Below are 144,179 nucleotides of genomic sequence, written 5' to 3' on the forward strand. Positions count from 1 at the left end.
AAATGCCCATTGTGGAGTTTATTGCATTATGTATAACTGATAGAAGGACCCCTGGTAGTGCAATAGTTAAGACACTCGGCTGCTAACCAAAAGGTCGGCAATTGGAACCCACCAGCGGCTCCTGAGGAGAAAAGACCTGGTGATTCCCTCCCATAAAGATTACAGCCTAGGGAACCCTGTGGGGCAGTTCTATTCTGTCTTACAGGGTCCTTCTGAGTCAGAATCGACTGGAGCACACACAACAACAGAACAACATAACTGATATTCTAAATCACTTGAGCAGAGATTCCTCTAGTCGGATGGTTCCATGTGGAAACTTCAGGACTTCCAGAATAGGGCCACCTGAGTGAGCACAGTTACACAAGAAGAGCCGCCCCGAGAAACCACTGGCCAGAGCTGAGACATCTCCTCTGTAGGAACCACAATCTAGAAAATATGAAAAGTACAAAGAAACCTAAAGAAGAAGAAGAATCCCCTTTCACTTCACCACTTGCAGCATTTTGATCAGAATGTATTTTTTTCAGTGCAATGGCTGCTTGCACGTTTTAAGAAAACATCTTGATTCCAAATTGAACACCAAGATAATTTTTGAGGACTTGTGCCATGTTGCAGATGGATTTTATAAAGCCAAGCCAGAAGGAGAAAAAAACAAAAAACAAAACCCCAAAATAAAAAAAAGCACCAGCTTCTATATATAACAAACTTCCCAAAAAAGGCAATCTCAAACCCAGCTGAAGACATGCTATTTTTGAAAGTGGAAATCCCCTTCTTCACCACACACTCCAGTGGTCGAGCCGTCTAAGAATTCAACTTCTGTGCCAGCGATAGGACAAAACTCGTCCTTCGATGACAGCCATGGTCACTCCTCTTCCTTCCTGCCACCCACAGGGTCAGCAACCAGGGCTATCATTTCAATGCGGCACCTGGACCCGTCTTCCCTGTGCCTCTGGGCAGGGGCTGAATCCATGTGCTGGGGTGGCTCCCACTTAATGTTTGTTTTCTTTCAAGCATTTCTTTTCAACCTCCCCCTTCAGTTCTGTCCTGGTTTCTGGAACTTTGCCAACATTTCTCCATGAAACAGTTTGTATTTGCTTTAAATTTAAAAAAAAAAGAAGCAGCTTATATTTCCGAAAATATATTTCATACATGTCTGTAACCTATAACATGGCCTGAAGGAGAAAAGTAGCAGTTTCCTTTTGTAAATTTTAAATATTTAAAAGGTAACAGTCACTTTATAAAGAAAGCCAAACAGCTTTGCCCTTACGCTTTCGCTTAAAGTGCGTTTAGATGTTCAATTTGAGTTAGGCTGCCTGGGACCCTTCTGCATTCTTGACAATCTCTGTGACATCACTGCAGAAACTGGTTTCAGGACAGGCCCCTGCCACCCACAGCAAGGCTCCTCGTACCTTCCTTTCCTTTATATCATCTGAGTGACAGTAGCTCAGCTCAGAGTCCCCATCAAAGCAGACTGTGTCTGTGGCCTTCTTCCAGGCATCTTTTCTTCAATGATTTCCTCTGCTAAGCCCTGTGGTTCAGAGGTAGAATTCTCAAATTCCATGTGGAAGACTTGAGTTTGATTCCCGGCCAACGTAACTCAAGAGCATCCACGACCAGTGTGTCAGCGGGGGCTTGTGTGTTGCCATGATGCTGAACAGGTTTCAGCAGAGCTTCCGACTAAGACTAGGATCTGGCGATCTACTTCTGACAATTAGCCAGTGAACACCCTAAGGATCCCAATGGTCAAATCAGCAACCAATCATGGAGATGGGGCAGGACGGGTAGAGTTTTGTTCCACTGTGCATGGGGTAGCCATGAGTTGGGGCCTGGACCCAATAATATCTTGAAAGCCCATAAGTGTTAAAAGAATAATATCACATTTTTCAAAACTGGAGTTAGAGGCCTCTCGCAGTTCGTCGTTATCATTCCTGACTTTGTTGTACACTGTACTTCTGTTGTTGTAGTCAGATTGAGTTTGTGGTTTATTCAGAAGAGGATGCAGAAACACAGTGAAAGTGAGGTGGTCACACAGCAGAGCACATGCACCTCTCAGCCCACAGACCATGCTGTGCACCGTTGAAGATCAACCTTTTTTCCTGATGATGTAGGTAATTCGTGTCAACTTTGTAGGTAATTCGTGTTGACTTTGTATGTTTTGGAAAACACTGAAGAACATCAAATGGGAAGTAAAATTACCAGTATTGATCATCGCTCTAAACATTTTAAGAAATAGTCTTCTGGAATTTTTTTTTATACCTATAAGCACACATTCTCACCTCCAATCCCCTAGGTGAAGCTAGACATGCTGTTCAATGACAGGATTTTTTTCCACTTACTATATTATAATAATTTTCCTATCGTTAATTTTGTTCATTCATTGTTTTATTTGTCATTATTTAAAAAAAAAAAAAGAAAAAACAGAGAAATAGCCAGGGCAGATGTTATTAGCGCCATTGTACAGATTAGGAAAATGAGTGACAGGAGCAACAACACTGACGTCATGGAACAGCTCAGCTTCAGGCTCTCACTTGCTGTTACAGTGCTCCTCTCCCAGAACAAATTTAAAAAGGCAGAAAAGCATGAAACTAGTGTTGTCGTATTCCTTTGCAAGGATTAAAGACATTCATGGTAAGCCACTGTGATAGCAAATTGTCACAGAAGAAAAAGCTAGAATCGATAGTTCACTATTACAGTAAAACCTCTGAGAGCCAGATCTTGATGGGGCTGCCTTGTTCTTCCAGGTCTCGTGAGTTTTCTGCCTTTGACAGGTTGCAGTCTTAGTACTTTTCTGTAGTTCTCTATTAGTAGAAAATGTTTGCATTTTCCTTATACAGGTTCCAGCTTTTGCAAATTTGACCATATAACAATAACGAAACAGGTAATGCATAATTGAAAGGAAAATATGATGTTTTCAGGAGCTTAAAAAATATTTGGGAAATGTTAAGATGTAAATGTGGAGTTCTCATCTATTGCTAGTGTGAGTATAAATTGGTACAAGCAGTTTAGAAAACTGGCAAAAAACATATTTAACAAAAAACTACCTTACCACCCAGTATTTCCAGTCCTAGGTATGTACTTAAGAGCATGCATGGTTCATCAAACTATGGCCTGAGAGTCAAATCCTGCCTTTAAAAATGAAGTTTTATTGAAACACAGCCACTCCACTTGTTTACATATCATCTAGGGCTATTTTCACATTACAACGGCATAATTGAGTAATTATGACAGCATATGACCAGCAAATTCTAAAGTATTTTACTCTCTGACTCAGTAGAGAAAAAGTTTCACCCCATTTGCCTAAGAAAATAAGTACATATAATTAAAAAACAACATGTACAAGAATGTTTATGGCAGTTTTATACACAATTGGCAAAAACTGGAGTGCACCCAAATGTCTACCCGCAGTAGAATGAATAAATGGCAGTACATTTATGCAGGTGGACTATTACACAGAAAAGAAAAAGAATGAACTATTGCTACTGCAACAATATGAATGTATCTCACAAACATAATATCAAGTGAAAGAAGCCAGACACAAGGGAGTACCTATAAATAATTCCATTTATATAAAGTTGAAGAACAGGTAAAAATCAATCCATGCTGCTAGTGGCCATCTTGGAGGTGGAAGGAGATTTAAGAGTGTGCTGGAAATGTTCTGTATTTCAATCAGGGTGGTGTTTAAATGGGTGCATCCATATTTAAAAATTCATCAAAGTCTACACTGAAGAGTATGTTAAACCTCTAAAAAAATTAAATGAAAACTTCTGATGTATGAGAAATTGTCAGAATAGTTGGTAAAAGGAGCACAGAAAAAATCCATAGTAATGTTGCCAGTCGTAGGTGTAACGGTTACCGCTATATTAGTGTAAAAAAAGTCTTTGGTTAAACATAATAAAGGACAGGGTCTTTGTTAGAAAGTTAATGCAACAATATTAATGGAATGAAAGGCCTCATCAGCAAGAGCTTAGTCGGTTGGTCTTATAGATGTTCTTCGTTCATAAAGAATCTAAACCCTCCTCCAGGCTGTTGTTGTTGTTGTTAGGTGCCACTGAGGCATAGTCATCATATATATAATAGAACGAAACATTGCCTGGTCTTTCACCATCCTCACAATCATTGCTATGTTTGAGCCCATTCCTGAGCCACTGTGTCAACACATCTCATTGAGGGTCTCCCCATTTTTCACCGACTCTGTATCAGGCATGGTGTATTTCTCTTGGGATTCGTCCCTCTTGATGATATGCACAAAGTAGTCAAGAGGAAGTCTCCATTCTCCCTTTTAAGGAGAATTCTGGCTATACTTTTTCCAAGACAGATTTTTTCATTCTTCTAACAGTCCATGGTATATTCAAAATTCTTCAACAACACAATTTGAACACATAAGTACTTTGGTCTCCCTGTTTTCATTGTCCAGCTTTCGCATGCATATGAGGTGGCTGAAAATACCATGGCTTGGATCAAGGAGCACCTTAGTCCTCAAGTGACATCTTTGCTTTTTAACACTTTAAAGATGTCTTTTGCCACAGATTTGTCCAATGCAATACATCATTTGATTTCTTGACTGCTGTTTTCATGGGCATTGATTGCTGATCCAAGAAGAATGAAACTCTTGACAACTTCAATTTCTTTGACAAAAAACCTCAGGGCTCTGAGGCTGCCTACAGAAGATTCTGAGAATTGGCAGAGGAATAGGAAGAAACACCAAAGAGCCCAGGGAGGGAGACCCAAGATCGTGATTCAGTGATGCCATTTAAGGTCCTCTCATTCCAGGTGGACCCTGTATAGACTGATGGGTGATTTTATGGGAAAAATAAGGAAATAATTTGCTAAAATTTCTAGACTCTGTGAGCATGCATGATGACCAACAGTAAGACTGTCTCTCTGATGACTGACCGTTCAACCTGCCCTCCAGATGTTAGGGATACAGGTCCCATTAATTGAATAAAGGAACGAAGAAAATAAGCAGAAAGGAAGCAATAAACTTTGGAAAAGAATAGAGTGATCTCCAACCACATCTTTTTTTCATTCTTTGTATTTATAGTGAAGGAGCCCTGACGGCACAATGGTTAAGTGCTCACCTGTTAACCAAAAGGTTAGTGGTTCAAGCCCACTAGTGATTCAATGGGAGAAAAGACCTGGTGATCTTCTCCTGTAAAGATTATAGCCTAGGAAACCCTATGGAGCAGTTCTACTCTGTCCTACAGAGTCACTCGGAATCAGCATTGACTCGATGACGCACAACAAATATTTATAGTCAATCATTTCTTTATTTTAATTAATTTCCATGTACAGTCGATCGGTTCTCATTATTCATGGTAGTTACGGTCAATAAAATCACAGCAAACATTGAATTAGTAAACACATAAAACCCTGTACTTCCCCTCAGAGCTATGGTTCAGTGGAAAGCTTGGTGGAGTAGTGGTTAAGAGCTATGGCTGCTAACAAAAGGTCGGCAGTTTGAATCCACCAGGCACTCCTTGGAAAACACATGGGGGCAGTTCTACCCTGTCCTATAGCGTCACTATGAGTCGGAATCAACTCGACACAACGGATTTGGTTTTTGTGTGTGTGTGTGTGTGTGTGCGCCTCTGGTCACAATATTTTTGCCGACTGGTCGATACATAACCTTGGTTTATGTGTGTTTCTTTTTAAAGACACCTTATTTGATACACATTTTGATTCATTAACATTGAACTCATGGCCAACAGCACTGTAACTCATGCCTGAATGACATTTATCTAACATATATGTTTTCTCTGTAAGGCACATCACAGTCTTTTTGCACTCAGGAATGCTACACAGCATTTTGCACTACGTTTGGGGACCATTTTAAACAGCAAAATCACCAAGAAAAAGCACAAAAATGTGAAACAAGAAGGCAGAAAGTCTCCTCATTTGGAACGTGCCAGTTGGTAGACTCAAATTTTTTGCCGTTCTGTGCATGCCTGCAAGCGCCACAATGATTGATTTGTGGATTACAAACAAATTATAGCAATTGGTGTATTGGCAAACACAGAATTTGCAAATAGTGAGGATCAACTGTGTTTATGTTTATAGTGACTGTTTCCTCTGCCTGGAGCTTTCTTCCCTTGTGCATCCATATAGTCACTCTCTCATTTCCTTCAAGTTTATGCTCTAATTTCATTTTCTCATTCCAGGCCTGCACTGATTCCACTGTTTAAAACCTCAGCCCACATTTCCACCTCAGCATTCTAGCTTTTCTTACTCTGCTGTATTTTTTTACATGGAATTTATCGCTTCCTCATACATTATGCAATTAACTTATTTATTATACCCAATGTCTGTCTCTCCCCAGTAAAGTGAATTCCACAGGAGCAGAGACTGATTTCTATTTTGTTCATGGCTACGTTGCCTGCACACAGTAGGCATACAATAAATGAGTGAGTGAAGATGGGCAGTCAACCATTCTTCCTAGCTTAGTATTTGAAGCTATAGGTGGTGCCCAGGTTACAAACAAGATCCATTCCTAAGTTTGTCTTTAAGTCAAATTTGTAGGTAAGTCAAAACAGGTACATTTGGTTCTTATTTAGCATCAGTTAGTCAAATATTTGTCACATATCATATATTATGTACTTATATTTTTACATTTCTAAGCATATAAAATACTTAAGAAATACTTCCAAATACACTAAAACATCTTAAACATAATAATACAGTAACTACATGTTAATAATAATAATGTAGTAATAATAAAAACAAATCTGCCTTGGAAGAAATACAGCCAGAATGCTCCTTAGAGGGAAGGATGGTGAGACTTCATCTCACATACTTTGAGCATGTTGTCAGGAGGGACCAGTCCCTGGAGAAGACATCATGCTTGGTAAAGAGTTAGTGAAAAAGAGGAAGACCCTCAAAGAGATGGATAGACAGTGACAGCAACAATGGGCTCAAGCATAACAATGATTGTGAGGATGGCCCAGGACCGGGCCTATGAATTGGAACCAACTTGATGGCACCTAACAACAGCAGTGAGAAAAGTATCCACATTCAGTACTATATTGAAGAGAGAGAGAGTCTGTGTGTGTTATGTGTGTAGGTATACAGTACTGTAAATAAACTTAAAACAATTTAGATAGAAAAAAACAGAAGAGGTCACGATTAAAGGTTAACACTGCATTTTCACAAACAGTGCACCCACGTAGATAATGCACCCACTTGTATAATGCACGTAGTGCACCTAGGAAAATAATGTATGAGGGGCTTGGTCGGTTGGCAAAAAACTTACAAGAGACGAGTTATTTGCATAAAACTATGGTACTCTTATTCCACTGATAGCTTGCATACTGGAAGGTGCATTCATGAGGTAATATTATGATAACATTAATAATCGGGTGATGCAGGAGAAGATGGAGAAATGGCTACTGTTGAAGATAATGGGCCTGGTGTTGGAGAGGATGGACCTGGTGCTGGAGAATCAGGGTTTGATTCTGCTGCTGGAGAGGGGGATTTACTACTGTAGTCAACTTCTTGAAATAGGCATCAAGGGATGTTTGTACAGAGTTTTGCTTCTTCTCATTGTAAATGGCCCTGTAGCAGCCGAGGCCCTCAGTGACCGTACGGTAAACCTTGGCTAACGTCTCTTTGTTAGGATCTTGCTCTCTAATTCTCTAAGTTCTTCACTGGTTAGTTCTTCGGCATGGAAATTGAGTAACTCTACATCATTTTCACTGATGTCTAACTGCAGATGATTACCAATATCAAACAGTTTGCCTGAGTTTGGTGATGTCATCAGCTGTAAGCTCCTGAAAAGCACGTGTGAATTAGGGGTGCAATATGTTCCACACACCTTTCATATTTTACTGCTTCACTTCATCCCAAGAATCAGCAATATTTTTTTTAATAATTTTTATTGTGCTTTAAGTGAAAGTTTACAAATCAAGTCAGTCTCTCACATATAAAGTTATATACACCTTACTACATATTCCCATTTACTCTCCCCCTAATGAGCCAGCCCGTTCCCTACTTCCCGTCTCTCCTTTCATGACCATTTTGCCAGTTTCTAACCCCTTCTACCCTCCCATCTCCCCTCCAGACAGGAGATGCCAACATAGTCTCAAGTGGCCACATGGTGCAAGTAGCTCACTCCTCATCAGCATCTCTCTCCAACCCATTGTCCAGCCCCTTCCATGTCTGAAGAGTTGGCTTCAGGAATGGTTCCTATCCTGGGCCAACAGAAGGTTTGGGGACCCTGACCGCTGGGGTCCTTCTAGTCTCAGTCAGACCATTAAGACTGGGAGAATTTGGGGTCTGCATCCCACTGTTCTCCTGCTCCCCAAGGAGTTCTCTGTTATGTTCCCTGTCAGGGAAGTCATCGGTTGTGGCCGGGCGCCATCTAGTTCTTCTGGTCTCAGGATGATGTAGTGTCTAGTTCATGTAGCCCTTTCTGTCTCTTGGGCTCATAATTACCTTGTGAGCTTGGTGTTCTTCATTCTCCTTTGATCCAGGTGGGTTGAGACCAATTGATGCATCTTAGATGGTTGCTCGCTAACGTGTAAGACCCCAGACGCCACACTTCAAAGTGGGATGCAGAATGTTTTCTTAATAGATTTTATTCTGCCAGTTGACTTAGATGTCCCCTGAAGCCATGAGCCCCAACCCCCTGCCCCTGCTTTGCTGACCTTCGAAGCATTCAGTTTATTCTGGAAACGTCTTTGCTTTTGGTTTAGTCCAGTTGTGTTGACCTCCCCTGTACTGAGTGTTGTCCTTTCCTTCACCTAAAGTAGGTCTTACCTACTATCTAATCAGTGAATAACCCTCTCCCACCCTCCCTCCCCCCTCTCCTAACCACAAAAGAATGTGTTCTTCTCAATTTAAACTATTTCTCAAGATCTTATAATAGTGGTCTTATACAATATTTGTCCTTTTGCAACTGACTAATTTCATCAGCATAATGCCTTCCAGGTTCCTCCATGTTATGAAATGTTTCACAGATTCATCACTGTTCTTTATGGATGGTAGTATTCCATTGTGTGAATATACCATAATTTACTTATCCATTCATCCGTTGATAGGCACCTTGGTTGCTTCCATCTTTTTGTTATTGTAAACAGTGCTGCAATAAACATGGGTGTGCATATATCTGTTTGTGTAAAGGCTCTTATTTCTCTAGGATATATTCCAAGGAGTGGGATTGCTGGGTTGTATGGTAGTTCTATTTCTAGCTTTTTAAGGAAACGCCAAATCGATTTCCAAAGTGGTTGTACCATTTTACATTCCCACCGGCAGTGTATAAGTGTTCCAATCTCTCCACATCCTCTCCAACATTTACTGTTTTGTGCTTTTTGGATTAATGTCAGCCTCGTTGGAGTGAGATAGAATCTCATTGTAGTTTTAATTTGCATTTATCTAACGGCTAATGATCGAGAGCATTTCCTCATGTATCTGTTAACCACCTGAATGTCTTTAGTGAAGTGCCTGTTCATATCCTTTGCCCAATTTTTAATTGGGTTGTTTGTGTTTTCGTGGTTTAGTTTTAGCAGAATCATGTAGATTTTAGAGATCAGGCGCTGGTCGGAGATGTCATAGCTGAAAAATTTTTCCCGGTCCGTAGGTGGTCTTTTTACTCTTTTGGCGAAGTCTTTAGATGAGCATAGGTGTTTGATTTTTAGGAGCTCTCAGTTATCTGGTTTCTCTTCGTCATTTTTAGTAATGTTTTGTATTCTGTTTATGCCTTGTATAGCACTCCTAACATTGTCTCTATTTTTTCTTACATGATCTTTATCACTTTAGGCTTTATGTTCAGATCTTTGATCCATTTGGAGTTAGTTTTTGTGCATGGTGTGAGGTATGGTCCTGTTTCATTTTTTTGCAGATGGATATCTAGTTATGCCAGCACGATTTGTTTAAAAGACTATCTTTTCCCCAATTAACTGACACTGGGCCTTTGTCAAATATCAGCTGCTCATATGTGGATGGATTTATATGTGAGTTCTCAGTTCTGTTCCATTGGTCTTTATGTCTGTTGTTGTACCAGTACCAGGCTGTTTTGACTATAGGAAACCCTGGTGGTATAGTGGTTAAGTGCTACGGTTGCTAACCAAAGGGTTGGCAGTTTGAATCCGCCAGGCACTCTGTGGAAACTCTATGGAGCGGTTCTACTCAGTCCTATAGGGTCGCTATGAGTCAGAATCGACGGCACTGGGTTTTTTTGGTGGCTGTATAATATGTTCTAAAATCAGATAGAGCGAGGCCTCCCACTTTGTTCTTTTTCAGTAATGCTTTACTTATCTGGGGCTTCTTTCCCTTCCATATGAAGTTGGTGATTTGTTTCTCCATCTCATTAAAAAATGTAGTTGGAATTTGGATTGAAGTGCATTGTATATATAGATGGCTTTTGGTAGAATAGACATTTTTATAATTTTTAGTCTTCCTATCCATGAGCAAGATATGTTTTTCCACTTACGTAGGTCCCTTTTAGTTTCTTGCAGTAATACCTTGTAGTTTTCTTTGTATAAGTCTTTTACATCTTTGGTAAGATTTATTCCTAAGTATTTTATCTTCTTGGGGGCTACTGTGAATGGTATTGATTTAGTGATTTCCTCTTCAATGTTCTTTTTGTTGATGTAGAGGAATCCAACTGATTTTTGTATGTTTATCTTGTAACCTGACACTCTGCTGAACTCTTCTATTAGTCTCAGTAGTTTTCTTGAGGATTCCTTAGGGTTTTCCGTGTATAAGATCATGTCGCCTGCAAATAGAGATCATTTTACTTCTTCCTTGCCCATCCTGATGCCCTTTATTTTTTTGTCTAGCCTAATTGCTCTGGCTAGGACTTCCAGCACAATGTTGAGTAAGATCGGTGATAAAGGGCATCCTTGTCTGGTTCCCGTTCTCAAGGGAAATACTTTCAGGCTCTCTCCATTTAGGATGATGCTGGCTTTTGGCTTTGTGTAGATGTCTTTTATTATGTTGAGGAATTTTCCTTCTATTCCTATTTTGCTGAGAGTTTTTATCATGAATGTGTATTGGGCTTTGTCAAATGCCTTTTTTGCATCAATTGATAAGATCATGTGGTTTTTGTCTTTTGTTTTATTTATATGGTGGATTACATTAATTGTTTTTCTAATATTGAACCAACCTTGCATAAAAAAAATTTTTTTTTTTTTTAACCTGGTATAAATCCCATTTGATCATGGTGGATTATTTTTTTGATATGTTGTTGAATTCTATTGGCTAGAATTTTGTTGAGGATTTTTGCATCTATGTTCATGAGGGATATAGGTCTGTAATTTTCTTTTTTTGTAATGTCTTTGCCTGGTTTTGGTATCAGGGAGATGGTGGCTTCATAGAATGAGTTAGGTAGTATTCCATTATTTTCTATGCTCTGAAATACCTTTAGTAGTAGTGGTGTTAACTCTTCTCTGAGTTTGGTAGAACTCTGCAGTGAAGACATCCGGGCCAGGGCTTTTTTCTTGTTGGGAGTTTTTTGATTACCTTTTCAATCTGTTTTTTTTGTTATGGGTCTATTTAGTTGTTGTACTTCTGATTGTGTTAGTTTAGCTAGGTTGTGTGTTTCTAGGAATCCACCCATTTCTTCAAATTTGTTAGAGTATAATTTTTTAGTAATCCGATATGATTCTTTTAATTTCAGTTGGGTCTGTTGTGATATGGCCAATCTGATTTCTTATTCGGGTTATTTGTTTCCTTTCCTGTATTTCTTTAGTCAGTCTGGCCAATGGTTTATCAATTTTCTTAATTTTTTCAAAGAACCAGCTTTTGGCTTTGTTAAATCTTTCAATTGTTTTTCTGTTCTCTAATTCATTTAATTCTGCTCTAATTTTTATTATTTCTTTTCTTCTGGTGCCTGATGGATTGTTTTGTTGCTCGCTTTCTATTTGTTCAAGTTGTAGGGACAGTTCTCTGATTTTGACTCTTCCTTCTTTATGTATGTGTGCATTTACTGATATAAATTGACCTCTGAGCACTGCTTTCGCTGTGTCCCAGAGGTTTTGATAGTAAGCATTTTCAGTCTCGGTGCATTCTATGAATTTCTTTATTCTCTCCTTTATGTCTTCTATAACCCAGTCTTTTTTGAGCAGGATATTGTTCCGTTTCCAAGTATTTGATTTCTTTTGCCTGATTTTTCTGTTATTGATGTCCACTTTTATGGCCTTATGGTCTGAGAAGATGCTTTGTAATATTTCGATGTTTTGGATTCTGCAAAGGTTTGCTTTATGACCTAATATGGGATCTATTCTAGAGAATGTTCCATGTGCACTAGAAAAAAAAGTATATCTTGCAGCTGTTGGGTGGAGTGTTCTGTATAAGTCTATGAGGTCAAGTTGGTTGATTGTAGCAGTTAGATCTTTCATGTCTCTATTGAGCTTCTTACTGGAAGTCCTATCCTTCACCGAAAGTGGTGTGTTGAAGTCTCCTACTATATTGTGGAGGCGTCTATCTCACTTTTCAATTCTGTTAAAGCTTGTTTTATGTATCTCACAGCCCTGTCACTGGGTGCATAAATATTTAATATGGTTATATCTTCCTGGTCAATTGTCCCTTTAATCATTATGTAGTGTCCTTCTTTATCCTTTGTTGTGGATTTAACTTTAAAGTCTATTTTGTCGAAATTAATATTGCCACTCCAGCTGTTTTGTAATTGTTGTTTGCTTGATATATTTTTTCCATCCTTTGAGTTTTAGTTTGTTTGTGTCTCTAAGTCTAAGGTGTGTCTCTTGTAGGCAGCATATAGATGGATCGTGTTTTTTTATCCAGTCTTAGACTCTCTGTCTCTTTACTGGTGCATTTAGTCCATTTACCTTCAGTATAATTATAAATAAGTATGAATTTAGTGCTATCATTTTGATGTATTTTTTTGTGTGCTGTTGACAATTTCATTTTTCCACTTACTTTTTTGTGCTGAGACGTTTTTCTTTGTAAATTGTGTGTTCCTCATCTTCATAGTAGTTGAATTTATTTTTGCTAAGTCGTTACGTTTGTCTTGGTTTTTATTTTGAAGTATGCAATTGTTAGACCTCCTTGTGGTTACCTTAATATTTACCCCTATTTTTCTAAGTAAAATCCTAACTTGTATCATCCTATATCACCTTGTTGTCCTCTCCATGTGGAAGATCTATGCCTCCTGTATTTAGTCCCTCTTTTTTGATTGTTGTAATCTTTTACATAATGACTTTGGTGATTCCCTGTTTTAAGCATTTTTTTCTTTTTTAAATTAATCTTATTTTGTTTTTATGATTTCCCTGTTTGAGTTGATATCAGGATGTTCTGTTCTGTGACCTCGTGTTGTGTTGGTATCTGATATTATTGATTTTCTGACCAAAGAATTTCCTTTAGTAATTCTTGTAGCTTTGGTTTGGTTTTTGCAAACTCTCTAAGCTTTTGTTTATCTGTAAATGTCTTAATCTCACCTTCATATTTGAGAGAGATCTTTGATGGATATATGATTCTTGGCTGGCAGTTTTTCTACTTCAGTGCTCTATATATGTCATCCCATTGCCTTCTTGCCTGCGTGGTTTCTGCCGAGTAGTCCAAACTTATTGATTCTCCTTTGTAGGTGATTTTTCATTTAACCCTGGTTGCTTTTAAAATTTTCTCTTTATCTTTGGTTTTGGCAAGTTTGATTATAATATGCCTTGATGATTTTCTTTTGGAATCTATCTTGTATGGTGTTCGATGAGCATCTTGTATAGATATCCTTTCATCTTTCATGATGCCAGGAAAGTTTTCTGCCAACAGAGCTTCAACTATTCTCTCTGTATTTTCTGTTATCCCTCCCTGTTCTGGAACTCCAATCACACACAAGTTATTTTTCTTGATAGAGTCCCACATGATTCTTAGGGCTTCTTCATTGTTTTTAATTCTTTTATCTGATTTTTCTTCAACTATATTGGTGTCTATTGCCTTGTCCTCTAACTCCCCCACTCTGCATTCCAATTCCTTGATTCTGCTCCTCTGACTTCCTATCGAGTTGTCTAATTCTGTAATTTTATTGTTAATCTTTTGGATTTCTGAATGCTGTCTCTCTATGGATTCTTGCAGCTTATTAATTTTTTTTCACTATGTTCTTGAATAATCTTTTTGATTTCTTAAACTGCTTTATCAGTGTTTTCCTTGGCTTTTTCTGTAGATTGCCTTATTTCATTTCTGAGGTCATCCCTGATGTCTTGAAGCATTCTGTATATTAGTTTTTTTATATTCTACATCTGGCAATTCCAGGATTGTATTTTCATTTGAGAAAGATTTTGGTTCTTTAATTTGGGGATTTGTAGAAGCAATCATGGTCTGCTTCTTTATGTGATTTGATATCGACTGCTGTCACCAAGCCATCTATAAGATATTGTAATGATTTATTTCATATTTGCTCACTGAGTCTTATCTTCTTGTTTTGTTTTGTGTCAGTATACCTAGACGGGCTACTAGATTGCATTATCTTGATTGTTGTAGACTTTGAATCATTTATGTCCTATTACCAGCTGGTTTGAGCTGTTACCAGGTATTTGAGCCTTTGAGTCCATTCACTATTCTTGAATAGAATCAGCTTAGGTGTGCTGATTGTGGTTCACCTAGAGTGTGGGGTAGGCTGTCACCTATTAACTTAGAGAAGTAGTGATGACGGTTGTATGCACCAGATTCTAGTAGCAGCAGGGGTCACACTCCAAGGGGTGCAGGATGCTGACACCTTTCCCCCACATGCCAGTGAGGTAGAAGTGTCTCTATTCTCAGAGCACTTTGGTGGGTGGGCTCTTATGCTGTACCTTAGGCACCCAATGCTTGTACCTCTAAAGATTGGTAGGCATCGCTATCCTCAGACCCCTTTAGCAGGTGGCTAGGTGGTGTGGGTGGAGCTTTAGCCCTGAGTTCCCTGCTGTGGATCAGTGAGGGCTCTGTTCAATAGGTAAAGAGGTATCAGACCTCCAAAACTTGCCTTCCCACTGCTTTGCTAAAAGAATTACAGTCAGATCTCTATCAGAATTGCCTTTGCATTATAGTAGCCACCTGGTTCCCTGTAGGGATGAAAGCCAGAGACCATGGATCTCTTTTGCATGGCTACAGCTGGTTCTGAATTATTATTCTAATTTAGGGAAGTCAGGGAAGGATTTTTCTCTCCTGGATTGTAAACTGCTGCTTCCCTCAGGCCAGGAGAATGGGTTAGAAAAAAAACCCTGCAGAGCACTTCACTCCCTGGCCCAGGAAATTCCAATGTTAATGAAGCCTTCTGGGGCAGAGAGGGGAGGGATCAGATAGATAGATGTACAAAGTTACTTATGTTGTTTGGTGAAGACTGTTTTATCTGAGATTCCAGAGGGGCATGTAGCCTGTGCGCGCTGGCTGGGCCGAGATTGCCCCTGAGGGTCAGGCCTGCATCCCATGCTTGTGCTGTCTCAGGAAGCCATGATCAGCTCCTCCGCTCCTAGTCCAAAGCCCAGTGCCAAGGTTTTCTGGCTGAGATGCTGTGCTCCAGGCTCCAAAACCAGTCGCTACTTCCCCGTGGGTTCTCATTCTCCTGTCAGCCATGTCAGTGTTCAGCCTGCTTGTGCTGGCTAAGTCTCTGCCAAGGTTACTCCAGGGGGTTAGGGGTTAGGGCTACATCCCATGCTTTCCCCTTCCCAGTAAGCTGTGATCAGCCCTACCACTCTGTCACCAGGGAACCTCGAGGGCTCAAGGCTGTGGCAGGGAATGCTGGTTCCAGAAGCAGTTGCTGCTTGAGGGTGTGGCTTTTCGCTCCCCTGTCACTCAGGTCAACTCCTTAGTTCTGTGTTTGATGGCCAGGGTTCATAGATTGTCATGTATGTGATCGGTTCACTTTTTTTTCCGAGTCTTTGTTGCAAGAGGGATCTGCAGTAGCTTCTACCTAGTCAGCCATCTTGGCCCCCAGAATCAGCAATATTTTTGATGGCATCATTAAAAAAAAAAAAAATTGCTGTCGAGTTGAATCTGACTCATAGCAACTCTATAGGACAGAATAGAAATGGCCCATAGGGTTTCCAAGGAGCAGTTGGTAGACCCAAGCTGCCAACCTTTTGGTCAGCAGCCAAACTCTTAACAACTGCACCACCAAGAAGCCAATGACATCATAGATGTTATAATTCCTACAGAACGCTCTTAAGGTCATCACATCATCTTGGGTAGCCCTGACTCTTTGTGAGAAGGCCCACTATAAACAATAGGCCTTAAAGGAGGCTATGATGCTCCCTGATTGATTGGCTGAAGTAGTGATGTGGTGTTAGGAGGTAAAATATGACCTTTACATTGGGGTGAAAGTCATCTAAAGTGCTTGGATGTCCCGGTGTCTTGTCAAGCATGAGGAAAACCTTGAAAGGAATTTTCTTGGCCAAGGAACAATGCTCAATGTCAGGGACAAAATGTTTCAAGAAATAATCTCCAAAGATGGCAGTTGTAACCCAAGCCTTTGCATTTGCCTTCCAAATGAGGAGAAGAGATGCCTTAATGATATGGCAAAGTGCCCTAGATTTAGGGAGTGATACACAAGCAAGCAAAGGCCTGAGCTTGCAATCCCCAGATATATTACCCCAAACAATAACGTTAGCCTGTCCTTTGATGCCTTTAGCCCTGATGCATTTTTTCCTCTTTAGAAATGTAGGCCCTTTCAGGCATTTTTTTCCAAAATAAGCCAGTCACATCTACATTAAATATTTGGTCTGGAAAATAACCTCCCTCCTCAATAATTTTTTCAACATTTCAAGAAAATCATTCTCCGCCCTTACATCAGCAGTCACTGCTTCATCTCGCACTTTAGTATGATGTCAACGTGCCCTTACTTTGAAACCCCTATTCAAAACAAATTCTTCATCACAATCACTTTCACTTGCTTCACGCGCAGCTTTCAAATCACTGAAAAGGCTTAGAGCCTTTTCTTGCACTAAAGTAAGGCTAATAGGCATATTACACTGATTTTGATCATCTAACCAAATTATCAATAGCTTTTCCATTTCAGTAATTAAATCATTGCCCGTTGCTTAGTAATAATTGTAGCTTTCATCAGGGCAGAGCTATTCACATGCTCCTTTATTCTCACTTTATCCTTTACAATTGTTCCAGTTGTTGACCTAAGGCTTCTGGTCTTTGAGCCTAACCTTCTCCAGTGACTGAGGGTGTTTCACCTCTTTCCAATGGTTTTATTATTTCCACTTCATTTTCAATCCTGATCACTTTCCTTCTCTTTGATGCATCACCAGCATTTGCATCAGATTTGCACTTTGGAGGCATGGTTACAAGGGTAAAGAAGAGGAAAATTTAAGCCAAATACAAAGTTACGCACTCAACACAGTGTCAATGGCAACATGATTTGACTTAAAAAGTTGCAGCAATTTTGCTCCCAACTAGACATGGTATGTTTATGTTCCCGTATTTTTACAAGCATTGAATGCCATCAGTCTTTTTAATTACGGACTATTTGTTGGATGAAAATATATCTTGTGGATTTTTTTAATTTCATATGTTGATTGTTGTTGTTGTTATTGGATGCCATGGAGTTGATTCCAAATCATAGTGACTCCATGTGACAGGGCAGAATTGCCTCATAGAGTTTTCTTGGTTGTAATCTTTATGGAGGTAGATCACCAGGTTTTTCTCCCAAAGAACCACTGGGTGAGTTCAAATTGCCAACCTTTGAGTTAGCAGCCAAGTGCTTAACTGTTGTACCACCAGGACTCCTTATATGTTGACTAGTTATTTGCATTTCCGCTTTTAGGAATTGCCTGTTTATGTCATTTACCCACTTTTATTTTGGGTTGTATTTTTTTCCTCTCAGCTTGTGGGGCTCTTTTATAGACATTATCTATTAGATATAGTCTAAATAGTTTATCCTATTCCATCTGTTGTCATTTGAACATTTGCCTTGAAATATTTGGATACTTTCCTCTTCAGAGGAATGTGAGAATATAAATATTCCTTTTGTTATCTAGGTGAAGCAAAAGTTGTTTATTTTATCCAAACTTTATGGTGGCTTTTTGCAGTGAAGGATGTGTTCCAAGGATCAAGGCTTTTAGTCAAATTGCAATTGTAGTTGGTAGCCAAGACAGGAAACTGTCAGCAGATGATTGTGCGCACTAAGTCTTGCCTTTCAGGAAGAAGAAAACAAGATAATTGTTAGGCTCATTTAAATAATTTGACCTGTAGCAGAACTCTTGATAAGTCAGTGAGGAGAGACAAAGTTTTTCTTTTCCTTTGTTTTTTTAGCAAAACAGAAAACCGAACTGGCTCCAGTATAGCCAAGCCATGATTCCATGAGCAGAGAATCACAATTTCCTAAAATAATACATTCCATTTGTATAATGATTTACAGTTTTCCAAGTACTTTGATAGAAATTATTGGATTTGATCTTCAAAAACAATAATAGTAGTAAACATTTTACAGAAATTCACAAAAGCTAACTCCGGCGACCAGGATCACATGTGGACTTTGTGACACAGCCAGGCCCCAAGGTTCCTAGAGAGGATATCCCGCTTGACTGAATTAGTTAGGTTTTTTAATAAACAATAATGTCAATGCAAGCAAATATTAGAATCCTAAATTGAACAAGTGGGGCCTAAGAATAGATTATTTTTCTTTTTTACCCTAATAAAAATTTTAAGTTCTTGTGTATTTCCTCCTGTCTCATAAAAAGCACTGACATCTGACTGGTGCCCATTATTGGCCAAGGTCAGAATTGAGAGTTCACGGACCACAAGTCAACAGGGTCAAAAGGAAAAGGCCTTTAGCAAATCTTACTCTATTATTTTATAATCTCTAAAATTTTTATGAGTTTCTCCCTTTATAATGCATTCTTGGGTTGGTAGGTTGAAGGGATTTTTTAAAAGATAAAAGTTAATATCAATAACTTTTTAGATGGCAATCAATACATTTTTATTTTAAAAGTATATGGGATTACAAAGTGAAGCCTATAAATATATTTGAAAACTTTTGAATCATATTCAAATATACAGTAAAACCTGTGAAAATTGGAACCTGTGTAAGGTGGAAACCTGTCAGAGAAAGAAAATGCAAATATTTTCCACTAAAACTATAGAAAAGTGGTATGACTGCACCCTGTCAAAGGTGGAAAACTTATAAGACCCGGAAAAAGAAGGCAGTCCCATGGAGTTCCGGCTTTCACAGGTTTCAGTGTATACAGCAATCCTGTTTATACATCCCTATTTTCTTTTTTCGAAGTCGTAGTAAAGCCTATCATGAAGGTAAGTTTAGGGGAATACTCCATTGTATTTACCTTTACAGACATTCCTGGTGAGGTGTTAATACTCACTAAGATTTGCGGGTAGGCTACAATACACATTTCTAAAGTAAGAATTGTTCATATGCTCTGAAACACTTTTGGTTCCCTTAGCTTTTTAAACTAAGCTTAATTCCAGATCTACCCACATGTCCTTCCCTCAACTGGCCCCTGCCATTCTTAATTAATCCCATATGCGCTGAATATTTTTAATCTTTTATGCCATCTGTTTCCAAATGCTCTTTTCATCACAGCCCTGCTGGGTTATACATCATTCAGTCCTTCTCGTGTTTGCTTCTCAATTTTTGATGGCTGTGTTTTAGTTCGGTATTATTACCTTAAGTCATAAACTCAGCAAAGGCACCAACTTTCCCCTCATTTCAAATAATTCTGGCCTGGAGCATTTCCTTCTTCTATAAGAGAAGGCCTTGGTTTGCCAAATAAAAGAGTTGGCCAGCAAGGCTAAGTATCCACCTCAGTGTGGGGACCAACTCCTATCAGCATTGCCTCTGGACAATAAACAAGGGACTCCAGGGAGTCTCAGGGAAAAGTTTGGAGAATTATGGTGTTTTTCTTGTACCATATGTGAAGACAGGGCTTTTGGCCTAAAACCACATGTGGGATTTGCTCATACAGATTTGTTTCCAAATATCAGTTTTCCACTAGTAATGCCCTGCCAACAATAAAAATATACAGAGATTTTCTTAGGATGCCTACAGTCACTTTCTATCAAAACAAGCCTTCTTATTGCATAACTTGTTTTCCTTGCAGAGAAAATTATTTGCTTCGTATATTTCTGGACTCTAGCTTAGCTAAATACAACTCCAGGGCAGCAGAAATTTCTTTGGGGTGACAGCATAGCAAAGATGTTTGAAAATAAGATTGGTAGTCTAAACATCAACTTTATAGTTGACAGCTTTGTAGCTTTCCTTAGTCTAGGTCCTGGTTACCTATATTGTCGAGGGCAAGGACTGTATCTGTTTATTTTCTGCACCTAACATCTGCCCCATAACTTAAACCAAAAACCAAACTCAGTGCCATCAAGTCAATTGTGACTCACAGAGCCCCATAACTGACACACAACATAGATATTATTTAATGGTGTTATTCGAATATTCAGTCATGGGACCTTGATGAACAGACTTCTTGTATTAAGTGAAAAGAGTAATGAAATTTATGCTTCTTTCTCTCCTTACAATATCATTCCCTTGCAATGTCCTTTATTGACTTTTTTTAATCAATGAGCTCCATGATTTTTCCTCCTTCTTCTCACTTTCCTTTCTATCTTCGAGCATTACAAAAAACCATAACTCTCATAGTTCTATTTCCAGGGAAATTTTACCAATGATCAGGCCTACTTTTTGGCACTACTTAATATGCCTCAGTGGTCTCCCCTCCACTCACATCCCACCCGCTGTAACTGCAGCATCCGTTATGCCAGGCTCACCCCTTGTGTTCTGCTATGGCAGATAAAAAGGGAAATGAAAACAAAAAAATTCAAGAAGATTAAGTGCAATTCCTGATTCTACCTGAAACTCACTCTGCTTTCAGTGAGTGTGTGTGTGTGTGTGTGTGTGTGTGTGTGTGTGTGCACAGCTGGTAGATTCGAAGTGCTGACCTTTTGGTTAGCAGGCAAGCTCTTAACCACTGCGCTACCAGGGCTCCATATATATCTATGTGGAAACCCTGGTAACCTAGTGGTTAGGAGCTACAGCTGCTAACCAAAAGGTCAGCAGTTCAAACCCACCAGGCAAACCTTGGAAATCCTATGGGGCAGTTCTATTCTGTTCTGTAGGGTCACTATGAGTCGGAATCAACTTGACGGCAATGGGAGATATATATATATATATGAAACCCTGGTGGTGTAGTGGTTAAGTGCTATGGCTGTTAACCAAGAGGTTGGCAGTTCAAATCCGCCAGGCACTCCTTGGAAACTCTGTGCAGCAGTTCTACTCTGTCCTATAGAGTTGCTATGTGTAGGAAATCAACTCGACAGCAGTGGGTTTTAGTTATATATATATATATGCTGATGAAAATCAAAGACTACAATCTTTAGTATGGATTACACCTCAACATAAAGAAAACAAAAATCCTCACAACTGGGCCAATGAGCAATATCATGATAAATGGAGAAAAGACTGAAGTTGTCAAGGATTTCATTTTACTTGGATCCACAATCTACACCCATGGAAGCAGCAGTTAAGAAATCAAATGCCGCATTGCATTGGGCAAATCTGCTGCAAAAGATCTCTTTAAAGTGTTAAAAAACAAAGATGTCACTTTAAGGACTAAGATACGCCAAACCCAAGCCATTGTGTTTTCAGTTGCCTCATAAGCCTGTGAAAGCTGGATAATGAATAAGGAAAACCAAAGAAAAATTGATGTCTTTGAATTACGGTGTTGGTGAAGAATGCTGAATATACCGTGGACTGCCAGAAGAACAAGCAAATCTGTCTTGGAAGAAGCACAGCCAGAATGCTCCTTAGAGGCAAGGATGATGAGACTTTGTCTCACATACTTTGGACAAGTTATTAGAAGGGACCAGTCCCTGGAGAAGAACATCCTGCTTGGCATAGCAGAGGGTCAGCGAAAAAGAGGAAGACCCTCAACGAGATGGATTGACACAGTGGCTGCAACAATGGGCTCAATCATAACAATGATTGTAAGGATGGAGCAGGACTGGGCAGTGTTTCGTACTGTTGTGCACAGGGTCACTATGTCAGAACCAGCTCGATGGCACTTGGCAACTGTCTATATACATACAGCACGGAACAACAACGTATATACACGTCCAGTTGCGTATACATCCACTGTCAACAAGTGTCTTTGTAAAAACAGATCACCAGGACTTTCTTCTGCAGCACAACTACATGGGTTCAAATCACCAACCTGTTGGTTAGTAGTCAAGCACAAACCATTTTTGCCATCCAGGGAGCTGTGTGTGTGTATATACATGTGTACATATACACACACACTAGTATGTATGAGTGTATGTATATATATATATGTGTGCATATATATATATACACATAATACATGTATGTACGTGTGTGTGTGTGCGTTTCGTAAATGCCCTTTCACTTTTCTTCTCTTCACTGAAATGGATTATAAAACTCGAAGGTGTCGACCCAATGTGCTCATCAATAAGTCATCAGTTTTACAACTGAGACTTCTTAGTGGTTTGGGGACTCCTCCCACATCTTCTCTAAACCCTATTTTAGAAAAGGGGACTACAGGGGAATTCTGGTTATAACTCCCCCTCACCTCTTCCGGAAGCTGCCAATGTACTATCTCTAGAAACCTCAGACTAGTCTGAGAAACTCCTGATCCAACACCCTGCTCAGGTTTCAAAGGGCTCTTGTAGGTCAGATTATGGCAGAAATTTCCAGTCACCTTTTGGACTATTTGGGCTTAAACAAATACCAGATCATCCTCATGGTGTCTTCACTTTTCCAATTTCTCCCTGTAAAGAAATGAACCAGTATTTTTAGACCTAGTTCAGGTAATCCTAAGAGAATGTGAAAAGCCAGAATCCCTTGGTAAACTTTTTATTTGAAGAGAGTGTAGGAACCAAGGAAATAAGTTCCCTAATATTTAACGATCTCTAGTTGTTGGTGGAAACCCTGGTGGCATAGTGGTTAAGTGCTACAGCTGCTAACCAAAAGGTTGGCCCTTCAAATCCACCAGGCACTCCTTGGAAGCTCTATGGGGCAGTTCTACTCTGTCCTATAAGGTCGCTATGAGTTGGAATCGACTTGACAGCAATGGGTTTGTATTTTTTTTTCAGTTGTTAATAGTTGGAATCAACTCAATAGCACCATTATGTTTTCTTTTTAGTTGTTAGTGAACGAGCCCTGGTGGTTCAGTAATTAAAGAGCTGGGTTGCTAACTGAAATGTCAGCAGTTCAAACCACCTGCCTCCGTGGGAGAAAGATGCAGCAGCCTGCTTTTGTAAAGATTAAAAAGATTACAGCCTTGGAAATCCTATGGGGCACTTGTACTCTGTCCCATAGGGCTGCTATAAGTCAGAATCTACAACAACTGGTTTTTGGTTTTAGTTGTTAGTGAGAGGGGTGGTGATAGTTCTGTGGCAGAATTCTTGCCTTCTTGCTGGAGACCAGGGTTCGATTCCTGGCCAATACACTTCAACACAGCCACCATTCATCTGTCAGTGGAGGCTTGCATGTTGCTATGATGCTGAACAGGTTTCAGTAGAGTTTCCAGACTACGATGTACTAGGAAGAAAGGCCTGGAGATCTACTCCAAAGGAGAGGCCAATGAAAGCCCTATGGATCACAACAGTTCAATCCCATTGTCATGGGGTTGCCATGAGTTAGGAGCCAACTTCATGGCAGCTAGCAACAACTACAACAGTTGTTGGTAGTAACTGGGCTATAAAATAAGTACTGAAATAAGGTGGGCAATTCTACATGTAGAATTTTGGTATAAATTCATAGTTACAGGATTTGGGGGAATGAAGTACTCTGACTGATTAAATTATTAGTTAGAACATAGCTTATTAGTTAGAATACAGGTTTGGCTGCAGCAACAATGAGACACATTAGCAGTAGCACAGAAAACAGAATTTATTTTTCTCCAATATAAAAGTGTAGACTGATAATCCAAGCTGGTAAGGTGGTCCCACAATCTTCAAACTCTTCTTTTTGTAGCTCTCTCATCCTCCACAACTGGTTTCCATCTCAAGGTCCACAACGGCTGATTCAGCTCCCAGCAACACACTGCTTTCCAGGCAAAGAAAGGAATATAGGGGCAGGGAGGGCACTTCCCTTCCCTTGGAGAGCACAGCCAACAATGGCACGCAGCACCTCCTCTCGCTGTCCACCACCCAGAACCAGGGCTACACCCACCTGCAGGGAAGGCTGCAACATACAATTCTTAGCTGAATAGCCATGTGTCTTTGTAAGAAGGAAAGAGTGGATATTGGAGGTGAATTGCCAATTTCTACTACAGTCTGCTTTTCAAGGATTGAAGTATAATACATAAAATACAATATCTATGATTTATATGTTGTGTGGTTTTTAGGTTAACTTCCAGGAACTGGTTAAGTTCACTAAGGAACTGTGAAACAATAGTCTGGGTTTCCTCTACTTTCCTTATTATGGTTTTTCTAATCCTCTTCTGCGGCCCACGTGTTTTTATATGTCACATGGGGTTATCGAGATATAGACATTCCTTTGCATATTTGTATACTAAATACAGGTACTTAGAAGTTTCTCTGCCTAAAATTTCTAAGTGTTCAAATCTAAGTTAAGACTCTTCATCAACTACATTTCCATAGTTACTACTGATGACCCTAATTTATATTTAAGAGAACCAAAAAATGTATAAGCTTTAAGGAGGCAATTTGGAGGAGTGGAAATAATGTAATGTGTAAAGTCAGATTTTTCCATATCAAATCTTGGCTGGCTTTTTACTTATCACCAGCTCTTACACAAGTTACTTTACTTTTCTGTTGTTGTTACTTGCCATCGAGTCAGCTCCAACTGGTGGTGATGCCGCGTGTAAGAGATAAAACGTTGCCGTGTCCTTCATCATCTTCATGATCGTTGGTGTCTTTGAGTCTGTTGTGGCTACTGTGTCAGTCCATCTCCTTTAGGGTTTCCCTCATTTTCGCTGAACTACTTTACCAAATATAACGTCCTTTTCTAGAGACTGATCTTTCCTGATGACGTGTCCAAAGTAAGTAAGATAAAGTATTGCTATCTCCACTTCTAAGGAAGATTCTGGCTGTATTTCTTTGAGACTGTCTTGTTTGTTCTTCTGGCAGCCTACGGTATAGTCAATATTCTTTGCCAACATCACAGTTCAAATAAGAAAACCTTACTTTTCTAAGCTACTTATTTTTCAGTTTTAAGTGGGGGTCTGGAAATATCTCTTCCCAAGGTGATTTAAGGATTAGAAGGTATGTGGCGTGGCAAGTGTCTAGTCAGTGCTTGCTACAACATAGCAGATGCTCATTGTTGTGTGCTGTCAAGTGGGTTCTGACATATAGTGAGCCCACGTGACAGAGCAGAACTACCCCATAGTGTTTCCTAGGCTGTAATCTTCATGGGAGCAAATCACCAGGTCTTTTCTCTCTCAGAGCTGCTGTGGGGTTTGAACTATCAACATTTTGGTTAGCAACCAAGTGCTTAACCATTGCACCACCAGGGCTCTTTAGCAGATGTTCAATAAACGGTAATTCTTTTTGCTTGGTCTTTTTACACTTTCCATAAAATTCCAGTCACAGCCCTTCATCTAGAAATGGTCTCTCTCTGTCTGCTCTTTGGCATGAGGAGTTGAAGACAGTCCTAACATTTTGGAGGCTCAAGCGTCACCTTAATGTGGCATACTGTCCCAAGAGTTCTTTCCCAGAGTGCCGCAATCATTTGCTCTATGAAACTGAACCTTACCATCCCTCACAGCTCCTCTCCCTTCAATTACAGTAGAAGTGGATTTTGGTTTGTTTCATGCCAACCATGTATGAGTTAAATGTACTTCACACAAGATCATCTATACTTACTAGTTTATATATCATTTACAGAATTTAAGGCAGTGGATAGAAATATACATTCCATATGCTCTGATAAAACATTAGAAAACAAAATTAGAGAAATGGGACAAGTAGAAAACAAAAACCAAGGCACAAATGAAGCCAGGAGTGAAATGTGTGCCCAGATGCATACACCAGAAGGCATAGACACCTCCCTCTGCCATTGGCTAGACGTTTCTTCCAATGGAGCAAACTCAAGAGCTAGTTGTTCTTATTTTGTATTTTATGAATTGTGAAATTTTTAGAATCTTGTTTCAGGAGTTGACAGGATTGTAGGATGACCATTTAAACATTCATTACTGCATAAAGGACTAGAGAGAGTCCCCAATCATGTGGGCTTTGGGATCACCAGGATTCTGCTAAGAGGTGACTTGTTTCCCCTCAACTAATAAGCTCTGAGAGCCTCCAGTGGTGAAGGCTTTTTGTAGAGCTCCTTATCTCGCTTCTCCTCTATACCTAACATAAATACGGTCGACTCGGCATGGGGATGGGGGTGGGATTGGTTCCAGAACCCTCCCTCCCCCAACGGCGAATACTAAAATCCCTGGAGGCTCAAGAGTCCCTCATATAACAAGGCGTTGTTGTGCGCCATCTGGTCCGTTTGGACTCATAGTGGCTTTACAGGACAGAATAGAAGTGCCCCATAGGGTTTCCAAGGAGCGTCTGGTGGATTCAAAGGGCCAACCTTTTGACTAGCAGCTGTAGCTCTTAACCACTTCACCACCAATATGGCCTAGTATTTATTTTTTTACATAGCACAGGAAAGCACAGTGTTTTGCTTTGGCTCATGCTTGGGGCACTGGATCAAAGCAGGCACTTTTAAGGACAGCTGTATCTGGGCCCTACAGCCGCTGGCTGCCGTTCGAGCAAGAGGTCCTTCAGGTAGGAGGTCCTGGGTTACTTCCGCAGTTTCATGTACACAGTGCAGAGTGCTAGGTCCTGGGCTTGCCAACTTTGTTTTCTCCCTCTGGGGCAAGACCTCTGCCGCAAACATGCTCTGCCAGATCCTCCCTCAGGCCAAGAAGCACTTTAGCTTAAATTCACGACCCCAGACCACATTCCTAGTGGCCTTTCTAGTCCAGATTGTGTCAGGGAGCAGCTGCCTCAATCCCTCTGGAAGCTTCTTCCTCAGAGCCACGTTAGCCGAACCCTGTTTTGCCTTGTGCTACCCTCCACTTTGCCCCCAGGACCTTGGGCTTTCTTTCCTTTGAATATTTTCGAGGCGTGGTTGGTTGAATCCCCGGACATGGAACCCGCGGATACCGATGGCTCGGTGCAATACTTTCTTCTACATTTTACATAGCACACTGTGGAGTTTATGACTGCTTCTGTGTTCTGATAGCTTCCTGGTCGTTTTGCTAAGTGCAGCCACCTGTTAAAATATCTATAGAATTTGGGTAAATGCCCTTCTACACCACTGAGAGAAATGTCAGTCAAGAATTTGTCTGGGAAACAGAAGACAGAGAAAGATTTTTTGTCTTTTAAAATTGTCTTATTGACAATAATAAGACACCACAATCTAATTTTTGTGACAGCAATGTCTCAGCATTTCTTGGCAGAGCAAGAAGGTGTGAAAATCAAAATTTCAGAGCTAGAAGGCCTTAAGTGTCATCTACACCATTTCTAGGGGAGAAACTCAAGACCCAGAAAAAAGAAGGGGCACAGAAGTCATCGAAACCCAAGTCTCCCAGCTCACAATTCAATATTCATACTGTTAGGCTTATCACCGTCAAACCAGACGATAACTGCTTCAAACACCACCTACAGACCAGACATGAGAACACAGTACAGGTGCCTCCTATCTGCAACCCTTGAGGTCATGTGTGTCCCTGAATTGAAAAACTTTTGGATTTTAGAAAGGCAGTTTGGTGCACATACCGTATCTCTCGTAACATCCCCAGAAGTCAGAGATAGTCCAGACACACTACTATTTCTGCATAGAAGTATGTCAATGTCCACATTGTGTCAGATAGATAAAGATTATACATAGCTTCACATCACTTTATGGATCAGATTTTGCTTCCAAATTGAGTTATGAAAAACGTCCAGTTTTCAGTACTCTATGGATCTTAGAATTGGAAGTCACAGGTTTTGAGTTCGCTTTCCTCTACAAGAGGAGTTCTCAGCTTTGTTGTGCAGAGAACCACCTGGGGTGGCCCAGCCCAGACTCACTGAATCAAATTTCTTGGTCTGTGGCCTGGGAATTAGAATTTTTGTCAAACAGCCCAAATGATTCTGATGCAGATGGTGAGGAAACACTTGAAGAAACACCGCCTAAATCACAGTGTTAGAGGAATGGAAACAGGTGGGAACCTCAGCTGGACTATTTTTATCACATGTCTTGCCCAGTATCTTCCTTTGATACCAGTTTGACCCTGCAGTCAAGTTTCACGGAGTTTTTCCATGACATTTTCATGGGGCAGCTACGAAAGATTGTCCAAAGGACATGAATATGCAGATAAAGGGACAAAACGGAGAAACAAAGCAGAATGAGGAAGAGAAAATTGCTCTTCTAAGCTGAAGCTATGTTTTGGTCAGCACCAGTCACATGTATTCATTATTTATTGAGTTCATACTATGGGGTCAAAAGTCAAACCCTGGTGTGCACTTATTCACCACAGAATAGCTCTATACCAAGTAAATTTTTTTGGTAATTCTCCGTCTTTCTCCCTTTAGCTCTTCTTGTTACTGATTGGCGGTGGGAGCATCAGCCCTTGAAGCATATTGAGCCCCTCCAGCCTGTAGCTCCATCTGCTGGAATATAAGGAAATAAACCGGTGGCCCAGTGTTTCTTACTATGGGTGATCCTTTCTGTATTATATCGTAATTCACTGTAATGTTTTCCATTTAGAAGTCCTGGGTGATACAAACAGTTAAGCACCCCACTACTAATCAAAAGTTGGTGGTTCGAACCCATTCAGAGGTGCCTTGGAAGAAAGGACAGGGGATTTGCTTTGAAAAGATGACAGACTTGAAACCCTATGGAGCACATATCTACTCTGCACACATGGAGTTGCCATGAGTCGAAATCAACTCAATAGCAACTGGTGTTTTGGTTTAGTTTTCTATTTGACCGTGTCAGTTGTGCTAATGAAAGTTATTAGTTAGCTGTAGGTGAACGTGTGAGAGAATTATTTAACCCCGACGAAGAGCATTAAACTAATCTACATGGTTGAGAAGGCTTTAGTGTTAAGTAGGTTAACACCCAGTGAAATTTTCCTAATATAGACTGCACTTGCTAGAGAAGAAAAATTGACCTTCCTTGCAAGAGCTTTCCTCGGAGCCCAGGCTCCTGAAAAAAGCCTTGAATGTGGCTGTTCCTGCCTCCTGGTCTTGGCAGCGGGTAACAAGCTGGACAGGGGAATTCGTGTCCAAAAAAAGCTCTTTAGTGTGCCTTTTGTGTTTAGTGTTCCATCAAGGTGCCCTGAAGTTATTTTGCCAAACATTTATATACCCTGTCATCCATCTCCTCTCTCACTGTGTGGCACCCGTTTTCTCCCTAAATTCACTCTTCCGTTTTACTCACCAAAGCTCATGTTCTCACCCCTCCTCTCCTGATTGTCTGCCTCTCCAGTTTTCCTTCTTTGTGTCAGGTTGCATATGGAAAACTGCATATCTCTGCAGAGGTTTCTATGTTTATGTCTTTGTTTAGAGTCAGATCGCTCTGTCGGCAGGCGTGTATCTCTGTGGAAGGGAGCAAAGGTAAGAAGGTGATGTTTATGTTTAGATATATCAGAGCTCACATGTGGGAACATAGCAGATACTATTTTTAGACTGGCTGGCTTCTATGGGAAGGAAAAATTTGAATATGAGGAGGGGAGAAGGGAGGATGAGGTAGACAGAGTGAACATTTGTGGAAATGGGGATGAATACAACACATGGGAAGGCCAGTGAAAAAAGTGGAACGGAAAGACCCCTGCTTCCCAATGTCAGCTCCAAAAGGATAGGACTTTTGTTCTTGGAATCTTCTCAGAAGCTAGAACAGGGCCTGACTCACAGCAAGAACTCAATATTTGTTGAATGAATGAATGTTATTGTTGTGGTTACTATTACTTAAAAGAGTCTCTTACAAGCATCTAAGATTTTCTGAGTTATAGAGATTTTCTTCATTGAGTCAACAACTATTCGGGAACACCAGAGTTTCATGAGGTAAGTTGGAAACAGAGGGAGGAGTCAGTTAAAGTTGGCCTTGAATGTCTGGCTCAAGAGTTTTAGGTTGAAGAGACTATTGTAGTAATTTGTGGAGGAAGCCGGGGGTAGAGTGGGGCAGGGGGTCCTCCTTGTGCCAGACTCTTTGCCAGGCTCTTCACATATGTTGCACCGGTAACCTCAGCTCAGCCTCTACTAACTGGGTGACCCGGGGCATGTTTCTTCAATGCTGGCCTCTCAGCCTCTTCTTGTATCTCTGGATTGTCCTCCTCTGCCTGGCCTACAAATGTTAGGGTTCCTCAGGTCTCAGATCTGAGGTGCCTTCCCTTCTCTATGTACATGTTTTTCTTCGGTCCAGTGGCTCTAAACGTTGTGTCCATACAGATAATCCCACGTATGCATCTCTAGCCAGACTCCTCATTCAGGCTTATGTGTCCCACTGCCTAACTGACTTCTTTTGGATGCCTGCTCTTCTTTTATTCACGTGGCTAAAATGTACCTCTTGATTTCCTGTTGCATTTCTCTTCCTCGAATCCTCAGATCAAATGTTTCTATTCTAGTCCTCCCAACTCAGTAATTGGGACTGCCATTCAGCCAGTGACTTAAGCTAGAAACCCCTTTTTGGCTCCTCCCTTTTCCTTGGCTCCTCTGTTTTCCTCACCTCTGTTCACATTCATCAGCAAGTCACAAAGGCTCTATTTCAAAAATAGATCTCTAATCTATTGTCTCATATCCATCTCCACTTACTCCTTTAGTCCAAACCCCACACTCTTCTGCCTCCACTGTTGCAGTAGCTGGCCATCTGGTCTCCGAAGTTTCATCCTTACACCCTTCTAAGCCTTTCACCACACTAAAGCCAGAGTGATATTTTAAATTTTAACTTAGATCAGCTACTTTACTTCTCTTCTTTAACTGTTTTGTGGCTTCCCGTTAAAGTAGAATAAGCTCTAACCTTGTTGCCACGGCCTTCTGAACTTGCTTTTCTCGGGCTCTCTCACTTCTCCAACATCATCTCTCCCTATTCGCACCACCCCCCTTTGCTCCAGCCCCACCCATCTTCCTTAAGTTTCTCAAACATGGCAGCTTCTTCCTCATTTGAGGCTTTTGCAGTCTCTCCTCTGTCATTTTCATGATTGAATCCTTTCTCATCTCTCACGTCTCAGCTTAAGAGATGCCTTCTTTAATTATTCTATCTAAAAAAGGCCAACCCACCTATTACTCTTTCTCAAAAGGCTCTGTTGTTTACTTCACAGGACTCTTCACAGTCTGTAATTATTTCATTTGTTGACATGTTTATCCCCCGGTTGCTGAGTGGTGCAAAGTTAATGAGCTCTGCTGCAAACAGAAACATAGGAGGTTAAAGTCCACTCACAGGTGCCTTGAAAGAAAGGCCTGGCAGTCTACTTCTAAAAAATCGGCCATTGAAAGCCCTAGGGAGCACAGTTCTACTCTCACACACATGGGGTTGCCATGCATTGGAATAAACCCTATGGCACCTGGTTTTTAGTTTACCCCCCACTAGAGTATAAATTCTACAAGGGCAAGGACCTTGTCTTGTATACTGGTGAGTGAATCTCAGGCTCCTAAAAACGTGCCTGACCTATAGAGTAGGCGCTTGATAATACTTGCTGAATGAATGGATAAATCTTTGTAAACCTCATTTCCTTATTCTGTGACATAAAGATAAAAATAGAACCGAACTCACAGTGCTGTTATGAGGATTAAATGAGATTACCCATGTAAAGTGCTCACTGCAGTTCCTAGAAAATACTAAAAGCTCCAATAATATTAAAAATAAAATTTGTTTTTAAATTTTTTTTTATATTTAGCTGCCATTATTGTTACTAATACCACTCTACCATTACTACAGCTATGAGAACCATTGTTTTTTCAACAACCCTTAAAGTAGTTAAAACTAACTACAATTTACAGAATAGGAAATTAAGATCAGGAATGTAAATAGACTGCTCAAATTACTTAGCTATCACACATTAGAGTTTGAATTTTAAGAACAAAGATTTGCAAATAACCACAAGATCTTAAGCCTGAGTGATTGGAGGAAAGGTGTTCCCAACTGCGTAAAGTTTTTGGACAGAGGTGCTGAGTTGATATCTGTACATCCAAAGTAAGATGCCTAATAAACTATTGGAGATACAGAAGTTGTATCTCCAAAAAATAATCCCTCAGTTGTGATCACAATACAGTACCTAGAAAGCTGTGCAGATAGAGCCTGTTAGCAGAAACACACACAAACTCTTCAGGACTGAAGGTGCTACATGCTCCTCAGATGGGCTCTCTAAAATCTCTCAGCTTCTTATCCATCACCCTCCACCGGTATTCCCTCTAGTCTTTCCTACTCCGAGACCCTCTCTTGGATCAAGAGGCAGTCATTCAAACAGAACAAAGGAATACTGAATGCTCTAAAACTGGAAAAGGTGTGCAGCAAGATTGCATTATTTTACCTTATTTACTCAATGTATATGCTGAACAGATAATCTGGGAAGCTGGGCTATATAAGGAAGGCTGCATCAGGGTTGGAGGAAATCTCATTAACAACCTGAAATATACAGATGACACAACTTTTCTTGCCAAAAGTGAAGACAACTTGAAGTACTTACTGATGGAGGTAAAAGACTACAGTCTTTATTACAGATTATACCTAAACATCAAAAAAAAAAAAAAAAAAAAAATCCTTAAGCTGGACCAGTAAATAACATCATGGTAAATGACAAAAAAATTGAAGTTGTCAGGGATTTCATTCTTCTTGGATCAATAATCAATTCCCATGGAAACAGCAGTCAAGAACTCAAATTATTTGATTGGGTAAATTTGCTGCAAAAGACCTCTTTGAAGTGTTAAAAAGCAAAGACGTCTCTTTGGGGACTAAGGTGTGCCCGATCCAATCCTTGGTATTTTCAGTCGCCTCATATGCATGCAAAAACTGGGCCAAAGAATAAGGAAGACTGAAGAAGAATTGATGCCTTTGAATTATGGTGTCGTCAAGGAATATTGAATATACTATGGACACCCAGAAGAACAAACAAATCTATCTTGGAGAAAGTAACCAGAGTGCTCCTTAGAAGAAGAAGACTTCATCTAGCTTACTTTGGATATGCCACCAGGAGGGATCGATTGTGAGAGAAGGAGATGAAATGGATTGACACAGTGGGTGCAACAATAGGCTCAAATATGGCAAAGATTCTGAGGATGATGCAGGACTGCACAACTTTTTGTACTGTTATACATGAGGAGGCTATAAGTTGGAGCTGCCTCAATACCATGTAACACACACAGAGACCCTTCCTTCTCTGCATCATCCCATCTCCATTTGGGATACTAAGAGATCATCAAGAATGTGATTTACTCAAGTACTTGAGCTAGATCTTTACCTTCTGACCTAGAAGGAGGCTCAGATGTGAATTTTCCAGAATGGAACACCAAAATAAACCACAACAAAAACTGTTCTTACATCAGTGTCTCTTTAAAATAGGCAGGAACAGGGGGAAGGAAATGGAATGTGTGGATAATTGCCTCCATGAATAACTGCCTCCTTTGCCATGAGACCAGAAGAACTGGATAGTGGCCAGCTACTATTACTGAACATTTTCATCAAAGATTCTATAGAAGAATCCTGATAAAAAGGGGCAAATGCAGAACAGAATTTCAAATTCTCGTGGACTCCAGATTTTCTGGCACCATGGAGGCTGGATGAACTCCTGCAACTATTGCCCTGAGATAATCTTTAAAACTTAAACTAAAAATACCCCTTGAAGTCTTCTTAAAACCAAACCGTAGTTTAGCTTAACTAGTAAAAAATGTCTGCCTTGAGCATTATGTGCTTTTTTTGTTAATTATATTTTACTGTGTTTTGGAGGAAAGTTTACACAGCAAGATAGGTTCTTGTTTAACAGTTTCCACACAACTTGTTCAGTGACTAGTTACATTTTTCACAATTTGTCACCATTCTCTTTAATTGTGTTCTGGTTATTCCATTTCCAGTACTCTAGCTTCCCTGCCCTGTTATCTTCTCATCTTGAGCATTATGCTCTTTTAAGACCTATCTATATGGGATCGAATTCACAACATCAACTCAAAAGATTAGAAAAGAATCCTGGGGAGGGGAGCAGTGAGTTTATGTTAATGTGTGAGAATGGTTGCACAACTTAGAGAATGTAATCAGTGTCACTGAATTGTACATGTAGAAATTGTTGAATTGGTATGTTTTAATAGCATATTCTCAACAACAGATACAACAAAATAAATAAAAATTTAAAAAAATAGCTCAAATATATATAGCCCATATCACCTACCAGGCACTTTACATGTAATAACTAATTTTGTCCTTATGAAAATTCCATGAGGTAAATACTATTCTGTATTTTATAGTGAATACTGAGGCTCAGAGTGGTTAAAAAACTTGTCCAATGTCACACAACTACTTATGAGAGCTGGGTTTCTAACCCTTCAGTAGAGTTTTAGAATAAGTGCTCTTAACTATCAAACTAAAAGGTCTCATAGTGTAAATAAACTCTGTCCCTCCACTCCCGTCTTCTCCAAGACCCATTTTCTAACAGAAGTGATGAGGAGAAAGAAAAGAGCAGTAAAGCCATCCTGCCACAAAATTATAAATGTCATGAGTAGGTCCCTGAAAATAGAGGGTGAAACTGGAAAAAGAAAGCCAGGCAGTTGAGGGTAGGGCCTGCAAATGTCTATATTAGGGAATAAGAAAAAGAAGACTGATGTGTAAAAGGAGAGTTTGGATCGTATGTTGTAGAAATAAAGCATTTCAAGAAGGAGGAGTGTCAACAGTATCAAATCCCTTAAAATTTAAATTTAGGAAAGAAATTTAGATTTACGTGTAACTTCCGAAAAGCATTTTAATAGAGTAGAAAATTTGGAAGTCAGATTACTAGCAAAAGGGGTGGTGAGATGAGTCTTTTCAACTCATTTGAGAGCAAACAGAAGTAGACAGGGGTAGTATGGTTGCTGAAGAAGACAGCAAGGTATAGGGAAAATAGTTGCTCAGTAAGTTGCTGTTATTGGATGCCAGCAACTGATAGCAACCCTGTGTGACAAAGTAGAACTGCCAGAGAATTATCTTGGCTGTAATCTTTATGGAAGCAGATTGCCAAATCTTTCTTCCATGGAGCAGCTGGGTGGATTTGAACCACCATCCTTTTGGTTAACAACCAAGTGGTTACTGTCGTACCACCAGGGCTCCTTTTGCTCAGTAAGAGAGAGACCTATAAATATTGAAAGACAGAATGCGAGACAAAGTGGGCCAGGAGAGTGAATATATGGGAAAGGGAGAGAATAGCAACAAATGCAAACACCGTCAAAGTTGGGCTGAGTCAAAGGAGATCTAGGGAACTGGTTCTTAAACTTGGTTCCATTATGGAATCATCTGGGAAGCTTTAAAAAATCCTAATGCCTGAAGACCACCTCCAGTCTCTGATTTAATGGTCTGGGGATGCCTGGCATCAAGATATGTAAAACTCCCCAGTAGATTCTAATGTGCAGCCAACTTTGACAATCACTTATGTAGGGCACAGACTAATACAGTATGAGAGAAAGAGAATATCTCTTCAGTTGAATGGAAAAATAAGGACAAAAAAAACGATGTAAAGGTAGGTTATTTGAATTGAAGGCAAGTGTAATTGAGCCATTCTTGTTGGCTTGGATCATCTTGGTTTAAAAAAAAAAATGTTGTTTGGAGAGTGAGGAAGGGAGTTTAGAGACGGAAGGCCTCAAGTAGCCATTGTGAGGAGAGCATTGAGGAGGGTCCTGCAGCAAAGGAGTGATAGGTAATCTGGAGGGGTAATGATGTTGTGCCTGAGTCCTCAGTGAGTCAAGACATCAATGGATTGGTCTTCTTACAGCTGTGCTTCATAAAGACAGTTGCCATCAAGTAGACTCCATCTCATGGTGACCCCATTTTAGAGTAGACCTGTGCTCCATAGTGTTTTCGATGGCTGATTTTTTAGAAGTAGATCACCAGGACTTCCTTCCAAGGCTCCTCTGGGTGGACTTGAACCTTCAACCTTTCAGTTAGCAGCCAAGCACATTAACCGTTTGCATCACCCAGGGACTCACATGTGCTTCATAGATGGAAGGAGATATAGAGAAAGGCAGTGGTAGGGGTGATCCAGGGTCAGGCTGAGCTCCAGAAAGTCAAAGAAAGAGAAAGTCAGTTGACCATGGAGTCCAGTGTTGCGTGTTAAGGTTGGTAAGAAAACAAGTCGAGTAGGTTTGGAGGAATGGGAGAGAAGACCTTAAGGAGGTGTGGGAAATCCCAAGTGAGAAACAATTCTTTGGGGTATAGAAGTCTTAAAACCCATTACCATCAAGTCAATTCCTACTCATAGTGATCCTATAGGACAGAGTAGAACTGCCCCATAGGGTTTCCAAGGAGCAGCTAGTGGATTTGAACTGCCGACCTTTTGGTTAGCAGCCAAGCTCTCAACCACTGTGCCACCAGGGCTCCATGTAAGTCTTATAGCACATAGAAAATAAAACATTAAAAATACCAGTGCCATGGTACCTCTAAAGTTCAATGAAGTTCGGTGAAATCAACAGTAGATTCAACTTGTTAGATGAATCGCTAGACATATCTCATCCGACGACCAGCTATGAGATTTTAGGCAAGTCCCTCTGTAGACCTCCAGGACTCAGTTTTCTCATTTATGCTAAGGAGGGGCTAGACTAGATAACTTCTAAGGACTTTTACGTCTGAATTACTGCATAAATTTGTTAGGTTCCTTAGCTGCTTACATATCAACCTATAAAAATGTTCTTCTTTAAGCATGAGTTTCTTTGTGTTACTTCCTTACCCAAATATATTTTTGTTTTGGTACCTGGCTTCCCTCACCTCCATACTCCCATCCCCCAAATGGCTGTAGCAATCTCGATATTAGAAGTAGCTACCTTAAGGGGAAAAACCCCAAGGTTCCCATTTGTCTTCTAGCATTAAACTAGCAAAAGAATTTACTGGCAATCCACTTAAAGGGATGGGGCCTTATTAAAACCAAAAACAAGTGGCTCTTGGGAAAGCTTTTGTGCACTTAAGCGTAACTCCTCATTTGTGTCAGCCAAAAGTTGTACTGACTTATATTGTCAATGCATTCTAACCAGGCTAAAGTACCACGTCATGTTCACAAGTTTCACAATTTGTATCTTAGAATCTTCTTCTTTTTTCTTTTACCGAAAAGCTGAGCTTAAGGTAAATCCTCAACCTGCAAAGTGAGCAGGCTTGTATAGTGCATTTGTCAGCTGACCTACTTGTTTCATTTTAAATGAAACTAACTTTTGCTCTTAATTCTTCCCCCTTCTCTCCTCTCCTCTACTCTCACCTACTTCCTGGAAAGTGTCATTCAAGTCAAAGTTCTCAAATGAAATGTGAGATGGTATTAGGTTTCTATCTTCCAAGGCAGATGATGTAGCAGTTGGGACCGTATATCACTGAGACTATAATGTTTAGCTCTACCACTCATCTGTCAGTTTGTCACACTATTGTGGTTCACATGTGACAATGATGCTGGAAGCTATGGTACCAGTATTTCAAATACCAGCAGGGTCACCCACAGTGGGCAGGTTTCAGTGGAGTTTCTAGACTAAGACAGACCAGGAAGAAAGACCTGGCAATTGACTTCTGAAAATTAGCCAATGAAAACTCTATGGAATATTTCAGAATATTATCTGATATAGTGCTGGACGATGAGCCCCCTAGGTTGGAAGGCACTCAAAATACACAGTGGCTGCAACAGCGGACTCAAGCATACCAAAGATCATGGGGATGGCATGGGACTGGGGAACATTTTTTTTCTGTTGCGGGTGGGGTCACCATGGTTCAGAGCTGACTCCACGGCAGCTAACAATAACAAAAAAAGAAATGTGTAGACACGTTTGCAAGTGAGTAGAAGCTGATGACAGAGTCATATAATGCAGATTCAACAGAACTTTTGAATTAGTTACCATTGAACTTGATTGTAAAATTAGAAACCACATATTTAAAAACCAACCACTTGCAAATGATATCTACTGAAATGCAAGAAAACCTCATATAAGATAGTTATGCTTTTATTACCAAAAAAAAAAAAAAAAAACCCACTGCTGTCAATTCCAACTCACAGCAACCTCATAGGGTTTCCAAGGCTGTAAATCTCTACAGAAGCAGACTGCCACGTCTTTCTCCTTCAGAACCGCTGGTGGTTTCCAACCACTGACCTTTCGGTTAGCACTAGATTGCTTTAACCACTGCTCCACCTATTATTAGCAGTATCAATGATGATGAGTTATGCTATTCAGCACACTTTCACATGTTCTATTTTATGTGTTCTTCACAGGAATCTTCGGAAAATGTGCAGAAGGTAGCTGGCCGTTCATTCATTTATTCTCTCATTCATTCAGCCAACTGCCTTATCTCAAGAGGGAGGCATGGGGCAAGGCTGCTTTTTGAGAAAATGAACACGTAGTTTGAGGAAATGTCAGATATTTGCAGAGAGTGATTACATCCTGGGACTCAGAAGGCAAGAAATGATGCAAAAAGGACTCAGTAGTTCCCAAAATAATTCATGTAAATGATTTTCACTAGCGTGAACAGCACAAGTTACAGAAACCTGATACTTGAACAGGGAGGATGTTATTTTAAAATCAAGTCAACAGGTGTGCAATGCCTGGAACTCATGGTCAGGGCTTGATTGGAAGCTTGCTAGAGTAGCAGCTTCCTACCTTGTCAAGGAGGGGGACCCATTTTTAACATGAAAATATTTTGTGGACCCCCACCTGCTGTTCTCTTCTTTGTATCTGTTGGTCGAAAATACATAGTGATAAAAATCAACTAGGAGTCAATAATGCTTTGAAATGAATTTATACTTAACTAATTCCAACAGTATGATGCCAGTTTTCAATTTGCTGCCTCTCATTTGAACTCCAAATTCACCTTCCAGTAGCTGCTCTGCAAAACTGAGCTGGATCCTTTAAGCATTTCTCCTTCACGGTGAGCACGATGTTAATCTTTGCTAGTAGAGAGTGCTGGAACGACTTTGCAGGAGGAAGGGGGCTTCTCTTCCCCACTCTCGCACACTGTGCTTTGTGTTTTCTTGCTAGTGCTGCTTGATTGATCATGGTGCAGTATGTGGGGCCATCCAGTGGTGCTCTGTCCTGAGGTGGCACCTTGCTTCCTTGCCTTTTTCAGCTTCTAGAGGCTACCTCTATTCCTTGGCTCAGCACCCCTTCCTGGTATCAGTCCAAACTCCTGCATCCTAGTCACATTTCCTGCAACTGACTGGGATCCTCTCTCTTATAAGGGCCTTTGTTATTACATTGGGCCAACTGAATAACCCAAGATAATCTCCCCATCTCAACATCCTTAACTTAATCACATCTGCAAAGTCCCTTTTACCATATCCTCAGGTTCCAGGGATTAGGTAACATATTCACATGTCCAGAGATTAGGATGTGGACATCTTTGGAAGACCATTATTCAGCCTAACACAAATGTTCATCTAGTTTGTCTCTAACTGCTGCATAGTCTTCCATAATATACAGGCACCATATTTTACTTCTCCGTGCCGTTAGGGATGGACATTCGCTACCATGTACAACTCCGGTGAATATCCTTGAACACACCCCCTTAAGGACCTGTGTGACAGTTTCTCAGGAATGCATGCAGGGACAATAAGGGCTGGGAGAAGCTGATACAAATTACCAAGCCCTGCCATCAAGAAGGGCACCAAAGGCCTAGATTGAAGATCAATATGAATCCCATGTAGAGATTTTTGTCAAGTCCACTCATATCAGGGGCCTTACAGGCCCAAAATTTCTCTCAATAGCCATAGGTTGTTGCCAGAAGACCTATAGCTGGCTGGTAGAGACCCAAGCCATTTCTCTCATTATTTTAGGTTGCTTTCCAGAATGGCTGCATCGGTTCACATTCCCACCTATAGTAAGGGGATTCTCATTTTCGCCACATCCCAGCTAAAACTTGCTAATATCTGATTTTCTAATTATTTACTAAATCTTACGGGAATGAAATGGTTTCTCATGAGTTTCATGGAATTAATGTGATTATTAGTGTGATTGACTATTTATTAATATGCTTGTCATCCATTCTGCTTCCTACTTCTAGAAAGCTTTGCTCATTTTCTTCCAGTGTATTTTATTTGTTGTTGTAGTAGTGTTTGATAACGTTGTTGTTGTTCATTTGCAAGAGCTCCTTGTATTTTCTCTATACTATTAGTTTTCAGTTAAAAATATTGCAAATATTTTCTCTTAATATATGACATGTCTCTTAACTTTGCCTATGATATCTTTTATTTAACAGAAATCTTTAATTTCGATATAGTTAAGCTCATTAACTTCATACCTTAGAACTTATACTTGCTTTCTAATTAATTAATTTCTACGCTTATTTTTATTTCTTTCTCCTGTTTTTTGTTTACTTTGTTTTTTTTCCCTCTAGAATCTTCAGTTGTGTGCCTACTTATTTCGTTTTCATCATTTTCATTTTTTTTAACTTAGTGAACTGTAAGTTAATGTAATTGCTTTGGTGAGAGATATTTTTAAACTTAATAAAAATATATTCAAATATTTAACTTATTTTATATCAGATCTTTAACCAAGGTATTTTTCTATTTTGAGCTATTTCCCATCTGCTTCTTTGCAGATGTCCAGTGCATTTACAAAAGAGATATAATTTATATATGCACCTACAAAATACATTGCATCATCTCATAAAGAAAAAAAGTGGATATTCATTGCAAGTGAAAAGAAGTAATTTCAAGTGCTAGCCAAGGCTACCCCTTCCTCCCTACTCTATTACTTCCTTTCTTTAAGCTGCTAAATTTTTAAAATTTGCGATTGCTTGGGGTTGTTTGTTTAACTTTACCTTAGGTTTATTTATTATTATTTATTATTATTGTTTTGTGGGGACACTTCAAGTCATTTGAGACAGAAAAGTAAGGAGTAGAGAAGGGGAATTGAAAGTCAGCTTCTCAATTAATTCCTGGTATACAATTCTTTTAATTACTACAATGCAGATGAACACAATTACGGAATCTGTATTTCAGCCAGTGAGCAGATGAAAATCGCAACTTAAGGGAGCGAAAGAAATATAGAAGCTAAACTGTATTTCATTCACATATTTATTCAATAGGTATTAAGGGCCTGCCATGAGCCCCTGTTCTAGACTCCTGGAATACAGCAGTTAATAAAGCAGACAGGAGCCGCCCAGCTATTGTTTTGAGTGTGAGAGGCCATAATACCTGCAATAAAGCAGCCCACGAACAAATATACATAAGGGAACTTTAGAGACAGGCATTTTCCATAAGGAAACTACAGCAGGATGATGTCTAAGCTGAGAACTTAAATGATGAGAAGCCAGCAACATGAAGATCGTGTGGAAGAGCATTAGGGTGGAAGCCACAGCAAATGCGAAGGAACTCAGCAGTGCCCTTCTCCTCTTCATTCAAGATGCAAAAATAAGCAGACATATTAGAGTGGATCATTGTAGATGACAGGGAGAAAGCTTTTGTTCCACAAAACTGCCCTTCCCCCAAATTTATTGCAAACAAACAGGACTGACTGGGGCATGATGGGATAAGTATAGGGAGAAGTAACCTAATTGCAGGGAGGCTAATTCTGGGGAAAAAATATTTATGGATTTTTTTTGGGGGGGGGTGGTAATAGGTACAAATATCCATAAGGATACATTTGTCATCCAATAACAATAATTTCTCTGGGGATCAGAGGAGGTTAACATGGCCAGGCTCTCAACACACAAATTCAGCATATTTTTTCCACTCCCTAACTTTCGCCCAGCTAGGGGGTTTCCTTCCTAGCCCTTCTCCCTCCACTTTCTAGCCTAGCTGGCTCCAAGCTTTCACATTCCAGGATCCTCCCCCAGGGGTCTAAGTCACCTCTATTTCTTACTAGAACTATTTCTTTCCATCTAGTCTAACATCCTGTTAACTCATGCCCACATCTAGACCCTCAGCAAAACAGAGGAGGGCCTTTCAGAGACTAAAGCCCACCTTTCATAAGGTAGTGGGGAGTTATAAATAAGAACAAAATCCTGTCATGATTGTATCTGCAGTTGTGCTTCGGCATTTTACTCTTCCAATAACAGTCATTTCTTTGTGTTATTAAAATTTTAGCAGCTACATAAGTAATACGGGTCATAGTAACTTAATGGTAGTGGCAAGTGTCTGTACAAATTTTGCCGATTAAACTGGTTCTGAAGCTAGTTCATTTCTCCTTTCCTTCACTAACCTTATAAGTTACTAAACTGCAACATGTGTTTTGTCCCATAGGGCTTCTTAATACTTTTATTTTCTTTATTGTACTTTAGATGAAGGTTTATAGAACAAAATAGTTTCTCATCAAACAGTGCACACATTGTTCTATGACATTGGTTAACAACCCCAAGAAAGGTCAACACTCTCCGTTCTCAACCCTGGTTTTCCTATTACCAGTTTTCTTGTTCCCCCCTGCCTTCCAATCCCTGCCCCAGGGCTGGTGTGCCCCTTTAGTCTTGTTTTGTTCCATGAGTCTGTTCAATCTGCAGCTGAAGGGTGAACCTCAGGAGTAACCTCATTACTGAGCTGAAAGAGTGTTTGGGATCCATACTCTCAGGGTTTCTCTCATCTCTTTCAGACTAGCAAGTCTGATCCTTCTTCTTGAGCTAGAATTTTGTTCTGTATTTTTCTCCAGCTCTGTCTGGGACCCTCTCTTGTGATCCCTGTCAGAACAATCAGTGGTTAATATTTTATTTTTAGACAACAAATAGTTGGTAACCAAAATGAAATAGAAGACCATATTTACAGTAGCATCTAAAAAGATAAAATACCTAGAAAAAAAAAGCTTAACAAGAAATCTGTAAATCTATATGAGGAAAATGCTAAAGAACTCCTGAAGATTACAATAGACTTGAATGAATGTAGAGATGTATCTTGGATATCATGAATAGGAAGACTCGGCCACAGAAAGCTGTCAGTTCTCCCTAAGTTAATTTTTAAATGTAACATTATCCCAGTAAAAAGATCACCATAAAGTTCATGTGGAAAAATAAACAAGTATAAATCGCCAGAAACCCCTTTAAAAAGAGAGAAAGAAGGGGAGATTCAGTTTATCAGTTATTAAAACATACTACATTTTCCATAGTTGAATGGCTTGGTATCGGTACATGAATAGAAAGAGCAGTGGAAGAAATGTCTGTAATAATAGTACTTACTCATAGGGCTGTGAGGATCCAGTGAACTACAACACGTAAAGCACAAACTAATAGTGCTTGAAAAGCAAGTTCTCCGTAAGAACTAGCCATTATCATGAAGATGGCACAGGACCAGGCAACAGTTTCCTTCTGTTATACATAAGGTCACCATAAGTCAGAGCCAACGCAACAGCGACTAACAACAACAACATCATCAATAAGATTTACAGGTATACAGCGTAATAAAGAGTCTGAGAAAAACTTCAGGAATAGAAAATCTTACTTTGTTTAATCCAATTTTTCACAAATTTAAATGACCAGAGAATGCCTTTTCAATACTCCTTAGGCAAGCCACCACCACCCCAGAGACACTGCCCTACCCTAAAGAGTGGTTAACCTCCAGGACCTTGCTTCTCCTCCTTTCTTTTCACCCACCTTTCAGTCCCTGGGTGGTGCAAACAGTTAACACGCTTCACTGCTAACCCAGAGGTTGGAGGTTGGAGTCTACCCAGAGGCACCTTGGAAGAGAGGCCTGGAGATTTACTTCCAAAAGATCACAGCCATGGAAAACTCTCTGGAACACAGTTCTACTCTTACACACATGGGGTCGCCATAAGTCAGAATTGACTCAATAGCAACCAGTTTGTCCAGCTGTTGCATATTCAGTCTTTTTCCTTCTCTGGTCTAGCTCTTCCTGTGAAGTGCTCAGTGTTTCCAGCTGTTTCCTCACTCCTCGTTTCTAAAAAATGTACCTGTCTTAAGGCAGCTCACAGCTAATTAAAAGTCAGCTGATGTGATAGATGGCCTAATCCTTGCTAACACATTATTGTCTAAGTGTCTTAGTCATCTAGTGCTGCTATAACAGGAATACCTCAAGTGGATGCTTTAACAAAGAGAAGTTTATTCTCTCACAGTCAAGTAGGCTACAAGTCCAAATTGAGGGCACTGGCTCCAGGGGAAGGCTTTCTCTCTCTGTCAGCTCTGGAGGAAGGTCCTTGTCATCAGTCTTCCACTGGTCTGGGAGCATCTCAGGCACAGGGATCCCAGGCCCAAAGGACACGCTCTGCTCCCAGTGCAGCTTTCTTGGTGATATGAGGTCCCCAAACCTCTGCTTGCTTCGCTTTCCTTTTATCTCTTAAGAGATAAAAGGTGGTTCAGGCCATACCCTGGAGAAACTCCCTTTACATTGGATCAGGGAGGTAACCTGAGCAAGGGTGGTGTTACAATCCCACCCTAATCTTCTCAACATAAAATTACAATCACAAATGGAGGACAATGACAGAATACTGGGAATCATGGCCTACCAAGTTAATGCATATGCTTTTTGGGGTGACATAATTCAATCCATGACACTAAGGATGTCATATTTTAGCATTCTAATGGGGCCTTCTGAACCTATATTGCCTTAACCAAAGCAATCATTCTAACCAAACTGGAGACTTCAGGCATTGGAACAGACAGCTAAGAAAGAGGTGTCAGGGCAAGGGGCCATTTGGCAGTCTACCCAATTCACAATGTACATCTGTCTGTAAATTCTACCCCTCTAGGATAATTGTTGAAGTCCCCCCCTCCAAAAAAAAAAAAAAAACCCCAGTGCCATTGATTCTAACTCATAGCGACCCTGTAGGACAGGGTAGAACTGCCCCATAGAGTTTCCAAGGAGCACCTGGTGGATTCGAACTGCTGACCATTTGGTTAGCAGCTGTAGCACTTAACAACTACACCACCAGGGTTTCCAACTCCCAGGGTAGTGCAAATGGCTAATATACTTGGCTGCTAACTAAAAGGTTGGAGGCTCAAGTCCACCCAGAGGCATCTCGGAAGAAAGACCCTTCAGTCTACTTCTGAAACATCAGCTGTTGAAAACCCTGTGGAGCACAGTTCTACTCGGACACAAATGGGGTCACCATGAGTTGCAATCAACTTGACGGCAACTGGTATGCTGGTTAGGATAACTGGTAAAGGAATACCCGAGCTAGAGCAGGAAGAGAGGAGACCTGGAAACAAATCCCCATCCCCATACCGATGCTGTGCCACTGTACCAAGCCTTCCTGAATCAGATCACTAGCTTCGTGATTATCTAACCTATGACTTTCCCCCAGCATCATATCTCATCCAATGGTCACCCTACCCTGTAGCCCCCATGTCATAACATTTTAACTATTTATTCACGTCTGTTTACCTCTGTTGGACAGTTATTTCCTTTAGGCAAGGATCGTGTCATATATATCTTAGTATTTCCACAGAGTCTGCTATGTAATAGACACCAAACAGATATTATGGTAGGTAATGGGTTTAGGTAGGCAGGCAGGTAGGTAGGTAGGAAGGAAAGGAAGGAGCAATGAACAGAGGGAAAGGTTTTTTGCTAGCTTTGGGACTCTCTCCTCACTGAGTTTTCTTTACTTAAGGCTGCCCTTGACTTGGTTTTTCGTTTCATAGCTAGGTGGGAGGGAACTGGATGTGAGCTGGCTTCTGATACAGACGGTACAAACAAGTGGTAATTTAAATTTCTCATGGTTGACCAGAACCATGTCCTAGAAGGATCCCAGACCTGGCATATGGATTAGCAATTGCTTCCCTCTGACATCAGCACTTGGTGCTCTAGCCATAAGGGCCCCTGGTTCAAGCTAGGCCAGTTAGACTCTTTTTTTTGGGAATTTGAGCCTTTGGTGGAGATCCCAGATGTGGAAGAAGTTGGAGCTGCTGTCTTATGGCAATGCTTAGGGCAAGGCTTCTGCTGCTGCCATTCCCGGAGCTGCCCTGTTTTCCATCCCACCCCAGGATTGATTGTTGAGCTCTTTATAAGACTATGAAAGTGTCCTTCCCATAAATCTTTTTTACCTTAGGTTTTCCAAGATCAGTTTCCATGGCTTTCCCTAAAGAACATTAACTAAAGAGGATTTCAAAGCAGAGACCAAGACTTTGTGCTGGAAGTAGACGTCATTTTACTGTCTGTGGCAGATGTTCCAAGGTGGGGTCTCAGCTGTTAATTTAAATATACCACTCTTGATCACTCACTAGGTCTCTGGCTGGTACAAAGAGTTTGCACTTGACTACTAACGATTGGTAGTTCGAGCCCACCCAGAGGCTCCATGGAAGAAAAAGTGGCAATCCACTTCTGTAAAGATTACAGCCAAGAAAACCCTGTGGGGACAGTTCTACTCTGTCACACGGGGTCACTATGAGTTGAAATCGACTCGACAGCAACTGACAACAACACAGAGGAGGAAACTGAAACTCAGAAAGATTAAGTACCTGCTCAAGTTCCCACAGGTAATAAAGTGGTAAATCTTGAATTCAAACTCAAATCTGTTGGACTTCATAGCCTCTGCTCTGTCTGCTACATGACACTCCTTATCAAAAATGATTACTTCAGCCACCAATGAGGAGTAATTAGACTTCTTCTCAACCTCAAAAATTGAATTTAATAGCATATAGATTTCTTAAAATGTCAATGAGAGGGAGACAAAGCATGACGTGTTCATCTAATGAATTCACCTGTTTATTAAGACCTTGGTCAACTCTTGTAACATGCACTGCACTAGAAGAAAAAAAATGGAATGACTACTTCTACCCCTCCTGCTTTATAACACTTTATCGATTCATTTTTCCACATTTGTGCACCTTTACTAGATGGTTAGCTCCTTGAGACAAGGATCATGTCCTAAGTACCTGTAACTTCCAGGCTCTGAAAGCATAGCCTGGGCCCGTATTTTCTTCCCTTTTCTTCACCTGCTAAAAATTCCCCTATGTTTTCGCTGTTGATGGACCTGATTACAGAACATTTAGAATAACACAGTCTGAAAAAGGAACTATTAAATGAAATAAAAGAACAGGACCCGGATTAGCTCAATGGATCATCAGACGTTTATTACATGTTTGCTTTGTGCTGGAGACAGAGAGGAACCAGACTTGGTCCCCAGGCTTGAGTTGCTCAGGAGGAACAAAGACAGGTAAAATAATAATTATGGAATAACAAGATAAAATGTTATTGGAAAGCACAAAGGGTACCATGGTGTTGAGCAGTAGTCTTTAAATTGGAGTTTGTGTGTTCCAGAGGTGCACGAAGACTTCCTAAGGCTATGGAGACATGGATAGTTAGGAATAAATTCCCAGATCATTTACATTCATATTTACTGTTTCCTAAAGTGGATCTCGGAGTCACTTGGTATTGCAAATGGTAAATTTGCTCAGCTACTAACCCCAGGGTTGGAAGTTTGAGTCTGCCTAGAAGCACCTTGGAAGAAAGGCCTGGCAATCTACTTCTGAAAAATCAGCGATTGAAAACCCTATGGAGCAGAGTTCTACTCTGATACAAATAGGGTCTCCAGGTGTCATAGTGAATACAGCGGCAGCTAGTATTTGGTTAAAGTTGATCTGCTGGAGAACTTGTTTTTGGTAGTTTTTTGTTCTATTTCCTTTCAAAGATAAAAATAGCTCACGTAATAAAAATCTATGGAGATAATGAAATAGGAATAAAACATAAAGGAGAAAAAGAAATAATATAAAATAACTAATTGTTAAAGAGCAGCTTGTGCATGTATTTTTTTCCCCCAAGGATGATGACAGATAGCAAATGATATGGTATTTATTTTCCATTGGAAACATTTTTAAAAAGTGGCATAAAATTTTATTTAAAAGTCTATTGCTTACACTATAAAAAGCCCTGGTGGCACAATGGTTAAGCACTGGGCTGCTAACCTAAAGGCTGATGGTTCAAACCCATCCAACAGCCCAATGGGAGAAAGAGCTGACAATCTGTTCCTGTAAAGATTACAGCCAAGAAAACCCTATGGGACAGTTCTAGTCTGTCACATGGGGTCACCATGAGTCAAAAATTGACTTGACAGTACCTAACGACAACATTGTTTACAATATATCAGAAATTAGGTTTTTTTCCAACTATTCAAGCTTCTAATGAAAAAGTTCATAATGTCACACCAAAAGTGCAGAAGGCAGTAGGTAGCTCTAAAGATTACTTTAGGGGATACAAAGTGAAGACGTTTGAAGATCATTGCTGGAAGAGGGGGGGTACCAATGTTAATGCCCAGGACTCAGCCAAGGAATGGGAAGGGGTAGGCAGAGAGTGGACTGGGGGAGGTGGTGAGGGAGCAGCCTTGAAGGACTAGTCAGTGATGGCCACCACGATGGGAAAGGGGAAGAACTTTCCTGAGGGAGATCAGCTCGTGCCAAGGCACAAAGGCGGGAGAGAGCCTGGTATGTTTGGATATGGCTGTCGTACAGCTTAAACACAATGAAACTGTGACAAATGAGAGTGAGAAGGATGGCATAAAGATTCAAATGAGTAAAAAACATGCTACCCCAGCAGGGGCATCTTACTAATTTCCTTCGTCATGATTCTGGGCTGTGTGGTGGTTGAAAATGGACATGAGTCCTACAGACCTGGGATTGGATCCCAGCTCTACTGTTTATTATTTATGGGAAGTTGGACAAATTATCTTCCTAAGTCTTTGCTTCTCATCTGTGAAGAGAAAAAAATGAATAGTACTTACTTCATCGGGCTGTTTTAAAGATTAAATAAGATAACCCATGTAAAGCATTTGGCACAATGCCTCACATGTACTAAGTACTAATAAATACTGGCTATTTTTATTACTATTTATAATACATAAATCTGATCCAATTATCCCCCTGCTTAAAATCTTTGAATTGTACCCTTTTGCCTACAGTATAAAAATCCAACTCCCTTTGTTATCAGAAGCCCTACTCCTTCCCATGTTTTGTTTAGTGGCAACACACAACCACCCCACTCCCCAGAATTAAAACAGGAGAAGTAGTATCACCAGGAGCCAGTTAAGTTGTCACATATGATATGCTGAAGGACCTAATGGCCTTCTCTAAGCCCAAGTGAAACCCAGGACTCTCTACCTGACTCTGCTCTGTCCCTGGGCCATCACTCTGCTGTCTACTCCCATACCGCCAGTGTGGATCATATCTAATGATGCCAAAACGTTGACAAACTCACTTTAAATTGATGCAGACAAGAGGCACCATAGTCCAGTTCTGAGAGGAAAAGAGTGTTGAGGGATATTCAGTACAGTGAAATAGAGAGGGGGAAGTTAACAAGCGATTTTGAAATGTGTGGCTGGAATTGCCCCAATCAAAATATCTTTTAGTTCCTTTTACTGCCTTTTTTTTTTTTTTTTTCTATTTTATTTTGTACCATTTGAGGGGTTTTTCAGGCTGAAGTGCAGGGTTGGGAAGGACAGCCATTATCCTCAGTATATTTTTCAGTGCTGTCTCCCCAACCTCTCTTCGCTCCTGGCAGGGAGGGGGCTAATTGTTTTGTCTTACACATGGCTAGAAGGCCCTGAACCTAGTATTTGTAACATCCTGCCTCTGATCTCGGCTCTCCTTACGTGTGCACAGGCACATGTGAGTGTGTGCGTATGTAGGGAAGGGTTTCACAAGGAAGGTAAGCAGAGCTCATCATCCTTGCCCCAACAGGCTTCATACCTCATCCATGACACCCAGACTGCTAATACAGAAATGAAGAGGTAGCAGAGAGGGATGAATGGGTGATGCACAGGGCATTTTTAGGGAAGTGGAACTATTCCATATGATACTCTAATGGTGGACACATGACAGTACCCATTTGTCAAAATCCATCAGACTTTACAAGGCAAAGTTGTTGTTGTTAGGTGTCATCAAGTCGGTTCCGATTTATGGCGACCCTACATACAACAAAACAAAATACTGCCCAGTCCTGTGCCATCCTCACAATTGTTGTTATGCTTCAGCTCATTGTTGCAGCCACTGTGTCAGTCCATCCCCTTGAGGGTCTTCTTCTTTTTCAATAACCCTCTATTTTACCAAGCTGATGTTTTTTTCCAGGGACTAATTCCTCCGATAACATGTCCTAAGTATCTGAGGCATAGTCTCACCATCCTTGCTTCTAAGGAGCATTGTGGCTGTACTTCTTTCAAGACAGATTTGTTTGTTCTTTTGGCAGTCTACAGTATATTCAGTATGCTTCGTCAACACCATCATTCAAAGGTGTCAATTCTTCTTCAGTCTTCCTTATTCATTGCCCAGCTCTTGCATGCATATGAGGTGATTGAAAATACCATGGCTTGGATCAGTTGCACCTTAATCTTCAAGGCAACGTCTTTGCTTTTCAATGCTTTAAAGAGGTCTTTTGCAGCAGATTTGCCCAGTGCAATGCATCGTTTGATTTCTCATCTGCTACTTCCGTGGGTGTTGATTGTGGATCCAAGTAAAATTAAATGCAAAGAGTGGACCCTAATGTGAACTATGGACTTTAGTTAATAATAACGTATCAGTATTGTTCCATCAGTTGTAACAAATGTACCACATGAATGCAAGATGTTAATAATAGTAGAAATGGTTACAGGGAGTAGAGGGGATAACTGGGAACTCTCTGTACTTTCTGCACAATTTTTTGGTAAGCCTAAAACTGTTCAAAAAATAAAGACTATTTGAAAAAATGGAGAGGTAGAGGGCATATTTAGAGTGTGAGTGGAAAGGAATTAGTGACTGATTAAATGAAAGGGATGAGGGAAAAAAGTTATCTAGGACAACTGTATTTCTACCTTTGGCAACTAAATGGATAGCTGTACCATTGACTGAGATGGGAGTTACGAGTTCAGTTTTGTAAACTTCTGTATTTGAGGTATAGTTCATGTGTTCACATAGCCTACAAGATAGTTACATGGAGATGTTTCAGTAGGCAGAAGGATATGTGGGTCTAAAGAAAAGGAGAAAGATCAGGGCTGGAGGTATAGATAAGTTGGTAAATAAGCTGTGACTATAGATGAATTTGTCCAGGGAGAGTAGATAGTGTTGAGGAAAGAACGAAGACAGGCCCCTAGGAAACTGCATCATTTCAAGATAAGAAACCACGAAAGAACTGACAGAAGGTTAGGATAAAAAACAGAGAGAATATTGCCTGAGCAAGTAATGGAAGAATGGTTTTCAGAAAGGAGGGCATGACTGTCAAATGTAGAAGAGGTAACAAGTAGGATTCATTCATTCATTCTTTTTTTTTCACTGATTCGTTCATTCAACAAACAATGAATGTCTGCTATGTGCCAGAGATTATTCTAGATGCTGGGAACAAAGGTAAATATGAAAAGATCTTACTCTCAGTAAATCTATAGTGAATTGAATAAGATATAAAAGAAAATAGGCAATTATAATACAAAATACAGTAAGTAAATGAGGGTGTTATAGGATTACACGGGAGTGTGGCTGGGCCTTAGGGACAGGCATTTCAGTGGGGTGATTTGGGCAGACACCAGCTTTTCCAGATGTCTCATTTAAGGAACGTGGTTCTAAGCAAATAAGACACCTAGGGACACAAGGTGGCAAAAAGTGTTATTTTTAAAAATAGTAACTGGGGTTTGTTCCAGAAAGGGAGAGATCAAAGGTCAGAAATCAAAAGGGATTGGGTGACCCACAAGTTCCCTAGCTGAAAGGAGGGAAGAGGAAAGGGATGGTATGGGGTGGAGAAGCAGAATCCAGAGTTCAAGTGGAAATTAGCCTTGGACAGAAGAAAAGGTTATCTGTCATAGGTATACATAACTGTCAAGAAGATGGATGGATGGATGGATGGATGGATGGATGGATGGATGGATGGATGGATGGATGGATGGATGGATGGATGGATGGATGGATGGATGGATGGATGGATGGATGGATGGATGGATGGATATGCAGCTAATCTTTGGAGCAAGGATGATAGACTTTTGAGTACTGAATGTTACCAATAAGCAAATAGAGTTATTAGTCTCTTCTTCTCCTCCACTCATAAGACAAAAACAATGAGTAAAAGGATTCGCTTGAATGAGCAACCTCAAAGACCTTTCAAAGAATCTGGCTGACTCTGCTGGAAATACTTTAATCAGCAGCCTAATACATGGGAACTGGGTTTGTGGGGCTCTGCTGGGAAGTGCTTGATTGCCGGGGCCACAGTCCTTGAGGGGAGGGGGCCTTTCTCGTATCAGCCACCATGAGGCACAATGATCTGTGAAAGGTTGCCGGGGGCCTGAGGAAGCAGTACATCCATTTCCTCCCCACACATTTCCTCTGTAACCACTAGTTCTCAGCCTTCTGCCTCCACTGCTTCATCGAAACCTGCCCCTTGAATGTCACCAATGACATCTTTATTGCCAATTCAAATGGCCTTTTCTTCCACCTCATTGGCATCAGCCACTATAGCCTATTGTTTATCAAAGTCATATTGGCGATGGTTGACACTGTTGACCTATTTTTGAACCTCTCTCTTTTCCCTCGGCTTCCATGACACTGCACTACTGTGATTTTCCTCCTATATGTGAGTAAAGGGTAATTCTTAGAGGGTGGAAAAATAAAATTGGCAGTATAATTCAATGACGATGGGTATGTGTTAGCGTTACATTCAAAGTTCTTATGCTAGACCTTACGGTCCTATAAAATCTGAGCTCCTGTCCCACTGTCTTCCACTCATTCACTGCACTGAACCACACTGCCTGTCTTGTTGTCCTGGAAACACACGCTCTTGCCTTTGGGCCTCTACATTGTTTCTTTTCTCTGCCTGGTATGCTCTTCCCTCTTATATCCTCATGGCTAAATCCTTTAGCTGTGTCATGTGTGTAATTACATTATTTAAGAATATTCAGTTTGCTATGAAAGATGAAAAAGACAATTGAATGGATAAAACTCATAAGATATGTTAAACGTAGATACTAAGTAATGTAAGACATGTTAAAAATAGATACCCATTGCTTTTGAGTTGATTCTGACTCCTAGTGACCCTATAGGACAAAGTAGAACTGCCCCATAGAGTTTCCAAGGAGTGCCTGGTGGATTCAAACTGCCAACCTTTTGGTTAGCAGCCGTAGCTCTTAACCACTCCACCACCTGGGTTTCCAGGTACAATGGAAGAGAAGCCGGATCAAACCTATTGCTGTGGAGTTGATTCGGACTGGGAGAGACCCTGTAGGACAGAGTAGAACTGCCCCATAGGGTTTCCAAGGCTGTAATCTTTATGGAGGCAGACTGCCACATCTTTCTCCTGCGGAGCTGCTGCTAGGTTCAAACAGCTGACCTTTCAGTTAGCAGCCAAGCACTTAGCCACTGCAGCACCAGAATTCCTTAACAAAAGAGATACATAATGTATATCTCTTAAAAAACATGAACTGTTATCTCTATCAAGAAAGGGATGGGAGGGCCAAGTAGTAAGGCACGGATCATGCCAGATTGACAGCTATATCATCACAAATTGTCCTCACTCTGGCTGCACATGTATTCCTCCCAAGATAACCAGAAAAAAGCCCATATCTGCTCAACAGGCTAATGTATGAGTCACAGCTATTGGCCAGGAGGACTCAGCTCTGAGTAGAGTAAGTGTGTGTTGGTCCCAGGCACCTTCTGTCTGCTGAGTTCCTGTGTTAACTTCAAGTCTGTCTTTGTAACCTGGCTCTCAGTGAGGAAGATTGGTGCAGCTGGGGTAGTGGAGGGAGTAAAAGGTGGAAGGAGAGAGAGAACAGATAATACTGCATAAATGAGGATTCACATAGTGTGGGCCTTCCACCTGCTTACACCTTATCTAAGAGTATCGACTATACCATTTCTTTCGTTTTGCTTCTCACTGTGTGTTTTAAGTTGATTCTGTATGACAAAGTAGCTTGCCTGAGACTTGGAGTCTCCCATTGCATCAGGGTAATTTCCCACAACAACTTCATTCAGGTCTTTGCTTAAATGTCACCTTCTGAATGAGGCCTACCCTGAGCACCCTATTTAAAACTGCAAAGCCCTCTAACGTTGCTCTGTTGTTGTCGCTGTTTTTTTCTTTTTCTCCCTTAGAATATACCATTTTCCATCATGATATATAATTTATTTGTTATGTTTGTTGAGTATTGTCTATCTCCCCTACTAGAATATAGTGCCTGGAACATAGTAAGCTCTCAAAATATTTGTTGTGTTGAGTTGTTACAAACCAAGCAAAAGCAAAGGAAATGGCATGAGTGCTGGGGAAATACAGGGTGGTGCTCACAGTGTACAAAGACATGAAAATCAACATCAACTCTAGTGTTGGGCAACAACAACGATAAAAAATTTGTAGTGTACAGACACAGGAAAAGGCTAAATGAACCCGGAGTAATTTCAGGAGAGAAGACAGGAATGAAAGGAAGTTTTAATAATAACCTTTGACTAAATGGAGAAATATCCAGTGGAGGATTAGCTTTTGTCTCCCATTTCTACTGGACTATTAGAGGAAATAGTAGATCTTTCATTGGTATTATCAGATTAACCTTCCAAAAGCACACCTTTCTAAATTTAGAATTGAAAATTCAACTGCTTATAGGCACTAAGCAAATAATTAAAAGAAGCAAGAACAGGTAAGAGTCAATACCCCATTAAAGTCCCAGCTTGGCTTCAGTCAAGGCTTGATAAACAGGAAGGTAGGCCTAATATTGACTCGTTGTTGGTTCAGTGGTAGAACGCATACCTTTCATGCAGGAGACCCAGGTTCAATACCTACCAGTGCACCTCATGCGCAGCGACCACCTATGTGTCAGTGGAGGCTCACGTGTTGCTGTGATACTGAACAGATTTCTGTGGAGCTTCCAGACCAAGACAAACTAGAAAGAAAGGCCTAGTGGTCTGCTTCTGAAAATCAGCCAGTGAAAACCCTATGGACCACAATGGTCCAATCCACAACCAGTTATGGGGATGATGCAGGACCAGCCAGTGGTTCCTTTTATTGAGTCACCATGAATCAGGCTGACTTGACAGAACTAACAACAACAGGCCCGATATTGCTACAACTTATTATTCAAGAATACTCAGAAACCTGAATTCTTTGTTGTCATGGACTGAATTGTGTCCTCCAAAAATATGTGTCAACTTGGGTAGGCCGTATTTCCAGTATTGTGTAGTTGTCCTCCCTTTTATGATTGTAATTTTATGTTAAAGAGGATTAGGGTAGGATTGTAACACCCTTACCCAGATCACTTCCCTGATCCAATGTAAAGGGAATTTCCCTGGGGTGTGGCCTGCACTACCTTATATCTCTCCAGAGATAAAAGGGGACCTCATACCACCAAGACAGCAGTGCTGGGAACAGAGAGTGTCCTTTGGACCCAGCGTCCCTGTGCAAAGAAGTTCCTAGTCTGGGGGAAGATTGATGAGAAGGCCAACAGAGAGAGAAAGCCTTCCCCTGGAGTCGATGCCCTGAGTTTGGACTTTTAGCCTACTTTACTTTGAGACAATAAATTTCTCTTTGTTAAAGCCATCCATTTATGGTATTTCCGTTATAGCAGCATTAGATGACCAAGACATTTGCATTTTGTCAAATTTCCCAATTTTTAAAACTTTGAGCTAAACAAAATCCATTTGAGAGACAAATTTAGCTGACAGTTTATCACATCTTTACCTTCAAGGTGCTCTGTCATCTGTCTCCAGTAAGATTCAAAAACAAAACCAAACTCATTGCCATTGAGTCAATTCTGACTCATAGCAATCATATAGGACAGAGTAGAACTGCCCCATAGGATTTCCAAGGCTGTAATCTTTACAGATGCAGGCTGCCACATCTTTCTCCCTTGGAGAAGCTGGTAGATTAGAACTGCTGACCTTTCGGTTACCAGCTGAGCACTTAACCACTGTGCCAGCAGGGATCCTTCCATTAAGATTAAAACTTGTTACCCATTGCCATTAGGTCAATTCCAGCTCATAGTGACCCTACAGGACAGAGTGAAACTGCCCCATAGGGTTTCCAAAGAGCAGCTGGTGGATTCAGAGTGCCAACCTTTTGGTTAGCAGTCATAGCTCTTAAACACTATGCCACCAGCATTTTCCTGTTAAGATTACAACCTAGGAAACCCAATGGGCAGTTCTATTCTTTCGCATGGGGTTGCTGTGAGTAAAAAATCACCTTGAGGGCACTAATGGCTACAGTAACATAGAACCACCCCATCCCCATCTCTCAAATCCTCCATTCTTTAAAGAGATGCAAATCAAGACCCATTGTGTCCTAACAATTTCTCAGACCACTCTAGTCTACAGCAATGCATCCTTTTAGTTTTTATGTCAAGTTGTAATAGATTATTTACTGCCTTATGACATTAGACACTTTTCCTTTGTGTTTACACTGTTGCCCCAACTAGATTGTAAGATTCTCAAGAGTCAATGTCCTCTGCTAGAACATGTTAGAAAGGTCGGGTTTTAATCTGGCCTTTCCACCTACTTTTGGGCTAGTGACTGAGCTTCTCTGTCTGTTTCTCCATCTTTAAAATGCAAATAATATTTCTTTATAGAGGTATCTCAAAGTTTAAATGAGATGAATAGAAAATAGACATTTTCAATGGGAACAGAAGAAGTATCTGGCACAAAATAAGGACTCAACCAACACTTTTATTTCTATAGAAGAGTCTTCTTTTTTTGTATCCCCTATAGTTCTAACACTCAAAATAAATACCTGTTGATTTCATTTTCATATAGGGAAGAGTTACCTTGGCTATCATAACGGCATTTTTTTTATCATAACTGCATTTTATGCCTGAATTCAATGCCTGGAAATCTCTAATGGAAATTTGAAGAACACCCACTTTTCTGATGAGTCAGTGCTCACAAACAAGACAGTAAGTCAAAGAAAATTTTCAGGATTCTCTTCGGTCCTGTAATTAGAATTTATCTAAAGCTGTGGTTCTCAAATGGAAAAGTTGGGGATGGGAAGTTACCTCTGAGGGAACGTTTGGCAATGTCTGGAGACATTTTTGGATGTTACAAGTGGGGCGTGTTACTAGCATCTAGTGTGTAAAGGCCAGAGATACTGCTAAACTTCTTACAATGATATTACAGCCCCTGTCCCTCAACAAAGAATTATCTGGCCTGAAATGTCAGTAGTGCCAAGGATGAAAAACCCTATCTAAAGACTCTCAATGCCCAAAGTAATCACCTTTCCTAAGATCTCTCCCATTCCAGAACTCTCTGCCAAGCCAAATCCTTTAGTCAGGGGAGAGAGCAAGGAACTGAAAAGAATAAACAATAGGCCAAGTAAGTGGTGGGTGGTCAGTTGAAAATCAGGGAGCCAGCTCTGGAAGAATTCTTCAGTTCTAGGACTTCTAGAAGTGCTGAACTGGAGGCATCCCCTTTTACAGCAAGGCATTGCCGTGAATTTGTGTCTGAATACAGCTTATCCTCTTCTCAAATATGTTTGCGCATTTTCCCCATCATTAAACGTGTTAACCAGTTGGAACGACCTCTTTTGAAGGACACTGAATAGAATAAGTCTTGAACAACCACACCAAAACCAAACCCTTTGCTGTTGAGGTGCTTCTGACTCCTAGCGACCCTGTAGGACAGCGTAGAGCTGTCCCATAAGGTTTCCAAGGAGTGGCTGGTGGATCCAAACAGCCTTCGATTAGCAGCCAAGCTCTTAACCACTGTGCCACCAGGGCTCCACAGGTCTTGAATAGAAACTGCTAATTATGTTAATTCTAGGCTTACTTAAGGGGACTAGAACACTTTGTAAATGTAAATTCATTCTCATAGTTTCCCAAAGAGACAACTACTTTTCATAAGAAGGTCATATGTTTACCCCATACTCACACATCGAGACTGTGAAGAAATGTGGTTATAGCACTGGTTTCCTCTCTCAGAAGTTTCCTGCATCAGTGGCTTGGTTATTTTCTTTAGTTAATTTGGTTAATGTATGTGAAAAGTGTCTTTCTTTTTTTCTTTTTATTTCCTTCGCCTCCTCCTTTCCTCATTCCAGTTTTTCTTTCTTCCTTTGTTCCTTCATTCCATACTTTATTCCAAGCTTTGTTATTAAAAATAAGAAATTTCCCAGTTACGTTTGCTTTCCAACCATCTATCTTTCTACCTGTGCTCTGGAAAAAGAAATGTAATCATTACCTACTTTCTTTATTGTGAGTCGGAATTGACTTGGCAATGGGTTTGGGTTGGTTTTTTTTGTTTGTTTTTTAATAACATCATGCTGCCATCTTGTGGTACATTGAGATAATCACCTAGTCAATAAATACAGAGTTCAGAATTATTGCAATACCTGAAAATGCACAGCCATGCAGCCGGGGCCTCGGTAAACCAACAATCAATGTTATCTGACTTCATGCTTTAGGCCCCAGGACCCAAAGCTAAGACCGTCTCAAGCCCCATGCTCCTCAATATCCCCAAAGCCTTTGACTTCTCTCAGGAAGAAGGTATAATTGTGTGTTCCCAAACTGAACAAGTATAGGAAAGTCTTTCTTATAGGCCTGTGGCATGTTTGCAGTCTTCTGAAGGAACTTCTTAGTTTTTGAGTATTTATAATTATTTTCTCTTAAGTCATCCCTGTAGAAGCAAAATCTACTGCATTAATTTAAGGGAATTGGCGAGTTATATCATGACGCTGACATCAACCTACCTAGATAAGCAATCAAAAGTCAAATACTTGAGGAGAGACAGAAAACAAGGCAAAAAGTTGGGGTGATTTTTTTTTTAAGCCCAAAATAGTATTTGCTGAATGAAGCAATGTAAATGTCTATTCCCTTACTGTGGCAGGGAGTTTCCTCAAAAAATACAAAGTGATTTTTAATGAAAGCTCTAAGCAGTCTGAATTCCTTGGGTAATGTCAGGACCTCAGACTCACCTGGTCCAAAATTGATTACATCTATGGAAACCTTGGTGGTGTAGTGGTTAAGTGCTATGGCCGTTGACCAAAAGGTCGGCAGTTCAAATCCACCAGGTGTTCCTTGGAAACTCTATGGGGCAGTTCTATTCTGTCCTGTAGGGTCACTATGAGTCAGAATTGACTCAACAGCAGTGGTTTTTTTTAATCCATTCCCCATCACCAGCCCTCCCCAAACCTATCACCATACATATCACCACACACACAAACACACATACCATGTCAGAAAATGGCACCATCATCTAACCAGATCTTCAGACCAAAACTGTGGGAGACCTCTTTGAAAGTTCCCCTCTCAACTCCACGATCCATAACCAAATCTCTTTGCATTTACCCCTTAATTCTCCTACCTGTCCCCTTCTTCCCAGCCTTACCACCATAGCCCTAGTCAGAGCCACCACCGTTTCTGATCTAGTGTAATAAAAGAGCTTCCTTTTCTACTCTCTCTCTCTCTCTCGTTCACACACACACACACAAACAATACAATCTCCACATTACTGCCAGAATATCTCTTTAAAATTCAAACCTGATGATCTCGCTGTCCTCAAAGTCCTTCGTTGCCTCCCTTGTCCTCTGATGAAAGTCTGAAATCCCTAACCCAGCCCTCCAGGATCGGATTCCCGTTATAGTTCTCCAGGCTCTTACACTCCATATGTATCTGCCCCCTTTTGGTTCTCCAAAGCACTGTGCAGTCTGTGAGTAGTTTGGTTTCCTTCCCTACATGCGGCTGTAGTTCTCCTTTCATAACAATCCTTACACAGATAGTTAGCTTTTTCATCTCTATTTTCCCTATTACAAGAGGTTAGGGATTATGGGAGTTTTGCTTGCTACACAGTTGTCGTGGGTTGAACTGTGTTCCCAAAAAATATGTGTCAACTTGATTAGGCCATGATTTCCAGTATTGTTTGGTTGTTCTCCATTTTGTGATTGATGGAATTTTCTGTGTTATAAATTCTAATATCTGCCTGCGGTTAATGAGGCAAGGTTAGATTATGTTAAGGAGGATTAGGGTGGGATGTAACACCTTCCCCAGGTCACATCCCTGATTCAGTGTAAAGGGAGTTTCCCTGGGTGTGGTCTGCACCACCTTTTATCTCTCAAGAGATGAAAGGGAAGTGAGCAAAGAGGGGGGACCTCATACCACCAAGAAAGCAATGCCTGGAGCAGAGCATATCCTTTGGACCTAGAGTTCCTGCTTGGAGAAGCTCCTAGTCCAGAGGAAGATTGATGACAAGAACCTTTCTCCAGAGCTGACAGAGAAAGCCTTCTCCTGGAACTGAAGCCCTGAGTTTGGACTTGTAGCCTACCAGACTCTGAGAGAATAAATTTCTCTTTGTTAAAGCCATTCACTTGTGGTATTTCTGTTATGGCAGCACCAGATGACTAAGACAAGAGCTAGTGCTCAAAAATATTTATTTAACCTCCCTTTCTGAGCATGGTTTAGGCAACAGTGAAATGAGATAAAAATTTTAGAGTGAGGAAGACTGTAGACCCCCTGCCACTGTTCACAGTTAAGAAATTGAGGCCCAGCAACTGCCTAACTTGCCTAAGGTCTCCTTGCTTGTATAATGGCAGACGTGGGTTAGAATACACTTGTTCTGACAACCAACCACAAAGACTCCCTGTAGCATGAGGAGAAGAGGTAGAGAGATGGGAGGTTTCCTTTGGCATAAATATTGAATGTAACAAGGCCTTAGGGAATGAGTGTAAGTCCTGTTCACGATGTTTTCATGGGCATAATCCACCCGCGCTCTCCCTTTGCTTTGGTTTTTACTCTGTGCTCTGTGGCTGTCTTTGCTTCGCAGCACTAAACAGTTGTTGTTAGGTTTCATCGAGTCAGGTCTGACTGTTAGTGACCAGCATCCTTACGTATAACAGAATGAAACGATGTCCAGTCCTGCACCATCCTCACATCTGGTATGTTTGAGCCCATTGTTGCCCATCTAAACAGTTCAGCTCTGATTTGTAGTTTTAGAATGGCCATTCCAGAGCGATTTTGATGTGCTGTAGAAAAAGGAAAGGGAAACAAGACTAACATTTCTGTTCCCACAGCTTACGGCCACTTCGTGAAACATCTATTATTCTCCCCAATTGGAAGATGAGAAAATTCAGGTTCAGAGAAGTTGAGCTACTTGGCCAGGGACACTGTTAGGAAATGAGCTGGGCCTACTGAGGTCCTCAGCATGGCCAATTTGATCTCAAGGGAGGGGGCATGTAGTCAGACCTCAGTGCTGAAATGAAGGTCCCAGGGAGACGCTGGGAAGAGGTGGGAGAGAGTCTTGTTGTCGATGGTGAATTCAGCCTTGAGAATAAGCTAAAGGCCAAAGCTTCCATTCTCCTTCACAAGCAGGAGTCCAAACCATAAATTGGACCATAAATTGGACCATATTTCTTCAGACTTAGTTGGGATTCTAGAAACTTTGTATTGCCACCGCTTACAGATAATAAACTAATGCCCAGCCAATAAAATTATCCCAATTTTAGTTACCTGTATTAGTGATTACTGTTATATATTTGTGATAAGCAATAAATCCTTTAAAATCAAAAGGACCTGAGGACTTGTCTTCAGAGATGACTAGGGAGAGAGGGGGGGAGCTGGGGGGAGAGGGGACCAGGCCCCCAGGGGACAGTGAGGACCGGGAAAGCAGGCCAAGTCACTGGAGCCTGCAATAAAGGAAGAACGAAAGAACCCAGAGGTATAAGTTTGAACAGAGGCGCAGGGCTGAGTAAGAAGGAGAAAGCTGTACAAAGTTCTCTGATAAGCACAGGGCTGGTGAGGGTGGAACTGGGATTCACACCTGGGTAGGGAACAGCTAATAAACCTCTCAAATGCTTTTTCTCATAAAGAAAGGGTGAGTTGATGCCATGTGAAAGGTATACTGATGGTAAAGGTTGGGGTGGTTTTACAGCAGGGCCACATGCAAAGCAGTCTGAGGCGTCTGGTAAAGTCACAGCAACATTTCACAAGTTCTTTCCTTCCAAAACCAAGGAATGATAGCCACCAGATTGGCCAGCTGGTACAGAGGTGAGTCACAGCCATCAAAAGTCGTAGGTTATATTTCACAAATTAATCTTGCACCCTTCGTGTTTTATTTATTGTACAATACACTGTGCATTAAAGGAAAATAACTTTTGAGGCACCTAGTCCCTGGACAGTGCAAGTGGTTAAGTGCTTAACTACTAGCTGAAAGGCTGGCAGTTCAAGCCCACCCAGAGAAGCCTTGGAGAACGGGCTTGGTAGTCTGCTTTCAAAAGGTCCCAGCCTTGAAAACCCTATGGAGCAGTTCTGCTCTGCACACATGGGGTTGCCATGAGTTGGAATCGACTTGAGGGCAACTAACTACAAGAAAATACCAGCCTTGGCACTACACCACCCTCCAGGAGGGAATCAGAACTTTGTTCCACAACACTCTTCCACTCCTGTTTCAATAAACTCCCTTGCATCCAAACTCATTGTCCACGTCACTTTTCCCTTCCTCATACTTGCCTGGTGAAGTTCACCCCCGATTAAATCCCACTCTTTGTCACCCTGTACCTGCAACCCTGCAGCTTAAAAACTGGAAAAATACCCAACCACGGCAACTCGTTTTACTTTAAATTCATGACAATGTCTAAGGTGCTCTTAGGCCCTGAGTAGCCCAGGCAGTTTTCCCCTGTTTCCCAAGTCAGCTCAGTCTTTTGACCATTTAATGACTGGTATTTATCCTCTCCTTTCTCTCTTTCATCTTCCATCACATTTTCCCCATCCTCACTCTCAGCTGAATGCTTTGTGTCCAATTTCACCGAGAAAATTGAAGCAATTGGAAGAGGAATTCCACAGGCTGCCACTTCCACGTCTACCACCTACCTGCGTTTGTGCTCAGATAATGTGCCTCCACTCCTGCTGCTCTGGATGAACAGTCCATGATCCAATCTAAGGCCAGCTTGCTCCCTATGCCCCACCCCTTTCACTTACTCAGAAACACCACCATCCCGTCTGTCTTGGTTTCCTAGTGCTGTTGTAACTGAAATACCACAAGTGAGTGGCTTGAAACAGCAGAAATTTATTCTCTCACAGTTTAGGAGTCTAGAAGTCTGAATTCAGGACACCAGCTCTAGGGGAAGACCCTTGTCTTTCCCAGCATTCTTTGGTTCCTTGGCATTTTTCTTTCTCCATTTGTATCTAATCTGATCTTTTTTAGAACTCAAAAGTGATTAGGTTTAGGATATACCCTATTAGACCTTATTACCATAACAAAGAAAAACTTATTTCCAAATGGGAACATTCACAGGTATACTGTTGCTGTCCAGTCAATTCCCTCTCATAGTGACCCTATAGGACAGAGTAGAACTATCCCATAGAGTTTCCAAGGCTGTAAATCTTTATGGAAGCAGACTGCCACATCTTTCTCCTTGGAGCGGCTGGTGGGTTTGAACTTCCAACCTTTTGGCTAGCAGCCAAGCTCTTTAGCCACTGTGCCACCAGGGCTCCAGTATTCACAGGTATAGGGGTTAGAATTCCAGCACACATTTTGGAGGGACACAATTCAGTCAAGGAGCCCTGATGGTGCAACAGTTAAGCACTTGGCTGCTAACCAAAAGGTTGGCAGTTTAAACTTACCCAGTTGCTCCATGGGAGAAAGACCTAGCGAACTGCTTCCATAAAGATTAAAGCCTAGAGAACTGTGTGGGGCAGTTCTACTTTGTCACACGGGGTCCATATGAGTCAAAAGTTGACTTGACTCAACAGCACCTGACAACAATTCAACCTATAACACCCTCATCTTATGTATCATTGATTTTTCTTCTCTACTGGAGCAATCCCATCAGCATACAAACATACAGCAACATCTTCCGTGTTAAGCACACACACACACACCCTTCTCTTGAAATCCTCTTCTATTCCAGCTCTTATCCCATTTCCCTTTTTCCTTTTATAGCAAAACTTCTCAAAAGAGTTTTAATATTTTGTTATCACTAGTTCATCTCCTCCCATTCTCTCTTGAACTCACTCCAGTAAGGCTTTTGCCCCAAGAGCTCCACTGAAACAGCTACTGTCAATATTGGCAACCTCCAAATTGCTAAGTTCAATGGTCAGCTCACAGTCCTCTTCTTGTTTGACCTACCAACTGCATCTGACACTGTTAGTTGTTCAGCATTGCCTTCTTGAAACAGTCCACTTGGCTTCTAAGGCCATTACTTCTTGGTTCTCTCTGAATCCACTGACTTCTCCCTCTTAGTGTCCACTGCTGCTTGATCCTCATATACCCAGCCTCTGGATACTGGAGTGTCCCAATGGGGAAAGAAAGATGCCAAGGAACCAAGGAATGCTGGGAGAGACAAGGGTCTTCCCCTAGAGCTGGTGCCCTGAATTCAGACTTCTAAACTCCTAAACTGTGAGAGAATAAACTTCTGCTGTTTCAAGCCACTCACTTGTGGTATTTCAGTTACAACAGCATTAGGAAACCAAGACAGAGGGGATGGTGGTGTTTCTGAGTAAGTGAAAGGGGTGGGGCATAGGGAGCAAGCTGGCCTTAGATTGGATGATGGACTGTTCATCCAGAGCAGCAGGAGTGAAGGCACATTATCTGAGCACAAACGCAGGTAGGTGGTAGACGTGGAAGTGGCAGCCTGTGGAATTTCTCTTCCAATTGCTTCAATTTTCTCATTGAAAAAGGACACAATCTTCTGAACTATTTTGTTCTCAGTCTATACTCAGTTTCTTTGGAGTCTTAGTCAATCTCATGGTTTTCAGTGTCATTAGAAGCCATCAACTCCCAAGTTGATTTCTCCAGCCCAGACCTCTCCCCTGAATTCCTAACTCCTTAATCTGTCTACTGGACATCTCTGGTAGGCCACGTTTCATGTTTGACCTCCAGCTTGTGTGTGAAGCCCAGCTCTTCCACTTAGTAGACATATGTGCAGGAAAGAGTTAACATAGCAGGCCTGACTGCTGTCCTTTGAAAGACCTGCTTACAAGGTTGGCCCTTGACTGGTGTCTCAGAACTTGGATTTCAGAAGGATACCCACCATTCCCAGAACTGATGAGTGGCTCACTGTGCCTAAACTGTTTGCACAAAAAAATGTGGTTTAATGCTGAGCACCTGTTTGCCTTCTGGACTTTTGATAAGTATGAGGCAGAGGCTGCCTATGTGACCAGCCCCCAATGAAAACTGTGGGTGTTGATTCTCTGTCAAGTTTTCCTGATAGACAACATTTCACACACATTGTCACAACTAGTTGCTGAGAGAATTAACCACATCCTATGTGACTCCACTAGGAGAGAACTCTTAGAAGCTTGCACCTGATTTTCCCCAGACTTTGTCCCATGTGCCTTTTTCCTTTGCTGATTTTGTGCCCTTTCACTAAAATAAACCATAGCCATGAGTATGATTACATGTTGGGTGCTGTGAGTTCTGTTGGTGAATCATCAAATCTGGGGATGGTTTCAGGGACACCTGGCATGCATATAACTCTGGGCAGGTCACTACATCTTTCTGTGCTTTGGCTTCCTCTTCTGTAAAGTGGGTATAATAATGGCACCCAACTCATAGGGATGTTGTAAGGATTAAATGAGTTAATACGTGTAAAGAACTTAGAACAGTGCTTGGTACATGGTAAACACTCAATACATATTATGTTATCTCAAACTTAAATATCCAACAATACAAAGTTAGATAGTACACGAGTGGAGGTAAGAAACTGAAAATCCCTGAGTTTTTGGCCTTACTGTGGAATTTATACTTTTGTTATCCCTCATACATTTACATTACTTGGGACTCTGCATTTAAATGCATTACCTATCTGGGATGATTCGCTTCTGTGAGCCATATCTTGGTTTGTTTCACCTGTAGAAATAAGTGATTAGAAGTTCATCAGTTTTTTTTCCTGAATAGTCACGTAAATATATGACACCGTCAGTCTATTAGAATGTAGTTATAAGATGTTTTATAGAGTATGATCTCTTGAACATTTTATTCTATAGAGCCTTGTACTATTATTGAAACACAGAGAAAGTTACTCGTTTAAACTACATCCACTTCAAGAAGCTAGAAAAGAAAAATTGTTATACTGAAAATAAGTAGAAAGGAGGAAGGAATAAAGAGTGGATTTGTATCCAGACCATTTAAAGGATATCTTCAAATGAGTAATAAAAAGACAAACAACCCAATTTTTTAAAAGGGCAAAAACTTGAATATCTATATATTCAAAAAGCACTTGATCCTAGACAGAAACAGACACCTTACGGGATTGGTTTACTGGGTTTGAAAGTTTAGGACCATAGTCTCATGGGGCAACTCAGTCAATTGGCATAGCATAGTTCATAAAGTTTATGTTCTACATCCTAGTTTGGTTGAGTAGTATCTGGAGTCTTAAAAGCTTGTGATCAGCAATCCAAGACACAACTGTTGGTCTTTACTTGTCTAGAACAAAAGAGAAAGAAGAAAACCAAAGACTCAAAAAAGAAACTATTTGTCTTGGTCATCTAGTGCTGCTACAAGAGAAATACCACAGCGGATGGCTTGAACAAAGAGAAATTTATTCTCTCACAGTCTAGTAGGTTAAAAGGCCAAATTCAGGGTGTCACCTCCAAGGGATGGCTTTTTCTCTCTGTCAGCTCTAGAGTAAGATTCTTTGTCATCAATCTTCCCCTCGTCTAGGAGTTTCTCAGGTACAGGGACCCCAGGTCCAAAGGACGTGCTCTGCTCCCAGTGCTGCTTTCTTCGTGGTATGAGGTCCCCCTTTCTGCTTGCTTCCCCTTCCCCCTTTCTGCTTGCTTCCCCTTTGTTTTTATCTCTTGAGAGATAAAGGGTGGTGCAGGCCATGCCCCAGGGAGATTCCCTTTACATTTGGATTAGGGAGTTGACCTGAGCAAGAGTGTTACACCCCACCACAATCCTTTTAACCACAGGCAGAGATTATGATTTATAACACGTAGGAAAATCACAAAATGGAGGACAACTACACAGATTTTTGACACATATTTTTGGGGGACACAATTCAATTCATTACACTATTCTAATAGCCCACATGAACCATGGCCTTATGTATCCTGTGACCTGAACGAGATGGTGCCTGGCTACCACTATCAACCATTCTAACTAGGACACAATAGATGGTTCCAGATAGAACGGAAAAAAAATGTAGAACAAAACTAAAATTCTTTAAAAAAGGTCATACTTAACTGGACCGGTAGATACTAGAGGATCCCCTAAGACATCCTTTAAACTTGGAACTGAAACCACTCCCAGAGGTCACCTTTCAGCTCAATAACAGATTGGCTCATAAAATAAACAATATCACCAGTGAGTACTGAGCTCTTTTTAAAAATCATCTGTATGTGACCAAACAGTCAACATTTACCCTAAAGCAAAGGTGGGGGGGGCAGGGAAACTAAATTAATGGAAATAGAACAACCAGAATGGAAATAATGAGAATGCTGACACATTGTGAAAAATGTAACCAATGTCAATGGACAGTATGTATAGAAATTGTTAAATGGGAACCTAATTTGCTGTGTAAACTTTCACCAAAAACACAATAAAATATTATTTTTAAAAAAGCACATAAAAAGTCATGAAAGAAATGCAAATTAAAGCCATAAATATGAAACCAAACCTGTTGCCATCAAGTCGATTCTGACCCATAGAAACCCTATAGGACAGAGTGGAAAACTGTAACGAGATACTATTTCGCACTCATCAAAAGGGATAAAATTTAAAAATTGACAATACCATTGTTGAGGTTATGGAGTAACACTGCTCATGGGATATAAAATGGTACAACCACTTTAAAAAACTCCTTGTCAGTTTCTTTTAAAGTAAAAGATGCACCCACCCTATGACGTAGAAGTTCTACTCTTATTATTGTTGTTAGGTGCTGTTGAGTCGATTCTGACTCAGAGTGACCTCATATACAACAGAACAAAACACTGCCTGGTCTTGTGCCATCCTCACAATCATCGCTATGTTTGAGCCCATTGTTGCAGCCACTGTGTCAGTCCATCTCACTGAGGGTTTTCCTCTTTTTTGCTAATCCTCTACTTTACCAAGTATGATATCCTTCTCCAAGGACTGGTCCCTCCTGATAATATATTCGAAGTACGTGAGACAAAGTCTCACCATCCTCACTTTCAAGAAGCATTCTGGCAATACTACTTCTAAGACAAAAATAAAAAAAGGCACCTTAGAAGATAAAAAAAAAAAAGTGTCACCAGCGTCAGAGGGCTGATCCTCACCTGGCAGAAGTAGGTATGGCCATGCTAGTTTGGTAGAATCCCTTCCAAACGGCTAGTGCCTTATTTGTTGTTGAATGTTTTCATATATTCCTGCTTATGCCTTAAGATCCTGTAACCCTAAAAGGAGACATCTATATCAAAAGGATTGGGGTGAGACATTGGGGCTGTCTGTGCATACACGCCCACTAACTATCGCAACAACTCCGTCCTTCCTGGAGCTGCTCCTGAAGTCAATACCTAAGGCACAGACCTTGACCTTGTTTTGCAGATGTTGGCCTAAGGCCTTCTGTGGCCCACATGCCATACCATTGCTCCCTAGTTTCCACTCCCACATTACCTTTATACCAGCTAGAGCTGTTATTACCCATGAGAAAGTCAGACATCATAGTTTTGGTTGTGTCTGTATAATCGCTTAGTCATTTTGCCTATAGCAAAGAAGTTGGCCTTGATACTAAAGACATTAAGAAATGCAGGTTTTATGTACACAAACACACACAAACATGTACATATCAGAGATTTGAACCAGTTAGTTCTCATTTGAACTAACAAGTTCCCATGTGATGCTAATGCTGCTGATTAGGGACTAATTCTGGGAACCACTAGTAGGGCAGTGGTTCTCAAAATTTATTACATAAGAATCAGCTAGGGATCTTGTTAAAATGTACATTCTGATTCAGTATACCTTGGGTAGAAATGCAAATCCTCAGCAGGGGTTCCAGTTGGAAAGAACCTGTTCCAAGCCCTGATACACATGTTGTTGTTAGGTACCATCCAATTGGTTCCAACTCATAGTGACTCCATGCACAACAGAACAAAACACCGCCTGGCCTTGTGCTATCCTCACAATCATTGCTATGTTTGAGCCCGTTGTTGTAGCCACTATGTCAATCCATCTTGTTGAGTATCATCTTTTTCGTTGACCCTCTATTTTACCAAGCATGACGTCCTCCAGGGACTGGATCCTTCTGATAACACATCTAAAATACCTGAGATGAAGTTCTGCCATCCTTACTTCTAATGAGAATTCTGGCTGTACTTCTTCCAAGACAGACTTGTTCCTTCTTCCATATATTCAGTATTCTTCACCAACACCACAATTCAAATGCACCAATTCTTCTTCCATCTTCCTTATTCATTGCCCAGCTTCCACATGCAAATGAGGTGATTGCAAATACCATGGCTTGGGTCAGGCCCACTTTAGTACTCAAAGCGACATCTTTGCTTTTGAACACTTTAAAGAGGTCTTTTACAGAAGATTTGCCCAATGCTGCTTCCATGGACATTAATTGTGGGTCCAAATAAAATGAAATCCTTAACAAGTTCAATGTTTTTTCCTTTTATCATGATGTTGCTTATTGGTCCAGTTGTGAGGATTTTTGTTTTCTTTATGTTGAGGTGTAAACCAGACTGAAGGCTGTAGTCTCTGATCTTCATCAGCAAGTACTTCAAGTCCTCTTCGATTTCAGCAAGCAAGGTTGTGTCATTTGCATATCAAAAGTTGTTTATGAGCCTTCTTCTAGTCCTGATGCCATGTTCTTCTTCATATAGCCCGACTTCTAGGATTACTTCCTCCGCGTACAGATTGAATAAGTATGGTGAAAAGATACAACCCTGAATCACACCTTTCTTGATTTTAAACCATACGATATCTCCTCGTTCTGTTCAAACAACTGCCTCTTGTTCTATGCACAGGTTCCTCATGAGCACAATTAAGTGTTCTGAAATTCTCTTTCTTCACAATGTTATCCATAATTTGTTAAGATCCACACAGTCATATGCCTTTGCATAGTCAATAAAACACAGTAAACAAGTTTCTGGTATTCTCTGCTTTCAGCCAGGATCCATCTGAGATCAACAATGATATCCCTCGTTCAATGTCCCCTTCTAATCTGGCTTGAATTTCTGGCAGTTCCCTGTGGATGTGCTGCTGCAACCTCTTTTGAATGATCTTCTGCAGAATTTTACTTGTGTGTGACACTAATGATATTGCTCGATAATTTCTGCATTCAGTTGGATCACCTTTCTTTGGAATGGGTGCAATTATGCATCTCTTCCAGTCGACTGGCCAGGTAGCTGTCTTCCAAATTTCTTAACATATACGAGTGAGGGCCTCCAGCACTGCATCTGTTTGTTGAAACATCTTATTTGGTATTCCATCAATTCTTGCAGCCTTGTGTTTCAGCAATGCTTTCAGTACAGCTTGGACTACTTCTTTCAGCACCATTGGTTCTTGATCATATGCTACCTCCTACAATGGTTGAGTGTTGACTTACTCTTTTTGGTACAGTGACTCTGTATTCCTTCCATCTTCTTTTGACGCTTCCTGCATTGTTCAATATTTGCCTGTAGCATCCTCCAATATTGCAACACAAGGCTTGAATTTTGTCTTCAGTTCTTTCAGCTTGAGAAATGCCGAACGTGGTCTTCACTTTTGGTTTTCTGACTCCAGATCTTTGTACATGTCATTATAATTCTTTACTTTGTCTTCTAGTGGTGCCCTTTGAAATCTTCTGTTCAGTTCTTTTTCTTCATCATTTCTTCCTTTTGCTTTAGTTACTTTATATTTAAAAGCAAGCTTCAGAGTCTCTTCTGACATCCATTTTGGTCTTTTCTTTCTTTCCTGTCCTTTTAATAACCTTTTGTTTTCTTCATGTGTGATGTTCTTGATGTCATTCCACAACTCATCTGTTCTTTGGTCATTAGTGTTCAATGCATCAGATCTATTCTGGAGATGGTCTCTAAATTCAGGTGGGTTACTCAAGGTTGTGTTTTGGCTCTCAAGGGCTTGTTTTAAATTATCCAGCTTCAACTTGAACTTGCACAATTGCAACTGATGGACTGTTCTGTTGTTGGCCCCTGACCTTGTTCTGACTGATATTGAGCTTCTCTGTTATCTCTTTCCATGAATATAGTCGATTTGATTCTTGTGTATTCCTTCTGGCAAGGTCCACTTTTATATTCAGTTTATTTTGTTGAAAAAAGGTATTTGCAATGATGGTCTTGCAAAATTCTGTCATGCAACTGAAATTAAAAGAATCATATCAGATTATTATGAAAAATTGTACTCTAAAAAATTTGCAAACCTAGAAGAAATGAATGAATTCCTGGAAAAACACTACCTACCTAAACTAACACAATCAGAAGTAGAACAACTAAATAGACCCATAACAAAAAAAGAGATTGAAACAGTAATCAAAAAACTCCCAACAAAAAAAAGCCCTGGCCCAGATGGCTATACTGCAGAGTTCTACCAAACTTTCAGAGAAGAGTTAACACCTCTACTACTAAAGGTACTTCAAAGCATAGAAGATGACGGAATACTACCCAACTCATTCTATGAAGCCACCATCTCCCTGATACCAAAACCAGGTAAAGACATCACACAAAAAAGAAAATTACAGACCTATATCCCTCATGAACATAGATGCAAAAATCCTCAACAAAATTCTAGCCAATAGAATTCAACAACATATCAAAAAAATAATTCACCACGACCAAGTGGGATTTATACCAGGCTGGTTTAATATTAGAAAAACTATTAATGTAATCCACCATATAAATAAAACAAAAGACCAAAACCACATGATCTTATCAATTGATGCAGAAAAGGCATTTGACAAAGTCCAACAGCCATTTATGATAAAAACTCTCAGCAAAATAGGAATTGAAGGAAAATTCCTCAACATAATAAAGGGCATCTATACAAAGCCAACAGCCAACATCACTCTAAATGGAATGAAAGCATTTCCCTTGAGAACGGGAACCAGACAAGGATGCCCTTTATCACCGCTCTTATTCAACATTGTGCTAGAAGTCCTAGCCAGAGCAATTAGGCTAGACAAAGAAATAAAGGGCATTCGGATTGGCAAGGAGGAAGTAAAATTATCTCTATTTGCAGATGACATGATCTTATACACAGAAAACCCCAACGAATCCTCCAGAAAACTACTGAAACTAATAGAAGAGTTTGGCAGAGTCTCAGTTTATAAGATAAACATACAAAAATCACTTGGATTCCTCTACATCAACAAAAAGAACATCAAAGAGGAAATAACCAAATCAATACCATTCACAGTAGGCCTCAAGAAGATAAAATACTTAGGAATAAATCTTACCAAAGATGTAAAAGACCTATACAAAGAAACTACAAAGCACTACTACAAGAAATTAAAAAGGACATACTTAAGTGGAAAAATATACCTTGCTCATGGATAGGAAGACTTAACATAGTAAAAATGTCTATTCTATCAAAAGCCATCTATACATACAATGCACTTCTGATCCAAATTCCAATGTCATTTTTTAATGTGGTAGAGAAACAAATCACCAACTTCATATGGAAGGGAAAGAAGCCTCAGATAAACAAAGCATTACTGACAAAGAAGAAGAAAGTGGGAGGCCTCACTCTACCTGATTTCAGAACCTATTATACAGCCACAGTAGTCAAAACAGCCTGGTACTGGTACAACAACAGGCACATAGACCAATGGACAGAATTGAGAACCCAGATATAAATCCATCCACATATGAGCAGCTGATATTTGACAAAGGCCCAGTGTCAGTTAATTGGGGAAAAGACAGTCTTTTTAACACATGGTGCTGGCATAACTGGATATCCATTTGCAAAAAAATGAAACAGGGCCCACACCATGCACAAAAACTAACTCCAAGTGGATCGAAGACCTAAACATTAAAATGATAAAGATCATGGAAGAAAAAATAGGGACAACCTTAGAAGCCCTAATACAAGGCATAAACAGAATACAAAACATTACCAAAAATGATGAAGAGAAACCCGATAACTGGGAGCTCCTAAAAATCAAACCCCTATGGTTATCTAAAGACTTCACCAAAAGAGTAAAAAGACCACCTATAGACTGGGAAAGAATTTTCAGCTATGACATCCCCGACCAGCGCCTGATCTCTAAAATCCATATGATTCTGTCAAAACTCAACCACAAAAAGACAAACAACCCAATCAAGAAGTGGGCAAAGGATATGAACACGCACTTCACTAAAGAAGATATTCAGGCAGCTAACAGATACATGAGAAAATGCTCTCAATCATTAGCCATTAGAGAAACACAAATTAAAACTACGATGAGATTCCATCTCACTCCAACAAGGCTGGCATTAATCCAAGAAACACAAAATAATAAATGTTGGAGAGGCTGCGGAGAGATTGGAACTCTTATACACTGCTGGTGGGAATGTAAAATGGTACAACCACTTTGGAAATCTATCTGGCGTTACCTTAAACAGTTAGAAATAGAACTACCATACGACCCAGAAATCCCACTCCTCGGAATATACCCTAGAGAAATAAGAGCCTTCACACGAACAGATATATGCACACCCATGTTTATTGCAGCTCTGTTTACAATAGTAAAAAAGCTGGAAGCAACCAAGGTGTCCATCAACGGATGAATGGTTAAATAAATTGTGGTATATTCACACAATGGAATACTACGCATCGATAAAGAACAGTGACGAATCTGTGAAACATTTCATAACATGGAGGAACCTGGAAGGCATTATGCTGAGTGAAATTAGTCAGAGGTAAAAGGACAAATATTGTATAAGACCGCTATTATAAGATCTTAAGAAATAGTATAAACTGAGAAGAACACATACTTTTGTGGTTACGAGGGGGGGAGGGAGGGAGGATGGGAGAGGGTTATTTACTGATTAATTAGTAGATAAGAACTACTTTAGGTGAAGGGAAGGTCAATACTCAATACGTGGAAGGTCAGCTCAACTGGACTGGACCAAAAGCAAAGAAGTTTCCAGGATAAACTGAATGCTTCAAAGGTCAGCGGAGCAAGGGCGGGGGTTTGGGGACCATGGTTTAAGGGGACTTCTAAGTCAATTGGCAAAATAATTCTATTATGAAAACATTCTGCATCCTACTTTGAAATGTGGCGTCTGGGGTCTTAAATGCTAACAAGCGGCCATCTAAGATGCATCAATTGGTCTCAACCCACCTGGATCAAAGGAGAATGAAGAACACCAAGGTCACACGATAACTAAGAGCCCAAGAGACAGAAAGGGCCACATGAACCAGAGACCTACATCATCCTGAGACCAGAAGAACTAGTTGGTGCCCGGCCACAGCCGATGACTGCCCTGACAGGGAGCACAACAGAGAACCCCTGAGGGAGCAAGAGATCAGTGGGATGCAGACCCCAAATTCTCACAAAAAGACCATACTTAATGGTCTGACTGAGACTAGAGGAATCCCAGCGGTCATGGTCCCCAAACCTTCTGTTGGCCCAGGACAGGAACCATTCCCAAAGACAACTCATCAGACATGAAAGGGACTGGACAGTGGGTAGGAGAAAGATGCTGATGAAGAGTGAGCTATTTATATCAGGTGGACACTTGAGACTGTGTTGGCATCTCCTGTCTGGAGGGGGAATGGGAGGATAGAGAGAGTTGGAAGCTGGCAAAATTGTCACGAAAGGAGAGACTGGAAGGGCTGACTCATTAGGGGGAGAGCAAGTGGGAGTACGGAGGAAGGTGTATATAAACTTATATGTGACACTCTGACTGTAACGTTCAAGTGAACGTTGTAAACTCACTTGAAGCTCAATAAAAGTTAATAAAAAAAAAAAATTCTGTCGTGCAATCTCTGACACCGTTTCTATCACCAAGGCCATATTTTCCAACTATTGATCCTTTTTCTTTGTTTCCAACTTTTGCATTCCAGTCACCAGTAATGATCAATGCATTCTGATTGCATGTTCGATTTATTTCAGACTGAAAAAGTTGGTAAAAATCTTCAATTTCTTCATCTTTGGCCTTAGTGGTTGGTGTGTTAATTTGAGTAATAGTTATATTAACTGGTCTTCTTTGTAGGCATATGGAAATTATCCTACCACTGACAGCATTGTACTTCAGGATGGATCTTGAAATGTTCTTTTTAACAATGGATACGATGCAGTTTCTCTTCAGTTTGTCATTCCCATCAAAGTAGACCATATGACTGTCCAATTCAAAATAGCCAATACCAGTTTATTTCAGTTCACTAACGCATTCCATTTCATTTTTTATGATTTCCAATTTTCCTAGATTCATACTTCATACATTCCACATTCCGATTATTCATGGATGTTTGCGGCTGTTTTTTCTTATTTTGATTCATTCCATATTAGCAAATGAAGGTCCCGAAGGTCCCAAAAGCTCAAGAACACCCACATTGTTAAAGTCGACTCTGCTTTGAGCAGGCAGCTCTTCTCCAGTATTTTGAATGCTTTCCAACCTGAGGGGTTCACATTCCAACACTATATCAGACAATGTTCTGCTGCTATCCATAAGGAGTGATGGGAACGTGGATTCCATGGGTGTGTGCACTCTTCAAAACTCATTGAACTACATACCTAAGACCTGTGCACCTCGCTGCAGGTAATTATAAATCAATTTTAAAATGTTTAGAAAGAGATGAAAGAAAGGAGGGGAGGAGAAAGAGAGGGGGAAGGAAGGAGGGGAAGGAAGCCAGGGGAAGGGCAGGGAGGGGTGGGGAAAGGAAAGGAGAAAGGGATAAGGGAAAGGAAAAGGAAGGGAACGCAGGGGTCAGTGCTGATTCCTGAGTTTGCCCCGTGCATTTCTGTGCTCCTGAGAGCCTCAATCAGCGGTGGTATGTACTGTCGTCCTCTCACTGGCTTCCTGTGCAGAGTACAGGACATGCTCTGGCTTAGAAGGTGGGTCTAAACAGTCACTGAATCTTGTGAAGTTGCTTCTGTTTTAAGCAGTTCTTTCCTTTTTTTGTTCTGTGGTGGTGGTGGTGGTGGTTGACCTTCCCTTTCTCTCCTCTCCTCTCCTCTGCCTTTCCCTCTCTCTCTTTTTTGGTAGTGGGTTGAGAAGAGTGATATGCATATTTATTCAATGACATGGAAAGCTTCCTACTATATATTTTTGGGTGAGTTAGGTACCAACCTAACATATTTACTGCAAAGGCACTTACATAAAGCCGTATTTATGCGTAGAGAAATATATGTGAAAATACTAAGAGTGGTGCCTCTGGGGCTGGGGCTTGTGGCAGTATTTGTAGCAGATGTTTATAGTAGAAGCTCCCTCTTCCCTCCAGGAAGTACAGTCACTGGCATACTGCAAACTCCCTCCAGGAGGCCTTCAATGTACTCTGCACTTCTGCTCGGTCAAGTTCAGTTTTTTGGTTTTTTTGTTTTGTTTTTATATATATTTAAAATACATTATAACATAAAATTTGCCATTTTAACATTTTTAAATGTACAATTCAGTGACGTTAATGATATTCACCATGCTGTGCAACCATACCATTATCTATCTCCAAGGTTTTCATCATCCCAAACAGAAACTCTGTACCCTCTAAACAGGAGCTCCCTGTCCCTCCGCTCCCCCAGGCCCTGGTTACCACCAATAGACTTTTCTGTCCATGCACTTGCCTATTCTGGATAGTGCATGTAAGCAGAATCACATAATACTTGTCCATTTGTGACTGACTTTTTCACTCAGCATAATGTTTTCAAAGTTCATCCATGCCGTAGCCTATGTCAGAACTTCATTTATCTTTACGGCTGATAACATCCCATTGCATGCCTATACCACTTTTTGTTTATCTGTTCATCTGTTGATGGACATTGGGGTGGTTTCCACCTTTTAGCAATTTGTGAATGATGCTGCAGTGAACATTACATTGATGAACAAGTATCCCTTTGAGTCCCCGTGTGCAATTCCTTTGGGTAAGTTTGATTGTATCTCTACCAAGAATCATTTGTGTTTTGTTCTCAAAGATGTTTATATGCATAACCATGTGTATCTATTATTTTCATTTTTACTTTAGTTAAACATCCTGTGAGTTAGAGAAAAACAGGTGGGAAAAGACAGTCGTTTCTGTATACACTAAGGATGAATAATTTGTAAATACCTGACAAAGGCAAGTTGCTAAAAAATAAGTATTGTGCAATTAGGTAGAGTTCTCTTTCTTTCCCGCCCCTCTTTTTAAATTGCCTTTTCTCTTCCCAGGGCCTTTACCATCAAAATTTATACACAGTTCCAAAGAAATCTATACGTAGCTGCAGGAGGCAGGAGTGAGAAATATCGTTCTCGTTTTAAATATTTTTTCAGTTTAGTCTTGTGGTAGTGATTATAGTTAATATAATAATAACTCTTGTAAATATTCTTAACTGAAGTTTTGTCTTTCTAGAATCACTCATCTCACTGCTGAGTCTCCAATCATTCATAATTTCCAGTTGAGCCTTACTACACCTTTCTAGACTCCTATATGAATGTTCACATTGATGACCCAGGCAGTAAAAGACGCTAAAGTGACTTCTAATCATCAAGAAATGATTCCATTATGCTTCATATACTATCAGTTATATTTGCTGTGTCCTCATTCTTTGAAAATTGGTAAACCCTATGTGTCGACATAGTATATTTGTATCAACCGAAATATCTAGTAAACTAGCATACTGATTTTTCCGTCATATTGGAAAACCAAGTTTAATGCATATTGTCTCCCAGTAACCCAGTGCTGTCGAGTCGATACCGACTCATAGCGACCCTATAGGACAGGGTAGAACTGCCCCGTAGAATTTCCAAGGAGCGCCTGGAGGATTTGAACTGCCAACCCTTTGGTCAGCAGCCGTATCACTTAACCACTACGCCAATGGGTGGCATATTGCCTAAAATGCATAATTAAGTTGATGACGTTATGGTGCCAATGGTGTCATGGGTATTTGTGAGTCCTACTTTCTCTCCAGAAGGGATGTGGAGGGACTTTCTTAATTTAAGGCAAAGTACATCTGTATTGGCCTGGGATCCCCCAATATCAAATCAGCAGGTGAATTTGTGGCTCAGTATTTGTTCCAGAAAATAAAATCGTTTTGTTGAACATTAACACGAGCGTTATGTATCATGCCATTAAAGTAAATTTCCCCTGAAGGCAGGAATAGATTTCCACCAGATAAAAATATTCTTCCTGGTCACTGTCAAAGACTGTACACAATTTCCTTGGGGAAAATGATTCTACAATTTCGTCTCCTCTCCATCCATCTATAATCATAAACCATGTTCAACATATGCATTAAAAGAAAAAGGTGCCATGTCTTTGTGAATGAAGACGCTTCTAGAAGTTGGGCTTTTAAGTACTTTTTAAATAAGATATATTTACCTCATCCGACATAAACCATGGCAGTTCATTAATACATTCATTTATTCAACAAATAGTTTATGGTGCTTTGGAGTGAATCATAAAAATTTCAGAGTTTCACAAATTATGCAAACATATAAACTACGCTGTATGTGAAACTGTATTTAAGCTTACATCTACTTGCCTTTAGAAGAATCCATGACAGATTCCTTAAAGTTGAACTTGTTCTCTTTTACTTAACCCTACTACTCTCCTTGAAAATCTGTACCTTAGAAAAAAAATTCTAGTTTAATAAATCCAAATCATAATTTCCTATTGCAAAAATAAAATAAAGTGACTTGATGAACAAGCAAAATTAAAGCAGTTGCCCCAATTGCCGTTGAAAGCGTCTCTCCATTCGTGTTTTCTTTGTCTGCCGCCAGGTGGCACCAGAGCACAGCCGATTTATACCAAACCCTGGCGGAGTAGTGGTTAAGCGCTAGGCTGCTAACCAAAAGATCGCCAGTTCGAATCCACCAGCTGCTCCTTGGAGACTCTGTGGGACAGTTGTACTCTGTCCTATTGGGTCGCTGTGAGTCGGAATTCACTCGACTGCAACGGGTTTTGTTTGGGGTTTTTTGGTAAAGCTAGCTGGGCCCAGATTAGTTGAACTAAAATGCATTTTTGTTACATAAAATGGGCTGTGCACAAAGTGTAACGACCTATATAGAAAAGTAAATCATGGTTTGTTTATTTTTGCATTTTTTCGTCTTTAAATATTGCCTTTTATATGTTCAATAATCTAACTTTTTCACCAGATTTTAAGAGGAGGGAATTGTGAATGGTGGTCTTTCCCTGACAATAACTTCCATGGATTTTAGCTACTTGCATATGTATGTTTTATAACCAGTCTATTCCGACACATGGCGACCCCATATGTGTTGGAGTAGAACTGTGCTCCATAGAGTTTTCAATGGCCGGTTTTTCAGAAATAGAATGCCAGGCCTTTCTTCCAAGGCACCTGTAGGTGGACTTGAACCACCGACCTTCAGCTTGCAGCCGAGTATGTTAACTGCTTACACCACTCATGGACTCCATATGTTGTTGTTGTTAGTTGCCATCGCCTTGATTCTGACTCATGGCAACACCATGTGTTACAGAGTAGAACTGCTCATAGGGTTTTCTTGGCTGCAATCTGAACAGGAGCAGATCACCAGGCCTTTCTCCCACAGTACTGCTAGGTGGTTTCAAACCACCAGGTTAGCTGTCGAACACAAGTGCAACGAAAATATAAGCTTCTTGAGGGCACATTCTGCTCCTGTTTGTATACATCCCCAGGTCCTAAGTAAACATAAAAACTTCTCAAGAAACCTTTGATTAATTTAAAAATGATGCCGAGAAGAAGCAGTGGAGTCTAAAAGTCAGAGGGTTGTGATTATTGCAAGAATGGCAGAATGAAACACAGAAGAGAGATTACTTAATGAATTTGGAAAGTGTAAGTGGCATTGTCCAATTAAAAATGCCTATGTTGTATCGGTGGTGGTTGTGTTTCATTTAAAAATGCTATTTGATAGCAATAAAGTCTCTCCAGAACTTCTAGGAGTCAGCTTTCCTGCTCAAGAGCATAAAATCTAGTGACTACGCCCCACACCACTTTATGCCTCAACAGTGCCTAGTGAAGAGCAGCTCCTCAATACTTGGTAGATGAATGAGTGGATGGATGGATGATGGACAGCTAGAGAACATCTTAAATGTTAGTTTGGACTAGGAAGTTGTAAGTCCTTGAACAAGTTGCCAGGCATCTTCTTTTATGAATACTTATATGTACTATTTTTATTTTTTTTAATGTATCTAATTGGAGTGGGTTTATCTAATATTACCTATTAATAATATCAGTTGGAATGTGGCTCTCCGTATAGATCATATGTACCTAAAAGTTATCCACTCCTCACTCTTCAGTGGATCATATCTTAAAGGAATCACATAATTAGTCAGACTTTGGCAGAATTCAGCTCTATCTTTTTGAAGAATAATTTTTATTGTGTATTAGAGTATTTCATAAAAACTTGAGTTTCCAAATTATGCAAATATAAATTACACTTTATGTGAAACTGTATTTAAACATATCAATCCAAGTGCATTTAGAAGAGTCCATGACCTTTTTTTTTATGGCGCTTCCATGACCTTGCTTTCTACAAGTTGTGCCAGTTTCCCCAGTACTGTGTACTGTCTTACCCTTGGCCAAAGTTACCACTTATCTATTGTCTATTTAGCATTTTTCCATCCCCACCTCTCCCCTCCCTGGTACATCAAGGATTGTTTCTTTTTTGTGTGTAAACCTTTTTGTGAATTCTTATAGTAGTGGTCTCATACAATGTTTGTTCTTTTGTGATTGACTTATTTCACTCAGCATGATGCCCTCCGGGTTCATCCATGTTGTGAGATGCTTTGCAGATGCTTCGCAGATTCATCCTTGTTCTTTTTCTTTGCATAGTACTCCATTGTGTGTATGTACCACAGTTTGTTTATCCATTCATCTGTTGATGGGCATCTAGTTTGTTTCCACATTTTTGCTATTGTGAGCAATGCTGCAGTGAACATGGGTGTGCATACGTCTGTGGGACGACTCTAATTTCTCTAGGACATATTCCTAGGAGTGGGATAGCTGAATCATATGGCATTTCTATTTCTAAAAGAAAAAAAAAAAATCTTTCTAAGGAGGCACTATATCATTTTCCAAAATGGTTGTACCATTTTGCATTCCCACCTGCAGTGCCTAAGAATTCCTATCTCCCCTGCAGCCTCTCCAACATTTGTTATGCCAGTAATGTCAGGGTGAGATGGTATCTTGTTGTGGTTTTGATTTGCATTTTTCTAATGGCTAGTGATTATGAGCATTTCCTCACGTGTCAGTTAGGTGGTTGAATATCTTCTTTGGTGAAGTGTCTGTTCGTTTCCTTTGCCTATTTTTTAATTGGATGCCTGACATATTAATGTTGAGCATGTTCTCTTAATTCATTAAATCCCTAAAGGATGATTTGCCACTGGCCGGCAAGGGTGGGGAAGAGCGTGAGGTTAATCATCTAAAAACCTATGAATCAGATCTTGGGCTCGCATTAGCTGAGCGTCCTTTTTATAGCAACTTCAGATTTATGCTGTGTTCAGCAAATACAGATCTAGCTGTCGTCAGCTATTAAATATTTATCCTCTGGGACAAGACTTTAAGAAGCACTGGTGACCAACTGTGCCTCATGTCCCACAGGTTTCGTTTGTAATTGAATGAGTAAATTTACCCTGAAATTCGGGGTGGGGCGGGAACACAATAATGGACTCTTACATGTGAAATTCCAATGGGTGGAGCCTTTGAGAAGGCATTGACTCCTGGAGAGCAATGCATCATAAATGAGAGTCTCTGGGTGGTGCAAACAAGCTCTTGGCTATTAACTGAGAGGTTGGCGTTTTGAGTCCACCTAGAGGTGCCTCAGAAGAGAGGCCTGGCAATCTATTTCTGAAAAGCCACAGCCATTGAAAACCCTATGGAACACAGTTCTACTATGAAACACATGTTTTTTGTTTTGTTTTACTAGTGATAAATATATAAATTTCACAGGATTTTTCAAAAGTCTCTCTCACAAATCATCTCGCTCCTCCCCAAACAAGGATATTAGAAACAACAACCACCACCACCCTGACAAGGAACATAAAAGAGAGTCCCTGACAGAGCAGGAGAAAAATGGGATGCAGAACTCAAATTCACGTAAAAAGACCAGATTTAATAGTCTGACTGAGATTAGAGGAACCCCAGAAGACATGGCCCCCAGGCTGTCTGTTAACCCAGAACTAAAGTCAACTCTTCAGACAAAGGTTAGACTGGACTATAAAACATAAAATAATGCTCGTGAAGAGTGTGCTTCTTAGACTAAATGGGCAACACCTATCTGGAGGCAAGATGAGAGGGCAGAAAGGGATAGGAGCTGGTTGAATGGACACAGGAAATGAGGGGTGGAAAGGGGGAGTGTGCTGTCACATCACAGGGATTGCAACTAGGGTCACATAACAATATGGGTATAAATTTTTGTATGAGAAATTAACTTGAGCTGTAAAGTCTCACATAAAGTACAATAAAAAAAGAAACTAACAACAGGTATAAACAGTCTCGAAAATTATGGCTAAAGATGGACACCTATTGGTGGGGGTGATTTAAATTAGTCAATTATTTACAACTATTTGAATTGGTGTACTGGGTGAGGAGATAATGTACATTGTGGTTATTTCCTCTAGATTATGTGGCTATATCCCTGGTGACACAGTTGTTAAAGCTTGGCTGCAGTTCAAATCCACCAGCTGCTCTTTGAAAACCCTATGGGGCAGTTCTACTTTGTCCTATATGAGTCAGAATCGACTTATGGCAACCAGTTTGGTTTGGATTTTTGTGATTATGTGGCTATGGGTTTAAGGCTCAAGGTCACTAAAAGGATGATTAGTTAGAAAGAAAAGAAAGCACATTCTTTGCCCAAGAGATTTGTTAAGTTGGTCATCTGAATCCAAGTGTAAATACAGACATTTCCAGAGAGCAAAAGGAACTGACCACAGTTTTCTTCCTTCTTTAGCATCTTGTGTTATTTTTTATTGGTATTGTTTAATGCCCATTCCACCCTCCAGCTGCAGCCTCTTTCCCAGCCCTCTCCTTCCCTCCACTGTCAATCAGCAAGAAGGCGAAGAAATGGATCTCACACCTGAAGGCTTCTCAGATCCTTTGAGGGTTCTGGTTAATGAAAGATTTCTGGACTCCACCTGAGCCCCATAGAATGCAACACTGGGGGTGGGGCTGGGAATCTTCACTTGAAAGGAGCCCACAGGCTTACCTGGGATATGTAAGTGCCAGCTAGGGCAGACAGTGACCTGCTTCTCCTCTGGAATCCCCATTCCTCTGTCCACTCCCCTGGATGAAGGAAGGAGCGGTCTAGAGCTGTGCTTCCCAAATGTTGTTGTGAATTGAATTGCCTGGGAATCTTATTAAAATGCAGCTTTTTATTCCATTGGACCGGGGTGGGGGCCTGTGATTCTGTATTTGTAACAAGCTCCCAGTGATGCTGAGGCTGCTAGCCGGTGGACCACATTTTGAGTAGCAAGAATTTAGGGTAGGAAATCTGTGATGTTTTACAGATGTCCCCAAAAATGCCCACTGGGGAAAACCTCATGTAATACTGAAAAATGTTCCTACATGGACTTTTTAAAATCATGAGTTTGTTTATTGAGCAATAAACTGTGAAGGCTGAACATGCATATATAGTCTGCTATTCTAATCAAATACAATTTATAGCAAAATTAGCTGGCATTTAACAATGTATCATCAAAAATACACTGATGGTAATTAGGCATAACTGCTAAGCAGGTCACACAGTTGCAATAATTAATACTGCTTTTATACAAATCACATCTTTAAGTTCTCTCTCATGATCATATTCCCCCCAATATAAAATAGCTTTTCATTATCACCATATTCTCACACACCTGATGATGTGAATGAGTTTCAGCCAGAGTATAAATGATTTGTCATGCCATTTCATTTTTTACATCAGTAATAGGTTGTTGTTGTCGTCATTAGGTGCCATCGAGTCAGTTTTGACTCACAGTTTTGACTGTGTACAGCAGAAGGAAACACTCCCCAGCTCTGTGCCATCCTCACAATCATTGCTACGTTTGAGCCCATTGTTGCAGCCACTGTTTCAATACACCTCGTTGAGGGTCTTCCTCTTTTTTGCTCTCTATTTTACCAAGCATGATTTCCTTCTCCAGGGACTGGTCCCTCCTGATAACATGTCCAAAGTATGTGAGATAAAGTCTCACCATCCTCGCTTCCAAGGAGCACTCTGGTTGTACTTCTTCCAAGAAAGACTTGTTTGTTCTTCTGGCAGTCCATGGCATATTCAGTATTCTTCACCAATATTATAATTCAAAGGCGTCAATTCTTCCTCAGTCTTCCTTATTCATTTTCCAGCTTTCACATGCATATGAGGTGATTGAAGATATTATGGCTTGGGTCAGGCGCACCTTAGTCCTCAAAGTGATACCTTTGCTTTTGAACACTTTAAAGAGGTCTAAAATAGAAAGGTGTTTGAAAGGTAAGTCATTAAAGAGAAGAAAACAGAGTCTGAAAAAGTTAAAATCAAAATTTCCCAGATTCACAATTTTATCTGGACAGGCTTTATCTTCCTGAGTGCCATTGAATGACACAGGTACGTTCTGAGATTATACATTCACAAATCTCAGGAAGGCAGAGAGAAAACAGGCTTTAACACCAGCTGCTACTGCTAGAGAGCAAGGAGTAGGGCAGAGTTTGTTAAAAGAATGTTGATAGTGAAACATCGTATAAAAAGAAACCTTGCCCAAACGTACTTCATGTCTTGAAGTGCTTCAAGTCTTCTTCACTTTGGGCAGGTAAGGTTGTGTCATCTGCATATCTCAGGCTGTTAATGAGTCTTCCTCCAATCCTAATGCCCTGTTCTTCTTCATATAGTCCAGCTTCTCAGGTTATTTACTCAGCATACAGATTGAATAAGTATGGTCAAAGGATACAACCCTGACACACACCTTTCCTGACTTTAAACCATGCCATATCCCTTGTTCTAATGACTGCCACTTGTTCTAAGTACAGGTACCTCATGAGCACAGTTAAGTGTTCTGGTATTCCCATTCTTCTCAATGTTATCCGTAATTTGTTATGATCGACACAGTCAAATGCCTTTACATAGTTAATAAAACACAGGCAAACATCTCTCTGGTATTCTCTGCTTTCAGCCAGGATACATCTGACATCAGCAGTGATATCCCCTGTTCCATGTCCTCTTCTGGATCCAGCTTGAATTTTCGGCAATTACCTATCAACATACTGCTGCAACTGCTTTTGAATGATCTTCAGCAAAATTTTACTTGTGTGTGATATTAATGATATTGTTCAATAATTTCTGCATTCTGTTGGATCACCTTCCTTTGGAATGGCCACAAATATGGATCTCTTCCAGTTGGTTGGCCAGGTAGCTGTCTTCTAAACTTCTTGGCATAGACGAATGGGCACTTCTAGTGCTGCATCCATTTGTTGAAATATCTCAGTTGGTATTCCGTCAATTCCTGGAGCCTGGTTTTTTGCCAGTGCTTTCAAAAGTGAGGCTTGGACTTATTCTGTCAGTACCATCAGCTCTTGGTCATATGCTACCTCCTAATATGGCTGAATGTTGGCCAGTTCTTTTTGGTATAGCGACTCTGTATTCCTTTCATTTTCTTTTGATACTTCCTGGATCATTTAGTATTTTCCCTGTTAAATCCTTCGATATTGCAACTCGAGGGCTTGATTTTTTTTTCCTTCAGTTCTTTCAGCTTGAGAAATGCTGACTGTATTCTTCCCTTTGGTTTCCTAACTCCAGGTCTTTGCACATTTCATTATATTACTTTGTCTTCTCCAGCCACCTTTTGAAATCTTTTGTTCAGCAATTTTACTTCATCATTTCTTCCTTTCACTTTAGCTACTTTAAGTTCAAGTGCAACTTTCAGAGTCCTTTCTGACATCTGTCTTGGTCTTTTCTTTCTTTCCTGTCTTGTGATACCATGTTAAAAAAAAAAAAAAATTGCCCTCCAGTCAATTCTGACTCCCAGCGACCCCGTGCATTGCAGGGTAGAACTGTGCTCCATACAGTTTTCATGGCCATGACCTTTTGGAAGCAGATCATTAGGTCTTTCTCCCAAGGCGCGCTGGTTGAGTCTGAACTGCAAGTCTTTCAGCTTGTAGCCAAGAGCTTAGCTGTTTGAACTACCCAGGGTAAACAGAATAAAAAGGACCCTTGTTCCTGTGGGCCAATCTTGCAACAGGCCTGAGTTATCAGGTCAGTTCTTGGTCCTCTGCCCTTGAGCTGATGAGAAGGGCTATAATACCATTTATAAGGTACTAGAAAGTCATTCATTAAAAAGTTAAGACCTCTTAGTAAAAACTTTGAAACTAAATGCTCCTTGGAAGTAAGGATGGCGAGATAATTTTCACAATAGTTAAGCCATGTATTAGAAGGGATCAATCCCTGGAGAAGGACGTCATGCTTGGTAGAGGATCAGTGAAAAAGAAGAAGACCCTCAACGTGTCAATTGACACGGTGGTTGCAACAGCGGGCTCAAACATAACAATGATTGTGAGGATGGCACAGTACCAGGCAGTGTTTTCCCTCTGTTGTACATAGGGTCGCTGTGAGTCGGAAATGAGTCAACAGCACCTAACAACAACAACAGTACAAACATTCCTTACCCCTGTAATTTAGTCAGTGTCCAGATCTGTTCCATTTATTGTCACTAAAATAATCCTTAGAAGTTTCGACTTAATTTTTTTCCTGCACAATGTATTTTAATTCATAAATTTACAATTTCCATCTTCCCTAATCACAATGAAATTTTCAGATAAGTATTTTTTTTAATTTTATTTCGGTAAAATTTATATAACAGACACTTGCCATTGTAATGATTTTTAGGTGTACAGTGTAATCTACCATATGTACAATCATCACCACTATCCATTTCCAAATGATTACAAAAAAAATTTTAAGAGGAATTTCCTGTTAATTTATATTCAAGATAGTGGTTGAACAACACAGCTTTTACAGAAATACATTAGAGCCTTTGAACTAAGTTGCCCGTGGCAGCCCCATCTCCCCCAAAGAGCCCCCAGGTGTATACACTAAACGCGACTATTCAATCGTTCCAGCCCCCTCCCTGGTATAAATCCTGATTGGACTCCCACCTCGGGCACAGCTAAGAACAACTCCCTTTCTGCCCCCCGGTGGCAAAACCAGAGTTGCCCTTTAGCTTCGAGCGTTTGCTAAGGCCCAAGCACCACTCTGTGTGTGTGTGTGTGTGTGTGTGTATGAGTGACAGGGAAAGAGAGAAAAAATACACACAGGGAAGGATACACTGAACAGATTCGACCTGTACAACTCAGTGACATTGTTTACATTCTTCAAGTTGTTTCAACTGTTCTTACTATCCTGTTCCAAATGATACCACCACCACTGTAAGGTCACTGCCTCCCAACCTTCTCATCTGACCTTCGAGCTTCTGTTGCCAATTTTATCCCACATAGACAAAGTTTTGGGAGAGCACAATGCTCAAGGCAGGCTACTTTACTAATTAGGCTAAGACTAAGCTGTTCTTTGGCTCAAAGCGGACTTCCAGGAAAGGTTTTTGTTTGAGTCTTAAAGTTTGAAGATTACCTCAGGGCAGTAGTTTTGAGAGTTCATCCAGCCTCAGTGGTTCAGAAGGTCTGGACTTCCCTGAGAATTTGTAATTATGTTCTGTTTTTTCCCCTATTGATCAGGATTCTTTCACAGAATCTTAGATCAAAGCATTCAGTAATGGTGCACTATCCAGTTCTTTGGTCTAATGGCACAGGAGCCAAGAACCACACTTTTTGAAAAGAGAAGTTTCTGGCCCTTTAACGGTCTTCTCTGTTGTTGGGATTTCTAGTTGCCCCACGTAGCATCGCACATTTGCTGAATCAGGCTTTTGCGTCACATGGTTGTAGTAGCTTCATTCAAGCTAATGCTCCAGTCTACTGCACCAAGCAAAAGATGACTAATCTGGCCTATGAGAGAGGAATGAAGAAATCAGGCATTTTGAAGTACGGGTTTCCCCTGCTATTCAAAAGTAAAGCATTCCTATGAAACCTCTTGTAAGCCGAAATGGCGTAAAGCGAAAAAGCAATTACTATTCATTCATACGGGAAAAATTTTTCAGAGTTCTCAGACCAAAAACTAACCTACCAAATCATACCAAATAACACACCAAACTCTTTTGCGCTCTCTCAGGTTTTTCTGCTACCTTAGGACACATCTTGCTAATGGATGCACAAAATAAATCGAGATAAAGCACAAATGTTCACAGACACAGTTCAAAGCTGTGGTGACTTGATGTTGAGATACTGAGTGTAGTTCCCAGGGGTGGAACTGGGCGGCGCCACTCTAGCTGCTCGCTGTACTTGCTGCCTCTTTTAACAGCTCTCTACAAAACAAATGCTGAGCCCTTTTATTTCCGCTTTTACCCTTTTTTTTTTCCATAAAAGCAGAAGTCCTCTTTGAATTTCTTTGGGTTGGCCCAAACAGGTATTAATGTAATTCTTCTGTAAAAGTGAAGTGGCATAATGCAAACTTTTGAAAAGTAGAGGGTACTTGCATGTATTTATGATGCAGCCTGGTGTGTGGCAGCTATAGCAAGACAAACCTAGGATAGGGTGGTGGTGTTAGGTGCCATCCAGTTGGTTCCAACTCCTAACAATAGGATAGGGTGGGGCCCCTTTATTCAAATCTGATCCAGCCAGGGGAGTCAGGCCTAGCAAATTAACATGGAAGACAATTATGTCTCCAAATGAGAAATTACATTTGCAAGAGGGATAATTAAGGTTCCTAATTGCACAACAGCGGCCATGGAAGCAGCAGTCAAGAAATCAAAAGACGCATTGCACTGGGTAAATCTGCTGCAAAGGACCTCTTTAAAAAAGTGTTGAAGTGCAAAGATGTCACCTTGAAGACTAAGGTGCGCCTGACCCAAGCCATGGTATTTTCAATCACATCATATGCATGCGAAAGCTGGACAATGAATAAAGAAGACCAAAGAAGAATTGACGCCTTTGAATTGTGGTTGGCGAAGAATATTGAGTATACCACGGACTGCCAAAAGAATTAACAGATCTGTCTTAGACGAAGTACTACCAGAATGCTCCTTAGAAGCAAGGATGGCGAGACTGCATCTTACATTCTTTGGACATGTTGTCAGGAAGAATCAGTCCCTGGAGAAGGACATCGTGCTTGGCAGAGTACAGGGTCAGCAGAAAAGAGGAAGACCCCAAACGAGGTGGATTGACACAGTGGCTGCAACAATGAGCTCAAGGATAACATCGATTGTAAGGATGGCTCAGGACTGGGCAGTATTTCCTTCTGTTGTGCATAGGGTTGCTATGAGTCGGAACCGACTCGACGGCACCTCACAACAACAACAATTGCCAACATTATTCTAAGGTTCCCCACCTCTTCCAATGAATTAGTTTGCATCTACAGATCCAGCCTGAAGGGATACTGAAAGTAGAGTAGGTTTAAAGGAAATTAAGTTGTAGCAAAGAAACTCAAAACAACTAAATATGAAACCACAGTTTTTCTGTTTCTTCTGGACTTAACCGGGGTTCCACAGAGGGAAGCCAAGTTCTTCCATGAAAGAATGCTAACCTACACGCAGGATGGGGGCAAAAAGAAGAACCCAAGATCCTATCTGGTGGGGAACAACAGGCCCAAAAAGGAGCTAACCATTGACCAGTAGTTCTCAAACTTGGTTGTCCACTGGAAGAATCTGGGAAGACTTCGAATATACCAACGGTGGTGTGCTAGTAAACAGGCTCTTGGGAGGGGAGAAAGACTGATTTGTGATTTCTAGTATTTACTTATATCTGTGGTATAAACACGCTACTGTGCCCAGTTTTAAGCCACCAACATGATACCACTGAACACGGCCTTGGGAAGAAATGTACAGCCGAGACGCGCCAGCTCAGCCCCAGAGATTCTGGCCTCACGTCCAGAGATCCTCTTGTAAATGGTAAAAAGTGAGGCCTGCGTATGGAGGGGTTTAAAAGCTCTCTCAGGTGATTGTAATGTGCAGGCAAGTTTAGAACCACTGACCCACTGCACACACGTTTCCTTCAGGCTGCTTCTGCTAAGGTCTTTTCATTATCAACCTAACCATCAGGTCAATACCAACCAGTTGCTGTGACGCTGACTCCAACTCATGGCGAGCCCATGTGTGTCTGAGAGAACTGTGCTCCATAAGGTTTTCAGTGGCTGTGATTTTTCTGAAGTAGGTCACCAGGCCTTTCTTCTGCTGCACTTGTGGGTTAATGCAAACCTCCAACCTGTCTGTTAGCAGCTGACCGAGTTAACTGTTTGCACCACCCAGGGACCCCATAAGGTCGGTACATTACCTTTCAAACACTGTTGCTGCTTTTGGATAATGGGGTTAGGAGAAGCTTCTCTTCCTACTCACCCACTCTGGGTTGCCAGTGGTCTCTAAAAGTAGTTCATTTATTCAAAAAATGTTACTAAATAATGTGTTCAAGGCATATACTAGTCCCTCGTGAAATATTTTAAAAACAATCTTTCTAACTTCAAGATGCTTGTAGTGAAGACAACTCATCAGACATGAAAGGGACTGGTCAGTGGAGGGGAGAGAGATGCTGATGAAGAGTGAGCTAATTAAATCAGGTGGACACTGGAGAGTGCGTTGGCAACTCTTGACTGGAGGGGGGATGGGAAGATAGAGAGAGAGGGAAGATGGCAAAATTGGCACGAAACAAGAGACTGAAAGGGCTGACTCAATAGGGGGAGAGCAAGTGGGAGAAGGGAGTAAGATGTATGTAAACTTACATGAGACAGACTGATTGCATTTGTAAATGTTCACTTGAAGCTTAATAAAAGTTAATTAAAAAAAAAAGATGTTTATAGTGTAGATGGAGAGGAAGCAGATACTGTATGTCAACTAACCCAGCACACTTTCCCGACCCCCTTGCTGTGTCCATTATAGGCTGGAAAATTAAATGCTGTCTTCCCCAGCCTCCCTTGAAGCTAGCAGTGGCAATGAGACAGCTTTGTACAATAAGAGAAATATAACCCATAGTCAGCTGAGAGCTTCTGGAAAGGTACTTGCTTTTCCTGTTTAAAGAAAAAGCATATCCGAGGCTGGTACAGGTTCTTTGCCCTCAGCCTGTCCTATTTATGTCTGGAGCTGCTGCAGCCATCTTGTAGCCATGAGTTCAAGACCAAGAGAATCACAGACTAACTCTGGCATCTTTTAGTGACTAAACTAATACCAGAAGCTGCCTCTATGTATATTGTTGTTGTGGGCCATTGAGTTGGCTTTGACTCGTAACGACCCGGTAAGACAGGGTAGGGCTGCCCCATAGGGTTTCCTGGGCTGTAAATCTCTACAGAAGCAGACTGCCACATCTTTCTCCCACAGAGCTACTGGTGGATTCGAACTGCTGACCTTTCAGTTTGCAGCTGAGCACTTAACCACTGTGCAACCAGAGTTCCCTCTATGTGTATACAGGCTTATAAGGCAGGTTTTCTCCCATTAGCAGCTGAATGCAATCTAAACGGCAAACTGATGCAAGTATGTAACCCAAACTAGAAGGTGAGGATAGCGTGCTTCCTAGAAAAACGTAACAGTTGAGCTAAATCTCAGAAGAAAAGAGAAATTAATAATAGGGAGAAATGGAGAAAAAAGGGTTCTAAGCAGAAAAATAGCATGAGGTGACACTAGAGGCACAAAAGAGCATGACACATTTTGGCAAATGACAAGTAGGAGAGGCTCATGGGAGTATGGGGGTTCATGGGAAGGCTTATAGGGGGAGAAGCTGGAGAAGCAAGCCAATGCCAGATTGTGAAGGATCTTTTATGCTAACTAAAGAATTAGAACTTTATCTTAAAAGAGTTTGTCATCTAGTGCTGCTATAACAGAAATACCACCAGTGGATGGTTTTAACAAAGATAAATGTATTTCCTCACAGTAAACTAAAAGTCCAAATTCAGGATGTCAGCTCCAGGGGAAGGCTTTCTTTCTCTCTTTGCTCTGAAGGAAGGTCCTTATCCTCAATCTTCCCCTGGTCAAGGAGCTTCTCAAGCCAAGGGACCCTGGGTCCAAAGGATGTGCTCTGCTCCTGGTGCTGCTTTCTTGGTGGTATGAGATCCCCTCTCTGTTCACTTCCCTTTCCTTTTTATCTCTCGAGAGATAAAATGTGGCGCAGGCCACACCCTAGGGAAACTCCCTTTACATTGGATCAGGAATGGGACCCGGGTAAGTGTGGCGTTGCAATCCCACCCTAATCCTTTTTAACATTATTATAATCACAGAATGGAGAACAACCATACAATACTGGGAATCATGGCCTAACCAAGTGGAGACACATATTCTGGGGGGACACAATTCAATCCATGACAGAAAGGTTAACCTTTAGAAAAGCCATAGGCTTAAAATGTACAAAATTGAATTTGTGATTTAAAAAACAACATTGTCCCTTAAAACACAATTATAATAGTGAAAAATCAGAAATGATTTAAATATATATAAACCAAACCCATTTCCGTCAAGTCAATTCCAACTCATGGTAACCTTGTAGGACAGAGTCGAACTGCCCCCACAGGGTTTTCAAGAAGTACCTGGTGGATTCAAACCACCAACCTTTTGTTCAGCAGATGTGGCTCCTCACCCAATGCCACCAGGGTTTCCTTATATGTATATGTGTGTGTATATATATAGTAATTGTCATATGAAGGAGTATTTTTACAACCATATTTTTAGGGAATGTATTATTATACTAGTGACATAATAACTAAAGAAAAATGCACAATATAAAACAATGTGCCATATAATCTCAATTTTTTTAGAAAAAATTCATGGGGAAAGAGACTAGAAAAAGAAATTACAAAATGGTAATTGCAGTTCTTGCTAGGTAGTGAAAACACCCCTAATTTTTATTTTCAAAATTTTCTAAGTGTTTTTATAATCAGGAAAAAAATATTGCTTAAAAATAAGAATGCCAGCTGAAGAGTGCCCAGACTATAAGCAGAAAAATCGGTTCATTGGTGTTTACTGTCCATTTTGCTTCTGAGCCTTTGTGCTAGGCAACCCAGTGTTAGAAAACCACATTCTAGGAAATTCTCTGCTAACTCCACCCCCCACAATAAAAATAGCCTAGTTATAATCCTCTTAAGATTTCTTGAAGGAGCCATGGTGGCACAAATGGTTAGGCGCTTGGCTGGTAAAATCAAAAGGTTTGCAGTTCACACCTACCCAGCAGCTCTGCAGGAGAAAGATTTGGCAATCTGCTTCTGTAAAGATTAACTTAAGATTTCTTGAAGGAGCCATGGTGGCACAAATGGTTAGGCGCTTGGCTGGTAAAATCAAAAGGTTTGCAGTTCACACCTACCCAGCAGCTCTGTAGGAGAAAGATTTGGCAATCTGCTTCTGTAAAGATTACAGCCTAGAAAACCCAATGGGGTAGCTCCAGTCTGTCACATGGGGTCTTTATGAGTTGAAAACTGACTCCATGGCCTCTAACAACAACAAGATTTCTTGACTCTCAGGAACCCCATCTGACAGCATTTTCTATGACCTTGGGTGAGCACCTGTCCCACTCTCCTTGAAAGAAAGAATTCATATATTTTTTATAACCACTAGAAAAGTGGAATGAGGGTTTGTGTTCACATGTTAGTCACGGTATCTGATCTGTCTACTCCCCTGCCAAAATGCAACACTTGACAGCCATGGTTTGTATCCTGTGACTCCTCATTACCAACCAAACTGTGGCGGGCGAGGCTGAGTGTTAATCACTGAGTTGGCATGTTAAAAACTGAGCTGGGCCGATCAAATTCTCGCTCTCAGGGACCTGAACTGGGAATTAAAACAGAAGCAGGCAATAAGTAGGAGGAGCTAAATTTCAAGGTAAACCTGAAGCTATGAGGTAAAGCTGTGCTCATAAGAAGTCATGGCCAGCCATATTCTCGAGAAAGCAGAAACTATGAGTAGGCAACATCAGTGAGGTAGGAGAAAGGTATGCAGAGTGGAGGGGAAATGTGAGTCGTAGTGAGAAGTGAACAGAACAAACCCCAGAGAACAATAGACTCACATAAACAGACGAGAGTTAGGGTGCAGATTCAGAAACCCCAGCTGTTGAATTTCTTAGAGATTGCTACCTTGAGAGAATACTGGCTGAGCTACTGTTTCTTTTTTGAATTTTGGTCCATCTCCCTGTGTTTCATGTGTTTCCTTATAACAATAAGCCCTACTGCCCCGCTCTCGTTTTTACTTTATTTGACCAAAATTAAGAATGTTTCTTTAATCAGAAGGGCTGAACTTGAACTGTGGTTGATCCGTGTATGTATGTATTGAATCACTTATTCATTCTTTCATATATTCTACAAAATCTATTGAAATTGTGCCAATATTCTATGTACTAGAGACAAGAAGGTGTGTGACACAACACCTGCCCTTAACAACTGTTCAGCGTTAGTCCTCATGGTGGTGATAGAAGATAAACATGAGAGACGTTTAGAAGAATAGCATGGATATGATTAAATATAAGGTATGGGTGAAAAAAGAAAAAAATTTTTTAATTTTTTTATGGGTGAGGGAGGCTATAAGGAGAGTGCAAGGCAAGAAATTTAAGATTACATTTCAGGATTTTGCCTGGGTAGTTGAGAGAATGGCAGTACCATCTGTCAAAATAAAGAATTCTGGAATAAAAAATATTGAGTTTAAGGACATTCAGGTCTGGTTTCCTAGTACAAAGTTGTAGAGAGAGATCATAACTTAAGCATCAACTTAGGAATAATAAATGTTACTACTGGTAATATTTGAATCCATGGCTTTTACAGTGAGAAAAAGCTAAGAACAATTCTGACCAACCCCAACATTTAAGATGAGAATAGAGAATATTTCCAGGAGGGGGGCTAAGAAGGTGTCATCAGAGTAGTAGAAGGAGAACAGGAGAGTAATATGTCATAGGAGCTAAACAGTAGGTCATTTCAAGAAAGAAACATGATCAAAAGTGATAATGCCACAGAGATGGTGAGAGAGATACGGACTGGAAAATGCCCGTTGTATTTGTAATAGAGAAGTTTCTGGTGATCTTAATAAGAGGGGTTAACGAGAAAATATCAGATGAAAATGAGCTGAGAACTGAGTGAAAAATAAGGAGATCAATAAGTGTGGATTATTCATTCGTTAAGCTAGACTCCCAGCACTTGTCTGTCAGTTTGTCTTACTGTAAAGACTTGTGTGTTGCTATGGTGCTGAAAGTTATGCCATAGGTATTTCAAATGCCAGCAGGGTCACCTTGGTAGACAGGTTTCAGTTGAGCTTCCCCACAAAGGCCTAGCAACCTACTTCCAAAAATTAGCCGGTGAAAATCTTATGAATCACAACAGAACATTGTCCAATATACTGCTAGAAGATGAGCCCCCTAGGTTGGGCGACATTACACAATAGCCGCAACAATGGACACAAACATACCAATGATCATGAAGATGGCGCCAGACCAGGCAACGTTTCGCTCTGTTATGCAGAAGGTCACAGTGAGTCAGAGCTGATTCTATGGCAACTAACAAGCTAGATTCTAAAGGGGAGGACAGAGACGGAGGAATACCTGAGGGGGATATGTGAGCTGATGCAGAGTCAGGAACTAATCAAGCCCATTTATGGAGCCCATTCAAGGGTTTCCACTTCTTTTAGCATATGGTGGGAAAGTTTTACTCTTAGATTTCAACTGAGTGTCCATATAAAACTGCTCCTCTGTGTTCTGGGCTCCTGTCCATTTCTCCCAAGTCTGTTGTGAACCCCTGCCTGGAGCTCCTGGACACAGCCTTTTTTGCCCAGGTTCCTCTTTCTGCAAGGCTAGGGGATAATCACTCTTCCAACATATGCCCTGTCTTTTTGGTTTCCCCAGCAGTCCTGCACCTAACTGTATGGGTCTGTATGCCATTCTCTTCTAAAGGGCTGGACAAATCAAGTGAGAACTATACTGTGTTGGAGAAAATCAAAAGCTGTGTCCAAGACTGTTGTTTGGGAAGAAGGGGAGCAGGCATGGCCTAGATTGGGTGTGAGCCCTCCAAGTCAGATCTCCTTCTTGACCTCCCCACATCTGTTGGCCCATATTCACGTCTCCTATGACAAACATTAATTCTCAAAGGTTGGGCTTATAAAGAAGAATAAAATACATCCTTAATCTTGAATATATTTCAAGATTCCTCCCTGCATGGGTTCAGTAAGACACATTCATATGATCCCTTAGTTGTACCAGAGAAATTCTGAGATGAGATGTTTTAAAAAGAACTCAAACATTGATGAGGAGTCTCCTAAGTTTCCACATGGTGAGAAGAAGAGAGTGCTTAAAGTCTAGCCTGGCTGCCCTTCAAGGAGGGAAGAAATGAATGATTAATGGAGCCAAGTTCCCGAGAGGGTAGAAGTGTTATGTGTGCGTGTGAAAGGGGGGTTCTGGCACACAGTAGTGGATAACTGACCTGCTGGGACAGAGGCAAAGGACGAAAGAACTTTGGTGCAGGTGCAAACAGATTTGTAGATGTGGGAACAGAACCCAGACAGAGATGGCATTGATGGTTGTGTTTTCTCAGTAGATTCTAAGCAAAATCCTCTGCTAGCACTGAGAGTTGAGAAAATGAGTACTACCACATATTGTGAGCACTATCTTGTTAAGCCCCGATCACACCCCTGAGGTATTATGGAGGGGAAGATGCTAGTTAAATGGTTGCTGTCATGGATTGAATTGCATCCCCAAAAACTGTCTGTCAACTTGGCTAGTCTATGATTCCCAGTATTGTGGGATTGCCCGCCATTTTGTCATCTGATGTGATTTTCCTATGTATTGTAAATTCCCCCTTTATGATGTTAATGAGGTGGGATTAGCAGCAGTTGTGAGGCAGGACTCAATCTACAAGATCAGGGTATATTTTAAGTCAATCTCTTTTGAGATATAAAAGAGAGAAGCTAGCAGAGAGACATGGGGACCCCATACCACCAAGAAAGTACTGCCAAGAAAAGAGTATGTCTTTTGGACCCAGGATCCCTGTGCCAAGAAGATCCTGGTCCTGGGGAAGATTGATAACAAGGACCTTCCTCCAGAGTCGACAGAGAAAAAGCGTTCCCCTGGAGCTGATGCCCTGAATTCAGACTTCTAGCCTACTAGACTATAAAAGAATAATCTTCTGTTTGTTGAAGCCATCTGAGTGTGGTATTTCTGTTATAGCAGCACTAGATAACTAAGACAGTTGCCCAGCTAGTAAGTGCCAGTAAAGGAGTGAATGACAGCTAGAAAAGCAAAGGAGGATTTCTAGATTTTCAGAAAAAAATAAGCACCACAAATTTGCAGAGACACCAATCTAAGGGTTGAGTGATTTTCTCCAACTGTTTGTTGGAGTTAGGGCAAAGGAATGGAGGAAGGGCAGTAATGTCACTAGGGCTGGTATCACCCAGTGCAGTAACTGATGGTATTGCTCCCCCGACCCACGGTAGGTGGAGCCAGCCAGTGAACTCCCAGTGAGCAGAGTGGCCCAGCCCTGCCCTGCCCCCTGCAGATTCCCTCTCCCATTGGCCAAGGCAGAAACCCTCCTCTTCGCCCAGTGATGGGCACAGCCCAGTGGCTACCTGCACCTAACTGGCTTGTGATGGGGGAGCAGTGATGAGTTACTGCACTGGGTGACAGGTGACACCAGCCCCAGTGATGCCACTGCATTGGCATTCCCTCCTCAGGTGGTGCTATCCTGCCCACAGCCACCGTCGTAGACCCTGGGGTCATTTTGGTGTCACTCCCTCTGACAGTGTCAGAGGGTGTTGTGTACCTCCTTAGTGACACCACTGAGGAAGGGGATGACAAAGCTGAGTTGGGGCTAATATTTTATAGCATGAATTTCATGGAAGGGCAAAGGGAAAAGAGTGTCGAGGGTCTTGGCAAAAAAAAAAAAAAAGATTGAAGAGATAGACAATGGGATCCAAATTCGAAAGGGGAGGAGATGAAGCCTAAAGACAGTAGTAGGGCAAAAGAAAATGGAAGAATTGTAAAAGTGGACTTTGAAATGACATGGAAAAGTAAGTATTTGGAATTGAGAAAGTGAGAAAACAGAAGTAATATGAAGTTGAAAAAGTTATGGCCAGAAAATAGGAAGTAGTAATTTTAGATTTTAAATGTGGAGCAATTCTGGAAAATTATCAGGTCCAAGGTCACAAAGGAAGGAAGAAGTCCAAGCTGCACTGAAGGCATTGGCAAAAAGCAAGGCTCCAGGAATTGTTGAAATATCAATTGAGATGTTTCAAAAAATGGATGCAGTATTGGAAGTGCTCGCTTGTCTATGCCAAGAAATTTGGCAAACAGCTACCTGGCCAACTGACTGGAAGAGATCCATATTTATGCCTATTCCCAAGAAAGGTGATCCAGCTGAATGCAGAAATTATTGAACAATATCATTAATATCACACACAAGTAAAATTTTGCTGAAGGTCATTCAAAAGTGGCTGCAGCAGTATATTGACAAGGAACTGCCAGAAATTCAGGCCAGATTCAGAAGAGAATGTGGAACCAGGGATATCATTGCTGATGTCAGATGGATCCTGGCTAAAAGCAAAGAATACCAGAAGGATGTTTACCTGTGTTTTACTGACTATGCAAAGGCATTCCACTGTGTGGGTCGTAACAAATTATGGATAACAGTGTGAAGAATGGGAATTCCAAAACACTTAATTGTGCTCATGAGGAACCTTTACATAGATCAAGAGACAGTCGTGTGGACAGAATAAGGGGATACGGCGTGGTTAAAATCAGGAAAGGTGTGCATCAGTGTTGTATCCTTTCACCGTACCTGTTCAATCTGTATGCTGAGCAAATAATAAGAGAAGCTCGGCTATATGAAGAAGAACAGGGCATCAGGATTGGTGGAAGACTCATTAACAACCAGTGATATACAGGTAACACAACCTTGCTTGTTGAAAGTGAAGAGGACTTAAAGCACTTGGTGATGAGGATCAAAGACCACAGCCTTCAGTATAGATTATACCACAACATAAAGAAAACAAAAATCCTCATAACTGGACCAATAAGCCACATCATGATAAATGGAGAAAAGATTGAAGTTGTCAAGGATTTCATTTTACTTGGATTCACAATCAGCACACGTGGAAGCAGCAGTCAAGAAATCAAAAGATGCGTTGCTTTGGGCAAACCTTCTGCAAAGGACTTCTTTTAAAGTGTTGAAAAGCAAAGATGTCACTTTGAAGACTAAGGTGCCCCTGACCCAAGCCATGGTATTTTCAATCTGATAATATGCATGTGAAAGCTGGACAACGAATAAGGAAGACCAAAGAAGAACTGATGCCTTTCAATTGTGGTGTTGGCGAAGAATACTGAATATGCCATGGACTGCCAAAAGAACAAACAAATCTGTCTTAGAAGTACAACCAGAATGCTCCTTAGAAGCAAGGGTTGTAAGACTGTGTCTTACATACTTTGGACATGTTATCAGAAGGCATCAGTCCCTGGAGAAGGACATCATGCTTGGTAAAGTACAGGGTCAGGAGAAAAGAGGAAGACCCTCAACAAGATGGGTTGACACGGTGGCTGCAACAGTGGATTCAGGCATAACAATGATTGTAAGGATGGCACAGGATCAGGCAGTGTTTCGTTCTGTGGTACATATGATTGCCATGAGTTGGAACCAACTCGACGGCGCCTAATAACAACAACAAAGTCACCAAAATGAAGTGGAGGTGATTCATGGAACTTTAAAAGCATAAGAGATTGGAGAACTAGCATGAGAAATGAATCACTACTTATGTATTTATTTAATTATATCTTGTTTCATTCTAAAAAAATAATGAGGTATAATTTCCCCAAGATGATGGTAAAACTTATGCTAGAAATACTATAAACAAAGACATATCTTCAGTAAATATGCAAAGCACTCAAATATTTGATACGTGAAAAAGACAGAAAAGGGTTTTGCACTGGAAGCAGCAATGGAAAACAAAAATGTTGACTTGCCCATGTGGCCTAATGGTAAGAGGGTATGGGAGAAAACAGCCCACACCACAGAGGATCACAAAGCAATGTGATATCCTGAAAGGAAGGAACAAGTTTCTCCTAAGGCTGTTGTTGTTAGTTGCCATGAAGTCGGCACTCACTCATGCCCAGTCCTGTGACATCCTCATGATCATTGGTATGTTTAAGACCATTGTTGCAGCCATTGTGTACTGCCTTCTATCCGAGGGGGCTCATCTTCTAATGCTGTATCAAACAATACTCTGGTGTGATCCATAAAGGTTTCATTGGCTAATTTTGGGAAGTAGCTCACTGGGACTTTCTTCCTAGTCTGCCTTAGCCTGGAAGTTCTGCTGAAATCTTTTCACCATGGATGGCCCTGCTGCCATTTGAAATACTGGTTGGCATAGCTTTCAACATCATAGCAACATGCAAGTCACCATGGTACCACAAACTGACAGAAGGATGGAGGTGAGGAGATAGAATAATCGCTGTGTGATAAGCTTAACACTGGAAGAGACTTGGGCCAATCCTAAGGTACAGGAGGCAGTATTGGGAGAGAGCACAGAAGTAGGAAGATGACTATTGCAATGATATTAAGCATGAAATAGTATCTTGCCCAGCTCAAAATATAACAAATAAAAACAAAATAGTATTGTAGAAATGCTACGATACAGGTGTATATGATAGAAGTTGGCTGGAGAACAAAGGGACAAAAGCCCTTGAGCAGGCAGAATGTGATCCTCTGAGGGACAGAGAAAAAGGGCAAAGGACTAGAAGAAATCATTGATGATGGTTTAGGGTGATAACATCTCTGCACTGCTTTGCTTCTGTGTTTTGTGCCTTGGGATGAAATTAGGCAATGGAGAGTGTATGTGGCTCGTGGCTTTCCTCTAGGCCAGAAGTGACAATGGAGGTTTGACTGGTACCATCAAGAGGGGCTGATGGAAAGATAGTCCTTGGATTTTTACGTAACTGAGGGGGAATTCCTCTGCACTTTCAAGATTCACACATGTGTGGATGCCTGGGAAGCTGGGAGGGTAAACATATAAAAAGCTGTACACCACAGTTTTGCAAACTACTTTGGAAGATTGGCAGGTGTATGCAGGCTGCCACCTTAATGTTCGATCTAAATATTAAATGGTGTTTTCTGTTAAACCTTTAAGTATAATCTTGTAGACAATGGGCTCGTTCAGTATTTTAGCTATTTCTTAGCATTGCTAGGAAAATGAGAAATGCCATATAGCAATATTCTGCTGAATATCTATGGGAGATGTTGTACTTAATCTATTGATGGGCAAATGTTGTTACCAGTCATTTTCCAGCATTCCATACAGGCTCTCATTTCTAGAATCATGATCACTTCAGTGTCCTAGGAGAAATCATAAAAATAATCTTTAAATGATGAAACTTAGAGAAATCTTTTTAGTTTGACCCTTCTAGTTTCTGATCATGAGGGCAAGTGGGGAAAAACTTGTAAAAAGTAGTTCAGGAGACACTAAGCCATTGGGATCTATCAGATGCCTGATAAAAAGAGAAACGTAAAGTCACACCTTTTAAAATCATCTCTGTAGACTACCACATCAAACACCCTGAAATTCAGTTCAGTTGAACATATGTTAATGATCACCTACAACATGAAAACACTGTGCTAGGCTTCAGGGCTTTCACATAAAGATGATTCAAACACACCTAGAGTTCCCATAAGGAGCTTACAGTTTAGTCAGGAGAACAAGAAAAATACACAGAGAATGGTTGCATAGACTTCACGGTGGAGGTCACCTCGGGATGGGCCTTAAAGTCAAAAACTCAGGCTATTTGAGGGAAGAGTTAGTAGTCTGCTTTGGATAGAGCAGTGTTTTTCATAGTTCCTGGAGCAGCTGCTTCAGCGTCACCTGGGAACCCGTGCACACTTTCAGGTCTTACCACAGAGTTACCATACCAGCAAACCATTTGCCACTGAGTCACTTCCAACTTATGACAACCCCACATGTTTCAGAGGAGAACTACACTTCGTAGGATTTTTAATGGCTGATTTTTCAGAACTAGATTGCTGCGTCATTCTTCCAAGGGGCCTCTGGGTGGATTCAAACCACTAACCTTTCGGTTAGTAGCTGAGCACTTAAATTTGATACCATCCAGAGACTCATGACATCCAGGGACTCCAGAGTTACTGTAAAAAAAAAAAAGAAAAGAAAAGAAAAACTCAACCCATTGCCATCGAGTCTATTCCAACTCGTAGTGACCCTATAGGACAGAGCAGAACTGCCCCACAGGGTTTCCAAGGAGAGGCTGGTGGATTCAAACTACCAACCTTTTGGTTAGCAGCTGTAGCTCTTAACCACTGTGCCATCAGGGCTCCATATGACGTAGCAATTCCACACCTAGGTATCCATTCCAGGAGAATTGAAAACATATGTCCACACAAAAACTTGTACATAAATGTTTTAAGCAGCATAATTAATAATAAGAAAAGTGGAAACAATGTAAATGTCTATCAGTTGATTAATGCGATATATTCCTACAATAGAATATTGTTCATCCAGAAAAGCAGTGAAGTACTGATACATGCTACAACATGGATGAACCTTGAAAACATTCTGCCCAGTGAGAGAAGCCAGTCACAAAGGACTAGATATTGTATAATTTCATTTGTATGAAATGTCCCAGATAGGCAAATGCATAGACAGAAAGCAGATTCTTGATTTCCAGGGGCTAGAGGGAGGGAGGAATGGGGAGTGACTGCTTAATGGGTACAGGGTTTCTTTTTGGGGTGATGAAAATGTTCTAGAATTAAATTGTGGTGATGGTTGCACAACTTTGTGAATGTACTAGAGATCACTGAATTTTACACTTTGAAAGGGTAAATTTTGTGGTGTGCGAATTATAGCTTAACATAAAAAAGAAAGGAAGGGAGGAAGGGAGAGAGAGAGAGAAAGAAAAGAGTTCTCAGGTCTCAGCCCAGTCCTACCGAATCTGCAACCCTGGAGGAGCGGCCCAGGACCCTGTGTGTTAACAAGCCCTCCAGGTGATTCCGGTGTACACTAAAGTTTGAGAACCACCTGGCTACATCAGTGATGTCAACCCCAGCTGAACATTATCATCACCTGGGGAACTTAAAAAGGTATTTATTTCCAAGACCCCTGCAAGCAGAGATTCTAACTGGGTCAAGGAATCTGCGTTTTTTGAAAGCTATTCACATGATTCTCAGGTGCACCAAAGTTGAGGACCACTGACCCAGAGCCTAAAGCACATGTGCTGTGGAGACTAAGGTGTGTGTGTGTGAGTAAGGAAGGGTAGTGCAGGTAGATACCAGAGAGAGAGATTAAGGTCTCACTTTAGAGGACCCAGAAAAACAGCCTGGAGGGGAATGAGATTATTAGATATTGGTGCAGTGGTTAAAGAGTTTCAGCTGCAAGCCAAAATGTCCACAGTTCAAATCCACCAGCCACTCCTTGGAAACCCCATGGAGAAGTTCTACTCTGTCCTACAGGGTCGCTATGAGTCAGAATCAACTTGACGGCAATGGGTTTGGTTTTAGCTGTGTTAAGATTATTCTGGCAAAAGTTGGGGAAAAGACTTAGTATGGGTATGGTATGAGATCAGTTAGGAAATTTGGATGGGCAGGAGCAGTCAAGAGTTGAAAGCAGAGCTGTGGTGATAGGAATGAAGAGGAAGGAGTGAGTGAGAGAAACAGACATACAGGACATGAAAACTAATAGGACAGAGAATGGTGGAGAGAGGGGAGTCAAAGTTGTCTGTAGAGTTTTGACTGTAGGTATACTAGATAAAGCTGAAGCCAAAAAATAATAATAATAAGGAGCTTACGCAATTCTGGTACTTTTGGTGTGGAGAAATGAAAAGTGCAGGAAAAACAGGAAAGGCTAGGGAGCAGAGCTGAGGATAAAGATAAGGAGCAGTAGTTCCATGATGCACCTACTTCAAAAATAAAACAAGACCTCCAACTATTCTGGAAGCAAGTCAGTTTTGGCCATGTTTTTCTAAAATTAGCATTGCAAATACATTTAATCAATTATTAGAGCATTTATTAGTTTCCTATTGCCACTGTCTCTGGTGGCCAAAAGGTCAGCAGTTCGAATCCACCAGCCTGTCCTTGGAAAACCTATAGGCCAGACCTCTGACTAACAGAACTGTAAGAGTATAAATTTGTGTTGTAGCTACCACATTTGACGTAATTTCTTAGTGGCAATAAAAAAATTAAAAAAAAAAAAAAAAAACCTGTCACCATTGAGTCAATTCTGACTCATAGAGACCCTATAGGACAGAGTAGAACTGCTCCATGGGGTTTCCAAGGAGTGGCTGGTGCATTTGAACTGCCAACCTTTTGGTTAGCAGCCAAATGCTTAACCACTGCGCTGTTGAGGCTCCTTTAATCCAGGATAATCTCCCTATCTTAAAGTCAGCTGACGATCAACCTTAATTGCGCCGCAACCTTCATTCCCCTTTGCCATGTAACATAACACAGGTTCTGGGGATTATTCTGCCTGCCACAGAGCCATTTCATATTTTTGGATTCCTCGTGACACAAATTCAGTCTCTGACTTCCAAGTCTGTTCTACTATTTTATAATGTACATAAAACTTTGTTCCCTTTTACTGAGGCCTTACTGTATGGTATTGGAACTAACTATAAAGAGCCAATAACAGTGGGTTATTGATAGCTCAGGAAAGGTGTCTGTCAGGGTTGTATCCTTTCTCCATACCTATTCAATCTGTATGCTGGGCAAATAATATGAGAAGGTGGACTCTACGAAGAAGAACAGGGTATCAGGATTGGAGGAAGACTCATTAACAACCCGCGTTATGCAGATGACACAACCTTGCTTGCTAACAGCAAAAAGGTCTTGAAGCACTTACTAATGAAGATCAAAGGCCATAGCCTTTAATATGCATTGTACCTCAACATAAAGAAAACCAAAATCCTCACAACTGGACCAATGAGCAACATCATGATAAACAGAGAAAAGATTGAAGTTGTCAAGGATTTTATTTTACTTGGATCCACAATCAGGGCCCATGGAAGCAGCAGTCAAGAAATCAAAAGAAACATTGCATTGGGTAAATCTGCTGCAAAGGACCTCTTTAAAGTGTTGAAGAGCAAAGATGTCACCCTGAAGACTAAGGTGTGCCTGACCCAAGCCATGGTATTTTTAATCACACCATATGCATGTGAAAGCTGGACAATGAATAAGGAAGACTGAAGAAGAATTAATGCCTTTGGATTGTGGTGTTGGCGAAGAATATTGAATATACCATGGCCTGCCAAAAGAACGAACAAATCTGTCGTAGAGGAAGTACAACCAGAATGCTCCTTAGAAGCAAGGATGGTAAGACTGCGTCTCACATACTTTGGACATGTTTTCAGGAGGAATCAGTCCCTGGAAAAGGACACCATGCTTGGCAAAGTACAGGGTCAGTGGAAAAGAGGAAGACCCTCAACGAGGTGGATTGGCACAGTGGCTGCAACAATGAGCTCAAGCATAACAAGGATTGTAAGGATGGCTCAGGACCAGGCAGTGTTTCGTTCTGTTGTGCACAGGGTCACTATAAGTCGGAACTGACTCAACGGCACCTCACAACAACAACAACTTCACTAGCTCATGTTTTATACAAAGGAATAACATTAACTTCAGAGTCGAGTATGAACAATTTGCAAAGGAAACTTTTCATTATTATAGAAGTCAAGATGTTTCTCAACTACTTCCACTGTTTTATTTCTCCTTTTACCCTGTTTATGAGACTCTTCTGCAAGAATAAACCTATTACAAAATGAATCTTGTGTGCCAACTCTAATGGTTGGTGGTTGCCTTAGAGCATCTTTTAGGAAGGATCCTGAAGGCACAGTTGGAAAGAGCACTGAGGTCAACTAGCAATGACAGCCATGGATACAGGCTGATAGAACGGCAAGAAGCATGCCATGAATTTGCAAACCTCATTGGCTCAGTTACCACATAGGCAGTGAGAGATTCTTTTTATAAGTACACAGTAGACTACCAGCCAGAAAGAGTAGTGTTGGGTGCTGATGTGCTGAGCCATCAGCTACATTATAACCTAGAATTTATTGCCCTCCTACCCGCACTAAAAATTTTGAATATCATTGTTTGTACCATATAGTCCCAGACTAATCAGTATCTTACGTGCTTAAGTGATAATTACAGACACTGCCTGAGGAATACAAGTCATTCACAAGCCATTAATATGAATTATCCATCCGTAAAGGAAGCCTTTTGTAGGAAACTTGAATCACTAGAGAAGGTAGCCATTACATTATTTTGATTGCACTATGTTGTTTTTGTTAGGTGCCGTCGAGTCGGTTCCAAAACATAGTGACCCTATGGACAACAGAACAAAACACTGCTCGGTCCTGTGCCATCTTCACAATCACTGTTATGCTTGAGCCCATTGTTGCAGCCATTGTGTCAATCCATCTCATTGAGGGTCTGTCTCTTTTTTGCTGATCATCGACTTTACCAAGCTTGATGTCCTTCTCCAGAGATTGGTCCCTCCTGATAATATGTCCAAAGCACATGAGACAAAGTCTCATCATCCTCACTTCCAAGGAACATTCTGGCTGTACTTCCGAGACAGGTTTGTTCCTTCTTCTGGCAGTTCATAGTATATTCAATACTCTTCTCCAACACCATAATTGTAAGTTATCAATTCTTCTTCCGTCTTCCTTAGTCATTGTCTGTAGTATGTACAGCATTAATTCATTTAACAATAATACATAATACACTTAGACATTATTTATAAAAAAAAGAACTGGTTAGGAAACTTTGGGAGCCTGATATTGTTTTTAGTACAAGTGACAAAGCATCATTATTCAGGAATTAATACGGTTTTTACAAGATTAATCCTGTGAAAATAAATATCGACTGGGCTATAGTCCCCAGAATGGTTCCAAGTGTTCCTATATTATCAAAACTACTGGAACCCCACAGCATTGAACCAGCTATTTACAAGGCTGAGTGGCTGGTACTATCATTTCTGAGAGTGAGTCTGCGGTGGAATTTAAGAACATTTGGGTTACAGCCTTATCCAAATCATCCCAGTCATGTATCTCTATTCTCTTGCAACCGGTCAGTCTGCAAAGGTGGTATAGACAGGTAAGCCTGTTCCAAAAGAGATGGCTGAAGGAGAATGGCTGAGGCTTGATATTATTCAATAACAGGACTCAATTCTGTTGGGATTACTGATGTTTCAAGACTTGCTTCAACAGAATCCCAGAGATTTCACAAGACAGTAAACTAAATGTATGCTATCTCAATAAAATATCTCTATCTCTATGCCTTGTTTATTTTTACCACAAAAGTCAGTCTTTGCTAACAAGTATGGAGTGGGACCAAGCTGGCTTCCTGCCCTTCTGCTTAAGATCACAAGGACCGTGTCATGTGAGGCAGGAACACAAGGGGCCTAGTGTTCCATTGCCAGGTCGACTGACATCAAAGCCTTGATGTCAGGGTGACTTGGCACCTGTAGAACCAGGACTCACTGGAGTCGCCAGTTAGGCAGCACAAGTAATCACCTCTCTTTTCTCATAGAAAAATCACCTAGCACTTCCCTTTATTATTATTTTAGGTAATAATAATAATAATAGTATTATCTTACCTTTATTACTTTATTATTATTTTAGGTAACAAGAAATATATGAACATGAATCATTGTAAAAAATATGAATATAGGAATCATTTTCAAAATGTCCATACACAAATTATAAAAACTTTAACCTATACAAAATGGCTTCATGATAACTTTCCTAAATCTATTCTTCACAAATTTAACTGTTGTTTTCAGTTGTTTGAATCTTCTTGCAAACCTATATGTGTAAACATTTATAGCCTATATATATATATACATAACTAAACCAAACCCATTGCCATTGAGTCGATTCCAACTCACAGTGACCCTATAGTACAGAGTAGAACTGCCCCATAGGGTTTCCAAGGAGCTGCTGGGGAATTCGTACTGCCAACCTCTTGGTTAGCAGCTGAGCTCTTAACCACTGTACCAGCAGGTCTCCAAAAAAACCCCAAACTCATTGCCATCACATTGATTCCAACTCAAGGCAACCCCATGTGTTCGGTAGTAGAACTGCTCCATAGAGTTTTCTTGGCTGTAACCTTTATGGAAGTAGATCTCTAGTCCTTTCTTCCATAGAGCTGCTGTTGGGTGGGTTTGAACCACCAACTTTTAGGTTAGTAAAATCCATTTGTGCCACCCAGGGATATTCATATGTATATGTATGTACATAAAACATTTACCTATTGTGATGGCTAGTCTTGTGAGGCACCCTGGCCATAGTACCCAGCTAGATAATCAAACACTAATCAGTCTAAGTGTTGCTGTCAATAACGTGGTAGGCTTCATCCAATGAATTGAAGGTCTTAAAAGCAAGAACTGCTATTCAAGTTTACCAGAGAAGAAATTCTGCCTCAAGACTGCAGCATCAAATCCTGCCTTAGTTTCCAGTCTGCCGGCCTGCCCTATAGATTTCTGACTTGCCTCCATTATGGAAGTAATTGATTAACATGAAGTTCTAGGGTTGATTCCATGCTCAGTGATAATGACATGGACAAATACAGCTATCACAGCTGCAACCCAAGGGCTCAGATCCCTTGGGGATACAATCATCTAGGCCAGTTCAGTAATGTTTCAGTAAAAGAAAAACCTAGGATGGGTGTGAACCAGGAAGATAATAAAAATTGATGATGCAGACTGGTCTGAGACAGGCAGCCTCAGAGCCCAACCCTTCTAAGAGACACCTGCTCTGGCTTATCCTCCTACATCGAGTAGAATAAGCTACACTTTCTTCTGAAATGGTCCTAGATGAGTTAACCACAGAGCAGGTTATACATGGCCTCAGCCTTCCTCTAAGTAGAGATTTTAACATGCTAATGAAGAAAATCAACCTCTTCCTCCATTCTGGAGAATTAAAGCCTTGTCTAAAGAAAATGCCCTAGTCATCCCCAAGCTGAGCACCTGAGTAGGGGTCAATCCTGAATATTCATGATGAATTTGCATTTCCTTGTCTGCTGTCTGTAAAAACCCACCTCCCCAAGCTGCGTGTGATCAATCTTGGAGGCAGGAGCCTCAATTGCTGCTTTCCTTGTACAATGAAATAAAAGCATCTTTCTGATCTCCCACCTGCGCCCTTTGTTTATTGGCTGTAACAAATCACACCAAACAGAACCTGAGGTTTTCACCTGGCAACAGGAGGGCCAGCTACTGTATTAGAAACTGTAGTTTCTTTACTATTCTTTTTTGCTTTGGACTTTTCAGAGATTGTGGCTGGCCACCACCCTGAAATGTACTCTCTGACATTTCGGAATTGTATTTATATTTCCTGTCTTGGGAAATAAACCCATCGCCGTCGAGTCGATTCCAACTCATAGCGACCCTGTAGGACAGAGTAGAACTGCCCCATAGAGTTTCCAAGGAGCGCCTGGTTGGGTTCGAACTGCCGACCTTTTGGTTAGCAACCGTAGCACTTAACTACTACACCACCAGTGTTGCAAGCGCTTTTTCTCCTTGCCCTTGCTTTCCTGTAGATGCTGAAGCATAAAGCACAAGGGAACTTCTCAGCGGGCTCATGCAATCAGCATCCAGAAATTCAGGACAATAAATGTCCCTTGGGGCCAATCAGCAACCAATGGAAAAAGAGAGTTGAGTGAATAAACTCTCTTCCATTCTTCCCCTGAGAATGCTTGATACTGAGAATACCACTCACTTGAGAGAAGATCCACATATCACTGCCCTACCACTACCATCTCAGCCACTACCCACCCTCTGAAGTTTGTCTCTGTCTTTGAGCCCCAAGTGATTATGGTAATTACATCAAGACACAATGGCACTTAACAGGCTGCAACCTTCCCAGTATACCAAAGCCTCTAGGCAAGGCAGGGTCAAGCAGAGAAACTTAATGCTCAAGTCCTTCCCAGTTTGCAGCTTGGAAGCTGGCAGAGAGAGTATCCAATGGACTCCCCTGACAAAAAGACAATATAAATCCTCCCTCAGGCTCCTACACTGTAGATAGCAAACTGGTATTCTGATTCTTCCTGTTCTGACTTTGCTTGATCTTATTCCAGGTTTTTTCATGGTAGACTTGGTGCTTATGTTTAGCCATCAGACAGGTAAAGCCTGTAGCACAGCAGCACTGGGGCGAGCCAGCCAATCCCATCCAGCAGGTCTCATCTATCAAAGGGTGCGCGGCAAGTCCCACTCCCCAGGGCCACTCCTTGTTTCATCTGGAACGAGTCCCAGGTGCTTGCACTCTTCATGATTTTTTTTCACAGCACTTGTGTGAATGCAGTTTTGGATGCAGCACTATTTCACTTGGTTCTGGGTCTCCATATTTCTCATCATCTGAACCCCTTACATGAGCCCTATGTGAGCCCCTCACCGTTTTTTGTCTCAGAATGAAAAACACTAAAAACTGTGGTTAAGTGAAAAAGCAACATGGTAAGTCTCTGATTATGATCATTTGGTCCTTGCTGGAATTTTTTAAGTCTCACGTGAAAAAAAAGTACTATTCATTTTTGCTTCAACCGAGTGAGAATTAGAGAAAAAAAGGCAACATAAGTTAAATATTTTTCTTCTCCTTTTTTAACAAAGCCCTGAAGGCTTCAGAGGGACTTGCAAAGGCTTTCAGTGACCAGCTGTACTCAGGGTCCAGTAGAAGGGTGAACTTTAAGACTTGCTTTCTAAGAGTCTGCCTCTATAACAGTGATTGAAAAAAAAAAAAAAGGCTAGTAAAATTAGGAAGGAAGGAAAGAAAAGAAGAAAGAAAACTTTCGGGAATTACGTAGGGCTTTATTTTGTTGAGCTACTGCTAACCAAAAGTCAGCAGTTCTACTCTGTCCTGTAAAGTCACTATGAGCCGGAATCGACTCAATGGCAATGGGTTTTTTTGGTTTATTTTGTTAATAGGAACTTTGGTGGTGCAGTGGTTAAAGCGCTTGGCTGTTAACCAAAAGGTCAGCAGTTTGAACCCATCAGCCATTCCATGGGAGAAAAATGTGGCAGTCAGTTTCAGTAAAGATTTACAGCCTTGGAAACCCTATGGGGCAGTTCTACTCTGCCCTATAGGGTTGCTGAGTTGGAATCAACTCAACAGCTAAGGGTTTGATTTTTGTTGTTGTTGTCAAAGATGCCCTGATGACACAATGGTTAAGCGCTCAGCTGCTAATCGAAAGGTGAGCAGCTGGAACCCACCAGCCATTCTGTGGGAGAAAGATGTGGCAGTCTACTTCTGTAAAGATTTACATCCTTGAAAACCCTGTGTGGTGGTTCTACTCTGTCCTGTAGGGTCACTATGAGTCCGAATCAACTCGACGGCAGTGGGTTTGGGTCTGGTTTGTTTTGTTAAGTATTGGCATTACAAACAATAAACAGAAACCTCTGCCATTTATTCCCACTGTTGTGCCTTCAGTGAAAGGACATTTTAACATCTAAAAATGGGAAGAACATAATTAGAAAAACTGATGCAATTAACTCCAAGAAAAATTCAGTGCCTGTATGTTTTTTCATTTTACCCCAGACCAAAACCAAAACAGTTGCCATCGAGTCACTTCTGACTCACGGCAGCCCCTTCTGCGTCACAGGAGAACTGTGTCCCCTAGGGTTTTCAGTGGCTGACTTTTCAGATCACCAGGACTTTCTTCCAAGGCGCTGCTGGGTAGACACGAACATCTACCTTTCCAGTAGCAGTCGAGCACATTAAACATTTGCACCACCCGGTGGCCATTTTAGCCCAGATGAATGTCAGTTGGTCAGGCCCGATTAGCGGGAGTCCACAGGACAGGGGTTGGGCACCACCCTCTACAGCATAACTTAACAGGGAACATTTTGCAAAATGCTTCCTGTGTAGTGTTAAGGATCACCATGGTGGGTACCAGGATATTCTTTAACAGTTTCTCAGGGGCCGTTCCTGGAGACCTGTCCCAGCTCTCTGACAGTGAGCAATGAGAGGCATCTCCACTCAGGAGGGAGAATTCAGCCACATGGAATCTAAATGATACTAAAACCATAAAACCAAACCAATTGCCACTGAGATGATTCAGACTCATAGCGACCCTGTATATTTTGTGTAATTGATACCATCTACTTGGGCTGTTTATTGTCATTGTTGGTTGTCACAGACCAGTTTCTTGGGTGTCATTTTTCTAAATTACCTACATAGTTTCTAGAAGTTATTCCAAATGAAAAAAATTACTGTTGCTACTCCAAGTAGAAGTGATTCTTTTTTTTTAATTCTTCCTTGAGAAATCCATATTTTAGATCTTTTCATTTACAGTATATAAGACAACATTGCAAGAGAAGGAAAAAAACAATATAATGGAAGTATTACTATACAGTAAGGACTTTGAATAACATAAATTAGGATGTTACTAAGACAACTCAATATCAAAGACAATATCAGAATGGAAGAGACCCTAGCAGTCATCAAATCCAGTTCTCCACCAGTTCAGAAGTCCCTGCCACATGCTGAATCCCTCACTCTGTGCCACACGGTTTACCTGGGCTGAAAAGTGCCTATGCTTGTGCCTGGCTCTCAGAAGTCTCTCTGATTATAGTAATTGCCCCTCACTAGAATCTTAAGTCTTCCATGGAAAAAAAGTACTATTCATTTTTGCTTGAATCCAGTTAGAATTAGAGAAAAAGTAGATAACACCCTACCCCCACCAACCAAGCCCTCTAATGCTAGTACTATTGCAAAAAAATCTCTTCCCTGCTCCTAGAAATCTAGCATGTATATCTGGCTGCAAATAGATACAGGTATAGAAGAGAGGGAAGAAGAGCCCTAACTCAGCCACCAAAATTCTCTGTTTCATATGTTACATACCTACCATGGACTGACAGAAGAACAAACAAATCTGTCTTGGAAGAAGCACAGCCAGAATACTCCTTAAAATCAAGGATGGTGAGATTTCACCTCACATACTTTGGACATGTTATCAGGAGGGACCAGTCCCTGGAGAAGGACAGCAAGCTCGGTAAGGTAGAGGGTCAGTGAAAAAGAAGAAGGCCCTCAATGAGATGAATTGACACAATAGCTGCAACAATGGGCTCAAGCATAACAACAATTGTTGTTATGCACACAACTGGGCAGTGTTTTGTTCTTTTGTACATAGGGTCTCTAGGAGTTGGAACCAACACAAAAGCACCTAACAACGACAACAGTAACCACCTTCATGGGAAAATTAATTTCCAAGTGCGAGAAAAGAAAAAAACAATAAAGAGAAAAGTTAGGGTCTGATTTGTGAGTTGGGGAGGTCAAGGACAGCCCGGATGAGAAGATGTGAGACAATGTGTGATGGAAGGACCTGGACCAGGTAGGAGACTGGGGAGGAGACCAGTCCTGATCAGAAAAAGTTACAGTTACTGCAATATGAAATTTTTCAGCTGAACAACTGACTGATCGTACCCTCATGTAGAGTTTTTTGGGAACCTTGTACTTTTTTGATCTCTGCAATCCTTGTTGTTAGCTGCTGTCAAGTTGGCTTCAACTAATGACAGCCCCATGTGCAACAGAACTAAATGTTGTCTGGTCCTGAACCATCTTCCTGATTGTTGGTATGTTTGAGTTCAATGTTGAGACCATTATGTAGTGTCTTCCAACCAAGGGGGCTTATCTTGTAGCACTATATCTGACAATATTCTGTTGTGATCCACAGGGTTTTTATTGGCTAATTTTCAGAAGTAGATCCCAGGCCTTTTTTTCCTGGTCTATCTTAGTCTCGAAGCTTTGCTGAAACCTACCCACTATAGGAGGCCCTGCTGGTATTTGAAATGCTAGTGGCCAGTAGTATACTTACTCTAGAGGATAGCTCTGAGACCATTTTTCTATTCTTTCCATGATACTATGAGACAGTGTTTATCTTAGCTGGATTTTTCCTTTCATTCTTAATTCATTGGCTTTTTTTTTTTCATGCCTGGTTGCTATGCAATATACTCACATGCCAACGCACAACCTGGCAGCCTGACAACATTGATTTTGAAAATAGCCCTTCCTATGAGTTTCAAGTTGAAAAAGGAAAAATCAAGGTGGAAAGTTTCTTCTAGAGCCCAACTTTGTATTTGGCCTGGCATTTGTGAAACAATTAGAATATAAGCCTTGCTTATGGTGCACTATTTTTAAAATCCTGAGTGATGTACACAGATTCTGTAAAGCAAGATTGGGCAGGTTTATACACATCATTTACCACTAGGAACAGAAAGTTCCCAGGAGAATGAAGACACTGTTGAGAAAGCACAGCCAATTACAGTGCTATTTTGAGAAAGGAGAAAAGAGCCTCTGAGCAGTTGTCTAAAATTTGCCATTTCATGAGCTCTCTAGGCTTTGAACTGTGCCAATACCAGAGACCATATACACTAAACCAGTACATTCTGTGAGAAATTGGGGGTGGGGGTTTATAGAGGGGGCAAATTGTCCTGCCTGATTCTCTATCAAGGGCTGGAAAAAGGGTTTTGCAAAGCTGGGACAGGACCTCAGGCCATACTAGGTGATTGAAGAATGACAATTTCCAGGATAGAAAGCTTTTATCTACTCTGAGATACTGACTTGAGTAACCTTAAGCAAACCACATCCACAGGGTTTCTTCTCATTGCTACTAAATGAGCTATATGACTCAGGTTGAACTAAAAGCAGAGATAACTAAATGAGAAAACAAGTTTCAGTGGAAATTGTTCTTCTGAGGCATCCACAGCTCTGACCAAGTGAGTTAAGTACATCACTGCTATGCTTGCCATGCCCTGGTTTCTAGCAGACGCTGGCTTTTAGACACACATAATTTCAAATCTCTCCACTCTCTCTCATCCTCATTGTATCTATGTGTCTTTTCAGTGTGGCTTCCTTTTTTGTTTTATTCATTCTTTTCTTTCCCATAAGGTTGGATTCATATTTTAAAATCATCCTATAATAATGGCTCATGATGGATCCCTTTAAAGAGGCTCAGCTACTTCACTAGAAGCGTCAAGAACAGGGTCAAGAGACATGGTTGTGAAAAAGACAGCTGAATTGGAAAGTCATTTTGCAAACTTGCAAGAAGTGAGTCCTCCAAACTTTGCGCACCAGCATCTTTCAAAGGTAAAGCACAAAGAAACAAGATTTTATATTTAAAAGGGGGGGGGGCAGTTATACCCTTAAAATCAGTGTCCTATCATAAATAATGGAAGCCCTTGTGGTGTAGTCATTAACAGCTACAGCTGCTAACCAAAAGGCTGGCAGTTCAAATCCACCAGGCACTCCTTGGAAAATCTATGAGGCAGTTCCACACCGTCTTATGGGGTCGCTATGAGTCCGAATAGACTCGATGGCAAGGGTTTGGTTTGATTTTTTTTTTTTATCATAAATAACATTCAATTCTGATTTTAAAACAATTCAGTTACGTGGCAGTCTACTTAGACTAGCCAGCATTCCAGAAATCCACATGAAACTTGTCACTTATGGGTAAGGGCCAGTAAATATCCTTGGAGATATTCTGGTAAATGCAGGGCACTGAGCCCTCCAATTTACCTCAGAGCCAGCAGCCACCCCTGACAAGCCTGCATTGACACAGAGCTCTTGGGGATGGCCCCTCTTTGCAATTGGTTTTAGAAGCTTCAAAACTGACTATCAGGGCTCCTGAGCTAGATTAAACTACCACAGGACACACCCAGCAAGTCTGATCCAGCCCTGGCAGTGCAGAAATATGGGGCGGGGGGGGGGGAGAATCAAAACAAAGGAAAAAAATGTGCCACCGATCATACCTGACTCTCTGCCCAAGTGAGGTGAACTCAGTATCTAGCTTGGAAAGAGCTGGATGTTACTCTTGCTATAGCTCACCCTCTGTCAGTGTGATTTGAGACCCATAAAGACACAAAAGGGTGAACAGCTGATTTTCTTGCCTTCTAGTCCCCCACCTACAAACCCAACCCCACATTATGAGTGAACTGGGGCCAGAGACCTCCTGGGATTGCCCATTTACATGGCTAGATTGCAGAAGCCACAAGAATGTAGCTGCCCTGACTGTGGAGACTAGAACAGAATGATCACTGAGGCTATGGAATTGGCTAGCTACTAGAGTGGGGGTGCCCCCCCGGAGGGGGGACTTTGCCCCCTAGGAAGCAACATCTAGACACATTTTTGTCTCCACACATTGAGAGGGTGCTATTGGCATCTAGTGTGTAGGCCAAGGATGCTGCGAAACATCCTACGACGCAGAAGACAACTGCCCATAACAAAGATTTATTCAGAACAAAATGTCAATAATGCCAGGGCTGAGAAACCCTGTTCTAGAGTATGTCACCAACCCTATACTGAGAGGTAGGGAAAGAAGACTCACAAAGTAATCATCAGTGCTCAAGAAAGCTAAGTATTATTCAGCTGGCTTTAAGGAGGTTCATCACGGGTGATCATTGTTTCCCAGAATGAGAGAAGTAGCTATAATGTAGTCAGGTCTATCCTGGTTGAGGTCTTTGGATTGGGCTTGGTATTTGAGACTTCATTCTTTGTAAACAATTAATATGGAAAACAGAAAAGGAATTCTTGCAATACTCCTAGAAACAGTCCTGAAAATCTCACTTTCTGCATCAATCAAAATGAAAATATGATACCAGAGGGCTGGGGTTTTTCTGTTTTGCTGACTGATATATCCCAACTTCCTATAAAAATACCTGACTCCTGGTTTAAAAAAAACCAAACTCGTTGCTGTCAAGTCGATTCCGACTCATAATGACCCTGTAGGACAGAGTAGAACTTCCCTACGGGGTTTCCAAGGAGCAGCTGGTGAAATAGAACTGTTGACCTTTTGTTTAGCAGCTAAGCTCTTAACCACTGTGCCACTGGGATTCCTGGCAACTGGTAGGTGCTCAAAATATATTTATTGAATGAATACCAACCTCAGATCCACACAGAATCCTTCTCAGGCCTTCTCCTCACAGGATAATTAATAGCTAATAGTAGCTAACAATTATTTAGTATTCCCTAAGTGCCAAGAACTATTCTAGATGCTTAAATTAACTGAATTAATCCTCACAATCACTTTATGAAGTGGGCAGTATTATTATTCCCATTTTCCAGATGAGAAAAATAAGGTAAAGAAATGGTAAGTAACTTTTCCAAGGCATACAACCAGTAAGTGGTAGAGCCAGGATTCCAACCCAAGCAGTCTAGCTCTGAAGCCTGGATTCTTACCTATATATATATAAAACAAACCATTTCTGCGAACTTGTTTTCAACTCATAGCAGCCCTGTATGACAGAGTAGAACTGCCCCACAAGGTTTCCAAGACTATAATCTTTACAGAAGCAGACTGCCACATTTTTCTCCTAAGGAGTGGCTGGTGGGTTTGATCTGCTGATCTTGCAGTTAGCAGCCAAGTGTTTTAACCACTGTGCCACTAGGGCTACACTCTTACCTATAGACAGAATCATTTTCTCTAGGGAAAAAAACTGTATGGAAGGTTCTAACTCAGCTCCAGTGAGAAATATCTCTGAAGGCAGAAAATAAGGAAGTACCTCCTAGTCTAGAATTCAGCCCTGAAATTATGATATAGTGTTGATCCAGGAAAGGAAAAATAGAAACACTCTCAAGTTATAGAAAAACTAGAAGAATCTTTGAGGCTAGAGTGATGGATTGGTGAGTTTGGAAAATGTATTTGTCATTTGCCTAGCTTCCTACCTAAAAAATTGTACTCAGCTCAGGGAGACAACATAATGCTGTAGATATATGCACCATGCCATCTCACTGCAGGAAAGACCCAAAAAACTAGGTAAAATGGATACAGACATCAATTCTGGAAGCCTAAGCATCAAATGAAGGAATAAAGAACTCCATCAAGCATTGAATGGAATAAGAAACTGACATAGAACAGAGAATGAGGAGAGATATAGAGTGGAGGTCCCCTACTAGCTAACAAGGCACGGATTCGCTGTCTTGGATTACAGCCACCAAGGAATGCAGACAGGGAGTGTGGGAAGGCAGCTTCACGGAGCTCCCAACAGGAAACAGAGGATCCAGTAATCAGGAGTACATGCTTTCCCACTCCACACCCTTCTTCCCTGTATGAAGCCCCCACTGCTTTCCAATGGGTCAAGGTTGCTCAACCAAAGAGACACCAGCTCACTGCTGTGCAAATCTGCCATGCCCCCATAGGCCAGCACCTTCACCATTTTTTTTGTTTGTTTATTATTTTTGGCTTTTTGTTGTTGTTGTTGCTTCTCTCTCTCTCCCTTCCTTCCTTTCCTTTCTCTTGCCCACTCCATGTGCTGTCCCCTCCCCTTCTTGATGGGCTATGATTTTTTTGGTTTGTAGTCTTTGTGCTTTTTCTTCTTCTTTTTTTCTGTTTCTTCTCTCTCTCTCCTCTCCTTCCTTTCCTTTCTCCTACCCACCCAGCAGTCTGCACTGCCCTTGCCACTTCTCAAGGGACCGTGTTGCACTACTCAGCTGGAGAGTCACTGCACACACCCTCCCCAGGTCTATGCCACCATCACCAACCAGCTGCCTCAGCATCGTTTTATTTCTTTATTTTTTATTTGTTTTGTTGTTGTTGTATCTTCTCTCTCCCTTTCTTTCCTTTCTCCCATCCACCTAGCCCTGTGCACCACCACCTTCTTGGCAGGCTGTGCTGTACCACTTGGCTGGAGAGCCTCTGGCAAACGGCCTCCCAGGGTATGTGCCGCCCCCACAGGCTGGCTCCCCCAGCACCATATTTTTTATTTTTCTTTGTCTTTCTGCTTCTCCCTTTTCCTTCTCCATTCCACCTAGGCACTGTGCTGCCTCCGCCCCTTCCTGACAGGCTATGCTGTGTCACCTGATAAGAAAGACATTAACTCACCACCACTACAATCCTTGTTGCTGTTATTTTTATTTTTGTAAATTAAATTTTATTTTATTTATTTTTGTTGATTGGTTAGTTTCCTCGCTTTCTTTCCACTCTTTCCTTTCCTTTCATCTGCCCACCTAGCCTTGTGCACCACCCATGCACCTTCTCAACAGGCTGAGCTGCACTGCTTGGCTACAGAGCCACCAGCACATGGCCTTGCTGAGTCTGGCTGGGCCCTGCCAGCTAATCCTACCATGCTGCAATTTTATAAATTTTGTTTTTTCCTTTTTTCCTTTTCTAGCTTTTTTCTCTCTCTTCTTTGTCTTCTTTCACCCACTCACCTAGCTCCACACATCACGTCTTCTCCTTTTCCTCATGCCTATCTGCATCTTGCACTGAGTGCCATGCCCCCGAGTGTCACTGACACAGTTTCCTGGGCCCTGCCCTGCACTGCACCCCAGCCTCGCCCTGTTGGCACTAGTTCATGCCACAAACTATCCATCCACGCCCCTCCACTCCCACTGGATCTGCCCTGTTGCACTGGCCTTGCCCACCTGGACAAGGTGGTGAGAAGTATCATGCCCAAAGGCAACCAAGCAACAGAACACACCCAACCCGCCTGACTAAACATAACCAAATAAAACAAAAAATCAGGATGAAACAATCAAATCTACAGTCAATAAATGAAGAAAATACTTCCTAAATGTCTCAGAGACTGTAGACAATATAAAGACATTTAAAAAACAGGACAGGATGGCCTCAGAAAGAGACCAAAATAAAAGACCAGATGATCTTTTAGTAGAAGAAAAGGCACTGGAACTACCTGGTAGGGAATTCAAAATTCTAATATTCAGGGTTCTCCAATAGATGAAGGAAAATGCACACAAAAATAAGGAAAAAAAACAAGATAGACAAAATCAGGGAAAATACAGACAAAATCAAGGAAGACACAGACAAAGCAATGGAAGAATTCAGGAAAATAATACAGGAACAAAATGTCAAAATAAACAACTTGAAATCATACAGAAACAGCAATTAGAAATCCAATAGATAAACAACAAGATTTCAGAAATGGACAGTGCAATAGAAAGCTTTAGAAGCAAATTTGAAACAGTGGAAGACAGGATCAGTTAAATTGAAGACTACTCCTTGGATATCACTTTGTAGGAGGAAAAATCAGAGGAAATAATGAAGAACCCTAAGAATGACGTGGGATACAATCAAAAGCAAAAATTTGCATGTGATCAGATTTCCAGAACAGGGAGAGAAAATGGAAAACACAGAGAGGATCACTGAAGATTTGCTGACAGAAAACTTTCCTAATATCAAGAAAGACAAAAAGCCAGCCATCCACAAAGCTCAATAAACCCCATATAGGATAGACCCCAAAAGAAAATCACCCAAGAAGTATCATAATCACACTCACTAAAACCAAGGTTAAAGAAAGAATCCTGAGAGTAACTTGAAACAAATGAAAAGTCACATACAAAGGGGAAACGATAAGACTAAGCTCTGATTACTCAGCAGAAACCATGCGGGCAAGAAGATAATGGGATGACATATGTAAAATCTTGAAAGAAAAAGACTGCCAAGAATAATGTGTCCTGCAAAACTCTTGCTCAAATATGATGGTGAAATTAGGACATCTCCAGATAAACAGAAATAAAGAGAATATGTAAAAACCAAAACAAATTTGCAAGAATTATTAAAGGGAGTCATTCATTTAGAGAACCAGCAATATCAGAAAACAGCCTGAATCTAGGACGCAAGACAGCATCGGCTAGACACCAACTTAGGTAATGAACTCTCAAGGGTACAGCAAAACTAAGAGATTTACAACAGGGTACCAGAGAGGTCAATCTGTAACTCATGACAACACCAGAACAATAAAAGAGGGAATAAACGGTGTAATTATAGAACTTTCAAATGGAGAGGAAGTCAAAGCCATATCAAGTAATAAAAGACTGGTTTAAACTTAGGAAGATAGGGGTAAATTTCAAGGTAACCACAAAGAAAGGTAATAAATCTACTCATCAAAATAAAGAAGAAAAACAAAGTCTCAGTAAACACAAAATCTACAAAAATGAGTGAAACAAAGAAAAATCCACAAATAAAAGGGATTCAGCACAGGAGAGTAAGAGGAATGAAGTAAATGTTAGCACCACAAAAAAAGCACTACAAAATGACTCACACCTATCAATAATCACACTGAACGTAAATGGCTTAAATGCACCCATAAAGAGACAGACAGTAACGGAATGGATTAAAAAAACAGGACCTATCAATATGCTGTCTACAAGAGGCATATCTTAGAAACGAAGGCATAAGTATATTAAAAATCAAAGGTTGGAAAAAATATATCAAGCAAACAGCAACCAAAAAAGAGCAGGAGTAGCAATACTGATCTCAGGTAAAACAGACTTTAAAACAACATCCACCATAAAAGACAAGGAAGGACATAATATAATGATTAAAGGGACAGTTTACCATGAGGACATAACCATAATGAATATCTACACGCCCAATGACAGGACTCCGAAATACATAAAACAAGCTCTAACAGCACTGAAAAGAGAAATTGACGGTTCCATAGTAATAGTAGGAGACTTCAACACACCAATCTCGGTAAAGGACAGAACATCTAGAAAGAAACTCCACGAAGATACAGAAGATCTAAAAGCCACAAGCAACCAACTTCACCTCATAGACATATATAGAACACCTCGCCTAACAGCAACAAAGTACACATTCTTTTCCAATGCACATGGAACATCCTCCAAAATAGACCACATTTCAGGCCACAAAGCAACTCTCAACAAAATAAAAAACCCCGAGATAATACAAAGCATCTTCTCTGATCACAATGCAATAAAAATAGAAATGAGTAACCAGAAGAGCAAGGAAAAAAATCAAATACGTGGAAACTGAATAATACCTTGCTTAAAAACCACTGGGTAATAGAAGGAATCAAAGATGGAATCAAAAAATTCCTAGAATCAAATGAGAATGAAAACACATTGTGATGGTTAAGATTGCATATCAACTTGGCTGGGCCATGATTCACGGTGTTTTGGCAGTTGCATAATGTTTTGATCACTTCCCTGTAGAAATTTGATATGTGATCACCCCCATGATGGAATCTGCTGAGTGGTGCTGGGGGGGTAGGGCCTGTGGTGGCTCACCACCCCCTCAGCCTTCATCTGTCCACCTTCCACCACCTACTTCCTTCCTGCTCATCTTGCCAGGGTTGTTGGCTTGTTCCGGATCCAGCAGCTGTCTTGACTGACTTCTGGTTCGTGGGACTTAAGCAGCAGCTTACCTGTCCATCTTGGGATTTGTCAGTCTTCACAGCCTGTGAGCAATAGTCCTGCTCTCCAGCCTGCGGATCTTGGGTTCCCCAGCCCCTGCAGCTATGTGAATCAGGAGAAACCTTGCGGTCTTGCCTGCTGACTTTGGGGATTCCTTGACCTTCACAGCCTGTGAGTGGGAGCCCTGCTGTCCAACCTACTGATCTTGGGTTCACCAGCTTCTGCAGCTCCATAAATCGGGAAAGGCCTCTATCCTGATCCATGGACTTGGGACATTCTAACCCTTACAATCACATGAGCTGTTTCCTTGATATAAATCTCTCTCTATATATGTGTATTTGTATGCTTTACTGGTTATGCTTCTCTGGAGAACCCAGCCTAAGACGCACATCATAACAAAACATCTGGGACACAGCAAAGGCAGTGCTCAGAGGTCAATTTATAGTGATAGATACCCACATCAAAAAAAAAAAAAAAAAGAGAGAGAGCAAAGGACAAAATCAAAACATTAGCTATACAATGCGAAGAAACAGAAAGAGAACAGCAAAAGAAACCCGCAGCCACCAGAAGAAAAGAAATAACAAAGATCAGAACAGAAATAACTGAAATAGAGAATAGAAAAACAATAGAAAGAATTAACGAAACCAAAAGTTAGTTCTTTGAAAGGATCAATAAAATGAACAAACCATTGCCCAAAATGACAAAAGAAAAACAAGAGAGGACACAAGTAACCCAAATAAGAAATGAAATGGGGGACTTTACAACAGACCCAACTGGAATAAAAAGGATCATAACAAAGTACTATGAAAAACTAAACTCTGACAAATTTGAAAACCTAGAGGAAATAGACAAATTTCTAGAAGTACACTACCTACCTAAACACAGACTGAGTTTCAAAATCTGAGCAGATCCATAAGAGAAGAGATTGAAAAGGTAATTTAAAAAAAAAAAAAAAACTCCCAACAAAAAAAAAACTGTGGCCCAGATGGCTTTACTGGAGGATTCTACCAAACATTCAGAGAGGAGCTTTCACCAGTACTACTCAAACTATTTCAGAACATAGAAAAGGAAGACACTTCCAAATTCATTCTATGAAGCCAGCATAACCCTGATACCAAGACCAGGAAAAGACACCACAAAAAAAGAAAATTACAGACCAATATCTCTCATGAATATGAAGGCAAAAATTCTCAACAACATTCTAGCCAATAGAATTAAGCATCATTAAAAAAAAACACACACACACCACAACCAAGTGGAATTCATGCCAGGTATGCAAGAATGCTTCAACATTAGAAAATCAATCAATGTAATTCACCACATAAATAAAACAAAAGAATCACATGATCATCTCAGTCAATGCAGAAAAGGCATTCAATCAAGTCCAACACCGTTCCTGATAAAAACTCTCAACAAAATAGAAATGGAAGAGAAATTCCTCAACATAATAAAAGGCATCTATACAAAACCAACAGCCAACATCATCCTTTATGGAGAGAAGCTGAAAACATTTCCCTTGAGAACAGGAAGAAGAGGATGCCCTTTATCACCACTCCTATTTAACATGGCCTTCAAAGTCCTAGCCAGAGTAATAAGGCAAGAAAAAGAAATGAAGGGCATCTAAATTTGTAAGGAAGAAGTAAAACTGCCCCTATTTGCAGATGATATGATACTATACATACAGAACCCAAACGACTCCACAAGAAAACTACTGGAACTTGTAGAAAGATTCAGCAGAGTAGCAGGACACGAGATCAACATACAAAAGTCAGTTAGATTGGTATACACCAGTAAAGGAAATCAGGAAAGCAATACCATTTATAATAAAAAAAGAAACCAAACCCAGTGCCGTCAAATCAATTCCAAATCATAGCAACCCTATAGGACAGAGTAGAACTACCCCTATAGAGTTTCCAAGGAGCACCTGGCAGATTCAAACTGCCAACCCTTTGGTTAGCAGCTGTAGCACTTATAATAGCCCCCAAAAACAAACAAAAAAACTTAGGAATAAATCTAACCAGGGATGTAAAAGACCTATACAAAGAAAACTACAAAACACTACTGAAGGAAACCAAATGGAAAAACATATAATGCTCATGGATAGGTAGACTCAACATTGTGAAAATGTCAATTCTACCCAAAGCAATCTAGAAATACAATGCAATCCCAATCCAAATACCAACAGCATTCTTTAATAAGATGGAGAAACTAATCATTAACTATATATGGAAAGGGAAGAAGCCCCAGACAAGTAAAGCATAATTGAAGAAAAAGAATAAAGTAGGAGGATTTGCACTACCTGACCGCAGAACCTACTACACAGCTGCGGTAGTCAAAACAGCCTGGTACTGGTAAAATGACAGACACATTGACCAATGGAACAGAACTGAGAACCCAGAGGTAAATCCATCCACCTAAGGTCACCTGATCTTTGAAGAAGATCCAAAGTCCGTTAAATGGTGCTGGCAACACTGGATGTCCATCTGTAAAAAAAAAAAATGAAACAGGGTCCATACCCCACACCATACAGAAAAACTAATTTAAAATGAATCAAAAACCTAAATATAAAACTAAAAACTATAAAGATCATAGAAGAAAAAATAGGGTCAACACTAGAGGCCCCAGTTGCTGCTGTTGTTACGTGCCCTCAAGTCGATTCCGGCTCATAGCAACCCTGCGCACTACAGAATGAAACGCTGCCAGATTCTGCGCCATCCTCACAATCATTGTTATGCTTGGGTCCATTGTTGGCAATCACTGTGTCAATCCATTTCATTGAGGGTTCTTCTTCTTTTTCACTGATCCTCTACTTTACCAAGCATGATGTCCTTCTCCAGGGACTGATCCCTCCTGATAACATGTCCAAAGTATGTGAGACCAAGTCTCACTATCCTTGCTTCTAATGAGCATTTTGGTTGTATTTCTTCCGAGAAAGATTTGTTCATTCTTTTGGTATATTCAATATTCTCCGTCAACACCATGATTCAAAGGTGTCAGTCCTTCTTTGGTCATCCTTATTTGTTGCCCAGCTTTCACATGTATATGAGGTGATTGAAAACACCATGGCTTGGGTCAGGCCCACCTTAGTCTTCGAGGTGACATTTTTGCTTTTTAATACTTTAAAGAGGTCTTTTGCAGCAAATTTGCCCAATGCAATGCATTGTTTTATTTCTTGAGTGCTGATTCCATGGGTATTGATTGTTTATCATGATTGTTGTTTATTATTATTGATTGTGAGAATTTTTGTTTTCTTTATGTTGAGGTATAATCCATACTGGAGTCTGTAGTCTCTGATCTTCATTAATAAGTGCTTCAAGTCTTCATTTTCAGCAAACAAGGTTGTGTCATCTACATATTTCAGGCTGTTAATCAGTCTTTCTTCAGTCCTGATGTCCCATTCTTCTTCATATAGTCCAACTTCTCAAATTTGTTATGATCCACACAGTCAAATGCCTTTGCATAGTCAATAAAACACAGGTAAACATTCTTCTGGTATTCTCTGCTTTCAGCCAGGATCCATCTGACATCAGCAACAATATCCCTCGTTCCACGTCCTCTTCTGAATTCGGCTTGAATTTCTGGCAGGTTCCTGTCCATGTACCGCTGCGACCTCTTTTGAATGATCTTCAGCAAAATTTTACTTGTGTGTAATGTTAATGATAATCAATAATTTCTGCATTCTGTTGGATCGCCTTTCTTGGCAATAGGCGTAAATATGGATCTCTTCCAGTTGGTTGGCCAGGTAGCTGTCTTCCGAATTTCTTGCCATAAACCAGTGGGAATATAAAATGATACAACCATTTTGGAAAACAATATGGCGCTTCCTTAAAAAGCTAGCAGTACAAATACCATACAATACAGTAATCCCACTCCTAGGAATATATCCTAGAGAAATAACAGCCATCACACAAATAGACATATGTACACTCATGTTCTTTGTAGCATTATTCACAATAGCAAAAAGATAGAAACAACCCAAGTGCCCATTAACAGATGAATGGATAACTAAACTATGACACATACACACAATGGAATACTATGCAACAATAAAGAACAAGAATGAATTCGGGAAACATCTCACAACATGGATGAATCTGGAGGGCATTATGCTGAGTGAAATAAGTCAATCACCAAAGGACAAATACTGTATGAGACCACTATTATAAAAATTCACAAAAGAAACAATCTTTGATGGTGACTAAGGAGGGAAGCTATGAGTTGGAATTGACTAAACAGCAATGGGTTTTGTATTTTTTTTTTTATGGTAGGAAAGTAAGGAATAGGGAGCGAAGAACACTAATCAGACAATAGATAAGTAGTAACTTTGGTGAAGGGTAAGACAGTACACAACACTGGGTAAGTCAGCACAACTTGACCAAGGCAAGGTCATGGAAGCTTCACAGGCACATCCAGACTCCCTGCGGGACCAAATTACTGGGCTGAGGGCTGGGGACCATGGTCTTAGGGGATATCTAGCTCAACTGGAATAACATAGTTTATAAAGAAAATGTCCTGCATCCTGCTTTGGTGAGTAGCGTCTGGGGTTTTAAAAGCTTGTGAGTGGCCATCTGAGGTGCTCTACTGGTCCCACCCTGTCTGGAGCAAGGGAGAATGAAGAAAACCAAAACACAAGGGAAAGATTAGTCCAAAGGACTAATGGACCAGAACTACCACAGCCTTCACCAGACTGAGTCCAGCATAACTAGATGGTGCCCAGCTACCACCACCAACTGCTCTGATAGGGATCACAATAGAGGGTCCCAGACGGAGCTGGAGAAAAATGTATGACAAAATTCTAACTCACAAAAAAAAGACCAGACTTACTGGTCTGACAGAGACTGAGAAACCCCAAGAGTATGGCCCCCAAACACCCTTTTAACTCCGTACTGAAGTCTCTCCTGAGGTTCACCCTTCGGCCAAAGATTAAACAGGCCCATAAAACAAAACAAGACTAAGTGGGCACCAGGGGCAAAGATGAGAAGACAAGAGGGGACAGAAAAGCTGGTAACGAGAGACAAGAGGGGACAGAAAAGCTGGTAACGAGGAACCCAAGGTCAAGAAGGGGAAAGTGTAGACATTTCGTGGGGTTGGCAACCAATGTCACAAAATAATACTTGTATTAATTATTAAATGAGAAACTAATTTTCTCTGTAAACCTCCATCTAAATACAATAAAAAAATAAAAAGGGAAAAAAATTGTACGCAAGGGTCAAAACCTGCTGTGTCTTGCTCAGCTCCAGTGAGAAATATCCCTGAAGGCAGAAAATAAGAAAGTACTTCCTGGTCTCGTATTCAGCCCTGAAGTTATGATACAACGTTGATCCAGAAAAGGAAAATGGAAACACTCTCAAGTTCTAGAAGAACTAGGAGAATCTTTGAGGCAGATGTGATGAATGAGTGCGTTTGGAAAAGATAGTTACGATTTGCCTGGCTTCCTACCTATTTTCCTGCACTTTCATCCTTTACCACCAGCCACAGTCTCCCCACCTAGCCTCCACCCCATGGTCCCAGTCATGCCTCTGAACTCGATCAGAGAGAACTGCAGGGGCCCTGCTTCAAACAACTATGATTCACTTTGATGTTAGTTTTAATGTTAAGCTTCACCTGACTTTGTGCTCCACATAACCCCCAGCTTGTACCCCAGTTCCCCTAAGCCAATAACCTTCTTCGCTTCTGCCAGTCCCTCTTCTCCTTCCCAGGATGAGAGCATTTCCCCAGAAATCTCTTTTTCAGTCATATCCTGTTAGTTTCTGTCTGACCATTGCCTGACCAGATCTCCCCAGATTGCCTTTGCCCAGATAGTGCATCCCCCACACTGTTTCCCTGTCAGCACTCAAATTAGCCTGGCTAGACCTCCCTGTCAACGGCACTGGGTTTGTTTTTTTGTTAGACCTCCCTGATGCCATCACCTGCCTGGACTGCCCCCCTGGTCTTAGTCCCCATCTGTTTCACATGCTGTGCTCCACCTGCCTGGACCGCCCACTGCTCCAGCTGTGTTTTCCCCAGAGCATCCACCTGGCCTTCTGGGATAGGTGTGCCTGATCTCCAGATTCTCTCTTCTGGTCTGCCTGGGACCACCTTCTCCTGAAAACTGACACCTCAGCCATGACGCTGCTTAGCAAAAAAGCTATACCCATGTTGAGGTCAGCAAAACTATACCTTCATCCCCTACACCACTCCCCAGAGCATCATAGACGAGTCGCTGCCTCTGTGAAGGGTTTCCTCAATTCCTTAAGCAGAGTGGCCACTCCATCCTTGATGATCCCAGAGTACCCTGGACACCTGTCACCCTAATGACATTTAATTTTTAGTATGTCTAATAGAACAGAGAATATTCTCTTCTTTAGTAGCAGGCATGAGATGCCTCTTAGGGAGAGAGCCATTTTTGTTGGGAAATATATTCATTGATCTTTCATAAGACCAGGTCTCTGGGTGGCACAAGTGGTTTGCATCCATCTAGTAATTCAGAGGTTGGGGGTTCAGACACACCTAGGCCTGGGGATCTACTTCGCTAAAAATTCAAGAAGACCCTATGAAGCAATTCCACTCTCTTACATATGGAGTTACCATGAGTCCATCAACCTGACAGCAATGCGTTTGGTTTTTCGGTTTTTCTTTTTTTTTTTTTTTTCATAAGATCACTTGAGTTCGGTGCATTCCTATAAGAAATTTCATCTGGTTCTAAGGCCTCAAGAAACCCTGGTGGTGCAGCGGTTAAGCACTCAGCTGGTAACTGAAAGGTCGAGGTTCAAACCCACCAACTGCTCTGTGGGAGAAAACACCTGGCAAACTGCTCCTATAAAGATTACAACCTCGGAAACCATATGGGGCAATTCTACTCTGTCCTGTAAAAAAAAAAGTAGGGTCTCTATAAGTTAGAATCGAATCAATGGCAACAGGTTTGGTTTCTGGTTTTGCTAAGGTCTCATAGAAAAGGGCACAATTACACTGGACAAGGAAAGGGATTTGTTTGATCCTCAGAGAAGGTGGGAAGATTAAAGGAGGGAAAAGCGTATGGGCAGGGAAAAAAGTGGAACCATCAAAATTCAAAAAGCTACAGATGCTGTGATGGGACACCTACGCTGGAAAAGGTTGACCAGATATAAGAAATTAACTTTGAGTAGATTGCTTGGAAAGCAGTGACAAGTTTGGGTTTTGCATCCAGGCTTACTTGAACCAAAAACAATATGTGTAGACACAGACCCAGACTCGGGAATCATGAGATTGTAAATTCTTAGGAATCAGTTACATTAATATCTTCAGAGGGCAGAGGGCTTCCCTGCCATGAATGGGAGCTTCAAGCCACCTCTGCTTTCATTTCAGAGACAGGTGGGAAGTGGGGAGAGGCCACAGTTGACATCTGAGTAACACGTGTTTGCTTCCTCTATTAAATAAAAACCAGCTTGACAGCAAAAACCACAGCTTATTCATCTTTGCTCAGCCATTATTTAACACAGTGCATGGCACACAGGAGGGAATCAGCAAATATGCTTTGAATTGGGAAATCGTTGCAAATATGCAGAAAAAAGCTCTAACTCACTAGGTTGATGCAAGCTCTTCTTGTGTCTTTTTGTACCTCTAAGACGAATCGACTCGAGGCCAGTGGGTGGTTTAAGACACTAGAAACTATTATCTGAATAATCCTTATCACAAGTTCTGAGAAGTCATCTCAAGCAAGTTACTGTACTGGTGAATAACGTTTCACTGCCTTGCTCCCTCGGGCAGGGGGCGCAGAGCCCTGGGCAGCGGGGCTGCCACACTCCGGGCCTCCAGAAAGCTCATGGAAGTGCTGAGGTCAGCCTTCCTGCTTCTGCCTGAGTCAGGCCAAGGGTGTGGCCCAGGTGAGGCCCCAGGTAAAGGGTGGGGATGGCTGTCAAAAGCTGCGTGGGGTAGGGTGGGGAGGAGCCATTTCAAACTCTGTGTGTGCATTTTTATTGAGTTTTCACAATTATCCTGGATGGAAGCTGGGTGTGAGAGCTATGCACTGCGCTGGAAATGGAAGGAATTGCAGACAAGACATGAGAGCTACAAAGCTTCTGGACTACTAACCCCACCTAAAAACACACATATGGTCCTGAGTTAATGGATCCCTGTCCCCTTACCATGGAGCCCTAGTGGCACAGTGGTTAGGCATTCGGTTGCTAACCAAAAGGTTGGCAGTTTGAATCTATCAGCTGCTCTTTGGAAACCCTATGGGGCAGCTCTACTCTGTCCTATAGGTCACTTAAAGTCGGAATCAACTTGGCAGCAACAGGTTTTGTTTGTTTGTTTGTATCACTTTACGTAGTGTTTAGGTAAGTCTGCCTAATATACCTGGCCAACTGATTTCCCAAGATCAAGGAGAGGCCTTCAGAACTTGGCCTTACTTGCTAATTTGAAAGCTATATAAGTGGGTCCCCAGTAATAAAATGTCCACAAAAATCAGAAGAGCAGGGACTCTGAGATACAAAACCCTGGTCTTATAATTGAATGAGCCACCTATTTACTGCTGGAGTTGTTAGTCATTTATTCTCTGTTCTCACCAAAAGATGAGGTAGCCTGTACTTAAAGGGTCAGTTCAGCTGATTTCTGATCAGCTGATTTCTGGATGTACAGTTCACACGAATGAGTATTTATGTACTTTTTAGACCATGTCACCATCACATAAGAAGCTAAAGCAATATTTATACATGTTATGAACTAGGGCATATTATTTCTCTGAAAACGTTTATAATAAACGTCGCTTACTCCTTCTAATGAAAGCATGCCTGCTAGATACATCTCCCAGGAGCAGTGATGACAAGGGAGGTCGTTAAAAGGCCCTGAACGAAGCTCTATAACTCTGTCCACATTACCACTTCATCATCAACTGAGTTCAAAAAAAGAATAAACAGTCTTACACTTTGGGTGTTTCATTAGCCAGAGACAGAGACCACGCCATTTAGGCTATGGTGGGGGTAATATTCAAGTTATAATAACTAAAGTCATATAAGAAATATTGCACTCTGTAGCCTGAAGATCCCTATGTTAATTAAGCACCTAGGGTTGTCACAGTGGGTCTCTCAACACTGCACACTGTCTTGCCACCCAATCTCCCACAATCACCACCAAATATTAATCACTTAGATCTTTGAGCCCTTGCTTTTAGCAGCACCCAAAAGAAAGGCCTGGCAATCTGCTTCCAAAAGATCTAAGCCTTGAAAACTTTATGGAATACAGTTCTATCTTGCAACACGTGGAGGCGCCATGAGTCAGAACCCGCTCAACAGCAACGGGTTTGGTTTGGGTTTTCTTGGCCTTGAGAATTCCTGTGTATTGACTCATTTAATTCTCACAGCCTAGGATATAGGAACATTTACTGTAGCCCTGGTGGCGCAGTGGTCGAGAGCTTACCTGCTGACCAAAACGTCGGCAGTTCAAATCCACCAGCCACTCCTACGAAACCCTATGGGGCAGCTCTGCTCTGTCCTGTAGGGTCGCTATGAGTCGGAATTGGGTCGACGGCAATGGGCTTTACAGGTTTGACCAACAAGGAAACTGAGGTTTGTTTAAGTAATTCGCCCAAGGATACATAGTTAATAAATTGTAGAACCTGGATTTGAACTCAGGAAGCCTGGCTCCAGGACCTATACACCTAAATGATAGGCTACACCAAATTCCAAGAATGAGGAAACTGAGTGAAAAGAATGGTGTGTGGATGAAATGTATAACCAAAGCAAATTAAGCTACCTGAATTGATCAAAACAGAACAAAATTAAATAAAGAATAAAATATGTCCTTTATCTGCTTTATTGTTTTTCCCCATTTAAACCTGACCTTGGCCTGCACTGCCCTGGGGAAATGGAGGCCACAATTAAAACCCAATGGGAAACCAAGAGAGTTTGCTTTTGGGTTTCAGTTTTAGGATAATGGAAGGAATTTTCGGAAGGAGACCTGGTTGTACAGTGGTTAAGCCCTCACTGCAAACCGAAAAGTCAGCAGTACAAACTCACTAGCTGCTCCAAGGGAGAAAAGACCCAGTGATCTGCTCTGCAAAGATTATAGCCTAGGGAATCTTAGGCAGTTCTCTGTCCTATAGTGTTGCTATGAGTCAAAATCAATAACAACAAGGGATTTTCAAGGGTAATTTGATTATCCAGTATTTTTCTTTACATGATGAGTTTGGAACCTAACTCCCTAATAAAATGTGACTCTACTCTGCCCAGTCTTTGTGACTGATCTTGGTCAAATCTTTTAACATTCTTTTCATCACTGAATCAAGGTCAAGAGGCTTCATGAGGCCCAGCAACTGTGCTCTGGAGTGGCATTCAGAGCAGTGCCTTCTTTCACGGGCCGTAGCAACAACCCTCCTGCTGCACAGGTCAGTGGGCTCAGTGTCCATTGATGCAGAGCTCATAGCATAATAGCAACTAACTGAATATTACACAGACTTTCAGGCATTATTGATCAGAACTCCATTAACTGCTTCTTCAGGTGGCACAAATAGTTAAACACTCAACTACTAACCCAAAGGTTGGCAGTTCAAATCCACCCAGAGTGTACTTTGGAAGATAGCCCTGGTGATTTACTTCTGAAATATCATAGCCATTGAAAACCTTACAGAGCAGTTTTACTCTGAAAAACGTGGAGTCACCATGAGTTGGAATTGACTCAACAGCAACTAATAATAACAAAGTAAGTTTCTTTGCCCAAAGCAACACAACTACAAGTGGTAGTATAAGAAGCTAGGGATTGTACCACTTAGTGTTTCACATCACTGGTTTTAAAATTTGAGGGGTTCATAGCACACTTTTGAATACAAGAAATTTTGACAACTTGCAAAAGGGATTTAAAGACTCAAGACAACACTAAACTAGTCAACAATAGATTCAAAAACAATTGTTACCTCGAGAAAACAGTATCCTGGTGTTTATACAGGCATCCACCCACAGTCATCGTACTGTTCACTGGGTTGGTCTTTAGCACGATATCTCAGTAAAAGTGCTCACTGCCCCAATTTAGGGTCCCTTAAACACTTACGATTAAAGCTTTCAAATATTTTAGTGAACATATAGGGTTGCTATGAGGCAGAATCGACTTGATGGCATACAACAACAACAAAAACTTTCTCTGATACTGAATTACTTTGTTATTCCTTTGCCTTTTGTGTATACAGCTCCATGTCATTAATTGTTGTTCAAATAAAGTTACGCATTGATCAAAATATGCTTGCATATCAATGACCGGGTTATTGTACATCAGTGGACCTCAAGACACCAATTGAGTACCACAATGCTCCAGGGTAGTCTCCCGTGGAAGGTGTTTCATAGAACTTTAAGAATATTCCGTCCATCTTCATTAAGCTGAATAATTACATGAAATTAATCCAAAATGATTAAATTTCCTGACCTCTGTAAGGCAAATACAAAGTACATAAATAGGACCAACAATGACTGCCATTTGACTCATGGATGAATAGGAAGTATTAGAGCATCTTAATAGATTTAGCTGAGACCTGGGCCACTTTCCATCTTGGGCCCTTCTGTGCTCCTCAGGAGAATGAACTGGAGTCATAGTAATTGGAGTTAGGAAGCTTGCTGGGGTAGCAGTCTGGTTCAGGGTGTGTTACAGATAGAAAGAGAATCATCAGCAATATCTCCAAGATGCAGTAGAGGCGATGGGTGTGTCCTACTCTTGACACTGCTACTCTTCTTGTGCCAGTGCAAAGCCAGCCCAAAGGAAAATAGCAACTCATCCATTTATGTGGCGATCATTAGCTCATCCATGTCACCTCAGTGTTCATTATCTATGGTTTTACAGAGAAGTAAATTTAGGTCCATAGACATAAAATGCTTGGCCCCAGGTTTCCCCTACTCTGCTCTTTTCTTGATTTTAAAAAGTTACCTAAAATTTATTTATTAGCATTTGCTACTTAGCCTTTAAATACCAATTTCACACACAAAGTATAAACATTAATTAGGTACTATTTTTCCCATATTACTTTAATTTTTTTTTTTTAATTGGCTACCATGACACCACTCCTATCTTTCCTCCTACCTCACTGGTTGCTCTTTCTCAACCTATTTTACACCCCGAGTTGTTGGGATGCTCCAAAGTCCTGTGCTCAGTCTTCTTTCTCTCTTTTCCTGTGAAATCGTACCCAGTCCTGTAGCTTTAAACAAAATTTTTATGCTGATAGACTTAGCTTTTCTTCTGAACTTCAGGCAAGTATATCCAAATACTTTCTTGACTCCTTCACTTGGGTGTCTAATGGGCTTTTCAAATGTAGTATGTCCAAAAGACAATTTTTGGTTTTCTCCCCCAAATCTGCTGCCCTGAACTTCCCATTTCAGCAAACATGTCCACCAAACATCTAGTTGTTTAGGACAAATACGTCTCTGAGGAAAGCATGTCCCTGCTCCCTAGAGCATACAGGTGGGTGGGTTCTGCAGAAGGACCATGGGTGCCCAATGTTTTTGGTTGTAAAGACTGGGAGCTACCAGTTATCCTAGGAACCCTGTCACGGGTGGCTGGGTGACCTGAGTGGAGCTACCAGCCCTTAGGCCCCTGATGTGGGTAGGTGAAAAAAGACCCTGTTTAACAGGCAAAGCAATGTCAAACATCAAACACCCAATTCTCCACTGCACAGCTGAAGCAGTTGGAGTCTGCCAACAGGGGCCTATTCTCCTAAAATAAGCCCACACAGGTCCATGCAGAGGGAAAAGTTACTCAGAGTCCACGGACCATTTATGCCTGGACAGGAGCGGTCTCTGTCCTGAGCTCCCCCAGTTAGGGGAGCTGGCAAATTATCTTTTCCCCCAGTTGCAAATTTTTTCCTTCTCCAAGGCCGGGAGGATGGCCCTAGGCACTCAACAGGGCCTATCTCAGGCCCAGAGAATTCAGTCGCTGAAGCCAGCTTGGGGGTGAGTGGGTCGCGGTAAAATATAAGCAAGTACTTAGCTTTTGCCCAGAGCGCCATTATTCTCTGGTTCCGGAGGTGTGAGTAGGCTGTGGCTGGCTGCTTCTCCCTGAAAAAACTGTGGCCAAACGCTAGCACTATCCTGCTGCCACGGCTCCAGGAATAGTGCCTGAGATCTCCCTGGGATTCAGGCCAGATAATTCCTCTCCGCTTTTGAACTGTCTCTTCCTCCCCCTGCCACTCAGTTCATTTTCTAAGCTTTCCTTTGATGCTCAGGGTTCCTAGCTTGTCATAAGTATACTCATTTCACTTGTTTTTTTGGGTCTTTGCTGTAAAGAGGGCTCGCTGGAAGCATCGTCCTTGATGTCATTCCACAACTCATCTGGTCTTCGGTCACTAGTGTTCAGTGCTTCAAATCTATTCTTCAAATGGTCTCTAAATTCAGGTGGGATATACTCAAGGTCATATTTTGGCTCTTGTGGACTTGCTCTGACTTTCTTCAGTTTTAGCTTGAACTTGCGTATGAGCAATTGATGGTCTGTTCCACAGTCAGCCCCTGGCCTTGTTCTGGCTGATGATATTGAGCTTTTCCATCATCTCTTTCCACAGATGTCAATTTGATTTCTGTGTGTTCCATCTGGCGAGGTCCATGTGTATAGTCGCCATTTATGTTGGTGAAAGAAGGTATTTGCAATGAAGAAGTCACTGGTCTTGCAAAATTCTGTCCTTTGATCTCCGGCATTGTTTCTATCACCAAGGCCATATTTTCCAACTACTGATCCTTCTTCTTTGTTTCCAACTTTCACATTCCAATCACCAGTAATTATCAATGTGTTTTGATTGCATGTTCGATAGATTTCAGATTGCAGCAGCTGATAAAAACCTTCTATTTCTTCATCTTTGGCCCTAGTGGTTGGTGCGTAAATTTGAAAAATAGTCGTACTAACTGGTCCTCCTTGTAGGCGTATGGATATTATCCTATCACTGACAGTGTTGTACTTCAGGATAGATCTTGAAACGTTCTTTTTGACGATGAATGCAACACCATTCCTCTTCAAGTTGTCACTCCCAGCATAGTAGACTATATGATTGCCCAATTCAAAATGGCCAATACCAGTCCATTTCAGCTCACTAATGCCTAGGATATCAATGTTTATGCGTTCCATTTCATTTTTGACAATTTCTAATTTTCCTAGATTCATACTTCGTACCGCATCCTTCTTCCTAGCCTGTCTTAGCCTAAATCCTATCCTCCATGGGTGACCCTGCTGGTATCTGAGTACCAGTGGCATAGCTTCCAGCATCACAGCGACATGCAAGCCCCCACAGTACAAGAAACTGACAGGCATGTGGAGGTTAAGTATTTTAGACAAGTATGAAGAATAAAATACATATATATTCTGGGCCCACCAACCAGTAAAAGGAGCCCTAATGGTGCAGTGGTTAAGTGCTTGGCTGTTGGCTGAAAGGTTGGCAGTTCGAACCCATTAGTTGCTCCACACACACACACACACACACACACACAGACCTGGAAATCTGCTCCTGTAAAGATTATAGCCTAGGAAACCCTATGGGAAAGTTCTCCTCTGTCACATGGGGTTGCTGTGAGTAGAAATCGACTCAAAAACAACAGATTAACAGTTAACTGTTAAAACAAGTAAAAAAAATTAACATTTTGTCAGTTTCGATTGGGATTTTTATAAACAAAAAAAAATAGAATGTTATAGACAAATTTGAAGACTTTTTCAATCTTCTCCCTTGTCTCATTCCCTTCTACCTTCCCTAAAGGCAACTAAATCTGATGAATATGATTCTGGTCCATGGTCACACTTTTGGTGCATGTAAAAATACACATTAATAATGTAGTATATGCTTTGTGTGCCTTTATACTTTTAAAAATACTTTCTTAATATATGAATTATTCTACAACTGCATTTTCACCAACAATTCTTTGAAATTTTGTTTATACATATAAACCTAGTTCATTAGTTTTAACTGTTGTATAGTATGTGATTGTTTAAGTTTTATTTATTCCTCCACAGGTAGACATTTCAATTGTTTGCAGTGTATCACTATTACAAAAAATGCTTCAGCGGAGGTGCCTGTACCTGTCTTCTTATGCACATTTATCTGTGCTTCTCTGTGCATAAAACCAGAAGTTGAGCTTCTGCTCTCCAATTTTTTTTATCACTATTACCAAATTGTTCTTTAAAATCAGTATAGCAATATACACTCTCATCAGCAGTGTCTGAGCAGTTTCAGTATCCCATGGAGGTACTTAAGTATTACCAAACTTTTAAATTTTGCCAATCTAAAAAACCAAACCCACTGCCATTGAGTCCATTCCGATGCATAGTGACTTTACATGACAGAACAGAACTGCCCTATAGAGTTTCTAAGGCTTTAATCTTTATGAGGTGCCCTGGTGGCACAGAGTTTAAGAGCTCAGCTGCTAACCAAGGCGTCGGCATTTTGAATCCACCAGGTGTCCCTGGGAAATCCTATGGGGTGGTTCTACTCCATCCTATAGGTTCGTTATAAGTCGGAATCGACACAAGGGCAATGGGTTTGTTTTTCTGGTTAATCTTTACAGGAGCAGACTGACACAACTTTCTCCCACAGAGCGGCTGGTGGGTTCAAACTGCAAACCTTTTGGTTTGCAGCCAAGCGCTTAGCCGCTCCGCCACCAGGGCTCCTTTGCCATTCTAACAAAACCAAGAAAACTGAACCCATTGCCAATGAGCTGATTCTGACTCATAGTGACCCTATAGGACAGAGTAGAACTGCCTCATAGGGTTTCCAAGGACCAGCTGGCGGATTCGAACTGCTAACTTTTTTGTTAGCAGCCAAATACTTAACCACTGTGCCACCAGGATAAACAATAATTCGAACTGCCAACCTTTTTGTTAGCAGCTAAATACTTAACCACTGTGCAATAAAAAAAGTGTTAAATACAATTCTTTTAATTATCATTTATCTGAAAATTAATGAAGACTTTCTTGGCCATTCAGGTTCTCAATTTGTGAATTGCCTACTTAATATTCTTTGCCTATTTTTTTCTTGAGTTATTTTCTTTTCCTAATTCATTCATAGAAAGTGCTTAAAATATATTCTAGATACAAATTATTTACATATATGCATATATATGTATCTCTTGTTTTTAATAACTGCATAACAAAGAAGAAGTTTTAATAACACCCAGAACTGGTAGCATTGTAACAGCTTTAGGAAGATAGGAGACAAGGAGTTTTGGGGGAAAGGCATGTAGATAGTCCCATGGTAGTGTGCACAAAGTATTCAGATCTTCGTGTCTCACATCGATGTCTACCAGACAACATCCCCTGGAGAGAAGGTGTTCAAAAAGTAGATGACAAGATGTCAGCCAGTCTTGCCCATGGCTGACCTCATACTTGTACAATGGAGCAATGAATGAAGTGGCCAGTGTGGCAGGGATGGAGGTTATGTACAAGCCCAACAGCATGGGCTTCCTTTCACCAAGGCTGCTCTGGCTATTGACACTGCTAAATAACCAGCCTGCCAGCAGCAGAGACCAACACTGAGCCCTTAATATGGTACCAGCCCTCAAGGAAAAAAATCACCCACTTAGAGACAAGTTAATAACATCAGACCCCTTCCATCCTGGAGGGGACCGTAATTCATCTTAACAGGGTTGATAGTTATTTCAATTTCCTTTCCCCATCTAAAGTGCTTCTGCAAGTTATCTGAGGATTTATGGAGTTCTTAATTTAGTAACATGAGATCCTGTATAACATTTACTTAACTAAGGGAGCAAAGATGTGACAAAGGGCACATAACAATGGAATTCAGTGGTCTTTTCATATACTACATCTCTCAGAAACTTCCAGTCAGATAAAACAATAAAATAGCCTCTTATAGGCTCAGCTAAGTTTTTTTAAGGTACCAGCTCATGGACAACACCCTTCAGGGCTGGAGACTAGGCCCTTGTACAATCACTCCTAGTATCTTGTTTGGGGGATTGTGTTCCCTCTAACCAAAAATTTAGGCTCCGTAGAACTAGGGGTCTAGATCCCCAAGAAGGGAGTGGTGTCACTAGGGGACATAGTAAGGGGTTCACTGAACCAAAAGCTACAACTACCTCTGGTCATTTTGGGTTCCCCATGCAGGTAGACCAGCAGGCCAGCAATCAGAGTTAATAAACTAGTAGGGTTAATTGACCTTGATTATCACAAGAGGAGGTAATTAATGTTATGAAACAAAGAATACATCTAGAACTTGGAGGATTCATGAAACCCCCTTCATGTTTCCATGCTTTGTATTAACAGTAGATGTGCAATTCCAGAAAGCACTGCCTGAATAGGGCAAGTTAGCTGTGGGCTCAGACCTCTCAGAGATGAATGCTCGGTCACCCCAGCAGGCAAACATTCTAGACCAACAGAAGCATTGGCCAAGGGTGAAGACAATCTAGAATGAATAGTAAAGAGGGAGATTTATCAATTACAGCCTTATCAACAGCTGCAGCTGTGGAGACTAACTCATTTCACCAGCCCTCCCATCTTCTAATTTTGCTCTAGAGACTATGTCCACAAGTAGCTCGAAGCATCGATATCAGATCCTGCTCCATGTGGGGCACAGATAAGCTAAGTAAAGCCAGGAGTGGTGGGCTGTAGCAGACATTGCTGATGTCTCACCCCATGTCTCCTTAGTCCACCTCTGATTTAGCCTGCAGCTATAGTTCTCATGTACACAGGTAGCTTCTTACCCCAAGTATCTGGCTCTTTGGCCTGAAAACTTTACTGAGAGCTTACTCAGCCTGCATACGCAGGGTAGCCCAGACAGGCAGGGGATTTAAATCCCCAGGAGCAAATCTCAACAATGAAGGACAGCAATCTTTGGATAAATAACCTAGCCTCGCTGGCTGTCCTGCATTAGAATAATTCAGACGTGCATTCTACACTGTTTCTCAGAGGGTCTCCAGCAATGCTGAGCCCCGGTTGCCCACAGCAGTGATCTGACAATTAACACACACTTTTCTCCCTTGTTCCCTAAGCTGCCCTACTTTTCTCTTGCCTTTGTTTGTACTTTCTCTGAGCAACTCCCAAATAGATTACCTACCTGCAAGCCTTTTCTCAGGAATTGAAATTAGGGCCGTGTGCCATTAAAAAAGGAAATGTTCAAATGTCAAAATGATGACTTATACACTAAATGGCTTGTAATTCATAGTAGCACAGCAATGACTGAAAATTCTTAGAAATAAAAACCAAAAGGCAAACAAACCAACAAAACAAAATAAAAACCTTTAAACCTTATTTTACCTCTGTATCTCTCAAATGCATTTGTACGGTGGTTAAGAAAATGGACTTTGGAATCAAACTGACCTGGTTTGGAATAATGGCTCTAGCATTTACTTTGAAAGTTAATAATCTCTGTAAGTCTCAGGGCAATTTGGCTAATAACTAAAAAAAAAAAAAAAAAACAGTTGCAAATGTAAGCTCATTGTTATCTGAATATTCAGGAAGCCAACCAGGAGCAGTTTGAACTGAGGTACTTCAAGGCGGCAGTTCCTTTTTTTCAGGTCCTGTGCATTTGTAGGACGAAAGAGAAACCTCATTTGACTCAGCTTAGGCTTTAATTAGGGACATTTCTGAACACTGAATTATCACTTAAAGACATACATAAATTGGGAGAATTGGGCAGAGAGTATATTCACCTTTGCACTAAATCCCTAAGACTGTTGATGAGAGATGTCTTTGTATTTCTCAGCCTTCCAGAAAAGAATTTGGGAAAGATGAATGTATGGGGTTTATATGCGGGAGGGGATGTAGGGAGGCATGACTGATTTCTTGAAACATGGCTGGCAGTAATTCTCATCCCTACCTGGATGTCCTGATTCTGCAGCCAGGGCTGCCAGGCAGGACTCTCTTAGCAGTTGTGCCTGCTCAAGGACACCCAGCCAAGGGGGCTCCTGGTGGGAAACTGCAGTAGTCCAAAGGAAGAGCCACCTTCACCTAAGTTACAGCAGCCCTACAAGGAAGACTCCTCCAGAGTGAGGGCCCCGGGGTGTCCTGTGTGGCTAATGACTGTTCTGAGACAACAGGTATCTGTGTTTGCCCGAGGTCTCCCAGAAATTCATTTTGTCGAGCTGATAACACTAGTCTTGAGGTTTCCAGCTTCTAAAGACCTAGGCTTCTTCTTTTTTTTTTTTTTAAATCCATCGCTTCTCTTATACCTTTCATCAGGCAACCACTGATCTGCTTTCTGTAAAAATAAATTCTTTGCATTTTCTGGAATTTTATATAAATGAAAACAAAGAGTATGTACTATTTTTTTATATAGCTTCTTGTGTGTGTGAAATACATGTAGCAAAACGTTTGTCATTTCAGCAGTCTTCCATGTACAGTTCAATAACATTATGTTCATCATGTTTTTCAGCCATCACCCTTATCCATACCCAAATCATCCCATCAGTCTTCACAGAAGCTCCGTGCTCCCTAAGCATTGAGTCCTCCCTTCCCCCTCCCCTCGCTGTAATCACTACTGAACTTTGAAGACCTAGACATCTTTAGAAAAGGATATAATTCCCATGGTAAAGACTATCAACATGAAGCTAATCATGGCAAGATACCAGCTTCCTGGATGTACTTTGGTTCTCATCAACCTTCTGTGTCTACACTGAAATCGGTTTTTATTTCATTTTTCTTGAGGAAAAAAAAGAGTTGGACATTGTGCTGTTTGACTGTAGAAACTAGGTGGGGTGGCATTTGGAACTATACATTTTCACTTAAGTGTTTCAATTTAAGAATATCCACCGAAAAGCCAGAATAGAAAGGATAGAACAGGGTAACAAAGGATTGCCGTATGGAGCTTGCTTTCAAAGTCTTACTCAGCAATTTACATTTGGTGATTAAATTCAGAGATTCTATTTCAAATCTAAATGTTCCTTCTTAAAAGTAATTTGTTCAAAAACGGTTGATAAATAGTCACTTACCTGGAATCTTTGCACTGGAAAAACTGGCTGGGCAAACCATTAAATAACCATCTGCCACGATTACTTTGTGACTCATTATCACTAAGACAATCTTGTATCATTTCAATCAACAGGATTCCATTTCTCACCAGAAAACTATATTTAAAACACATGCACACACAGACTGCTGAGCTTTCCTTTGTTTAGGTTATTTCTGCAACGAAAGAGTAAATTCTTGAGGTTAACAATGAAGCAGAGGATAGTACAAGTGGAACATAATTAACATGACAGAATCTGAACCTCTTTTTAATTCCTCTTTTTGACTTTCTTTCCCACACCTGAGGTGTGTTATACTTGTCTCTGCCACACCAGGAAAATACTCACAGATACTTACCAGAGTTATGAAATCCAGGAACTGTAAAAAGGCAAGCCAAGCTCACCTAGGAATTATCTAGAAAAGCAAATTCTGATCATCAACAGATCTCAAGCCTAGTCTATTTTGGGGTCTTTGAAAACCTGAAACCATTTTATAGAGATAGATAAAACAATCTTTTGACCCCAAATATACCTGTTGTAAAAATCCATTGCAAAATCAACTGTTGCACAAAGAGTGAAAAAAAGAACAGCGGGATCTGAATTTATTCCTCCCAACCTCCCTAAGCAATCTGCTTATGCCCCGAAGCACAGGGATTGGCAGCAGCTATAATTACACCCTATTACATGATTGGAAACCCTGGTGGCGTAATGATTAAGTGCTATAGCTGCTAACCAAAAGGTCCGAAGTTTGAATCCGCCAGGCACTCCTCAGAAACTCTACGGGGCAGTTCTGCTCTGTCCTATAAGGTCATTATGAGTCGGAATCGGCTCAACGGCAGTGGGTTTTTGGGTTTACTGCATAATTGTATGATCTGTTCTTGTTTAGACTCACCACTTTTCATAGTAACTTAGATTTCCAAATTAAATTTCTGCTTTGGTTTTGCTGATAATACTTTGACTTTCTCTCTACAGAAGAGAATTATTAGAGAACTACTAAAAAGGTTTGCTTATGCCTTCCACCTAACATAAAGTAAGGCGCTCCTTGGAAACTCTATGGGACAGTTCTACTCTGTCATATAGGGTCGCTGTGAGTCGGAATCGTCTCGAAGGCAGTGGGTGGTTGGGTAACATAAAAAAGTAAAGGTGGCTGGAGGAGTTCAGACAATTGCTTCTAACGAGGCAACGTCTTCCCAAAACATGAAAAGGTTCGTTCATAGCTATTCTATTTGAAGATGGGAAACCAGTTGCTGTCGAGTAAGTTCTGACTCATAGTGACCTATGTGTGTCAGAGAACTGTGCTCCATAGCTAGAGCTGATTTTCAAAAATAGATCACCAGGCCTTTCTTCCAAGGAGTTTCTGGATGGAACTGAATTGCCAACTTTTTGGTTAGTGACCAAGTATATGAACCTTTGCACCACCCAGAGGGTTGTTGTTAGGCGCTGTTGAGTTGGTTCCAACTCATGGTGACCCTATGTAGAGCAGTACCAAACAGTGCCCGGTCCTGTGCCGTCCTCACTGTTATGCTCAAGCCCATTATTGTAGCCACAGTGTCAGTCCATCTCGTTGAGGGTCTTCCTCTTCCACTGACCCTGTACTTTACCAGGTATGATGTCCTTCTCCAGAGACTGATCCCTCCTGATAACATGTCCAAAGCATGTGGTGTGGAGAGTGTTAAATAATTAACTTGTAATTTAAAGTATCTTTTTTTTTTTCTATTAAAACAAGCATGGCTATATTTCAGATTAAATATTTGTCTGAAATTTTAAAACAAAACATGGAGGTTATAAATCTACTTGCCTCTGCTGAGAGTACTTTGGTGAAAAACATTTAGACACAATGACGTATGAAAGTGACAAGGAGTCTGTCTGTTTTCCATGCATTTCTGTTTCTGATTAGGAATATTCTGCGGTATTACAAAAGCCCAAAGGATTAGGTATAGCATAAATCGTGTGTTCATGATGTGCTGTGTGAGTTTTTTATGTAATATATATTCCAAAATATCCCATAAAAATAATTAATACAATGTCCTATGCAGTATATGGATGATTCTAGGCTCTAAATATTTTTTTAACTTTTCAAAAACTTCAGTTAAAAAAAAAACACTGCTGTTGAGTCAATTCCGACTCATAGCGACCCTATACAACAGAGTAGAACTGCCCCATAGAGTTTCCAAGGAGTGGCTGGTGGATTCAAACTTCCGCCTTTTGGTTAGCCGCTGAACTCTTAACCACTGTGCCACCAGGAGCAGATAATTTGTAATATCAAAAGCAGTACATTTTAGAAAGATTAAAAATGAATGCTTTAGGAAGATGAGCTGGGATTTTATCTAAGAGGTCTGCCACATTAGCCACCAACAGAAATAGCCCCTCTGATTTCAGCCACACCCATGGGATGGTTTGGAAACATGGCTTATGGCTGTAATGTTCAAAGCAATGACTCACATGGTCCAATCACAAAGAAGTGCTCCGAGAC

Source organism: Elephas maximus, chromosome 1 (assembly GCF_024166365.1).
Source record: "Elephas maximus indicus isolate mEleMax1 chromosome 1, mEleMax1 primary haplotype, whole genome shotgun sequence".
Lineage (NCBI taxonomy): Eukaryota > Metazoa > Chordata > Mammalia > Proboscidea > Elephantidae > Elephas > Elephas maximus.